This window comes from Alexandromys fortis, unplaced genomic scaffold, assembly GCF_014885135.2.
Source record: "Alexandromys fortis isolate MF-2015 unplaced genomic scaffold, M_Fortis_MF-2015_v1.1 scaffold_129, whole genome shotgun sequence".
NCBI lineage: Eukaryota > Metazoa > Chordata > Mammalia > Rodentia > Cricetidae > Alexandromys > Alexandromys fortis.
Window position 1 is genome coordinate 3,712,342 of NW_026068022.1, and position 143,881 is coordinate 3,856,222.

The following is a 143,881-nucleotide window of genomic DNA, read 5'->3' on the forward strand; positions in this document are numbered from 1 at the left end:
TTCAACTACTCTTCACTCCTCAGACAGCTCCCACCCCAGAGAATAAAATTGGGAAAGTTGTTCATATTGGACAGATGACTTTTACCAAATTGTATGAGCCATGGCTCTCTTTTAAGTCCTCTAGCAGAGCACTTGGGGCTTGGTGGGAAATGAGTTGAGAGTAATGTCAGTTTCCCCAAATGTCAAAATAATGGGGCATCTTCTGTGAGAAAAAGGCCAGCAATTTTGAGAGTTTGCAAAGGGGATTGGGGAGGGCTTCTTTTATAAATAGCAAGTCTGAATAATGGCAGATATGAGTGTTTTAGATGGGAATGGACCTCTTGCCAAGAATCATATTGCTGACCCAGAATATGGGTATAAACTGTCGGTGGCTGTGGGTTCCCTCTGTTCTCCTGGATAGATCACCTCAAGCCTCTGGGAAGGTCCAGGCCAGCAAAGGCGCCACCCGAGGTCCCTCCACTGCATCGGAGCTGCAGCTCCCTGTTAGAATGCAGCCATGGTCCAGAGTTTTCCACCAAGAAGCAGAGTAGCCTAAAGCAGGTGCTCCAGCACCCGGCAGGCTCTGGAGGGGCTGCTATGGCTTTACATTGCTTACTTCAAGAGAGTGTCCCTACCTCACAGAGATAGTAAGAAGACTAAGGGAGGTGACAGATCAAAAGTGCCTAATGCAATGCGCGGCATACAATAGACCCAAAGTTAACACTATCCTACGTACTGGTATTGTTATTTTATTATTAGCAGAATGACATCACAAGGAGACCAGGGATTAGAGAAAGGACCGTGTAAGCTGTGTATAAGGGTCTTCAAGATACTTGTTAGGGGCATCTCATTCCTTAAGGTGTTTATTAAGTAGAGACTGGATGACCCTGGCCTCTATCTCCAAGGGCCACCGCTCATTCTGAGCAACATATTTGACGTACTTTCTACAACTTTAAAAATTATAGATTAACAGATAAAATAATAGTTATGTTCCATGCACAAAACAATGTTTTTGAAGTGCTCACACATTGTGAAAGAGAGAAATATAGCTAATTAACAAAGGTATTGCCTTACCTGGTCCCCTCTATACCTTTTGCTCCTGGAAGGGGTATCCATGACAGTTTGTTGGTCTATTTGTGGTATAGGAAAGGTGGAGTTGGGGGGGGGGTCCAGCCAATGTCTATAGTAGAGGACCCAACTCATGTCTCCATGCAGAAAAGCAGCCCCCACCCTGAATTCCTTTTTCTGAACACAGACAGCAGGAGAGGGACCAAAATGGGGCCAGGAAGAGGTGGCTTAATAAAAAATCCCAATAAAGCTTTGCAGCCCCTGGTGGCCAGGGGCAGAGCCTGGGCACACGCCTTCTATAGAACCTCCCACCAGGGGGCCCTAACTAATATTCCTGGAGCCTCTGCTTGCCCCTGGCTTCATTACCCATTCAGAAGGGGACAAGAGGTCCAACAGGGCTCCCCAATGCTGCCTGACAATATTGCCAAGCTGCCCATCCCAGCCCCACCCCAGCATACCCCTCCCACTCCCACTCCAGACCCTCTGATGAGGGATGGGATCCATGCAATCAGCCATTTGCCTATGGGACCAACTGGGTCAACTTATTGTGGTCAAATGCCAGCTCCAGGGAGTCAGGCAACCCTGGTGTGAAATTTGGAGCAAAGACTTATTAAAGAGCAACAGAGAGGCATGGGGTTCTTGGCCCCTCCCCCAGAGCAGAGAGAACCAAGACTGGTTCCAGTAGTGAAGGTTTAGATAGATAGGGCTAGATTCCCAGACTGAGCCCTGCAAGAGTTGCTTGCTAACAGAGCGTCTCCTCTGGCAATTCAGAACTGGCCAGTCCCCTTGAGGGCTCTAGGTGGGGTCAGTTCCTGCCTTGTCCCCCCCACACACATACACACCCTCTCATAGAAAACACAATGCTTTTGAGGAGTTTAGGCTGAGCAACGCTAAGTCTGGCCAGTTTCAAGACAGCTAGACAAAGGGCTGCTACAAGATTGCCCAGAGTGCCTCAGCCCTCAGCTGCCTACAAAAGGCAGGAAAAAGGAGTAGCGACTCTGCAGTTGAGCTTAAAAAACAAACCTGTGAAACAGAGAGAGGTCCCCGGCTCCCCCTCCTCTGGCAGGAGCAGGAGGGGCTGAAAACATTTGTTCTGAGAGGAGGGAGGAGAAAAAACCCTAAGTGCTTCTGCTTTTTTTTTTTTTTTTTTTTTTTGCCAAATCATGCAGAAGATGCTGGCAGCTGCGAAGATTCAATTATGCACAATGCGAAAAATCATTTACAAAAATAATGGCACTCGAAAAAAAATGGCCTCTCCAGAAATGGCGTGGAACAATAAATCCGTTAATTAGCTAATTAATATTCAATTGGGGTCAGTGGGCTTAATAGAACCTTTCTTGGAGACCCAAGAAATTCTAAACTGCCGTGAGGCGTCTGCCCACTGCCATTATCTCGGGCTTGCAGGCCCTTATCGGACTGCCAGCTGTCCCCAAACAATGCGGGCCCTTATCAGCTGGGGCAGCAGCCCTGGCCGCTCACTCCAACTGCCTCCACCCAGAGGAGCATGCAGCCTCTTGGTAATTGATATATGGCTCAGCTTTGTCTGAGGCTGTTTGCTCTACTGGTATTTAAGGCAGCACGGGACCCTCTGATTGATTGCCATTGGCCAAGTTTCTGCTGTCAATGACAACCTGTCAACGGGGGACCAGCCAATGACAGTGGCTAACATTCTTCGTGTCCCAACCATCTGGGCCAGGCCAGGGGCCTGACATGCAGCTTCATGGCCTGCTGGGTTTGGCCTGACTTTTATTTTCTTTCTAAAGTGACTTGGGTAGGTAGATGTTTGGGTAGAAGGCCACCTTGCTTTGCTTTGTAATCGTTTCCGTCTTTCTCTCGGGAAATGGAGGGGTTGGACCAGGCCCTTACTACACCAAGTATGACCCATGAACTTTCAGCCACCATTGCCTGAAAGTTCCAGAGAAACATCAGCAACTGGAATTGAAGCCTGGGGAGTAAAAGCCTGAGAGTCTGTATTTATCTAGCTCGCTGGAAAATTCTCAGGCTGGAGTTTGGGAAGTGGTTGAAAAGATCACAGTTCAAATCTCTGACTATGTCTCAGGATCATTTGGGCGTGAGGGGATTAGATGCACTCCTTCCTGCTTTGTGAGGGTCTCTCCCTCAGTCCTGAGAGAATCAGGGTGACTAGCAAAGAGGCATCAATCACTGTCATGGTCATACTCGTGGGAATCCTGTTCACTGTGAGAGAAGGCTGCAAGTGACCAAGGGCGTTGACAAGCTATGGACATATAGGACTCCAGGAATCCACTGAGAGCTAGAATGCAATTCCATAGAATATGTTTCCTACGGGAAAGGGTTTCAAGGCTAGCCCCCAGATGCTTTGAGCAGGCTGGATCTCAGTACATCTCTTTCATGGGATGGACCACGCAGTCAGAAAGACAGGAGAAGGAAGTAGAGGAAGTCAGTGACAAAGAGGGATCTTATGTCTTACCAGGACTCAAAGCACAGCGTCAGGGTACCAGGTATTTTTCTTGTTGCTGTGAGCAAATACTAGACAAGAAGCAACTTAAGGAAGGGTGTTTCCGACTCACACTTGATGGTATAGTCCGCCATCAAAGGGAAGGCAAGACCGCAGCAGTGTGGCGCATTTGGTCGCATGGGGTCTACAACCAGAAAATAGAGGTGAAAGAAGGTTTTCAGCTGACTTTCTCCAGTTTATTCAACTGGGGACCCCAGTCCATGGGATAATGCACCTACATTTAGGGTGCATCTCCCCACCTCTGTTAACCCAACTAAAGCTCTTATAGACAAGTCCAGAGGTTGATCTCCTGGGTTGATTTCCCCTCTTGTCAAGTTGACGACCAAAGCTGACCATCATAGTTAGGCTTCAACTACTTTACTTTCTAAGTGGGCAAGGTTTCTGCAGTGCTCCACATTCCCACTGCACCCCATCTTTCCCTTCACCCCGCTTGCCTGTTCTCCATCAGTGTACCTTCAGGCCTGAGAGGGCTTGCGGTCCCACACCTCTCCCTTCTCCTTGTCCTCCTCTCCCTGAAATCCACATGTTTGGAGCTGCCTGTACTAGGGAACCAGCTTGTTCCTGTCTCCGCATATCAATAAGAAAGCCTAATAACCTGAAGGTAGCCTAAGATGAGGCAGGTAGGAGGGCCCACTCTGACAACACCCCACCTTCTTCCAGATGCTGTGTGGGAGCCACTCAAGCAACAAGGACAAGAAGATAATGAAGTAAAGAACAAACACCAGGCAAAACTAGCCCAGCTCACCCTCAATGATCCTAATCTCTGTTCAAAAAGGATCCTGCAGACCTCGATGAAAGTATAATCCTCCTAGAGCCATGGCCAAGTGCAAGGGAGTCTGGGCATCAACAGGTGGCAGGACCCAGTCTTTAGAGCTGTGGGAAGTTAGTGGAGTGAAACCAGCACAAGCAAAGCACACCTTTGTTTAAGAAAATGGTATGTTGATCATGAGACCTGACAGGGCCGTGAATCTCAAAACAATCAAAACTGTTGGCCCTGGAGTTCAGCAGCTATGACACTAGCTAAAACCAGAGTGTGAGGGTCCGGCTACTGAAGCTCTTTTCCATCTACAAGCACATGCAACATGTGCGTGGCAATCTGACTAGCCCCTTGCTCAATATGAAGCCACAGCACAGGCTCAATGGGCTCCCCTAGGAACAGATGTCACCACCTCCTGCTGTGTGGGAGTTCTAAAAGGAACTCCCAGAGCTTCCCAGAGCCTTGGGGCAGGCTCAGCCACTTGCTCAGATGGGTGTGGGGTCAGAATCACCAGCAAAGGGCTTAGGGAAGAATAACTGATGTTCTGGAGCCAGCAAATGATCCTAAGACTGTGCCATCCTGGGACTCTGGGGTGATCCACAAGCTGATAAAGAATAGGAAAAGCCATATCTATCAGTCATTGCTTTTCTAGACCCAATGACTGTCATTTCACTATGATGAATTCTAACGAGAAGCATAGCTTTCTGCTAAGTAAGTACGACATTTATGTAAGAAACCATGGGTTAGCCAAACCTGAATCCCAGCCAATGAGCACTTAGTACTCAAGCTGCTTAGGCTACCCAAGTATTTCCTCCTTCCTCTCCCACCTGCTCACACCTGAGACTAGCTCCTCCTTCCTCTCCCACCTGCTCACACCTGAGACTAGCTCTGCTTCCTCTCCCACCTGCTCACACCTGAGACTAGCTCTGCTTCCTCTCCCACCTGCTCACACCTGAGACTGGCTCCTCCTTCCTCTCCCACCTGCTCACACCTGAGAATAGCTCCTCCTTCCTCTCCCACCTGCTCACACCTTACACTAGCTCTGCTTCCTTGAGCAAGTCCACTCCTTTGAACAATTTGAGTTTAGCTCATCTCACTGGGCATGGACCTGGGCATCAACACTGTTCCCACATGGGTTTGCGTTGTGATCATATTCTCTTTCCAGGGGGAATGGATGATCCTAGGCTGTGGTACTGCCCTGGACAAGCAGGTGCAGGGTTAAGAAATCCCAAGGCTCTTTTGCCCAGGTCCAATCTGTCTTGGTTCTGTTTCAGGAGGCTCATGGGCAAAGTGTAGGCGGGAGAACTAGTGACAGAACCCCATAGCAAAGATACATTGAGACTCTCAAGAGTCAAATCTGAGAGAGGCAGAGGGCACCCTCAAGAGCTGACTGGCTTGAGTGAGAGAGGGTGAGAGATAGCCGTTGGGTTGGGGAGGGCACTCTTGACTAGCACAGTCTTCCTAAACTAATGGTAGCAGTTATCAGTGTGAAAATGGTGGTTGACAGTAGACTGTAAGTTTTCAAAATTCCTACCCTGACCCCGAGTGCCTGGTTTCCCATATGCCCCACGTGGCTTCTACCTTGAGCAGGGTGAGGGCTGAGATTGCTCTTTTGGGGTACCTCAGACCATTCCACTTTATTTTTATGGTGAAGAATACCAAAGCGTAGAGCACAACAGTGTGGGGGGGGGGCAAAAGACAGCTTTGGGTGACATCATCAGGTACAATACACCTTTTTGTGTGTTTTAGACAGGGTCTCTTGTTGTCTTGGAACTTACAAAATAGGCTAAACTGATTGGCTGGTCAGCGAGCCCCAGGAGCCCACCAATCTCCTTGGTCCCCAAACAGGGACCTTGTGTGCTATTCCTCCACACCTGTCTGCTTTGTTGTTTGTTTGTGTTTAATGGCAGGGTCTGGGTATAGGATTCAGCGCCTCACGTTTCCTGACTGAACAACCTCCCAAGCCTGCTTTCCTAGTATGTACTCTCCACATTGGGGCGGAGAGGACGAACCCAGGGACTGCCCTCTCTCTTCTACAGCCAGCTCTCTGTCTGACACTTACTTCTGCAGATACACCCCCTTCCTGGACTGACTCCATTGTGGGAGCATCCAAGTCGTATCACCAGGGGAGAGAAAGTTTCTGTTAACCTGAAAACACGGCTTAGGAGCAGGAGGCCCTGAGTGTGCCTGCGGAGTTTGGAGCTCCTTCAACTTCAGGACTAATTGCAGAGAGGCGGTGGGCGGGCTCTTGGCAAGCGATTAGCTGTCCCACTGCATGAATAATTTGCATAGAAAATGCTTTATTTTGGCAATCTATTAAAGGGCCCACAGTGCTGTGGCTTATCTCTGTCTCACAGCAAGGCAAAGGCTTGGCTATCTCGTTAAGTTCTGTTGATGCATAACAATTTGAAATGGGCACAAGCTAGTATGACATTTAAAGATGCCTTCACTTAATTATATTACACAAACATGGGGTTGTTTATCCTTGGGAATAAAGTCTTTTTGAAGTCAAAGTTGGCATGTGCATAAAGGAGGGCATTTTAACTGATTTTTCAAGAGGGGGCCTCCTCACTTCAAACTTTGGGGAGGGTGGCGCTGGATTTCCTCGGGGCCTTGTAACACAGAGGGTTCTATGGCTGAGATTCAGGCTTTGAGATTGGTTCCTTTAGTTTTTCTTCTTTCAGGGTGGCCTATAGTTTGGCACTGAGTACAGTATTGTGGAGAGAAAAGCTTATTAGAGCGAAGAAAAGAGACTGGCTATATGACCTTGGGTGAGCGCCTTCCCTTCCCTGAGCCTCCATTGCCTCCCGAGTAGCATGTGAGGTGGCCTTTCCTGTTTGAGGGTAGTGGCTGGCAAACTACAGCTCATTTTTGCTTTCTCTTTGCTGCTCTGCACACTGAGTACAAAAGCAGCCTTGGCCAACCACAGGGCCTAGCATGCACAGATGGGCTCAGTCCCCAGCACTGCATAAACACACATGGTGGTGCATGTCTGTAATTCTAGTACTTGGGCAGGAGGGTCAGGGGTTCAAGGTTGATCTCAGCCACACAGAGAGTTCAAAGCCAGCCTGGCACATATGAGCCACTGACTTAAAAACAAAACAACAACAAAATGCAGCTTTTCACTGAGAAGCATAGGCAATGCAGAGAGCCCATTGTGCTTCCTGAGGATTGGGCCTTGTGGGACGAGGGAATACAGGAAAGGCATGCCGCTGAAGCAGGCATTGGCATGCTTTTGCTCTGCCAAGTCAGAGGCCCAGGAGACTGCAGAAAACACAACCTCGCCTCACTCCCTTTAGCACTAGAATTAAGTCCTGATTGGAGGAGGCACAAGGATAGCTCTAGGGGCATTTAGAGAGTCGTGAAGCTCTGCGAAGCCTACCTTTGTCTACCGTGCTTGAGGCAAAGCCATTTGAGAGTGAGCTAGGTCTTTACTGCTGGGCACTGGAGCAGTTGCCAGTTCTGCTATGGAGTTCTGGACCCAGGGTTCATTGGGCTGGCTTCCAGAAGAGCAGAGCCTTTGGTGTTTCCAGTGACAGGGTTGTCTGTGGGTTCTTAAGAGAACACACAACAAGAAGGGCTTTACCTGGGTCCTGGCTTCCTGACTCCATGGTCTGAATTCCAGCTTTCTAGAAAATGGATTCTCATCCTACTTCCCATTCCCTTCGGGTTCCTCTAGAACCAAGGACTACACACTCTTCCACTTAGAGACACATGTTCATGCTTCTGCCTCTTTCTAACACTCATGTGTGGGTTCAAAGATGTATACATGAGCATGTGTGTGCATATGTGTGTGGATGTGTATGTTTATATGCAAATGTGTCATGTATATACGTGTTCATGTGTATAGGTTCACAAATTCACATATGTATGTAGGAATATAAATAGATGTGCTGATGTGTGTTTGAGTGTGCCTCTGTGTGCACATGTGGTCATGCATATGAAGGATTGTGGCTGGGTGTTCATATGTGTACAAATGTGAATGCTTGTGTTTGTACAAGTGTTTTTATTAATTAGTGTATCTACCCAAGTATGTTTGAATGTGTTCATGTATACATATACTCACACATGTAAATGCATGCATGCATACATGTGTGCTTATATGTGTATTTGTGTATGTGACTGTGTGTGTGTTCATGCCTCCTCAACTTACATGTATTTGAAGTTAGGTGTGCAAATGTGTTTATGTGATCCCATGTGCTGTTGTTCTAGTGATTGTGTCCACTGTGTGTGTTGTATACTTGTGAATAAATGTGTGAGTATGTGTTTTCATGTGGGTATGAATGTGCTTGCATATGTATGTGCATTAGTGTATGTATGCATATGTTTGTAGTGCATCTAGATTGTGCTTGTCCACATATATGTGCGTGTGTATGTGTTTAAGTAGTGTAAACATGTGTTTATATATGTGTGTCTATATATTTGCCAGTTTATAACTATTTTCATGAATGTGTGCATATGTGCTCTGCTTGTGTATATGTATGTATATGCATACATATTTGCTTAAATGTATTCATGTGTATACTTGCGTATACATCTATTTGTGTGCACACATGTGCTTGTGTGCATACATGTGCATGTTTGCATGTGCATCTATGTATATCTATCTGAACTTTGTGTTTCCACGTGTATGTGTGTACACGTGTGTGGATTCATATGTGTATGTTATTGCTTATGCTTGTGTGTGCAGTGATATATTTGTGTATGTTAGTGTTTGTGTGTTCAGGTATACGTTTGTGTATGTGTACACTTCTTTTTTTTTTTTAGAGGGGTGCAATGAACTTTATTGATGGTATTCAAGAGAGTAGGGCTCCCTAAGCCCCCTCCTGCTATTCTGGGGGTCTGGGATGGAAACTGTGAGGGAGATGCTCAGTGTCAAGGGTTAGTTAGGACAGGGACTGCTCAGCAGCCGAGGACCTCTCTCTTGCTGTGTCCTTGCTGGGATGGGTGGTCCAGGGCGGGCTTCTTACTCCTTGGAGGCCATGTAGGCCATGAGGTCCACCACTCTGTTGCTGTAGCCGAATTCATTGTCGTACCAGGAAATGAGCTTTACAAAGTTGTCATTGAGAGCAATGCCAGCCCCAGCATCGAAGGTGGAAGAGTGGGAGTCACTGTTAAAGTCACAGGAGACGACCTGGTCCTCAGTGTAGCCCAGGATGCCCTTTAGTGGGCCCTCGGATGCCTGCTTCACCATTTTCTTGATGTCGTCATACTTGGCAGCTTTCTCCAGGCAGCATGTCAGATCGATGACGGACACATTGGGGGTAGGAACGCGGAAGGCCATGCCCGTGAGCTTCCCGTTCAGCTCTGGGATGACTTTGCCCACAGCCTTGGCAGCGCCAGTGGACGCAGGGATGATGTTCTGGGCAGCGCCACGGCCGTCTCACCACAGCTTCCCAGAGGGGCCATCCACAGTCTTCTGGGTGGCCGTGATGGCATGGACTGTGGTCATGAGTCCTTCCACGATGCCAAAGTTGTCATGGATGACCTTGGCCAAGGGGGCTAAGCAGTTGGTGGTGCAGGAAGCGTTGCTGACAATCTTGAGGGAATTGTCATACTTGTCATGGTTCACACCCATCACAAACATGGGGGCATCGGCAGAAGGGGCAGAGATGATGACCCTCTTGACCCCACCCTTCAAGTGGGCCCCAGCCTTCTCCATGGTGGTGAAGACACCGGTAGACTCCACAACATACTCGGCGCCGGCATCCCCCCATTTGATGTTGGCAGGATCTCGCTCCTGGAAGATGGTGATGGCCTTCCCGTTGATGACAAGCTTCCCATTCTCAGCCTTAACCGTGCCTTTGAACTTGCCATGGGTGGAGTCATACTGGAACATGTAGACCATGTAGTTGAGGTCAATGAAAGGGTCATTGATGGCAACAACATCCACTTTGCCAGAAGTGAAGGCAGCCCTGGTAACCAGGCGTCCGATACGGCCAAATCCGTTCACTCCGACCTTCACCATCGTGTCTCTGGAAAGAGGCTGGCACTGCACGAAAAGAAGCGGCCGTCTCTAGAACAGGGAGGAGCAGAGACATGTGTACACTTCTTAATGTGTGTATGAACTTCAGAACTGTTCCTTGCACTCAAATCTGTCCCCCTCGGCCACCAAAAAAGCACAATGTCTTCTCTTTGCCTTGATGTTGTCCCAGCAGTGCTCAAAGTAGAGACATTATCTGTGGCCCACAGTGCAAGGGGGGAAGATACAAGGAATAATACTCCAGAAGGATATCTTTTATGGTCAGTCTTCATTGTCAATGTGACTGGATTTAGAATCACCTAGGAGACATAGCTCTAATTGTGAATATGAAGGTGTTTCCAGAGAGTTCAAAGTAAGGGGAAACTGCACTCACCCTGAGTGCAGGTGGCACTATTTCATGGGCGGGGTTAAGTAAAAAAAAAAAGGAGAAAGAGAATTGAAAGCTTTCCCTGTTGCCATGTAGTGTGTCCCTTCAAACCATGAGCCAAGCAAACTCTTCTTCCTTTTTTTAGTTTTTTATTTTTGTCATATCATGAGAACATTACTAATATAATAGTTTATGTTATAAACCAAGGAGGTGGACAGTAATTATCTATCTTTGGCTAAATGTAACTAAGAAATTTAAATCTAGAAAATGATGCACCGTAAGCATAGCCACCCTGCTGAATAAAGTCCAACAACAAGAAGGTGATGTAGTTAGCGTAAGGGTTGCTTTCAGTCTTAGGGGATCAGCAGAGGCTGGTGCTGGGCATTTGCCTCCCTTGGGTGGCTAAGCCCCTACCCATGGCAATTATTATAGTGGTCTACTTTGAGAGGAGTATAGATAAAGCAGTTAGTCAATTTGGAGACTTCTGATCACAGGGTGTCTCTGAAGCTTGAGATGTGGATGGGTGTGTACAAATGAAAGAACATCTGGTCCATAGAGAACAGCAGGAGATGAAGCACTGAGCTTTTCTTGGGTTTCTGTCAGGTTCCCTGGAGAGCAGAACTAATAGAATGACCATATACGATGAAGGGAGTTACTATATTGGCTTACACAAGAGGCCTGAGTAGTTCAGCAATGAATGCCTGCATGCTGGAGAAGCTGAGAACCCGGTAGCTGGGTGTTTTGGCTGTTCCAGTCTGGTGCTGAAGGCCTGGGGGATTCTTGGAGAGCGACACAGGCTGAGTTCTGATGTCAGGAAAGGATGATGGTAGCAGCAGCAGCAACAGGACAGACATACTTGCCAGCAAGAAGTGAAGGTGGGCTGGAGGGCTGGCCTAAGAGCACTTGCAGCTCTTCCTCCGGGGAGCCCAAGTTCAGTTCCTAGCACCCACATCAGGTAGCTCAGAATTGTCTGTAACTCCAGCTCCAGGCTATGCATACCCATGCGCAGATATACACCTACACATAATAAAAGTATTAAAAATATCTTTTTACAAAAGAGAAGTGAGCCAAGTAAGCATTTCTTCTTTTCATGAGGACCTCTTTATGTCGGGGCCACTGCCAGCAGATGCTGTCCACTGTGAAGGACACTCTTTCCTATTCAGTTAATCCTTCCTGGAAATGCTCACAGACTCGTTCAAAGGTGTGTCTCTTAAATGATTTCAGATCTAATCACATTAATAGCCAAGATTGCCTATCAAGGGGCTGAAGAGATGGCTAAGTGGTGCTCTTGCAGAGATCCCAATTTTAGTTCCCAGCACCCACATCGTGGATCACAGATCCTGTGGTTCAGGGGATCTGACACTCTTTTCTGGCCTGTTAGGCGTGCATGTGATATACAGATGTAAGTGCAAATGAAACACCCATATGCATAAAAACATCTTTTATTGATTACCTATCATACCCACTGTGACTGGAGAGATGGTCCAATGGGAAGGAAAAACACTTGCTGTGCAAACACAAGGATCTGAGTTTGAATCCCCATCACCCATTTAAAACATGGTTGTGACTACATGGTATAGCCCTGGTATTAGGTGAGAGACATAGATAGGATTGGGGAGTCTTGCTGTATGCCAACCTAGCTCCAGGTTTAGTGAGAGACCCTTTTACAAAAGAATAAAGCAGAAATTGTTAGAGAAGAAAGACTCCCAACATCTTCCTCTGACCTCTGTATACACACACACACACACACACACAGAGAGAGAGAGGGGGGGGGGAATGAGGGAGAGAGAGAGGGAGGGGGAAGGAAAGGAGAGAGAGAGAGGTTTACCCCTCCACCAAAAAGCACCCCATAGTCCTACCCCAAATCAATTAAAATGAAAGATTAACCATCACTTCTAGTAAAGTCCTATCCTCATGTAGGAACTGTATGACCTGCAAAGCTCTTTTGATTTATTAGCTCATTTAATCTTGCAATAACTTCATTAAAAAAGATAATTACAACTCTAGTTTGGATGTTGACTGTCCCCTAAAGGTCCACATGTTAAAGGCTTGGTTCTCGGAGTATTGTTATTAGGAGATGTTGTGACTCTTTAGGAGAAGGTCCTTAGGTCACTTGGGGTACTCCAGTGGTTTGGGGGAATTGTAGGACACTGATCCCTGCCTCTTCCTTTCTGCTTGCTTCCTGGCTTATGATGTGTGTGATTTTGTATACCACACTCTTTAGATCATTGTCTTCTGGCACCGTGATAAAAGGCCTGCAGCTATGGGACCACTCGATCAAGAAAGGAGTCTCCAAAAGTGAGAAGTAAATAAACCTTGCCTTTTATACATTAATAATCACAGGTCTTTTGTTAAAGTGACAGAAGTTTGGATTATACAACTGTCCCAAGAGGTAACTGGAGCCTCACGGGCATCCTTGCTTAATTCCTAGTTCAGAATTCTTCCTATCAAAGCCCGCCATCCAATGGCATGGGATGGGGTGGCAGGACAGGAGATCTATGGTTCTGAAATGATGGATGTGGTGTGGTGAGATCGCTCATCTGGCTTTAGCATCTGCTCAAAGAGCCAGGTTCCAAGATGGCCTTCCCTGTGTGGAAGAAAGCAGCAAGTGGATAAACTGTGTTCCAGACAATCCTAGAGTGTTGGCTGACATCCTACTGTGTGCTAAGACTTTCTCTGGGTGACAGCCCATCACAGTGCCAGGTTCAGTCCTCTTCTCCCCCATTTCTCACAACTCAGAACGGGACTGCAGAATCTTCGTGCCACAGACAGCTCAGTGCAGGGCATCAAGGACTACATTAAACCTGCAAGAAGACAGAAACTGAGGGCGTTTCTACCACCCCCCCACACATACTTTTTTCTGTATAACAACTTCATTTAGGAGAACCTGGACTCTCCCATAAAGGAGGTTTACGGTCTCCATCCCTCTCACATTGAAGGCAGTCTATAGCTATATTCTTTTTGGCACAAGTCATTCAAAGGTCAGGCGGGATTATCTGCATGTTCCAAGGCTACTTAAAGAAAGCATCTAGATTCATTCTTCCTTGTTCCTTCTTCCTCCTCGCTTCCTTGACACCATTTCCTGTGACCCAGCTCTCGTCTGACAGCCCCAACTCTGATCCCACCACCGACCGTTCTTTCAGACTCTAAGAACTTGTCCTGTGACTTTGATTTTTCCTAAAATGAGCTCTGATTTAACTTGCCCTTGTCTTGCCTTGATCGGAGCCCCGGATGTGGCACCCAGACCTCCATGTACCCCAGGTAGCAGCTACATTTTCCTCTAGGTTGAACTTCGACAGATAGTTGATGTGGGTATAACTTTGAAGTGACTCGCCTAGGAAAGAAAGAAAAAGCTGCAATTTGAGAACTATTTGGTGTCAGAATCACAGCCAGGGAGAGGCTGCGATGTGCTACCGATAGGGCATGAAACGATTTCCCGCAGAAAGGCTTCTATTTCTTAGGGTTTCTTTTTAATAATGAGTCGAGTAGCAGGGGATGCTGCGGGAGACAAGAAGAGAGGGGATGCATTCTGAAATAGTCTCTGTGAAAAGCAGGAGACAGAGACGCTGGGGATCAAGAGGGGGACCTGACAGAAAAGGTGCCACAGTTTGTAGGATTCTGGGTCTTGTGCCTGGGCACTTGTCCTTAGTAGCACTTAGCTCCCGGTTTGCAGAGAGAAAAAATGTGGTTGCGGGAAGTTTGCTAATAGTAGAATGGAAAATGGAGGTCAGTGGGATTGACTACTTTGGCCAAATAGTAGTAAATATAGCAGATTAGTGGAGGGAAGAGGAAAACCAATGCCAGGAGAAGGCTGAAAAACTTCAGAGAAAGAGGACATGAGAAACTGTCAGGTACAATTAGGGCAAAAAAACCACACACACACACACACACACACACAGTCAGGAGGAAATAAGTGTGGACATCCTCAGAACATGGGACTTTGGCCATCTCTGGGAATAATAGAAAGTAAGGATTCATAGGTGGCACGGCTTGGATAAAGGTCCTTGCCAAGGCTGTTTTTCTGGGTAAGGGCTGCCAGGTAGTATGAGGATTGTACTGGATAGCTTCTGTCAACTTGACACCATCTGGAAAGAGGGAATCTCGGCTGAGGGGTTGTCTCCATCAGACTGCATACAGCAAAGTGTAGATGGATTTTTCTGTCCCACCTGCCAGCTCCCAAATCATGACTTGGAGACTTATTGTTAATTATGAAAGCTCGGCCCATAGCCTAGGCTTATTTCTTATGTTTGGAAATGATAAAATGAATTTTGCAGTGGGACTTGATGGTTAAAAGATGCCTCTACAAAGGCCTTACAGAAAGGATCTGAGTTGGAGTCCTGAAGGGCCATGGTGGGGTATGGCAAGCTGGCACTGAGAAGCTATGATCAATAATAACTAGCAGAGGAAGAGCAGACACAGGAGCTATGGATCCCCTGGGTTAAGGATAGGACAACAAGGACTATGAGTAGCTGCTACTAAAGTCCCTCAGCCACCAGGATCAGAAACCAGTTTTCACCCAGGCTAATATCCTGTCCTGGGGTTTCTGAATACTCAGACCCCCTATTTATTCACTTTCCATGCTTGGGTTGATCCAAATAGTACTACTTCCTACATGATGAATGTAGGAACATGTGTGGTAACACAGAGCCATATCTCCTAGATCCAAAGGCAGATAAACCCCAACACTGCCCGTTCATGAAGCTTCTTATGTCCCTAGCTCCTCCCAAGTCTTGGTGGGACAGACCTAGCAGCAAAGACTTCCAGGGATTTCAGGAAGCAGCTACAATCTTCAGACCTCACAGTCTCTCCTGAGCCTGCCCACTATGCCTCTCTCCCCCGCCCACTGGGAAAGACTCTTTTGACACCTGTTGTCAGTTCACACCAGGAGAAGCTGTCACCCCTTACAAAGACCTCCATTCTGTGCCAGGAAGGCTGCTGTATGCTCTCAGCTTCTCCTAATGTCGCCTGTTAGGACCCAGTGGTTTCAGAGCCAGAGACGCCTGTAAAATTCACTCAGTCACATTTCTGAATGAGAAAATAGGGGGTCACAAAGGAGAGTACCCCAGGTCACCAGTGCTGGATAGAGGAAGGAAGACATGTCAAAACTGGAGCCCTTGTCTCTGTCTCCTTCCTATTTCAAAAGATTTTTGATCAGTGGACAGGCCTATGAGACAATTGCAGCTACTAAAGCAAAGTGTGCATTCATACACTGATGTTGACCATTTGTTACCTTTTAAGCCTTACCTCAATCACAATTCCTTTAAGTAGCATAATCTTCAACATTCCCAGTGGACCAACTCAACACAGAGTCTATCGCAAGGCCAATGGCAGAACCAGAACCCAGACAACCTAGAATACCAGTTCTCAGAGGTCCATAGAAGGTGACTAAGGGATGGCAGCTAAGATTGACCTTCTGTTTCCATGCTAGTGGTGCTGGTGGGATATGACCCCAGAGTCCTGACCTCTGCTTTTCTGAAATAAGAGGCCTGAGACAGGACAACCTAGGAATTTGCCCTTCCTCCTCCATTTATCAGTCATGTGAGTCAACATTCACAAGAGTAGAGCAGCTTCCCTCTGCAGAGACCCATCCAATGCATCGCAGCTTCTGTGGCATATGCCTCTAAGACCCCGTGCTATAGAAGAGGAAGCAGAGGCTCTCAGATGAAATTATTTATGCCACACTGAGGTCAGTGAATATGGTGGAGATGAGAAGCTGTCCGACCCCACAGCCCTAGCTACCGCTATGATGTGCTACAATGCTCTGAAAATCGAGAAGGAGCAGTGCTTGGCGGCAGTGGTGAGAGCAGGCACAAGTTAGAGTATCCATTTCCTTTTAGTCCAGGCTAGCTGGAGATCTGCGCTCCAACTGGCTGCTTCCTCCTGGGTTAAAGAGAGTTGTTGATTCAGTCTGAGCATGGCATTCTGAATCTTACTTGGATGGGGCTGTGTTAGTAACCTTTCTCTCACTGTTGTGCAAACACATGAAGAAACAACTAAGGAAGTTCTCCCTTCCCCTCTCTCCCTCCCTGGCTTATGATTTAGGAAGTACAGTCATCTGTGGAGGACAAAATATGGCATTGGGAGTGTGACTTGGCTGGTTGCATTGCATCCCAACTCAGGAAGCAGGATAGATGGATGCTGGTGCTCAGGTAGCTCTGTCCTCATTCCTATGGGATGGTGTGGTCTACGGTCAAGGTGGGTCTTCCGTCCCCAGTTAAACTTGTCTGGAAATGTTCTCACAGAGACAGCCAGAGGTGTGTCTCATGAGTGAGACTAAATCAGTCCAGTTGACAATGAAAGCTAGCCATCCTGGGACATTCTGCCTTTGTGGGAGCTCATATTTCAGACTCTAGGGGTGAGAGGATCTGGGACTCAGGATGTGGGTGGACAAGAGCAGCCTTTCTAGACACTGTTCTTCAGGGTACAGTTGTGGCCATGGGCAGTGTTCCAGTTTCATTTTGCTGTAATTAAAAACACCCTGACAAAAGCAACTTTAAGGGGAGAGGGGACTATTCAGCTTCCAGTTTCAGGTTGTACTCTGTCACTTGAGGAAGTCTTAGCAGGGTCTTGAAGCAGATAGTTATATCCAGTCAAGAACAGAGAGAAATGAATGAGCACATGCTTCCTAGTCAGCTCATCATAGTCAAGGGTCCAAACTCAGGGTCCACTTTTAGGCTGGGTCTTCCCATGGTCATAATGTAATCAAGACACTCCCCTACAGATCAACTTGATCCAGGAAAGTCATCACTGAGACTCTCTTGTCAGAAGACTCTAAGAGCATGACAAGTTGACAATTCAAGCTAACTAGTGCAGGTAGTTTTACTGTTGCCTCAGGGTAACGGCACAAATTACTGAGGACAGCTACCACAAAGCAACGGTGGAGCCACTGTTCCAGCAGCAGAGGTGGCTGGGTAGCAGCTGGGCTTCCCTAGTTTGCGGTGCCAGGAGGACTTAGGGTCAAGACTGTTCCCCATCCAGGCCCTCATGAGCCTGAGTACATGGCAGGGCGGAGTGACCTGAACCATCTGGAGAGAAGGAAGGGGCTAGCCATGCTGGCCACAGAGCTCCTGGATGAGTGTCTCTTCCGCAGAGCGCGCACACAGTGGGTGATTCTATAGGCGGTCAAGTGACCCCAGTATGACTACTGACTCTGGTAAGATGAGCAATGATTCCTTTCCTCCCCATAGCCTGCAAAATTCTCATCCCAGATCCCAAGCCGTCGCCATATACACACTGCCATCTGCTGGGGGCAAGGAGGAGTGATTCCCCAAACTACACTGTTTGGGCCCAAGGCAGAATTTATATCTCACTAGAGGCCTTGCCTGTCTGCCCTTTCTGGCCTCCCAAGACCTCTCTCATACCTCCTGGGGGGAACCAATCCCTTCATCTCTTGGGTTCTGCTCCTGACTCCCCCCTTTAGGTAGTGACTTCTAAGGACAGACCATCACAGAGGTAGAGGTACAGAGGCAGGGGCTCACCACTGGATTGCTGAGAGAGACCAGCAGGGAGACTTGGGAGTATAAGTGTCTTTACTCTGTCATGCATGAAGCATGGGAGAGAGGGGTTGGAGGTCAGGAGTGGCAATTCCATGCATGCACTGCCTTTAATTTACTCAAAGGTTGCAGTCCCAGAGGACTAGGCTGGCCTGAAGCAAAGAGAGCTAGGTTTGGGGGTCCTGTGTATCTGCTTGTAAACTTAGGGAACTAATTAGAGAAGTCAAAGCCACCTAGTGGAGAAGCTGGGGAGATGACTCAGTCAGTAGAGTGGTTCCTGCACAAGCACAAGGACCTGAGTTCAAATCCCCAACACCCATGTAAAAAAGACAGGTGAAGTGGCATGTAGTTCCATGACTGTAATTTCAACACTGGAGGAGGGCAGATCCAGGAGGACCCCTGAAGCTCACTGGCCAGCCAACCCAGCTGAATCAGAGAGCTCTAGGTTCAGAGAAAGAGACCTTGTCTCAAAAATATAATAGAATAATAATATTTTATATTATTATTATAATGTGGAGACTGGTTGAAGAAGCTACTGATATTGACTTCTGACTTCCACATGTACAGGCATGCATGCTTGTGCACTTTCATGTACACGTGCTCACACATGAACACGTAAAGACAGATATATACCTCACATCAACACACACACATGCCAACACAGAAACGCCTAGTGGGATAGTGGAGGAAGACAGCAGTCTGATACTTCCCATCAGCACTGCACATTTCATGCATGAGAAAACCAAGGACCAGAAATATGATGCACTTTGTGCTGGTCTCTTGATAAGAGAGACCCCGGAAGTTCTATGAAAAGACTTGAGGACATCTTGTCTAATCTCTTCACTTGTATGTGGGGAAACTGAGTTTCAAGGCTGGCAGTAGAGAGAGAAGCTGGCACACTGTCTGGCAATATCTGTCCTGCTTTTCTTAGGCCCTAGACTGCTCCAGCATGAAGGGATCAGCACCCTAACATAGGGTCTGCTGAAGACAGTGGGTTCTGGGGAAGGGGACTGGTGGGTGGGAGGCTGTCTGGGCTTCTGAGAGGAACAGTGAGGCAGCAGCCACGGTGTCCTGTCCTGTGGTATGCTTCTACACCTGCCTCACAGTTTAGACCAGGGCCAAGACGGGAGGCTTATTTATTCCCATGCTTTTCTTTACTCACCTTTCATTCATTCACATCCGGACACTGTATATTATTTACCTTATAAATCATGCATTCCCACACTCACTCTTTAGGAAAAAGCCCAAGAATCCAGATCATTCTGGAGCCGCAGGAACAGTGGTGATGGTGCTGGTGGATCCAGATCGTTCTGGAACTGTGGGAATAGTGGTGATGGTGCTGGTGGATCTAGATTGTTCTGGAGTTGTGAGAACAGTGGTGATGGTGCTGGTGGGTCCAGATCGTTCTGGAGCCGGGAGAACAGTGGTGCTGGTGCTGGTGGATCCACATCATTCTGGAGCCATGAGAACAGTGGTGATGGTGCATATAGAGACTCTTGTGCCAAGCTGAGGACTGAGACCATCTTGACACCTCAACCTCAAGCCTAATATGTGCATGTGACCTACATTTCTTCAGAGGAACACAGAAAAAAGAGCAGAAAATAGCTCAGTTGGTAAAGTGCTCTCCATACACACATGAAGTCCTGAGTTTAATTCCCATGATCCAGCTTGGTTTTTTTTTTTTTTTTCCTGGTGTGGTAACACTAGCTTGTCATCCCAGCACAGGAGAGGCAGTTAAGGTCTACTTGGCAAGCTCCAGGTCAATAAAAGGATCTGTCTCAATTAAAAAACAAAGTGGCCAGTGCCTTAAGAATAACACCTGAGATTGTACTCTGGTCCCTACATGTACACATGTACGTAAACACATGCACATAATGGACATACAAACACATGTACACATACTCAAAAAGAAGAAGTGAGAGAGGGTGGGGTCTGCAGGGAAACTTCAGGATTGTGTTCTCCCTATCCTTGTCCTGAGCTGACCATGGAGGCTTAGATTGTAGCAGCAGCTGCTTCGGACTCTCTGAGTGGAATCCAAGCTACTTTGGAGGGAAGCCTCAAGAAAGCCAGCAGAGAGATGGGCTACAAAGGCAGAGAGTGCAATTTACATGCAAAGGAGCAGTGGAAATAAGAGGTAACCTGATGGGGGAAGCTTTGTTAACCAATTGTCTTTAAGAAGTGGAACCTAGTTAAGGCCCAGGAGAAAAACTGGGATGGACCAGGTACTCACTCACTCTGGGTGATTCCCATGGGACACAGCAGAACTTGGACTTTCCACTCTTGTGGCATGAGTTTCCCCTTATAATGAGTAAAAAATGTAATTGTTTATCTTTAAGCTAGCCTGGCTATTTCCTGAATTGAGCTAACTTCTACAGTTGGCGCCCAGTGTGGGATCACTAGAGTCTCTGGTGGCTCTGGCCAGCCGTGCTCATTTGGGCATAGAGTTTCCGCACAGCAGCCCTGATTAGCCACTACCGGCTGACTTCTGGGTCCAGCTTTTTCTGCACTCACGGAAGCTCAAGCAGTGTGGGTGGAGAGATGCAGGAGGCCAGGGCAGAAAATGGTAGAGGAGCTTGCACCCAGCCCAGCTCCGCCACCATCACCACAGGCAACACACCCTCTGTCCTGAGCAGGAGGCAGCTGTTGAACAGTCAGGGACATTCAAAGAGCACAAAGTCTGTGATTCATACTAAGTAACTTTTTAATCTAAGCATATCTTTCAGCATTTAACTCTAAAATCAGATTTAAACCAAGCATGTGGCTCCAAGTGCACCACGACACCTACTGGCAGGTAATGGTTATTGCACCTACTCCAGTTAAATCACAGGTGAGATTTATTATTCTAAATATAATTCATAAGTTGCTGATTTAAAAGGACAATCAGATGTTTAATGCATATACATTTAAATATATATGAATATGTAGACCTGGCTTTGGGATTGGACAATGGCTTTGTACTTCTCTAAATCCAAGCGTGTTGTTAAAAGGAACATTCAGAGTTTTGGTCTCATATTGGGAGCCATCTGGTATGGGGAAGGAAAAAAAAGTAGAAAAAATTTTCCTTTCTCCACGTCTATTTTGTCTATATTGTATTCTTTATTGAATGTATACCTCTATTAATAATGTTTAAGCTTTCCACAATGATTAATAGACTTTCTTACCGATCCTTTTCCTGCAGTAATCTTTGAAGTTTCCAGGAAGAAGACGGGGCCCCACAACAACAATTCCACCTGCTTGAGATGACATTGTGATACTGCTAGCACTACTATAAGACCAGTTTTTGGATACCAGCTGCTGACATGGTGCACCTTCTCATGACATTCTGGCCAATACTCCAAATAAGAACTTTGGGAAAAACCCTCTCGACTGCTCGAAGATCATTTGCAACTATGCTAGACAGTAATCTTGAAACTTAACCATCACTTTACTTTTGCAGGATCCCACTAAGAGAATATTGCCCCCATGTCAGCAGGAAGCAATTTTAGAGGACAATGCCCCCTCCCAAAAAAGTTGGTCTATAGGGTTGGGAACACTGTTTAGGGATTGCTGATTATTACTTATATTAGATAGAGAGTTGGGGTGAAAACTATGTTTGTTCAAGAAAAAAGAGGGATAGTAATAGTGGGTAATAGAGTGAATACTTGTGAGCTATTATTCATGGATAATTTCCATTGGTATAGTTTTTTTTATAAAAGTTCAAATTATATTTGTTTTTGTTTACAAAATTTGTACACCTAATCAAAGTTACTCTGTCAGATTGTATATATGTATGTTCTTATCTCTGTTTAGAACATTTTGTATATTGATACAACTTTAGGATATATTTTCATATTGCATTATATATTGCTCCTACCTCTGATCAAGATACTTATAAATTGTTTACATTTGGAGATCATTGTCCTCATTTGTTGCACATTTGTTTACAGATTATTTAATATTCTGACATGAAGTTTTAGTCTTTAAGTTATGCAGGTATTAATTATTATAAGTCAATAGTTGTTCATGTTTGTTGTACATACAGTCAGATCAATTAGGTTCTTTAGATACATAGAGACTGTATTCTGTCTAGATGGGTAATCTTCAACCACTTCAAGGATCTGTGGAACATGGCGTTTAAATAACTTAGGGTTCTGTTGACATGAGACATGATTGCTCCTGACAGCACCAATCTATTCTCGAGAGAATGTTGAGCACCAAAGACACTCCACTTGGAGTGTGTTTTCTTCTTGGCAAAATTGGCCTTTGGGCAAGAAACTGCCCATACTTCAATCACTGACAAAGTACATGGTATCTGGAATGGAGAAGCAGGACACAAGAAGAAAGACTGTCAAACCCTGCCAAGACAGGGTAAGACGGTTTTTAAAAATTTCCTGCCTCTAAAAATGGTCTGTCAGCTATGTTAGGCCTTAGTCAAAGTTGGTTCCTTAACGTTGCAAATGAGACTTTGGGTGATTGCTCAGGAAGCCAATTGTCCCCATCATATACTGCTCATTTTGGAAGCTGCTTGATTGCACTTCTTGCCTCCTCAAGTAATATTATCTCCCTTCTCAGGCCTTCAATGAATATTAGATAGTCAGTTACCTTCCTCATGATTTAGCCAAGCTTCTTTCCGATGCAAGATTTAGACTTTTTGAAATAGAATGTTTATTAAAACATTTGTCATGTGTTCCTTGTTTATTATTGCTTATGTTGTTTGTAATCTTATACTTGGTATCTGTTCCTATTTTATATATAATTGTATTGGTTTTGATCAATCTTGTTTAGACAAAAGGGTGAGGTGATGGGGGAACTTTGTTAACCAATCATCTTTAAGAAGTGGAACCTATTGGCCATTTGAACTTCATCTGATGAGAATTCTCTTTTCAGTTCAGTGCCCCATTTTTTAATTGGGTTAATTAGAATTTTAATGTCCAGTTTCTTGAGTTCTTTATGTATTTTGGAGATCAGACCTTTGTCTGATGCGGGGTTGGTGAAGATCTCCCATTCAGTAGGATGCCTTTTTGTCTCAATGACAATGTCCTTTGCTTTACAGAAGCCTCTCAGTTTTAGGAGGTCCCATTTATTCACTGTTGCTCTTGTTGTCTTGCTACTGGGGTTATACGTAGGAAGTGGTCTCCTGTACCCATGTGTTGCAGTCTACTTCCCACTTTCTCTTCACTATTACACTGATGATTATCTCAAATATCACCATAGAATCTTCGTCCGGCGATGACGGGTGGAGATAGAGACAGAGACCCTCATCAGAGCAAGGGACTGAGCTCCCAAGGTCCAGTTGAAGAGCAGAAGGAGGGAGAAGATGAGCAAGGAAGTCTGGACCGCTAGGGGTTGGTCTACCCACTGAGACAGTGTGCCTGTTCTAATGTGAGCTCACCAAATCCAGCAGGAGCAGGACTGAATGAGCACGTGATCAAACCGGACTCTCTGAATGTGGCTGACTATGGGGGCTGACTGAGAAGCCATTGATAAAGGCACAGGAACTTGTTTCTACTGCACATACAGGCCTTTTGAGACCCTAGTCTATTTGGATGCAAAGCTTCCTAGGCCTGGATGTAGTGGGGGGAGGAGGGCCTTGGACTTCCCACAGGGCAGGGTTCCCTGCCCACTCCCAAGGAGGGAGCGGGAAGGAGGAAGAGGAATGAGGGAGCGGGAGGGGAATGGGAGGAGGGGAGGAAGTGTAAATTTTTGAATGGAAAAAAAATATAAATAAAAAAATAAATAAATAAATAAATGAAGTGGAACATTATGTTAAGTTAAGTTAAATTAAGTTAAGTTAAGTTAAGTTAAGGCATGGCTTCCTGGAGCCCAGGAGAAAAACTGGGATGGACCAGGTGCTCGCTCGCTCTGGGTGATTCCCGTGGGACACAGCAGAACTTGGACTTTCCATTCTTGTGGCATGAGTTTCCCCTTATAATAAGTAGAAATATAATTGTTTATCTTTAAGCTAGCCTGGCTATTTCCTGAATTGAGCTAACGTCTACAGTAACCCTGTGGGATGGGACATGGATCCAAAGCAAGTCAGGAATGAATGCCACAAGTCATAGTGGGGCCCAGCTTATGGGCACTGCTTGTAGTTACAGGTTTGCAACTAAGTGGACATCAAAGGCCTGGAGTTCTGATAAGATCCTGGTTTAAAAAACTCGGCTGAGCAGATGTGCCTAGCAGCTGTGAGAACAAGCAATGGGAAACTGATACCCACATGTTCAAGGAGAGCAAAGACACAGAATATCATTTTATTTGGTGTGTGTGTGTGTGTGTGTGTGTGTGTGTATGTATGTACAAATACTCAAGTATGCATGGCTGCACATCTGAATACAGTTGCACAGGCTTGGGTGTGAACGCACATGTGTGGAGAGCAGAGAACAACCTTGGCAACCTTAGGTTCCATGCCTCGGGTTTTGTTTGTTTGTTTAGAGACAGATTCAGTCTGTACTTGAATTCACCAAGTAGGCTAGGGGAGCTAGCCAGCAAGGCCTAAAGATCTGCCTCTCTCTGCGTTCAGAGTACTGGGATTAAAGAAAACAGTGCCATACCCAGCCAGCCTGGTCTATGCAGTGAGTTCTAGGCCAGGCAAAATACGAAGTGTGATCCTGTCTCAAAACAGATGGGAAAAAGAACAGGAAGAAGAGAGGAAGTAGAAAATGGTTGGCTTTTATTTGTTTTCATTTTTACCACAAAGCTTCAATCTCCTGATCTAACTGCTACATTCTTACCACAAATACATGCGACGAACAAGGAGTGCCACATCACAACAGCCCTTTATGAACATATTCTAAGAAACCCAAATATATTCACAGAAAGGCAAAATAATCTTTATTCCCAAGCTCTGCTTCTTTGAAAGTGAGTTAACCTGACAGTACCAGACACCAGGAGTTGCTAATATATTCAAATTTAATATATCCTATATCTAGATGTATGTTTTATTCTCAAAACATTTGAAAAAAATATATTTAAAGATAAAATTAAGGACAGATATTGAGGGAAGGCCTGTCCTTTCCATGTTGCTAAGAAACACCATTTAAACAGCCAGCCACGTATACCTTGATAAATACTGTCTCCAGCCAACATGGGAACATGGGTGATCCATCACTCACTGCAAACCTGTTCCCACTTCATTTACTCAACTGTGGTTCTCAGTCGCTGTGTAATGTACATCTAAACTTATTTCCAGCAGATGTGTTTTCAAAGCACTTCATCTATAGAGTCTAGATTCTGTCATCTCCACTCATGCATCTGACAAATATTTATTGGAGCTATATGCCAGGAAGTGTTGTAGCTGTCGGGGAAGCACAAGTAATCAAAAGAGACAAGATCTCTCGTTCTTGTGACGCTTACACTCTGGAAAGGGTCAGGTAAACCATGAACCCACTTTGTATTGGAGGGTGAGAAGGGCAATGGAGGAAGACAGCAGGGCAGGAAGGTGGGTATTGTGCTTGCGGGAGTCGGGAGGGGGCATGTACACACGTCTGGACACGTGTGTGGAGGTCAGAGATCAAACTCAAGTGTCACTCCTTAGGTGCCTCCCACTTTTTGTTTGAGACAGGGTCTTTTACTGGCCTGTAACTTTGCCAAGTCGGCTAAGTGGCTCTCAGCAAGCTTCCAGGTACCCGCTCGTCCCTGCCTCCCTCCTCTTCATTACTGGAATTAGGAGGCCAAGATTTGTACATGGATTCTGGGGATGCAAACTCAGATACTCATGCTTGCAAGGGAGCGCCTTGCCCTGGCTGTATTCTTGGTTAGTCGGTGAAGGCCTCACTAAGGAAAGCACTGTTAGACTAAAGCCTTGGAGAGGAGAGACTGAGCTGTGTAGATATTTTGGGACAGAGCATTCCAGGAAGAAGGCACAGTGTAGGCTCAGGATGAGTCCTTTCCAGACATGTTTTGAGTGAGGTAGAGAGTGGAGCTGGAAGCAGAGACTGAAAACTCAGAGAGGCGAAGGTGTCCACAGACAGTGCTTAGCTCTAGCAGTGGGATCCAATTCCTCTTTTTCCATTCAAGACCTTAGCGGGCCAAGGGACCAAGTCGGCATGTGACAGCCCACCGAAGGTGAAGGACAGATGCGCCACGTAAACAGCGCTTACGTGGGAATTTTGGGATAAATGGAGTGGGGGAGGGAAGAGAAAAAGAGAAATACAGAAAGAAAGAGGAAGAAGAGGCAAGGAACTCCCTGACTCTTCAGAAGAGCAGAGGGAAAGAGAGAGTGGGAGTGGGTGGAGCTTGTTTCTTAAAGGGACTCTACACCTGTGTACATACATAGGGACTGCTGACTAGTGGCTAGCAGCCATAGGACCCCGGGCTAACCAGGGTACCACCTGGGTGTGTCTTGCCAGGTGACAGCGGCCAGCACAATGACTGAATCCTAACAACCATGGCCTGCCAGTTTCCTGGGGGACAAACAACCTATGTCTCAAGGGCATTGTACATCTGTGTGGCCGCTGCTCCTCGCTTGCACTTCTGTGCCTCAGCCCTTGGTTTGCAGTCTTGAGTCACCCTGGCAGTCAAGATTAGGGTAAGGCAGTCAGCCATTCGATGCCATCGTTGCTGCCATTGCCTTCTGTGTGGTCGCTGTGACAAAATACCTGGACAAGAAACTTAACACAGAAATAGCTTATTTTAACTCATGGTTTAAAGGGGGTACAATTATGGCAGGGGAGGCATGGCGCCAGGAACGTGAGGTGTCTGGTCACATTGCTTCCACGGTCAGGAAGCAGGAAGAAGTGTATGCTGGTGCTCAGCTCACTTTCTCCTTTATATTGGGTCCAGGATCCCAGTCCATGGTAGGATGCCACCCACATTCAGGTGTCTTTTCCCTTCTCTTTGGAAATTCCCTCGCATATATTAATATCAGAGCCATGTTTCATAGGTGAGTCTAAACCCAGATGAGTTGGCAACGATTACCCATCACACCTTCTTATACAGGGGCAGGAGTTAGGGAACAAATCTGTCCCTTCTTCCTAGGACCATTGCCACTAGCATAGGCGTTTCTGTAGGCTCGAGGAAAACATGCAGAAAACAAGCCTGGATATTAGCTTGCTGCAACCTAGTCCAGCCCGACTTTCTCTGAGGCCCACCCTTCCACAAATCACGTGATTTCAAAGCTGTCCTCTTCTCATCACTCCCAAAGCTGTCAAATTCTTGTCTTTGGGCCATCAGAGTACTCCCAGGTTTTCCTTCAGTCAGTCCCTTGCTGAAGGAAAACACGAATTTATTTGAAAAAGCTCCTGTCTTCATTTGTCCCAACTCTTACTCCAAGTCAGCTTAGGATGAGCCTGAGCCTTGTGTGTGCAGAACCAGAAAATCCTTGGGAGTGCTTCCCCACTGCCTAGGCAAGCCTCCTGCAGTCTGAGAGGGTGGAAGCCTCTGCTGGAAGCTTTTCTAAAAGTGCCAGCTTTTACCTCCTATAATGCTTGACACAACTAAAAGCTATGGGACTGGGAAAATGGCTCAAGTGGCAGTGGGCTTTGCTGTGTATGCATGAGGACTGTGTTTGATCTCCCAGAATAGCTTGCGCCTTTCATCCAAGTGCTGGGAAGGTGAAGACGGGAGGCTTCCCAAGGCTTGCTGGCTAACCAGTCTAATCCAGCTCAGTGAGAGCACAGGGGAAGGCCCTGCCTCACTGAATGAGGTAGAGAGTGGTAGAGGAAGACACCTGACAGACCTCTGGCCTCCACACACACGCATGTGCAAAGACACAAACACCACACGATATAGGCGTATAACACACACACACACACACACCTATAGTGTGCTGTGGAAAACACTAACTGGGAGACATACTACTTCAGTGCACTCTGGACTCTTTGGAGTAGAAGCTGTAGCCAAGCGTTGGCTACACAGTCAACCAGGCAGGGCATCTCAAACTATTATGCATGCTAGACCCTAAACTGCATTCGTTTCTTTTTCAAATCAGAAGGAAATGAATTTTTAGGTCAAAGATTATGCTGTTACATAAATATTAATGTGTTTGTCTTTATATAAGGCATAAAGATATAAATGCAGGCATAAAAAGTAGTTTAAAAACAGGCCCAGTGGTGAACACATTTAATCCTAGTGCTTGGGAGGAAGAGACAGGCAGATCTCTGTGAGTTTCAGGCAGCCTGGTGTACAGAGTGAGTTCCAGTACAGTCAGGGCTATATAGTAAGACCCTGTTTCAAAAAAAGAAAAAAGAAAGACAAAGGAAAAGAAATAAACAAAAGAAATTTTAAAATGTTTTTTAATGGGGTGAGTATAAAGGTGTCTAAGAGGCCATCCTAGATAAATCCCTGGAGCCAGGCAGAGTCTTCCAGAAACTGAACCTGACTGGGTCACTCATGCTGGGTGGTTTGGCTCTCAGATCCTTGTGACCTAACTGCACTATATTCCCATAAGTAAACTAGAGTGGTATTTAATTGCAACAAGGAGTTAGTATAGCTATGGTTTATATATATATATATATATATATATATATATATATATATATATATATATAACTGGGAGGGTAGTTAGATTTCAACGCATGTTAGGAAAAAGATGAAAAAGAAGAGTAGAATTAAACTGACATTTTTTTAAATTGGGTTTTTGTAAAGCTTTATTTATTTAGTATGTACACAGTATTCTTCCTGCATGTATGCCTGCAGGCCAGAAGAGGGCACCAGATCTCATTACAGAAAGTTGTGAGCCACCATGTGATTGCTGGGAATTGAACTCAGGTCATCTGGAGGAGCAGCCAGTGCTCTTATCCCCTTGAGCCATCTCTCCAGCCCCTAAACTGACTTTTTTTATAATTTATTTTTATTTTATGTGCATTGGTGCTTTGCCTGCATGTATGTCTGTGTGAAGGTGTCAGATCTTGGAGTTATAGACAGCTGTTAGCTACCATGTGGGTGCTGAGACTTGAACCCGGGTCCTCTGGAAGAGCAGTTGGTGCTCTTAACTGCTGAGCCATCTCCCCAGCCCCTAAACTGACTTTTTCTGATTCTTTCCAGGCTTTCATTTAAGTCCTTGATTCATAGACCCTTCTGGAAACAAGTCAGACATTAAGCAAAGATGAGAACCATGTCAGAACACCAGCAGCATTTAACCGAGGCAGGCTCTATTCACGTTCAACACCACGTTGTGTGAAAACTCACTTATCTCTGCACAAAACTTTGAGCTGCTTGAGATGAAGATGAAACTGAACCAAGTTTAACAATGACCCCAAAAGGGGAGGACTGTGTTGACTGAGCAGAGGAATGAGGCGGCAGTCCTAAGAGAGGTGCTGGGAGCCTAGGTGGACGTCAGCACCTGGGTGCTCGGTTCCTGCCCCTGCCACTCTGTGCAAATGCCTCAGGCTCCCTCCTCCAGGCAGGGCTACTCCACCTGGTGGGGACAAAAGTTGTCCGGAAAGCTCATTATATGTCTCCTTGGGTGGGTTCCACAAAACCTTCTCCAAGGCAAGAATTCAAGTGAGCTGCTCTTTTTGGAGGGTGCCTTCCAATGAGGTAGTAGGACAGTGAGTCAAGGTGGGTGTGGATGGAGGGGCGTCAGGAAGGGGTAGCGGGAGGGTGTGTTAGGGAGGTAGCTAAAGCAGGAGCAGTTAGATCTCAAGTCTTACCGGGATCCAGAAAGACTGTGTGGAACAGCCCTCAGACTTCTCCTACGGAGTATGCTCTCTTCATCATTGAGAGTTAGTCTACAGGTAATGACCTAGCTTGCTCTCCAGGCCAGAGAAAAGGGCTTATGTTGAAAGGCCCAAGAATCTCCTACCCAATAAACCGAAACTGTGTGTACAAGACTTCAAGGATAGACCACACCCACAACGACTACAACTTCTTCCAACTCTAGTTCCCTAAGGGGCGTGGCGCTGTTTCTCTAGCTCCTGCCACAGAGAGCGAGCCACTTGCAAGGAGCGAGCTAAGGTCATATGACCACCAAGGACCAATCACAGGTCTAGAGGAGCAGGTGGCTGCTCCATAGGAAGGGGGGCAGCTCATCTGTTGGAATAGAAAAGCCACTTCCCCTCATTCTTTTTCCTCAGGCTTTTCTGTACCTACAGCCACATTCGCCCCTCAGGTGTTGAGTTATGAGAAGCGCTGGCTTTGCTCTGCCCAGCAGCCAGGGCTCTGGCAGATGCCAACTTGCCTGCTTCTCCAGCCTTCAGCAACTTGATCCCCTTGCAGAAAGAAAACAGTCACTATCAAAAAGCCAATTGTCGTTACGCCTCCTTAGAAAAATTTCCATTAAAGATAAAGCAAATTTTAATTAGATTAAGTATCCAATTACTGTAATTACATTTTTTAAAAATTCACATCAGGAAGACGACCCTTTTTAAAAGGGTTACAGGAATAATTAGCGTATTCATATTAACCAAAATGTATTGGGTAATATTTATACCCAGAAGACAAAGTACATTCTACACATTTCACCTTTGGGGAAGGCTTGCAAATGTTTTGGCAGTGGCATGAATATTTATAGGCAAGAGTGTGCTTCAGCGAGATTATGTGAAGAAGCATTTAAATGCTCACCCATTTTTACCCAGGGGTAAAGTATACAGAAAATGTACTTCGGAGATTATGGATATGCAAAGTGTGACTTAAGCAGGGAATTCCTATTAGTTTGCTTAATTAATTGGCGCCAAAGACTATTTCTCCTTATTCGGGGTAGAAAGAAAGTATCTGGCTGTGACTTCTCCTTGGAAGCAGAGTGGTCATTGTCCCCTTGCCCACTGGCCACCAGAAAGCATCTGTCTTCATATTCCTTACCTTTGCCTACCCTGCCCCATTTGGGAGGAATCTGAGTCTTCTAGCGGCTTTGTTCTCAAAGCTTTTTTCCTTCCTACTTTCTTCCTTTAGGCCAGCCTTTCAGCGGCTGCTACACTTGCTGGTTCTGCTACGCATGCGCGGGTTCCTCAACCCTAGTGGGAGGAAACCCACAGTTTCCATTGTACAGATGAGAAACTCGCCGGTTCTCTAGAGCTTGGATGGCCTCCTGGTGCTTCGCTACAGAACTGGTCTCCTATGAACCGCTGAACCCTGAACCGCTGGTCAGGAAGCGCTCCCTGAAGCCCGGTGAGGCAGACTAGACTGGAGTCTGTGAACAGAGAGCCTCTTTCAGGATGTCTGTTTTTTTCTTTCTCGACTCTTACCAGGTTTTCTTCTTGCTGAGTTCTCTCATACTTTATTCTCACATCGCAACTGAAACCCCTCCTTCTCCTCCAGACTTCCCACAAGAGTTCTCTGGTCTCTTCCGTCCTATCTGTACCTGCTTTCCAGGAAGGCCTCACATTTAGGAAACAAAGAAATAGCTGTCACTTTAATCCAGTCACTTCACAGTTACTTATGAGTAAATACCCTAGAATTAGATTTCCCACTGCCTTTCTGCCTGTAAAAACTCCGCAAGCATCCTTACGTTTAACATAACCTTTTAACTTCAGGATTGATGTCAAGGACCTAGAGCAGCCGCTGATCACCAAGGTCACCCCTTTTTGAGGTCCTCACGACCACGGTCACCAACAAGAAATGCCCATCTTCCACTGAGGACTTCAGTTATTCCTTTGGTCTAATAACTGAAGATCTCTTAGCTTCCCCTCCTCTCTCCTGCCCACCTCTACTCTTCTAGAATGGGTCTCTTGGAGGCTTCCACGCTCGAGGGATGCTGTGGGGAAGCCAAAGCCAGCCTAGAATGTGCTGGTAAAAAGATGCTGTTTGTTTCCAGGGCGAGAACAAGCAATCCATAATTATCTGTGATCCCGGGTTGTCGGTATGCCTTCTTTGCCAAGCTGGAACGATTCCCTCCACTCTTTCCGGAAGCTTTTCCTCTGTTAAGGGCCTGAATATATCCTTTTTGCCGGGAGTTCTGCTGCACTGGGCACACACTCCCTCGATCTGCTGTCCCTACACCATGCCTCTAATGTGTGCCAGAATTCACTCCTGCTTCTTTCTTCTACATTGGCTCCACCGCCAAGTATTTGGTGTGTGGTCCTCGTGTCTGCTCCAGGCCTGGCCTTTGCTCTAATAGTGATCCCTCTTGCTTCTAGATTTTCCACCATCCTTTTCCTGACATTTCCCGATAAACACACAAATGTTTGTTTCTTCCCTTAAAAAAAGAACGTGCCTAGCCAGACTTGGTAGCACATACCTGTAATCCAGCTCTTAGGGGATAGAAACAGGAGGATTTAAAGTTCAAGGACAGCCTCAAATACTGAATGTGGACCCAGTTAGGTGCTGTGGACTCTAACGTGGTGTCTTCACTTTTCACTAGGCGACTTCCCTGGTCTAATGTGATCATGGTCTCTGTCCATTCACAGTGACAATGACTGCTGTTCATTTGTCTTCACATGGTCCTCCATCCCCTAACTACTATAGCATTTCATCTCTCATCCTCCCCTGGAACGAGTCTTCCTTTGTCCCACCAGCTCCCAAATAATAACATGGAAACTTATTAATTATGAAAGCTCAGCCTATAGCTTAGACTTATTCCTAACTAGCTCTTGTAAGGTAAATTGATCCATTTGTTTTAATCTACATTCTGCTGCGTGGCTCATTACCTCATCTCTTTGTACTGCTAACACTGCTTCCTCTGAGTCTGTCAGCTCCACCTTCTTCCCAGAGTTCTCTCTTTACTCTGAAGCCCCATCTATACCTCCTGCCTAGCTATTAGCCATTCAGCTTTTTATTACACCAATTACTGTCATACATTTTCACATAGTGTACAAATATTCCATAACCCCCACCTTTGTGCCCCCTCTCCTTCTTTCTGTACTTTGCTTAACTTTCTTGTTCTAGGGGATCCTTTGCACTTTTTTCCTACACAATATATATTTGTCTTCCCATGGCTCAAAGCCTAGGAACGTAGTAGGTATACAACTCAGCCCTTCTCGATGCTTTCATATACCTGCTTCTTTATAAACAAACAAATAAACCATTGCCACTGCCACTAACAATAACAAAAATATAGTGCCAGGGGCTGGAGAGCCTACTAAGAGAGCAAAGGGCTTTGTCTTACAAATGTGAAAAAACTATGCTCATTTCTAGAACTAGATAAAAATGAAAACAAACAAACAAACAGGTGCAGTGGCATATGCTTTCCGGCCCAGTGCTGGTGGGGGAAGTAGGTGCATCTCTAGGGCTTGCTGGCTAGTTCGCCTACCTGGACTGATTTACTTAGTGACCTCCAAGGCCAGTGGGAGACTCTACCTTAAAATAAAATGGATCTTGATCTCCACATGAATTTGATTATATACACATACATACATGCACACCTGTACACACACACATACACACACTCACACACATTCTTAAAAGAACTTATCAAGTTCTTTGTTTTTCATAGTTGTTTGCTTTATCTCTATACATATTACCTTCCAATCTTCTAACTCTCACTCAAGAGTTTAACATCTGGGGCATTATCTTCACCTGCCTATTTCAGTCCACACATGGGAACTTCAGCATGGCATTGTTAATTAGATTTCCGTTGTTACCCCTTTACTTTCCATGAACACTCTTTCTAATGTCTTCTCCCAGACTTACCTTACTACTGATTATATTACCAATTGACTTCAACCTACACATCTCTTCAAAGGTGAGCATGTGTTCTAGATATTGCTATGTGGGTATTTCATGGAACATCAACATCATAACATGAATTCATGATCTTCTTACCAACTTTATTGCATTCCTGTTATGAATTTTTTGTCATATAGAATCAAAGCCGACCCAGTCATACAAACCAAAGTTTGGGAGATTATTCCAGATTATCTCTTGGTGGTCACATTCCCTCAGTAATAGCTTCCTAGCCTACACTGGTTGTCCATGAGTTCAGAGCTTCTCTGGTCCTGCCTCTGTAGAGAGTAAAGCCAGTAGTACTAGGGAAAGTATTCCCGGGTTTAAATCACAGATTCCAATCCATAACAGGTAGTTGTCTGTAAGTTTCTTAAGTTTGTTGTGCCTTGTCTTTCTCTTCTCTCAGATGTCATATAATATTGCTTACTTCTATAGCCACTAGGACAATCAACTGAGTTATGTTTGCTGTTAGATTTTGTCAACTTGATACCAAGTAGAGTCACCTGGGAGGAAGGCACCTCAGTTAAGGAATTGCCTCCATCAAATTCTCTCGTGGGTGTATGTCTGTGAGAGCATTTTCTTGATTGCTGCCTGATGTAAGAGGGCCCAGCCTACTGTGGGTGGTGCCATCCCTGGGCAATTATTTCAGAACAGTAGCTGAGTGAGTCATAGGAACAAGCCAGCACTCCTAGGTCTCTGCTTCAGTTCCTGCTTTGACTTCCCTTGATGATGGACTAAACTGTAACCCATATAAGCTGAATCCTAGCCCAGATTGATTTTAGTCATGGAGTTTACCACAGCAACAGAAAAGTAACTAGGCAATATGTGTGACCCTGAGAACACTGTAAATACTTCACAGCTTTTAGCGGTGTGGATAACATAAATACGGGTGTCAGCAGGGACAAACATCAGGGAAAAAAATCTGAAGAATAGTTACTTTTTGTTTATTTTGTTTTGAGACAGGGTCTCTCTATTATATAGCACTGGCTCTCCTAGAATCACTGTATAGACCAGGTTGGCCGTGGCTCACAGAGCTCCACTGGGCTCTACCTCCCAAGTGCTGGGATTAAAGGTGTGTGCTACCATGCCTGGCTTGGACATCTGCTTCTTAACTAGACCCTCAACCAGTCCTTTTTTATTCAGCTACATACCACACCCTGACCTTTGAAGATAACCAGTGCTTGTAATTACTAGAATTTATAGGTTCTTGGGCGCAAATTAGTTTGCTTCATATAGGCTTTCCTTTTGTAGCAATTAACTTTTTGTGCTGTACACCTTCACTATCCAGTTGGTAGGTGGCTAGTGGGTCCCTAAAATGTGACTGGCTAGTGCTACTCAATCTGAAACAATATTTTGGATATATCAGTTTAAATAAGACTTACTTAAATTAATTTCACATATTTATTTTAAGTCATTTAATATGGCTAATAGGAATTCTGAACTGTGTTTCAACTGGGTGGTGTTGTGTACCTTACACAGTTTTGACCCTTCTCATCCTGTTTTCTAGCATTCTCTTTAGTCTTGAAGGCTTATACCCCTTTTCATTTTGGGACGTGTCTAGGGGAAAACAAAGATAAATGCATGTGTTACACCCTCCATGTTTAACTGGAAGCTCTCCCTGTTCTTTCCAGTACCTATTTCTGAGATCTAGAGCCTCACCACTTTATGACTGCACACCCAGCTAAAATAAGCTGCTGGTGTTCTCTGAACACAGCCAGAAGCTTGAGGCAGGAGCTTCCTGCCTTAATTTTCTTTGCTTGCTTTTCCTGGAATGCACCCCTAATTCCTCTCAACTGTCTGCCCATTAAATAAAGAGTTCAAATTTGACCCCAGCAGAGCCTTTCCTGTTTCTCAGTGGAACCCATTTGCTTCTGAAGTGATGCTAACTTCAGAGTTTAATGTGTACTTTAAAACTAAAAGAACATTGGCTAAAGGAATAGAGACAGGTGGCATAGAGCCAAGGTTTTGTGACATGAAGAGGTTGGCTAAGTTTCATAAGGACAGTTGTTCTAAGCTGTTTCTTTTGATGAATTTTTGACAGATGATGATGAGATCAGGTATCTCCCAGGAATAGGAAACAGGATGAACAAAAGTCCCCTCGAAACAAGAAAATTGGTAGCAAATATGTCATCTAGTTTCCAAAAAGTGTTGGTAAGACTAGATCGTGCAGGCCCTTAAGGTCAGATAAAGAAGTATAATGTCGTTCTGGAGGTCATGGTAGGTTCTGTAAAGCTTTGAGCTGTGGCGAGAGCTCAATAGTCCCTTTTGTTTTATTGCCTTTGGTTGTAGATGAGTTGTGGAAGCAATGTGCATGAATGGAAGCTGGGAAAAAGTTCCTCCTGCAAATGAGGCAAGGGTTTAGAGGTGAACAGGGATAGAAAGGAACGTAAAATCGCTGGAGGTCTAGACTCTAGGATGGCCGTGCCTGGGTGACAGCTGGACGCGGAGCAAACTGAAGGACATTAGGGTAGCTTATGGTTGCCACGCACCACACCGCCCTAGGGTACACGGCGTAGGCGTAGCGGAGGGTCTTGTCCCTCGCGCGCCGCCGTCTGCGCAGCCCGCGGGTCGGTCGTGAACCGGCTTGCGCGCTGCGGTTCCGGTTCCGGTTTTAATTCCTGGGCCCAGCGGTACGCAGCCATGGCGTACTCCACGGTGCAGAGAGTGGCGCTGGCCTCGGGTCTTGTCCTAGCCGTATCGCTGCTGCTGCCCAAAGCCTTCTTGTCCCGCGGGAAGCGCCCGGAGCCGCCGGCGGACCCCGAAGGTGAGCGCAGGGGATGCTCGCGGGCGGTCTCGGCCTCCCAGGCCCGCACCATTCCCCTCAGTGGCTGGCTGTCGTCTCGTCACCCGTGCCTGAACAGAGTCAGTAGGAATCTTAGTCGGTAGTGGAGTTTCACCTTTGTTTTGGGTGCTCACTGGTTCAGCCGTTTGTTGCCTCTCTTAGCACGACCTGATCTGGTGTTGGTGGTCCGCGCCTGTGATGCTGCCGTTCCAGAGGGCCACTGTAAGTTCAAGGCCAGCCTAGCCTGCTTAATGAATTCCAGGCCAGCAGGTCTACATAGTAAGACCCCGTCTCAAAACAACAAAAACATCAAAAATTTTGTTCAATAATTTAAACCATGTTTTGTTCCTGAGGTAGAGATAAGCAAGTTACTCTACTCCTCATACCTGTTAATTCTCGTGGGTTTTTGGTTTTGGGTTTTTTTTTTTTTTTTTTTTTGGCATGAGTGTGCTGCTTCAAAATCAGCCCCCTTGACTACTACATTCTGGAAGTTTTACAGAATCTGTAAATGCATGGTCCTGAATGCTGGGAGATGGGACTGGAACAATTCGCTATTGTTGGCCAAGTTCTGCTGGTAACTTTGTCTTGTGAATAATCCTGTACCGCCATCCTTGAGCCATGGAACTGTCTGTGAACGGTCCCTCTGATTTCAGCTTGTTGAATGCTGGACAGCTCCCTTTGAACCATAATCCTCTTTGAATTTGTGCATATTGGCTGTCCTTCCATCCTCCGGAGCATTAGAGATTAAAAATACTAGGAATGCAAAGCACCATGCTCCAGGGGCTGAAGGCAGGTTGAGCACATTATTCTGCCTGCAGAATGTGTTTGATGAGCTGTGCTTGTAAAGCTGCCGTTCCCCCTCCTTTTCTGTCATTACAAAATTCAAAACGTTTTGCTCATTTTTTTCCCCTATCGGTGTTTTTTGTCTTGAAGAGTGAAGATCTTCAAGATCATCTTTAAACTCTGTGATAATCCTGAACCGTGGAGAGTTGTAAAACCCCCTTTCCCCAGCTGAACTAGCTTAAAGAAGTACTATGGAATGTGAGTGGAAGACACTTCTGCTTCTCAGTGTTGTGGGGTATAGCGTTCATTGTAGATGTGACTGCCTTCCTTAAAAACCCAGGTACTGAGATCAGTGTTCCCATCTTGACATTTTTGCCCTTTCTATTTTCTTCATTCCTGAAATGCTCTTCTCTTGCTTCCTTCTCATCATTTAAGTGTCTGCTGAGATGTATCCTCTCTAGACTTTCCTGATGACCCCAGTTAGAGTAAAGCTTCCCTGAGGACCGCTTAAAAGGCAGTCTCGACTGACAGTTTTGGTACATTCTATCATATGTCATGCATACAATGTGTGGATGCTCACTGCATTCCAAGGAACACGAGTTAAATCCCTGCTCAGGGAACTCCTGGTTTAGTAGGTCTAGTAGACGAAGACAGATGAGTGTCAGTTGCTGGTATTCGTCTGGTCTGCACTGGGGACAGTGGAGATGTTCATAGACAACAGTCTCTTATTAGAACTTAACAAAGGTTTTATGGAGGTGTTTCTTTCTCCCCGCCCCAAGATCCAATACATGTACCATGCAATTTGTCTTTTTAAGCACATGAGTCAATTTTTTTGCATATTCACAGCTGTGTAGCCATCACCCCAATAAGTTTTAGAACATTTCTTTGCCCCCATGAAGGTAATCTGTTGTAGCTGTAATTCTCTCCTCATTTCCCCATCTGTAGTCAAGTGCAACCAGTCCTCTTTTTCTGCCTCTCTAGAATTACCTGTGCTCTTCCTAACTGGCTTTCTGGTTTGATTTGGTTTGGTTTGGTTTGTTTTTTTGGGACAGGGTTTCACTGTGTAGCCTTGGCTGTCCTGCAACATGCTCTGGAGCCCAGGCTGGCCTCACTCACAGAGATCCGCCTGCCTTTGCCTCTGAGTTGGGATTAAAGGTGTGCGCCTCTGTCATTTGGCTAACTGGCTTTTTAAAACTAGCATAATGTTTCAAGGTTCATTTATCTTCTAATATGTGCTTCGTTTCTTTTACAGGCTGAATGCTAGTCTATTGTGTCGATGGGTCACATTTTACTGATCTCTTTGTTAGGGGTATTTGAGGTTTTTGGCTTTTTGTTTGTTTGTTTGTTGCCGTTCAGCTCTTAGGAATAATGCTACCATTTGTTTAAAGATTTCTGTGTGGACTGATGGTGATTGGAATTAAGAGTGTGACTTCCTAGTCTTACAGTTTTATTCTACTTTTCGAGATTCTGCCAGACAGTTAACAAAGCAGCTCTACCACTTTACAGGCCTACTAGCAGCATGCGATGGTTCTGATTCCACCACATCTTGCAAATCGTAGGGACAAAGTTGAAATGACCGTAGCCATCTTGGGTTGTGACCACCATGACTGCTCTTGAGTAATCCTGTGAACTTCCTTTAGAGTGGTGTGTCGGACTGTATGAGCAGAGCCTAACGCGTTGTGATGTGCCTGCCATTTTTGGCATTAGCTTAAGACAAACATGGTGTGTTCTTGGGTTTGGAGAAACCATATGTCCTGCTGGTGACAAAAGCATCCTTCTTCTGATCCAGATAATGGAAAGTCACCAGTCTTTTTGCTGTCTTGACTCTTATACTTCCGTCAGTAAGTCCCAGAATAAATGACACTGCAGTACCGGGTCTATCTACCTTTTTGGTCTCATGGCACTTTGCAGCTGGTGTCGCGTTCATTCCATGCCCTTCTGATTACAGCTGCCCTAATGAGTCGGAAGTGGCATCTCCTTGTGGTTGTATTTGTATCTCTCTGTCTCTCTGGTGGTTGATGACATTGAAGAACTTTGTGTGTGTATGTGTGTGTGTTTGCTTTTTGCATATCTTCTGTAAATAGATAGCTACCAAGTCTTTTATCTTTTAAGAGCCAGGAGCCCGTCATTCTGTTGTTGAGTTTAAGTGTTTCTCTATACTCCATTTACTAGTCCATTATTATCTTCTCCCATCCAGTGCGTTGTGCTCACTTTATTCAAAAAAAGGAAAGCTTTAAATTTTGATGAATTTCAGGGTTTTTTGTTGCTTTTAGTGTCAGATATGTTTAAGACAAATAAATCATTTTCTTATCTGACAATATATTCCTATGTTTGCAAGTTCTATTATTTATGCCCCTGCATTTACATCTTTGCACCTTTGAAATTCTTTTTTGGTGTATGATAGGAGGCAAGAATTTGATTCCATATGGGGTGTATAGTTGTTCCAGCACCGTTTATTGAAAAGACTGCGCTTTCTCATTGAATTGTTTTTGGCACCCTGTTAAACCCAGTCAGCTATAAACACAAGTTCATACCTACATTTTAATTCAATAGGCTATACATTGCCCTTTTGAAACTATGAAGTTACAGTCCCCTAGGTTTTTCTTTTGCAATATTAAGGTATAAGATTTTCTGGGTCTTGTGCCCAGCATTTCAGTGTTAATTTTATGACCATTTCATTAATCCCTGAAAGAAAACAACAACAAAGAACCAAAAAGTAGCCGGGACTTTGCTAGATTATATTGAGTCAGCTTTCAGAAGATTGCTCTCTCTCCAATGCTAAGCTTTCCATCTGTGAACACAGGATTTCTGTCTATCCAGATCCTTTTCTTTCAAAGAACTTTTTTTTCAGTATTAAACCTTTATTTTGTTTAATGTACCCCTATTTTCTTTTAAATGCTATATTGTGAATATTTTGAGATTGTTCCTTGTTAGACGGTAGATACATGTATCAAGCCTGTGTTTTGCCACTTGCTGAACTTGTTTCTTAGCTTTTTGAACATAATCATGTTGTTTTCAAATGAGAGGGTTTTACTTTTCATTCTGATCTTATATCCCCTTTATTTCTTTTTCTTGCTTAACTAGACTAGCTGGAGTCTCTAGTACTGTGTAGAATAGATGTGATAAAAGCCAATATTCTGTCTTGTTTCTGATCTCAAGAAGAAATTTCTGTGCCATTAAATATAGTGTGGTAGGGGTGATGTAGTTTCAGACTGAGGTATTTCCTTCTGTTCATAGCTTGTTAAATGTTTTTGATCATGGGTTGGATATTAGATTTTACCAAGTGCTTTTTTTCTGTCAAGATGATTATGTGGTTTGCTTTTAATTCCATTGATATGGTATTTACATTAATTGGCTTTTAGATATTAAACCAACCTGGCATTCTTTGGCTAAAATGAAGAGGCAACTCTAAAGTGTGTGTGTGTGTGTGTGTGTGTGTGGTGTTTCCTTTAAGAAAAACTGTTGAGGACTAGGACCTGACTTGAGGTCCCCCGAGCCCTGATGTATGGAGAGAACTATAGCTCCTTCTCTAAACCAGGAATATGCTTGGTAGAACCCGTAATAACATGGGGCAGGGCCTTGGGTGATCTGTGGTTTGGGATCCTGAGAACCCGCTTGTCTCCCCAAGGGGCTATGGTTTTCTGTCCCAAGGCCCTTAGCTCCCTCACCCACTCTCCATATAATGTAGTTGGAAATGACTGAACACAGGCTACATTAGAAGAGGCTTCTAGAATTGCAAATAGCAGCAGGTATAAAGCAGTCTGCTCCTGAGGCAATCATATCCTTTTATTTTTTAAAATTATGAATTGAGTTTGCTGTTGGTTTTTGGCAGTCTCTCTGCTGACTTTGCTGCAGTGTATGAAACTCCCGGCTGTTTTACTTCCTTTAACAGTTATCTAGATTTGTCCATTTTGTACTGTTCACATGGCATTTTGGAACCAAATATGGGCCGTTTTGTTTTCTCTGTTGCATTTTTCCTGTCTAAATTTGTCCTGGCACTTCAGCTTCGTGGAATTCTTTACAGGGAATTAATTGTGGAATTCTTGTCTTTATCATTAATCTCATTATATTGATTAAAAAAACTTTGTTAAAAATGTTTCAAGCACAACAAGCAAAGGCAGAATATGCAGTGTCTGTTCCCTCCCACCAGCACCCCTGCTTCAGCCTTGGCTGTGGTCAGTGTGCCTTTGTGCTGGAGCCTTTATTTTTAAAATGTATCACTTTTTAGCAATTACTTTTAAGATAACAGAAACATTTTTGTGTAAAGGATTTCGTGTATTTGTTAGTCTTTGGATTGCTTTCAGTCTGTTCTCTATGCAGAAACTATAATGATCTTGTTCAAGCCAGTCTTAGTGTTTCTAATGCTGAGAAGAGACACCATGACCACGGCAATTCTTATAAAGGAAAATATTTAATTGGGGTGGCTGGCTTACAGTTTCAGAAGTTCAATCTATTATCATGGCAGGGAGCATGGCCGTGAGCAGGCAGACATGGAGAAGTAGCTGAGAGTCCTACATCTTACAGGCAACAGGAAGTCAACTGAGACTCTGGGCAGTATCCTGAACATAGGAAAACCTCAAAACCCCACAGTGACATACAAGGTTATACCCACTCCAACAAAGCCACACCTCCACTCCCTATGAGCTTTGGACCGATTACATTCAAACTATCATATTCCATTCCCTGGTCCCCATAGGCTTTATAGGCTTTTAACAATATCATAATGCAAAAATGCATTGAGTCCGGCTTCAAAAGTCCTTGTTGTCTATCACAATCTCAACAATGTTTCAAAGTCACTTTTGAGATTCATGCAGTCTCTTAACTGTAACCCCTATAAAATCAAAATAAAAAAGCAGATCACATACTTCCAACATATAATGGCACAAGATATACATTGCCATTCCAAAACATGGGGAAGGGAGCATAGTGAGGAAATAACAGAACAAAGCAAGACTGAATCCATCTGGGCAGCTCCAACCTCTGCGTCTCCATGTCTGATGTCAAAGTGCTCTTCTGATGTGGGAGTGGTTTCTTATTAATAAAGAAACTGCCTTGGCCCATTTTATTGGTTAGAACATAGGTGGGTGGAGTAAACAGAAGAGAATGCTGGGAGAAAGAAGCTGAGTCAGGGAGTCGCCATGATTCTCCCACACCAGACAGACGCAGGTTAAGATCCTCCCTGGTAAGCCAGCTCGTGGGCTACACAGAATATTAGAAATGGGTTAGAACAATATGTAAGAGCTAGCCAATAAGAGGCTACAGATAACGGGCCAGGCAGTGTTTAAAAAAATACAGTTTCCGTGTAATTATTTCGGGCATAAGCTAGCCATGCGGGCGGCCGGGTGCCGGGGACGCAGTGCCGCCGCTCTTATTACAACACTCCAGATCTCCAGCTCTGTTCAGCTTTGTTTACTGTAACACACTTCTTTCTCTTGGGCTGGTTCCAATCTCTGTTAGCAGCTATCCCACAATTTTGGCATCTCTAGCATCTTGGGGGTCTCCAAGGCAATCTAGGTTCCAACTTCAATAGTTTCACACATTGGCCTGTCTGGGCCTTCATTCATTGAAACCCCTAACACATGCCTGGCCTCAGCATCTTTCCTTAGGCGAGAGGGCAAATTCCATATCTACTTTCTTCTGTCCTTAACTCTAAAGCCAGAACCACAAGGCTGAAGCTGCCAAGTTTTGCTACTTGCTGGGACTGGAACATGGCTCCCTCGTTCAATTACATCTCTACCAGTTTTCTGTCTCTCACTGCTTAAGCTTGCCTGACCTTGAACTTGCTCTATACACCAGGTTGGCCTCAAACTCTAAGATCCATCAGCTTCTGCCTTCTGAGTGCTTGAATTAAAGGTATGCTCCACCATACCCGGCTCTAAGTTTTACTTACTTTTCTGGGGTTGGAAACTTAGCTGGGTCAAATCTTGCCCTGAGGTCACCATTCCCTTTATTCCATTTCTTAATCTATTTATCTCCTTGAACATATGACTTAGCTCTATTCCACTTAACCCTATTCCTTTTCTCCCTTTCATTATAAATCTTCATTAGAGTTATCACTAATAACCACTAATACTACATGACAGAGTCTATACTAGGTTGTCTTGTGATTTCCTTTGCCAATAGACTTAATCTTAAACATTTCACGTTAGCCTCAGGCAGACTTTTTGGACAAGAGCAGCCATTTCCTGCAATAAAATATCACAAGAATGATCTCTAGGCAACATACTAAAATTCTCCTCTGAAACCTCTTTGAGCAAGCCCCTGACAGTTCATCAAATCTGACTCAGCACCACTGTCTTCCATGCTCCTACTAGTGTGGCCCATTAAGCAGCACTTAGCCTAAGTCGACACACAGCTCTCTTCTCCTCAGAACCCTCCAGTAGCTTCCACACTCAGTGGGATAAAGGGGCAAAATCTTTTTATGGCCTAAAGCCTTTTATGCACCTTGTCCCTAGTCCCTTCTGCTTCTCCCCTCTCTCCCATATTGTTTTGGTCACATTGGCCATCTCCTGGCTGTTTCTTGAACATTCAGGACATGGTTTCACCTCAAGGCTCTTTTATGTGTGTTTCCCCTCTGCCTGAAGGGCTCTTCTTTGGTCCACCCATATTTTTCCCCCTCCTCTTCGTGATTTCACTGAAATGACATTTGATATTTTCTCTGGAGGTATTCTGAGTAAAGTGTGGCTGTAGACCTCTGGTTATTTCAGTTCAAGTCTCAGCTTCCCAAATCACTGTTTATACTCTTCCTGCTTTATTTTTCCTCTTAGTATTTACCATTATCCTTATTGTCTCTCTTCCCACTTAGAAAGGAGGCCCCATCAGGACAGGGACTTATGTTTGTGTCCTCATGGCTGCATGTCCAGCTGTAGATCAAGGGTACATAATATAGGTAGTATTCACTGTACACATGGAAGAATGAGTGTGAGTGAATTAGTACATGCTGCTTCCTAGGTATCAAGATTTTCCACGGTTGGAGTTTGTGAGCTATAATCATTGCCATTAATTGTGTCATTCTTTATGATTACATAATTGATCTTGCTTCCATGTGTTAAACTACTATGGATTTTGTAAATTATATTCAGAAAGAGCTTTAAGTGAGATGAGAATGTTGTATGATACAAACAATAAAAGTATATGTTCATTAGAGATATGTCCACATTTTAACAGTTATGATATCTGGACTGTAGGATTATGGGTAACTTTTATTCTTTACATGTTTATAAGGGCTCTTTCTCACATATTCCTAGCCCCCCAATTTGGAAGAATTTTTTTCAGAATTTATTGGAGAGCTACAGCATGCCTGCTTCTCTATAGTGGTAGAGTTCACTAGCTACTCTGTATTCTGCAAAATGCAGCACTAATTATCCTGACTTTTTTTAACTTTATCTTTACTTGTATGTTGTCTGAGGTTTCTTTCCTGCCTGGTTCCCACAGTCATTAAGTCTCAAAGAAATTACACAGAGGTCTATATTAATCATAAACTGATTGGCCCATTAGCTCAGGCTTCTTATTAACTCTTATAACTTCCATTAGCCCATTATTCTTATCTGTGCTAGCCACATGGCTCAGTACTCTTTTCAGCGATGTAGTCACATCTTGCTTCTTCTGTGTCTGGACAGGACTGCAGAAGGAGTTTCCCTCTTCCCAGAATTCTCCTGTTCTTATTGACCCACCTCTACTTCCTGTCTGGTGGTCCTGCCTATACTTTCTGCCTGACTACTGGCCAATCAGCATTTATTTAAAACATAATTGACAGAATATAGACAATTGTCCTGCACCACTTGTATAATTCATAAATTTTTTTTTAATTCAATGACTTTATTTCTCAGCTCTATTGGTAGAAATTATTTGATGAATAGACTTGATCGTACCTTCCTTGAAGCTTTTCCCCCTTAGTATTGCTAATTATCTAGTTAATCTGAAGATTGCCTCTGTTGATAGATGCATAGAAACTAAAAGCCAAGAGGTTCTGCTTTCTCTGCATCACTTTTATCACCAGGCACGTTCCCTTTTTGCTCTAACCTCACTAAGAACACCATTTATTTTGCTGGCATTTTTATAGATCTTGTTTTAGACCATAGCCTCCTTGCCTGGCTTTTGGAAGTCTGAGTCATTCATGCTGATTGCTTCTGTGTTTGTTCATCTTTCTGACCTTTTACAAGGACTTATCTCTTGATTTCATTTTATATTTATATTTACTTTTCCATCTTTTTCCCTACTTGCTGAGATTTTTTTGAAATGCCCAGGCACAAATGTACATGAAGAGCTTTCCTCTTAAGATCTCATGCCATGGAATTGAGTCTCTCTGTTTTAAAAACTTCTTAACCCTGTCATCCCAAGCTTGAACCGCATAGCTGCTTCTTCTGTTGCTGCAGCCACTAAGAGGGCATTCATTCTTCTTATCTGAACATGCCTGCCATACTGTCCTATTAGCTCTTCACTCTCACGCTAAAAAGGGTGGTTCCTTACTGGCCACTTCCCAGGATTACCTCTACAAGGTCAGTGTTCAGGGAGAAGCTTCTGCATCTTAAGGACCTGGACATTAAGACTGTTCTTGAATTGTGGTTAGCAGAGATACAAACACATCCAGTTCTTTATTGATTTATTTGCCCCATTAAGACCTTTCAAGAACTGCTTTAATGAGAAATATAAACACATCCAGTTCTTTATTGATTTATTTGCTCAAGAATGAAATGCTACAGATGGTTAATTCTACTTTCAGAAAGCTCTTTTGTTAATCGTGTGAGAGTGTTGGTGTTTGTCTCATGAGCAATAGGGTGTTTTTAACAAGCAACAGTAAACTCAGCTCTGGAACGCTTTTAGCCAAATCTAAATGATATGCTAAAGGAGACCTTAATGATCAAATAAACCTAAACATGAGAAAGCTTTCAATATACTGTTTAGACTGAGTCAAGTTACATTTTATTGAATACTTAAATACTCTTAGAGATTGTCGCACAGCTTCTTTCAATGTTAGAAAAACTGTAAATTTTAACAGCTTTAGTATTTTTATTCCAATCTTTCCATCTGCTTTTTAAAAATGTTCTATTACATCTATTTATTCCTTTCTTATTTAGTGGGGTGGGTAAGAAGGTGTGAGCTATAAGACAGGAGTCAGTTCTCTCCTTTCATTATGTGGATCCTGTGGCTCAAACTCAAGTCATCAGGCCTGGCAGCAAGGCCCTTTGCCCACTGAGCCACTGCTGGCCCTCGTCCATCATGTGTGCCATGTGTGGAGGTCAGAGGACCTCAGATGTCAGAGCTTTTTTTCTACCTTGCTTGAGACATGAGCTCTTTGTTTGCAGCTGGGTACACCAGGCTAGCTTCTGGAGAGTTTTGTCTCCACTTCCCATCTCATCAAGGGGGTGCTGGTATTACAATCTCAGACTATTGAGTGTGGGTGGGTGCTAGGGATCCAAACTTAGGTCCTTACTCTTGTATGGTAAGTGCTTATACTGCTGAGCCATCCCCAGGCTCCATTAAAACAAATCTTTAAAAATTTTACACTCGGGAGGCAGAGGCAGGCGGATCTCTGTGAGTTCGAGACCAGCCTGGTCTACAGAGCTAGTTCCAAGACAGGCTCTAAACCCACAGAGAAACCCTGTCTCGAAAAAACAAAAACAAAACAAACAAACAAACAAAACAAAACAAAACAAAATTTACAAATTCTATTCATGACATAAAACTTTTTTAATACTAAAAGATTGGAAATAATCTAGATGTTCTTTTTGTGGAAAATGGGTAAACTGGAGGTTTATTTAAAATGCTGGTCAGTAGTACTGGTGAACTGAGTTATACATAGCATGGCTACATTTCTGGACCGAAATATTGTATTAATCATTCCCAAATAGGCAAAAAAGGAGTTGGGGAGTTGGGTAGTATGAATATCATATATCATGATGTCAGGTTTTTTTTTTTTTAAATTGTGATACAAAATGTCTGAGACAGTCAACTAATAAAGAGAAAGATTTATTTTTACCTCCTAGTTTTGGAGATTCTGCATGGGTTTGGCCTGTTATTTGGGGCTATGGTGAGGCAGTGCATCATGGCACAAACATACAAAGGGCAAAACCTCTTACATTAGGATCAATAAAGCCAAAGAGTAAGGAGGGTTTCTGGATTCCCACAATCACCCTCAAGGGCACATCTCCAGTGACCTGAAGACCTGCTACCAGGCCCACACCTCTTAAAGGTCCCATAATTTCCCAATAGTACAACCATGGACACCAAAGTTTTAACACACTGGCCTTTGGGAGACATTTAGGACCCAGAATACAGTAGTGATCTTCAGTGACCAAGCCTCCAGGCTTTGATTTCTAGCCCTCAGTAAGTGTACCAACTCTGCTGCTTTCCAAAAGCCTTGGTAGCTTAATACAGAGGGAGGCCAGAGGTCTCAAGGCCAGACAGTTTCCTCTCCAGCAGTAAGCACTTGATCAAGTACTAAATGTTAAGATATTTCAGGCAAACTGAAGACTGAAACCAAAGTAAGAAGTACTCAGAAGAGGGGAAGAAGCCATCTCAGGGACAGCCAGTTAGTGCCAGACTGAAACAGAGCATTTGCTGCTATAGTCTGACAGTAATGTTCCTACTTTGAAACGTGTAAAGTATTTAAGGCAGGAAGACGTGAAATTCATGGCAACCAGTTAAGGTTATACATATATTTATGGCAAAATAATAAAATATTAAAATGAAAGACGTAAATCTTTTGGCTGAAAAATAATGTGATAAACTATATGTGTACAACAAAACTTAAAATTTAAATTTAGGTAGCAGTTCAGTGTCCTTAACTACATGTTGTACAACTGTCACCTCCCTTCACTCATAAAGTTTCAAAACATTCCAATAATTTTATGTATATATTATGACTTATTTTGTGTATACGAGTGTAGGCAGTGCTTGTGGTCCCCTAGGATTGAGTTATATATTTGTAAGCTGCCATGTGCGTGCTGGGAACCAATCTCGGGTCCTCTGCAAGAGCAGCCGAGGCTTTTAACTGCTGAGCCCTCTCTCTAGCCCCAGTATTACATGTTTTATGATTACTTAGTCATTACAGATCACTGTTACTTCAGTGAAATGTGAAAGCACACATGCTAATGCAGTTCTGTATGTCGGTATTGTACGCTGAGTACCTGAGACAGGCCCTGTGCCAGGCAGCTTGGACACATGATAATTTGTTAGGTGAATTGGTTATGCAGATGTTAATAAAAGATGGAGGAAAAGACATGGCTGATTAGCAGAAAACATTAAAATAATGGACAGCAAATGAGTTAGATGGAAGAGAATGTGAGAAATTAGGTCAGTGGACACTGCATAAAGCCCATATAGACAGTCTGTTTCCAGTATGTCGAGACAGTGACTCTCGCCCTTCCTAATGCTGTGACTCTTTAATAATACTGTTTCTCATGTGGTGAACCCTAACCATAGAATTGTTTTCGTTGCTACTTCATAACTGTAATTTTTTCTACTGTCATGATCATAATGTAAATATTTGTGCTTTCAGATGGTTGTTTGGGGATAGTGGCCCACAGTTTGAGAACTGCTTTGTGATGAGGCGTTGTCATCTTAGATTTTGTGAGTATACGTTGGTGTCCACTCTGCAGAGCTGCTGAGACTGCAGTGTCAGAGTGTGTGCCCATCGTTGAGTGAAATGACTGTAATGCACGCCGAACTTGGAGAGTGAAGGCAGGAGCCCTGGGACTAGGTGTGAAAGTGTGCAGTGTGGTTTCCACGTGTCTTATTGTTGTCGACTTTGAAAACATTTGAGGTTACTCTGTTGTAAGAAACTTGGCTCACCAAGCTCTGAGAGGCGAGGCTTCCCCTATGGAGGCTGTTTTTCTTTATAAAGAGAAGAATCCCTTCATCTTTGATGTTCTGACTGCAGTCTAGTGGTTCAAGTACATCCTTGGTTATAGAGGTTTTAGGTCAAAGCCAAAGTTTGAGAGAATGAATCTGCAAAAGCAGGGTTTAGAGGTGAAAATGAGTTTCATTTTCAGGTTTGAGGTGATAAACATACAAAAAAGACGTGAGCTAACTGGTGTTGGAGATAGAAGGAACTCAGGGGAAATGTCAGAATTATGACTATACATTTTGGAAATTATAATGAATTCCTTAAGAATGAACACATTTGCCAAAGGGAAGGAGAAAGAATCTTGGAGGAATTAAAGAACCTCTCAAGAGACTGAGAAGGGCTAAGTTGAATAACTAGGCCACTTGAGAGTGGTATCCCATACAGATCAAGGTAGGAAACTTTGACAGGTTACTGTTTACTGTGACTAATGTGTGACCGTTGATAACCACTGACTTGGTTGAGGCTGCGGGAACAGGTGCTGTCCCGGGCTGGGGCTTAGGCTCATGCCATTTTAGTGACTGACTGACACAGACCAGACATGTTGGAAAGTGGCCAGTGGTGGATATTTGGACTGTTCGAGTGAGGAATTCCTCTAGGTTATAAAAGTTATTTTTACTGTCTAGCCTGTATGTTCCATTTCTCTCCAAATTATTTTCCTACTTGGCAACAGCTCTGTGATACCATGAGTAACCTTTTTCATTATAAAGTAGGTTTTGTCGCTAACCTCTTGGCTCAGTTCAAATGGATGTGTATTCACTTCCTGCTTCATCAGGATTTATTCAGTGTTGGTTTTGAAACTCTTATTCTTTTCTTATTCCCATGAGTCACTCACTCCTTAACTCCTTGTACAGAAGTTCTGGGGGACTAGGGCGGTGTCTCAGTGGTTAAGACACTTGTACATTTTTATAGAGACATCTCCATTCAGACCTTTTGCCCATTTTGAGTTGGGTTGTCTTTTACTATTGAATTTTTTAATTTTATTTTTTAAAACAATCTTTTTTATTTTGCATACCAATCCCAGTTTGTTCCCTCCCCTCCTCATGCTCTCCTCTCCTTCCCCTCACCCCACCCTCCATTCACTCCTCAGAGAGGGTAGGGCCTCTCATGTAGAATCAATAAAATCTGTCATGTCACTTGAGGCAGGACCAAGTTCCTCCCTCCTGTATCTAGGCTGAGCAAGATATCCTTCCATAGGTTCCAAAAAGCCAGTTCATGCACTAGGGATAAATACTGGTTCCACTGCCAGTAGCCCCACAAGCTGCCCAAGCCTCACAACTGTCACCCACATTCAGAGGGCCTAGTTCAGTCCTGTGTAGGTTCCCCAGCTGTCAGTCTATCCCGGTGTCCTTGATGAACCTAGAGGAGGAGAGGAATGGAGGGTACAAGAGACAGGACAAAAGGACGGCTAGACGGGATTTCTGATCAAGCCGCACTTTTTAATTCTCAGAAGCTGTCAAGCGGGAGGGGAGGGTTCAGGTCTGCTGGAATTCAGGTCCAGAGACTTCCCTAGCTGATAAGTAAATACTGAGGGTCTGTGATTGTTGACTAACAAAGGAAATGCTAATTGTTTCTGAAGCCTGGTGCCTGCAGTTTTCACTAGGAGATAAGATACCAGGTTGATTTCCTAGGCCCTGCAGAGGGGATAGAGGTTAATAATTTATTTAACTTGTGAACTTAAGATGACTGTAAACAAAATGCAGATCTCAAAATACCGGTCTTTGCTTCCGGCATTAGTCCAGAGTCAGTGAGCTCCCACTAGCTCAGGCCAGCTGTCTCTGTGGATTTCTCCATCAGGGTCTTGACCCCTTTGCTCATATAATCTCTCCTCCTACTCTACAACTGGACTCTAGGAGCTCGGCCCAGAGCTTAGCTATGGCTCTGCATCTGCTTCCATCAGTTGCTGCATGAAGGTTCTATGATGACAATTGAGGTAGTCGTCAATCTGATTACAGGGGAAGGGCAGTTAAGGCCTATTGCTTAGATTCTTAGCTGGGGTCATCCTTGTGGATTCCTGGGAATTTCCCTAGTGCCAGGTTTCTTGCTAACTCTATAATGGCTCTCTCTATCAAGTTATCTCTTTCCTTGCTCTTCCTCTCTGACCTTCCCCCAACTCTACCTTCCTGACCCCTCAGTTTTCCCTGCTTCCATTTTCCCCTCCCCAACCCCCTCTCACCCTCCACCCTACCCCTATGCTTCCAATGTACTCAGGAGATCTTGTCTATTTCCCCTTCTCAGGGGGATCCATGTATACCATGGATTACCTCACTCAGGATTTTTTTCTAGTTCCATCTATTTGCCTGCAAATTTCAAGATGTCATTATTTTTTTTAACCACATCAAAAAGTCTAATAATCCAATTAAAAAATGGGGTACATATCTAAACAAAGAATTCTCAACAGAGGAATCTCAAATGACTGAAGGGCACTTAAATAATTCCTCAACATCCTTAGTCATCAGGGAAATGCAAATCAAAACAACTCTGAGATACCATTTTATACCTGTCAGAATGGCTAAGATCAAAAATACTAATGACAGTTAATGCTGGAGAAGATGTGGAGTAAGGGAAACACTCCTCCATTGCTGATAGGAGTGCAAGCTTGTACGGTAACTGTGGAAGTCAGTATAGTGGTTTCTCAGAAAATTGGGAATCAGCCTACCTCAGGACCCAGCAGTATCACTCTTGGGCATATACCCAAAGGATGCTCAATCATACTACAAGGACATTTGCTCAACTATATTCATGGCAGCATTATTTGTAATAGCCAGAACCTAGAAACAACCTAGATGTCCCTCAACCAAAGAATGGATAAAGAAAATGTGATACAGTTATACAATGGAGTATTACTATTGAATGTTAAAAATTCAATAATAATTTGGATCCAGCCCTCATCAGAAAAGTGATTTTTAAGTCTTTCTCCCAATTAGTCGGTTGTATTCATTTCCTTGATGCTGTCTTTTACAGGACAGAAGTTTTAAATTTTAATTATGTCAAATTTGTTTTTCTTTTTCTTTTTTTTCTGAGACAGAGTTTCTCTGTGTTGCTTTAGAGCCAATCCTGGAACTAGCTCTTGTAGACCAGGCTGGCCTTGAACTCACAGAGTCCACCTGCCTCTGCCTCCCAGGTGCTGGGATTAAAGGCAAAGGCCTGTGCCACCACCGCCTGGCTTTCTTCTTGTTTGTTACTTTGGTATTATATTTGAGAAACCACTAACAAACCTAGGATCAAGAAGACTTACATCTATTGTTTTCTCTTTAAAATTTTTACCTGTTATACTTCAGTCTTCTGTCTATTTCATGTTAATTTTTAGTATAGTGTGAATATAAATCCATTTTCTTATTTTTACACGATTGTGGAATATGGTGTGGCTGTCCTTATACATTTGTTGAAAGGCTAGATCCTACTCTCTCGCCCATATGTTTATGCATATATGTGTGTATATTTTCCCTGCACATATATAGCTGTGAGGAAATTTAATTTATAGATTCTGTATAGTAATACATACCACTAATAATAAAATAGAACAGTTGAAACAATATGCTACAATGGTAGCATTGTTACTCGTCAGTTTTGTGGCCATTACTAAGTAAAATAAGGGTCACTTGAGCAGTGCTGCCATAGTCAACCCTGATAACTGAAGGAGTACTAAGTGATTAGCTAGCAGATAGCCTATGGCTCATGAATGCTAAGGATTTAGGGATAATTTACGTTCTAGGCAGGATGGAGTGAGGTGGTATGACTTTATCATACTACTCAGAATGGTCTGTATTTTATAACTTTATTTCTGGAATTTTCTACTTAACATTTTTAGATCATGGCTTCCTATGAGTAACTGGACTTACAGAAAGTACGACCATGTATAAAGGAAGTAGACTACTATACTTTGGTTTCTGTCACTATCTAAAACCGCCAGCAGTCAGACCATCATGTGATGTTCCATCTGTCACTAAGAATATCTTGTATCACCAGGCAGTGGTGGTGCACACCTTTAATCCCATCACTTAGGAGGCAGAGGCAGGTGAATTGGTGGATCTCTTGAGTTTGAGGCCAGCTTGGTCTACAGAGTGAGTTCCAAGACAGTCAGGGTTACATAGAGAAACCCTGTCTCAAAAACTTTAAAAAAAAAAAAAGTTGTTTCTGAAAACAAACCTGCTATTAGTCTTTAATCAGGTGATTTTTTGAGACAGTCTCACTGCACAGCCCAAGGTAGCAGGACAACCAGAGACGCTTGCTCCTCCTGCCTCTGTGTCATGGGTGCTGAGATTATAGGTATATCCACACCCAGCTTTCATTCAGTTCACCTTTCTAGTCTTTTCAGTGGGTTTTTCTTTCCTCTGACTTTTAAGATATTAGTTTGTGAGCTGGAGAGATGGCTCAGAGGTTAAGAGCACTGCCTGCTCGTCCAAAGGTCCTGCGTTCAGTTCCCAGCAACCACATGGTGGCTCACAACCATCTGTAATGAGGTCTGGTGCCCTCTTCTGGCCTTCAGGCATACACACAAACAGAATATTGTATACATAATAAATAAATATTTAAAAAATTAGTTTGCTTTTGTCTTTGATCATTCATTCCCCTCCCCCTCTTGTGCATGAGTCTCCAGGCTTTTTGGTGTGGGAAGAGTTGATCCAGCTTTGCCGCTCACGCTGGCTGCAGTCAGATAACATTCCTTGCAGTGCTCCAGCGATGCCTTGGATTTGTGTGTTCAGCTTTACCCGAGCCACAGGCCTCTCAGTCCCTTCATTATCTCCTAGTAAACTAAACTGTCTCCTAGCTCTCTGCTAGTTTGACATTAAATGCTTCTGTTAACTTCATGGTGATAGCCTTGAACCTATCCTTTCTTCCTTTTTTTTAATTATTATTTTTTCTTTTTTTTAACAGCTCTAGCCATCACCTCGGGCACTTGAACCTCTCAGTTAACTTACTGTAATAGCTTTCTGCTATTTTTCCCAGACTCTACTCTCTTTCTTATTAGGCCCTGTACTCAACTGCTAGATTAATCCCCCTCAAGCACCTTTCTCATCAAGTTGGTTTCTTGATCCAAGATCCAGATATCGGATTCATGCACTGCACAGTAGTGTGCGAACTCCTGTTCCTTCCTTAATGGTGCCAGCCTCACCTGGCAGGGTTTCCTTGTTCTCAGTCTCGCATTTCCTTCAGCAGTTGACCCCATTTGATTGCCCTCTTTTCTTTTTAAAATATTTGCATTCTTTTAGTGTGTAAAAGTGGAATCTGTAGAAATGAAAACCTTGGTGATAACCTTGCTTGTTGTCTCTTTGTTGTGGACATGCTCCCCTTTATCAACATTGTTCCACGAAAGAACTTCATTTCTATTTTATTTATAATTCTTTTCCTTTTTACCTTGGCAGAATCTTGAACAAAGTACATGTCTAATAAATTTTCACAGCCAGGAAGTTTTCTGTATGGACCACCCACCATTCGGTCTGTCCTGCCAGCTGCTCCCCAAAGAACAACCCTGAGACTTATTATTAATTATAAATGCTCAGCTGGCAGCTTAGGCTTGTTTTAGCTAGTTCTTATAACTTAAACTAACCCATTTCTATTAGTCTGTGAGCTGCCCCAGGCTCGTTTACCTCATATGTCCTTCCCATCCTGCTCTGTCTGTGTCTCATGGCGTCACCTCTAACTCCACCCTTCTTCTCCCCAGCATTCTCTGTCCTCAGAATCCTGCTTAGCCATTGACCAATCAGCTTTTTATTAACAATGGGAGCAACACATCTTCAAAATGTGCAGATGTATTAGCCCATAGCATCAGTATACAGTTTAAAATGATGTAAAACAACTTTTGTTTCATTATCTGATTTTAATTTTTATGTCACTTTTAAAGGCCTATTAGAACAGTAAAAGAATTTGGAACATGGTTGCTACATACATTACATTAGATTATTGAACTGTAGCCAGCTGATAGATCAGATTGTGTTGAGAGAAAGACTTCTCTTTTATATACAGGCTAGGCTTTTTCTATTGTATAATTTTGAGAAGAGAGATTTTATAACTAAATAAAAACCATTATAGACAATGTAGGGAATTAAAATCATCATAGTAATTTTCTTAACTAGATAGTGGCAGATGAAGGCGTAAGTTAACTAGATAGACCATATATATCTATATACTATAATATAATAATAAACAGTATATATAACAATATTACCATTTATAGTCAATAGAAAAAATGTTTTAAGGTGCTTTCCCATGGCATAGTTTACTTCTATAAATCTGAGAGAAAATCTCAATCCATTTTGAAAAGTAAATGTTTACAAATCCTATTTTGTATTGAATTAGCACAAGAAAAATTTGAAACAACAATAAAAAGGTTAACAAACCCTAAGGCAAATGTGGTAGTTTGTTTGAATGTAATTGGCCACATAAGATCATAGGGCGTGACACTATTAGGAGGTGTGGTTTTGTTGTTGTGGGTGTGGCCTTGTGTGGGAGGTGCACTTTGAGGTTTCCTATGCTCAAGTTCCTGCCCAGTGTCACAGACCATTTTCTGTTACTTTCTGATCAAGACGTAGCCAGCGCCTTGTCCACCTGCACACTACCATGCTCCCTGCCATGCTGAAAATGGACTGGACCTCTGAACTGTAAGCCACCACCTCAGTTAAATGTTTTCCTTTATAAGAGTAGCTGTGGTCATGGTGTCTTTTTACAGCAATAGAAACCCTAACTAAAACAGCAACAGAAAAAAAAAAGTTCTTTAGAAATGAAAGCTGGTCTGCTTAAATATTACAGAGATCAAACTATAAGTTAAAATATTGATTATTTATCAAGGTCAACCAGGATGTAGGAAAATATATATGGATACATACTGCTGTGTGTGAACCATATAGTTTTTCATGGGGTGCAATTTGAAAATACTTCTTAAACATATGTGTACCCCTTAGCCCAGAAAAACCACTCCCTGGAATCTCTCGTAGATCCATATAAACAACGATGTGAACATAAAAAAAAGGACGTTTTCAGCCTTCAGAAAAATGTAATGTGTATTGATGTATGTAAAAATATTTGAAAGAATAGGCTGTTACTAATGTCAACATTGTAGAATTGGCTAGAAATATGGTTGATAAGAGATTACATATGCCTATATTGCTTGAAATTTTATAATAAATAAAAAGCAATAAAATAATATATTCAAATTTAGAGTATCTAAGAAACAAAATTTCATTTTGGTAAATAGCGAAAGATCTAGTAACACAACAGTTCAAATCCTTGACTGTTATGCTGTACTAGAATGAATGAAAATAAGCAAATAAAATACTCATTGGTAGAAATTATATACACACTAGTTCTAAGAAAGGCAAAAATACTGGAAATTAAAAATAAGAGTTAATGATTTAGCAGATTTATACAAGAACCCTGGGAAAGCTAGAAACAATGTAAATATCCAAAATTAGTAATGAAATAATTTGATTGCTAGGCAGTGGTGGCACACACCTTTAATTCCAGTATTCGAGAGGACAAGACATGTGGATCTCAGTGAGTTTGAGGTTAGCCTGGTCTACAGAGCAAGTGCCAGGAAAGGCTCCAAAGCTACACAGAGAAACCCTGTCTCGAAAAACCAAAAGAAAAAAAAAAGAATTTGAAAATATAGAGAAAAATTGCATATACCTTTGCACTACTTTATATGTTTTGATGAGACGTATATAATGTTCTAAGGAAGAATACATTTATAAAACTGATGTATTTTTATAGTATTAAATTATAAAAAAATATAATTAGCCAAAATCCATAATTTAATTAAAAGTATTAGGACCTAAAGAAACAAAATATTTTTCAAACCTTTAAGAACCAGACATAGTTCATAAAATTATTGAAATAACAAACAAATGGAAACATTTAAGATCATTTTTGTATTTGGTATCATTTTAAATTTAGATGTGGTGTGTGTGTGTGTGTGTGAGAGAGAGAGAAAGAGAGAGAGAGAGAGAGAGAGAGAGAGAGAGAGAGAGAGAGAGAGAACACAAGTGAGTGAGTTGTGGGGGTGGTTCCCATGCCATAGCGTGTGTGAAAGGCCAGACGAAAAGTGTATGGGGTCAGTAATCTCCATTACATCTATATGTGGATTCTAGGGATTAATCTCAGTGGTTAGACTTTTTAAAAAATTGCATAATTGGGTGGTGGTGGTGGTGCACACCTTTAATCCCAGCACTCAGGAGGCAGAGGCAGACAGATCTCTGAGTTCAAGGCCACCCTGGTCTCCAGGATTACACCCTGTCTTGGAAAAAAAAAAAAGTTGCATAATAATCTTAAAGCCAACATTCATCACTGAATATGATTCTTGACCATTTAAAAGAGACATAGTCACTGGCACCCAGAACAAGAGCTGGTGGTGACTTAGTGGTTTCTTTGCCCCAACTTGTGCTTCTCTTGTTTACAGTCTTAGTCACTTGACACTGTGACCATGGCAATGCAATGCTTATAAAAGAAGGCATTTAACTGGGGCTCCTTACAATTTCAGATGTTTAGTCCATTGTTATCTCGACAGAGAGAGAGCATGGTGGCATGCTAGCAGACATGGTGCTGGAGAGTAGCTGAGGTTCTTCAGCCAGACCTGCAGATAGCAGAAAGTGAGACTGAGTCTGGCAGGGGCTTTTCAAGCCCATCCTTGGTGACCCACTTCCTTCAGCCTGGTCACACCTCCTAATTCCTCTAATCCTATCAGAGAGTTCCATTCCCTCTTGACTAAGATTCATTTATATGAGCTCATGGGAGTGGCGGGGCATTCTTACTCAAACTACTACATTGACCCACTCTTATTTTTATCATTGTGGTTTTTTTTTTTTTCCTCATTGTTTTGAGACAGTCTCACTTTAAAGCTCAGGTTGGCCTGGAGCTCACTCTGGTATCCAGGCTATCTTCAAACGTATGGCAATTTTTCTGCCTTGGCCTCCCCATTGTTAGGATTATAGGTGTGAGGCACCATTCTTGGGTTGGCCCACTCTGAAACAAAGGGTTTCCTCCATAGCTTCCATGGCATCCAAAGCCAGTACTGAGAGGGAAAGGAAAATTACTGGAGGGGAGCATGGATAAGGAAGGATATAAAGCAGAAGGCAGCTTCCATGCCCTGTAGCTAATGAGTTAACCTCCTTGCCTCCCTTCTACCTACCTAAGGGCAGAGTTCACTTAAAGGTAGATAGCTCTCTTCACAGAACTTCGAAATCTGTTTTACAAGTACAGAAGTTCTTTTCTCTTTAGGCCCATTTATGTGTTTGAGTGTGAATGCACATGTATGTAGATATATTTGGAGGCCATTGGAAAACTCAGGTATTTTTTCTTGGGCTGTCTGTCCGTCTGTCTGTCTGTCTGTCTGTCTATCTCTGTCTATCTGAGTACTTTACTGGCCTAGAACATGCCAAGTTGGCTTAGCTGGCTGGCCATGAAGTCCCAGGGATTCTCCTGTCTCCACTTCCCCATCACTAGGATTACAAATGCACAGCACCATGCTTGGCTTTTAAATATAGGTTCTGGGACTCAAACTCCAGTCCTCATGTTTGCAAAGCAGGCACTTTACCTGCCGGGTCCCAAGCCAGGTCATATGTGTCTTCTCTAATGTCTTTATTTTAAACCTTTATACCTTCGTGTTTGTGTTTGCTTAAAAAGGAATGCAAAGAAATTATGTGTTCAACTTACATGGTATCATTCACAGCAAGAAATGCAATGCAGCATTACTGTGTTGTTGTTTAGCCTGACGTGTTCCTCAGAGATGCTGTCACATTGGGTGCAGCCAGGAGTTCTACTTATGTCATAAGAAAGAATTCAGGAGCTGAGGAGTTGTTATAAAGCAAAATTGAGTTTACTAAAAAAAAGATACTATAAAACCAGTGTGTAGGTGTGGGCTTAAGAGAGTCATATTTCAGTACCTTAGCGCTCTCTCTCTCTCTCTGTCTCTCTCTCTGTCTCTCTCTCTGTTTCTGGTGTGATTTTGTGACTTTTGAAGTCACAATGATATCATTGCTATCTAAGTTTAAAAGGTTAAGTGCAAATATTTTGGTATACTTTTGAGGGAAAGTGCTGGGGATTTACCTTGGAGCCTTGCACATGCTAGGCGGCTGCTTTGCCAAATGAGCCACATCCCTAGCCCTGACTTTTTGTTTAAAGGATTTTTATCCAAAGATGTCTTCTGAGGTAAGTGGTACATATTTAAAGATAAGAAAGGACTTCAGATAAAAACAGAAGTCAAAAAAGTAAATGTAGCTCTTACCGTACAGTAAGAGGTATGTCCAGGCATGGGTTTTGATTATAAATGTGGTTCACAAACCACACTTGTAAGATTTTCTCAGAAAAATACAGTTCAAAGATGAGAAATGACTGGTGATAAAAATTAAACTTAATTTGGGGCCTAAGCATGGTCATTAGTTTATCTATCATCCATCTCTCTTTGTGTCCCTCCCCTGACCACAATATGTTTTTGAGACAGTGTCTCTTGTAGCCACCTCAATATTTACCCAAGGATGGTTTTGATTTCCTGATCCCTTGCCTCCACTTCCCCTGGAATTACAGGGATGTGTGACCATGTCTAACTCATTAGCTGATTTAACACTCTTATTTAAGAAATCTTAGGAGAGGCCATCTTCATAGTGGTTTTGCTAGTGCAGTAAAATTCTTGACTCTCAGTCAGCAAGAAAGGCAAAGCAGACTGGGAGGTGGTGAGGCATCCTTTGCCTTTTTGTCTTTTTTCTTTGCTCTTTCTATCCTGCCTTTGTTTGCTTGTTTCAGTGCTGGGGATTCAATTTAGAGCTTTGGGTATGGCAGACCAGCTGTTTACCTACGAGCTATTATACATCCTCAGTTCCCTTTCCTACTTTTGAGGCAGGATTTTGCTATGTTGCCCAGGCCAGTTTTACCCACAGTCCTCCTGCCTCATATTCCAAGTTCTGGGTTTATGGGTACGTGTCACTATGTCTGTCTATAGACACTTATAATATAGTTTCAAAAAACATGTAATTCTGCTATTTGTGTCAATTCCATTTCAGTTTTTTATTTCCAGTTATGAAGGTTAGTTACTTGAAGCTCCTTGATACATTGTCATAGTGAGCTTTCCATCACAGATCTGTAGTGAGTAATTCAGCCTGCCTATCCATAACTGTATTTGAGCACTTCTCCCAGATTTACCTACCAGTGGGGGGACCACTAGATCATCCAGCCTATGTATAGTATCACAAGTTAGCAGGGTGACTGTGTGTGTGTGTACTCCTACCTCAGTGCACAATTCTTGCCTTCCCATATCTTGGCCACCTTTTGCTAATTTCCACCATCCTGCTTGGTAGAAAGTCCTTTCTCAGTAACTATGTGTGTTGGTCACATACCCTGTTAGTATTGGTAACTCAGCACTGACCAGCCACTGTCATACTTTAAGTTTCATTCGTCTGTTAGCAGCCACTTAGGTGTTCCTTTTTGTAAGTTCCTTATTCATATCTTTGGTCCCTTTTGCTGTGAATTTCTTGTGATGTCATTAGGTGGCAGGCTCTTCTGTATGATAGATATCTAGTCTTTTCCATTTGAAATGTTAGACTTTTTCATGATGTCATTCCTCCTAATTCTTTTCATGGTCTTCTGTATGTACAGAAATCCTTAATTTTGTTGAAGTCAAATATAGTAAATTTGTGTGTTTAAGAGTTTCTTGGAGGTTCTTCTGTTCTCTAGTGTCCTGTACTTTAGAATGTTATCCCAACACTGGTTTTCAAACACTTGTACTTGTGGCTTTTTGAAGACTTACTATTTCCTTTCTTTGTCTCCAATTGGGCTTGTGGTGTTATCTTTTGGCTGCTCTTAATGGAGTTTTAAAAAAAATGAAAGAAAATGGATTATAAACCTTCCCTTCTCTAAGCTCTTCCAGGATCAGGCCTTTGGCCCTGTTTTTCCTGTTTGAATCCTGTCTGCTCAGCTATAGCTGATCCAAAGCTGTGCTTGCCCCCTAAGCTGAGCACTCACTTAGCCTTCCTCCGAAGGAATTTGAAATTAGGGCCTGTTTTAGCTAGTTTCTTGAAGGAGTTGCAAATTAAGAGGTTTGGAATGACTGTCTTCTACTGTGGGCACAAAGAACTAGAGGAGTTATCTGAAGAAAGAGATTGAAGTTATGAGCAAAGAAACAAAGGGAAAGGCTGTGGTCCCATAGAGAGGAGAGAGTTGGAACTGGAATGTGAAAGTAGCCTGCCTGGATCCTCCTGATGGCTTTCCAGTTTCTGGTTCTGTTCTCTCCTGAGAATACATTACATTTCCTTTTGCATTAGATAGAGGTGGCTAGCCACTGTAACAGACAGACTCCAAAGTATATAATGGCCCTCACACAGTAAATGCTCGCTTCTCACTTATACAAACAGGACCAGGTGACTCTAAGTTAGCAGGGTGACAATTATTTAGGAACCAAGGTTAATGGAGGCTCTGCCATTTGCTACATATGACTGTCAAGTCTCCCTGGCCTTTAGCATCCATCCTACAGAAAGAAATGGTCATGTAATTGAACCTATGGGAAGCTTTATTGACCAAGTTCCTTCAACTAGAACTCTGTCACATTTAACTCTACAGGAGGAGGAAGTGTAGTTTAGCTATGGACCAAGAAGGAAGAGGAAATGTGTTTAGTGAATAAGTTAAGATTACTACAATGTGTTTGTATCTGTATGATACTTCTATCTTTCTAATCAAATTTCTATTTTTTCCTTAAACATGTTTGAGATGCTTCTGTTATTTTAACTTCAATGCATAAGATGTTTTTGCCACATCCATATTTAAAATAGAAGAGATAAAGCTGAGTAATTACTTTCCTCAGGAAAACTGGGCCGATTTCCACCTATGATGCATCACCACTCAGCGTCCTCAGATGGGCAGATGCCTGGAGCTCGTTTCCAGAGGTCCCACCTTGCAGAGGCCTTTGCAAAGGCCAAGGGAGCAGGCGGAGGTGCTGGAGGAGGGGGCGGTGGAAGAGGACTGATGGGCCAGATCATTCCAATCTACGGCTTTGGAATTTTTTTGTACATACTATACATTCTGTTTAAGGTAAGTGGAATTATCTTAGACATATGCCAGTGAAAATTTAATGTCGTTATAATAAAAATCATCTCCAGTAAAACCCTATAAAGGTCACACAGCCCTTTCAAATCCATCATCTCTTTAAAAAAAAAAAAACTCATCTCTTTGAACAGTTAGGATAGCTATCATCTCAGTTTTACAGCTGAGAAATCTTAGCATAGATTTACAACTAAAATGTAAGGCCAGGGTTTAAACCTGGATCTTCTAGTTCATAATCCAATCAGCACTATAATTCAAAGGAAAAGAACAAAAAACTAGGCATTTTTGCAAGCTGGTAGACCATAAAGATGCTCTAGGAAAAGGCTTGTTCATAGGATGAAAGCCAGGCTTCCAATAGCCACTGTAAGGTCCATTTAATGGTGCCAGGGTATAATATACCTTCTAGTGTCATCTCTGTAATTCTTCCAAAAAACTGTCGTATCTACATATGCAGCCCAATAGTTCCTGGTTCTGGGTGTCCTACTGGGTCTTTTAAGGCAGACCTCCAATTTAGTTCTACCTTCAAGTAGGTTTTTATAGGCTACAGACTTGTTCTCTGTGAAGAGGTGTAGAATCTTTGTCTTATTGCTCATGCTTAGAGTAAAGTGAGGAGATTTTAGTCTCTTCTCACCCAGGAATTCTGCAGGCAGCCTGAGCTGAGCATGAGAATGTCCCCAGGGTGGTACGTACATCACCTGTCCTTCGATAAGCATGGGTACGCAGACAACGATAAGATTTTGTTTGCTTTGTGCTTTGATTTTTGCTTTGTCCATTTTTGCCTTCTTGTCTCTTTCAGTGGCTTTTAAAAAGACATTTCTCTAATGCTGATATTTGGTTTGATTTCTGACTTAATTTTTGTCTCCCAGCTTTTTTTTTTTTCTTTCCATTTAACATGCGGTGTTCCGTGCCTTTGAGGCTCTGAGCTGCTGCTGATGTGCTGTACCTCCTTCATCCTCAGCTTTCGAAGGGTAAAACTGCGGAAGATCGCAACTGCTCCACTGCCCCACCTGGGAACGCCCATAGGAAGATCAGTAAGTGCTCCTTCCCACGTATTCAGTTTCACTGAGTTGGAGTGGAATACAGCCAGGGGGACAGACATTTCTCAAAAGTGTATGGATATTGGGTCTTAAAGGGCTAATGCTGCAAAAGGCACAAGGCTGCTAGATCTTTGGTATACATTAGCAAATTAACAGTCAACATTTGACTTAGTTACTTTTCACCTACAGTCTTCAGGATATTTGTAGCAAATGTATTTGTTTCTCAGAAGAAGGCCGAGGGAGAAATTGCATCACTGTTACAGTCCATAATTAGCTCTTGACACTTTGGAATCTTGAAATGTGCTATCAGATAGTTCCCAACTGAGGATTCTGTGCTGTCGGGGAAATAAAATGTATATAGCACAGTCCTTCTCTCTAAGAATTTATAGGTTAGAATGATTCCAGGAAAAGGATCTGTGGGCTAACGCACTCGCTGCACAGGCAGGAACTGAGATGGAATCTCCAGCACCTGTGTACAAAGCCAGGCGCGGCTGTGCATGCCTGTGACTCCAACACAGGAGCCTTAGGTTTCCCTGTCCAGCCAGCCTAGCCAGCACAATGAGCTCCCGCTTTATTGTGAGCCCCTATTGCAAAGGAATAAGGGAGAGAGTGACAGAGGAGGACACTGTGTGCCATCTTCTTGTACACCTGCACACTAACTTGCATGGGTCTCACTCACACAGATGCTTCACACACTCAATGCATACACAAAGCACAAAAATAGTAAAAAACTAAAACAAAATACACTCTAATAATGAATAAAATAAAAAACAGACTGTTGAGACCGTCTTTTGTCAGAGACAGAAAGAAGTACATCTAATGGTAAAATGGACTCCCAAGACTGCTTTTTATAACAATGGCAATCGCGGTGAGTCAGCTTTATCTTTTAATTCAGAATAAAATTATTAACAATAACTTCAGCATCACATAGTGCAGTTTGCACCCACTTCACAGGAATTAACTGCCTTAAAAGACTTTTTAAGGTGGGGAAGAGACAGAAATCTTTAATAAATAAATAAATAAATAAATAAATAAAGACTTTTTAAGAGTCGGGCATGCACTTAGGAGGCAGAGGCAGGTGGATCACTGTAAGTTTGAGGCCAGCCTGGTCTACAAGAGCTAGTTCCAGGACAGCCAGGGCTACACAGAGACCCTGTCTCAAAAAAAAAAAAAAAAAAAAAAGGAAAGAAAGAAAAGGCCTTTTAGATTCAGGCAGTGGTGGTGCACACCTTTAATCCTAGCACTCAAGAGACAGAGGCAGCTGGATCTGAGTTTGAAGCCAGGCTGCTCTATAGAGTAAATTTGAAGGCAGCAGGTATACACAGGAAAGGTGTGAAATAGAAGTCTAGGTGTTCATATGCTGAGGGACATTTAGTTTTCTTACTGCCTGAAAGTGCACCTCATGGTTTTGAATATTTTTTTTTTTGCTGTTGTGCTGTTGCGTTCTCTGTGTGTGTGTGTGTGTGTGTGTGTGTGTGTCTGTATTGTCTACATTCTACTGACCCTGTCTGAGAAAACTGCAATTCTGGATACCCTAGCATGGTCTATTTTTTATTCTAGACAATTAGGGTCAGAAAACTTTGAGCAAGGAGGTCTCAACCATAATTCAGGATTTCCTACTGAAGAAATATAGCAATGAAACTATTAATTCCAAACCATAAATACGGCAAACAGGGCTCACCTCAGAGTCCTGATCCTTTTTTCTAGTACTCTCTAGGCTTGGCACCTTACCCAGGGGCACTGTGTGGATCACAAGCTGTCATCCACCTTCTGCATTTACGCCGGGGCGACTTTGCAGGGTGTTTTCAGTGTTGGATGTTTTCTTTAGTTGGCTCTGTTGAATTCTGTGTGGAAGAAGGAGTGATTTATTTATCATTCCCTAAGTGAGTATCCTGTTGATCCTCGTGGCCAGACCTCCAAGCCTTTTCTGTGCTGGTTGTATTAGTTAGAGAAGCTCACGTCTATTCTCCTGAGTCTCTGAAGAAGCCTGGATTATCACAGATCATCTCAGCTAGCCGTTTCTTGAAAGGGTTTAGGGAATGGCATATGATGGTTCTTAGATTGATGCTTGTTTTTCAGCCAATTATGAGCTTGTTCAACTGCAAGAAAAACTAAAAGAGACAGAAGAAGCCATGGAAAAATTAATCAATAGAGTGGGACCTAATGGTGAGAGGTAAGTTCTTTTTTGTTTGTTTGCTTGCTCACTTTTGAGACAGGATTTCTTTGTGTTGCCTTGGCTGTCCTAGGACTAGACTAGGCTGGCCTCAAATTCACTGTCTTTACCTCCTGGGTGAAAGAAATGGGGCAGTGTGATGGCTCATCAGGTAAAGGTTCTCTTTTTCTTTGTTTTTGGTTTTTGAGACTGTGTTTCTCTGTGTAGCCCTGGCTATCCTGGACACTCAGCAGACCACGCTGGCCTCGAACTCAAAGATCCTCCTGCTTCTGCCTCCCAGGTTCTGTAATTAAAGACATGTGATTCCACATCCAAAACTTTTTTTTTTTCTTTATGAGACAGGGTTTCACTATGTACTTTTGACTGTCCTGGAACTCACTCTGTGGACCAGGCTGACCTCAAACTCACAGAAATCTGTCTGCTTCTGCCTTCCGAGTGCAGGGATTAAAGGCATGCGCCACCATACCTGGCTCAAGAGGTAAATTTTCATCAAATAGGACTCAGATAATTTCATGAGTATCTTTTTGCTTTTGATGTATAGACATGTAAGTCTTACATGGTTTTGTCTTATGTAATTGTCAGGTTAGGTGTAATATATGTATTCTTTCTCAGTTGACATCCAGTTTCATATTATTGAGAAACCTATTTTCAAGTATTAAATGTGGTACGAATTATTGTGAGAGTTTGAAATTTGTAAATCATGTAGGATCAAATAACCTAGTTTTAAGAAGTATCTTTCCCTAGTTGTCTAATGTAAAATATTAAGTAAAATCTGGTTATTGTATGTTATATTTTCTGAGACCAAATTGAAAAACGAAAAACCAATGAACAAGAGATGATGCAGTGGTTAAGAGCACAGCTGCTCTTCCAGAGACCTGGGTTCAGTTCACAGCACCCACATGGCAGCTACACTGTCTGTAGCTCCAGTTCCAGGGGAGGGGATCCATTGCTCTCCTCTTGCCTCCCTGGACACTGCACATATGTAGTGCACAGACATATATTCAGGCAAACACTTAGGAAGGAACATATCTGCTCTGCCACACTGGCCAAGGATCTGAAAAAGAAGGGGCAAGAGGTTTATGAAAATGGGAACAACTTAAAAGACAAAACCAGGAAGGAAAAGCCAGAATGTGATACTGTGGATACTGTGTACCAAGACAGAGAATCTAAGCTGAACTTTCTAACAGGAAAGGAGGGAGAACTTCACGGTGGGCCATAACAATCTCATGCGGGATAGTGAACAGTCTCTCCCACAGTTGTCCACAGTTATAGAGTCTTTGATGCAAGGAACAGGCATTGACCTCTTATATTTGCCATCTTTCAAGTACTTCTTCTCTGTGTCTCCTCCTCTGCTCCCTGACATCTAGTTTGCCTATCCCTGGTTGCATATTAGAAGAGTAGACAACGGTGGCACGCCTTTAGTCCTAGCACTTGGGAGGCGGAGGCAGGTGGGTCTCCGAGTTCAAGGCCAGCCAGGTCTACAAGTTCCAGGGCTAACAGTGAAATTCTGTCTCAAAAAAGAGAGAAAAGAAAGATGAGTAGGCATCCTCACACTGCAGCTTCATGGCCTGACATTTCCTTATATTATCTCCTGTGCTATTGAAATGCTATTCATGAGGATAAACACTGGAACATTGCCTGTCTATATCAGGAACTTTGACCTCCTTGCAGTTCAGAAAGGCTTAAAACCTAAAATGTTTTCTGAAGTCACATATATACATGACTGTACTTGTGTGTGTATATAAAGGTTCACTAAACTTGCTAAAGACTGTTCTGAGCTAATTGCTTTTGTAGACATTATCTAATGTACAAATGTATGTGACTTTCCTGTCTGGGTGGAGAACTACCCTGACTTTTATAGGCTCTTATGCCTCAAATTAATATCTGTACCTTATTAGTCTGTGCTGTTGACTGCCCCAAGCAAGTCTAAGAGTCATAAACTCCATAGATGAATATTCTATAGTTAGAGTCCCTTACTTGGGAGATCTAACCCCAGGGTTAAAGAACCATGTGAAGATATTCATCATTACCCACCATTACTCAGACTCAAGTTAGATGACCCGTCAGCTGTCCAACATGTACCATCTCTCCATTGGCCTCACAGGAATTCAGTACTGTAGCTCCTAACTACCTTCTGTCTTCTTTGTGCTGTATGTGCAGAGCCAGAGGAAGGTGTCCCTGTGCTGCTGCAGCTAGAGTTGCGCCATCTCCTTGTTCCCGGGGAGCCTCTATAATGTCTTCTTCTTTACAAGAGGCTGAGGTGTAGACTGCTTGAGGACATCTCAATTCCAGCCTGCAAAGCAGCAGACGTGTAAAGTGTTACCTGTAGTACTTCCATGAAAGCACATTCCCTGGTGGCTAAGGATGCTAAGCACTTTTAAAAGCACTTATTGGCATCTGTGTTTCTTCTTTTGAGAACTGTACATTCAGTTCAGTAGGCTTTTTATTGTTTGTATGATTAGATTTTTTAATTTTCTGTTCTTTATCTATTCTATGATCTTAGTCCCCTGTCTGATGTGTAGCCAGTAGGATCCTGTACCGTTTCTGCAGGCATCCTTCACTCTGGTGATCGTTTCCTTTGCAGTGCAGTAGCTTTTTAATTTCACATAGTCCTATTTCAGTTCTTAAGGAGTTTCCTATGCTATTTGGATCCCTGAAATAAAAATCCTGTGCCTAGATCTTGAAGTGTTTCACCTGCTTTCCTCTAGCAAGCTAAGAGTTGCAGAACTTAGCATGACCTACCTAGTCCTGGGTGGGCTGGGCCTTACAGACTTGTGTGGACTCTGTTTTCATCCTGTCCTTTGATCCGTTTGAATAGGTTCCTATGCAGGGTGAGATGTGCACCAGGTTTCCTTCTGTGCCTGCCTCTGTAGTTCTAGCATTTGTGATTATCAGAAGAACTGTGGGTGCTCCAGTGTTTTCTGTTAGATGATTTTGATGACATCTTGACTTCTGGGGCAAGGAAAGGATTTAAGACAAGAAGCACAAGCTTGCTTACAGCTCTAATTTTTTGTATGGTATACTGCATACTTTCCATAGTGTTCCTGACTGCAAGATGTTGGCCTGAAACTGAGAAATAGTCAATCCTGAAACTGTACCTTCATATATCTATGTATGACTAGAAGCATGAAAAGGGTTCCTGATGTGGTTCATAAATTTTTGAGGCACCTTTTACCTCAGGGGTATAGATCTGTACATGTGCAGTGACCTCTATGTTATGTCTGATTTTAAACATAGTATCAAACTCAGAGACACAGTTAAGGAAGCAAGGTGAGATGTTCTTATTTCGCCTTTAGAATTAGCAAGGTTTCCTTCCAAGAGTAGAGTGTCTGGTCAGAAATGACATATTCTAGAAACATGGTGTAGCCTGAGAAAGCTCTGGTTAGAAAGAGCCTACTCCTGAGTGCCCTGGCCTCGCCAACCTCCGTCACATGCTCTCTTGTACATGCCCCACCCTCCTCACAACCCACGTAACTACTCCTTCCCCCACCCCCCAAAACATCTTTGCATCTAGGACCTTGCAAATCTATTTTCCTTTGCTGAGGCATTGTCCTCCACTCAGTTGGTTCAATCTAGGTCAAGCAACATTAAATGAACCAATCACGACAGACAGGAAGATGGAATAGGAAGACTGCCACTTGACCACTGTCAAAGGAAGGTAAAGGGATGAATGGCTGTACCCTAACCTATAGTGTGAGCAAAAGAGAGACTGTGCCCCCATAGGAAACCAACTAAGTAATAACGTGGAAGGAATGGAAAGATACAAAGATCCCTGAAGATCTATAGTACTTCTTGGGAGATTCTGGCATTAACTAAGATTAAACACGCAAGAAGAGAAAGAAGATGAGGATTTTGAGATAACATGGACTGAACTTTGAATATGATTGAGATGCTGTCATAATAGCCACATATAATATATAATAGCTACAGGACTATGTGCTGTTGGGGATACGATCAAGGTCATGGTGAAAGATGAGATCACCAAATCTTTGAGACCATTATATTCTGGTGTTAGCCTTGGTCTTTCCTTTCTGCTTTGTTCTATCCGTATTTAACTCTTAGATTTGGACTTGATGATTCCTTTGATTAAAAGTCAAGTAACATTATTTAATCACCTGTGACCTTATTTTTTTTTAATATTTTGGAATCTGCCATAGATAACCTGTTATTCTGTTCTGCTTGTTCATGTAGCTTCTTGTGGGCCTCGGTTTTGAGGGACTGAATTTAGGGCTAATTTGAAACTTAGTGTGATGACAAGTCCCCAAGTAGAGATGCTGAGGAAATAACTGGACAACAGGGACATCTGGGTAAAAAGTAAAGACTAAAGATAGGGTTCGGATATCTTCTCTTTAGGTAATGACTTAATCTGTGATGCTGGATCGTGACTGTAAAGTTGAGAAGTGGGAGGATGCAGGTGTGCTCCTGTAGAGCAGTAGAGAAGTGGGAGGATGCAGGTGTGCTCTGTAAAGCAGTAGAGAAGTGGGAGGATGCAGGTGTGCTCTGTAAAGCAGTAGAGAAGTAGGAGGGATGCAGGTGTGCTCTGTAAAGCAGTAGAGAAGTGGGAGGATGCAGTTGTGCTCCTGTAAAGCAGTAGAGAAGTGGGAGGATGCAGGTGTGCTCTGTAAAGCAGGAAGTTTCGGAAGGATGCTCTACGGTAAGAATCGGAAAGAACAAACTGGAAGATAAAGACCCCTGGACTCAGGAGTAAAAGAGTCACTGATATTTCTGTAAGATTTGGTAAACGACAGAGTGAAGACCACATTCAGAGGCAGAGGCAAACAAATGGTGAGTAAGTGAGACCAGCCAGACGGATATGTAGGCTGTGTGTGCTGCCACGAGCGGTCTGACTGCCCTGCGGGGGCTTCAAGGCTGAGATAGCAGGAATTCCATAAAAACGTGCACTGTAGTAAATCCTGAAGAGGTGACATGTGTATCCTGGACTCTGTTTAATGGGCGGACAGACATATGTTTTCAAAGTTAAAAGGATGTTTTAGTTTGTCATTTTATCTGTTCTACTTTAAAGGTTTCCATTTTCCATAAGTTAGGAACAGAGGCTCAGTTTTGTTTCATTTAGTGTCAGACTATTCCATGTACAGTTAGAGAAACAGTCTGTAAACCTGCTAGCCAGAGCTTTGTGAACACAGGCAGGTTGTCCTACTCTACCCCTGAACTCTCCCACAGAATGGGTCATTTTCATTAGAGGAAGTTGGAGAACAGAGCTGATTTTGTTTTCTTCCCAGTGAGGGGGTGGAAGTGACACACCCTTTTCCTCAGTTACGCACTCAGTGTTTGAAGGAGAAGCCTGTTTTTCCTGTCAGGTGAGCTCGGAGAGGAGCCCAGTGCAGATCTCACTGAGCAGAGAGAGGAATGGGCACCTGCATAACTGGTGCGTGGTTTTCTCCTGCGGCTCTGACTGGGTGCTTGGGGCTTTAAGGAGAGAATGCGCAGTTCTCTTAATTCCTCCAGTAGATGAACTGGCCTCAAAACAGGTTTCTGTTTGCTGTCCAGGACCCTGCCTTTCTGTGTGATGCAGCGTTTTCCTCTCTGGGGCCTTGTTTCCCTCAGGTCTGGTGCCGTTCTTGCAGGTATTTGCCCAGAACCACAGCTAAGTTGGCAGTCAGGTGCAGTTTTCTAAACTAGAAATTGAGTACTGTGGTGGGGGTATTGGCTCATTGGTAGAGTATTTGCTTATCGGAGTTCTAAAAGAAAGGGAGGAGAGGGAGTGGGAAAGAAGAGATGGAAAAAGAAAAGGCACGAACTGTAATCACCATGTGTAAATTTCAGTTTGTGGATCTCAGGTTGTCAGTTTCTCTCTCTACATGATTGAGTGTTCTGAGAATAAGCCTTTCGGATTCCAGTCCAGTGTTTTTCTGTGGTTGAGACTAATGGTCTAGAATATTTTTCTTTGACATCCTTGCTTCAGAGAAGTGTCTCATAGTAAGGGAATAAGGTAAGAGTTTGAGGGAAATTGAGAGTCTGGGGGCTGAGACCACTGGGGTCCTTGTTTCCATCGCAGTGGTCATGGGCTCACGCAGTCACTGAAGTGCTCTGGAGAGTAGACTCCCGTCTGTAAGATCACAATGTGGAACTAACATCTCTGGCACCAACCATGACATTCCAGAGTCAATCCTAGAAAATCACCTGCTGTTAGACCTCCTCTGTGAGGATCCAAACAGATCATGGTGAAGTTTCCCCCATTGCTTAGGAGTGCTGACCACCAAATGGCTGGATTGTCTGTTGTTTCTCAGCAGAGCACAGACTGTGACATCTGACCAAGAGAAACGATTACTGCATCAGCTCCGAGAAATCACGAGGGTCATGAAAGAAGGCAAGTTCATTGACACATCTACTCCAGAGAAGGAAGCTGAGGAAGCCCCTTACATGGAGGACTGGGAAGGTAAAATGCCCCCTTACTTCTTTATTAGCTGTCACCCAGAAAAGACTTCTTACCAGTTTCCTTAAAAATCAGCTGGTACTGAGGCATGACAAATCTCTGTTCTCACTTTATAATGTTTACCTTTTATAAATGTGTAGTTGGAAAGTTTGGCAAACATCTACAGTTGTAATCACACTCAGAACAGTTTCATGGTGCTAGAAAGTCCTGCCCTCCTGCCTCTGGCAGCCCCTGAGCTGCTTTCCACCCCAATAATTGGGCTTTTCCTGTATCAATGGATTGTAGTGCAGATGCGCTGCAGTGGGTGTCTTCTGTTTAGAGTAATGCTTTTGAGAGTCGTGTGTGTTGTTGAGTGTGTCACACATTCTTTCTGAAGTTGCTGGAGTATTGTAGAAATATACCACAGCTTGTTCATCTACTCACTAGCTGATTAACACCGGGCTCTTTTGGCTTTGGACTGTGGGGTCCGAGCTGCTGTGAGGTTTGCACACAAGGCTGCTCATGGCTTCTTTTGGACACACTGTGCTTCTCTTTCAATATAAGACTGGGATTTCAGGGTTTATAGTCCATATATGTTTAAATTTATAGACACTGTAAGCTAGCTTTAAAGTGGCTGTACATTTTCACCAGTAGCTTGTGAGTCAGTTATCCCATATCCTTGCTAATACAATGTCTCTGTAAATGTTAGCCATTCTGTGAGATTACAGTGGTATTTTCCCACTGACTTATGATGTTGAACATTTTTTCATGTGCTTATTTCCAAACTGCATATCTTTGTTGAAGAGCTTGTTCTAATTATTATTTTTGATTATTGGTTTGAATGTGTTTTTATTAAGTTGCAACATAATTTATTTATTGTACGGAGGTCTTTTTTGAGACAAAGTTTTGTGATACAGTAGCCCTGGCTGGGCTATAGTCACTGTATAGCACCCAGGCTAGTTAGTCATGAATGCATTATCCTTGTGCCTCAGCATCCCTAGTACTGGGATTATATATGTGCATCACCATTCCCAGTTCTAAGAGCTTTTATGTATCTTGGATGCAAGTACTTTACCAGTTAGGTATTTTACATGTATTTTCTCATAAACTGTAACTCACCTTTTTATTTCCTTAATAGCATCTTTCAAATAGAAGCCTTAAATTTTTATGAAGTTACATTTTTCTTTTTTCTTTTAACTCATATTTTTATATGTTCTGTTTAAGACATCTTTACCTTATTCAAAATGTTTTCCTCTAGAAATTATATGACTTTAATGCTTGCATTTAGGCTTATTTGAGAATCATTTTTATTTAACATTTTTGAAATTAAAGTATAATTACATCATTTTCTCCCTTTCCTTTCCTCCCTCCAACCCCTCCCTTGAGTTTATCTTTATAGATGGTAGGCATCAGAACTTAAATTTGCTTTTTCATATCTCAGTATTATATCACTCTCCTTTAATTTGATTTAGCACACTGGTTGAAAATCAGTTGACTCTGTGTGTGTGTGTGTGTGTGTGTGTGTGTGTTTTCCTAAGTGTGAAACCTAGAGCTTTACACATGTGGGCACATGCTCTGCCACTGCGCTTCATTGCTAATCCAATACCAAATGTCAGCCCTGAAAACATACATACATACATACATACATCATACATACATACAGGTAACATACAGATTGAGAAGGTTGTATTTATATGTTTAGGAATGCACATCATATACATACATACACATGTCACAACAATTAAAGAAAAGAGCCCTGCGTTGGTTTTTTAGTTCTAGAATAATGATGGGGGCTGGAGAGATGGCTCAGCGGTTAAGAGCACTGACTGCTCTTCCAGAGGACCCGGGTTCAATTCCCAGCACCCACATGGCAGCTCATAACTGTCTGAAAAAAATAAAAGATAAATCATAGAATAATGATGATGTGTGTTAAAACCTATTTTTGTCATGATAATATATGGCTAGACTCAGTTTTCAAAGGCTTTCCCCCCTTTTATTAAAAATAGATTCTTTTCTCATACAATATATCCCGATTACAGTTTCCCCTCCCTCTACTCCTTCCATTTCCTTCCCCCACCTCCTTGCCCCTCCTGATCCACTGCCTTTTCGTCTCCCATTAAAAACAACAGGCTTCTAAGAGATAACAATAAAACATAACAAAATAAAATATAATAAGATAAAACAAAAACCATCCCATCAGAGTTGCACAAGGCAAAGCAACAGAAGGAAAAAAGCCCTAAGGAAGGCATAAGATCCACTAGTTCACAAACTCCTTGGGGTTCCCTGAGCTCTGAGGGGACGAATTGAATGGAGACATCCCATTTAGAGCTGTGTGTTCCAAGGACTCCCTCTCCATATAATGTCTGGCTGTGTGTCTCTGTATTTGTTTGCAAAGATTATTTTTTAATGCTGGTGTTTATAAAGGCTACTACTTCCTAGTGATTTTCTTTTATCCTATACTGTCTTTGGACTTGATTTCAGAGTAATGCCATGCACTGGGGTTGCAGTCTTTTCTGGAAGTTTGTGTTGAAGTGCTGCTAATCCATAATCATTAGTGGAGTTTATCTGGGCCTGCCTGGGGGATTTTTGTGTTTTTGAATGTGTGTGCAGGTGCATGTGTAGACTTGCAAGAGTAAATTGAATTTCTTTAATACTTTAAGTAAGCTTTGAAAGTAGTTTTATAAGTTTTGCATACTTCATACAAATGTCTTGTTAAAAAATATTGTTCATAATCTTTCCTACCTATTTACTGTCTGTGACACCAGGGGAATGTATACTTTTTTTTTTTTTTTTTTTTGAGACAGGGTTTCTCTGTAGCTCTGGAGCCTGTCCTGGAACTAGCTCTTGTAGACTGGCCTTAAACTCACAGAGATCTGCCTGTCTCTGCCTCCCAAGTGCTGGGATTAAAGGCATGCACCACCACCACCCAGCGGGAATGTGTACTTCTCTGTACTGATACTAATAATCTTTTCTTCCTCTCATCTCTTTTCCTGATCAACTGCACAGACTTATAACTTTTGATCTTTTCAAAAGCCTGTGTTTTGTTCTCATTGTGAGGTTGGCTCTGGAATATACTTGAGGGCTGGTTTAGCCTTAGTGAGCCTTGTTTGAACCCAGTTTCTGACAAGTCTTCTCCTCTGGATAGTAGAACAAGCTCTTCTTACCTACGTGTAAGTTTAGGATGTCCTTACTGCTGACACCTGGTGGCATCTTGTTTCTTCCCATGTCAGTACTCAGCTACAAACGTGAGGTTCCCTCTGCATGTCTCTGAAGTATTTAATTAAGAAGCTCTGTAGTTCCCAGCAAATTCTGACTTCCCTTCCTTCTCTGAACTCTTGTGTCTGTTTTTCTGAACTCAGGGAATTCCATGAGCCCCCTTTTCCCTTCTCGGGATTATTGTGGCCCACTTGTTTTGTAATATTTGAAGATGTGCAAAAGGTATAAACAGACGTTTCAGCAGCGAGGATACAGATCGCAAATACACACAATAAAGCATATTCAACATAATTTTTCTCTTACAAAATGCAAATTAAAATTAGAATAAGATAGTAGTATACAAGTAGTGCACAACTTTATCCCCAGCAGAAGTAGAAGCAGAGGCAGGTGGATCTCTGTGAGTTTGGGGCCAGCCTGGTCTATATAGTAAATTCGGGCAAAAGGGCTATATAGTGAGACACTGTCTCTAAAAGGATGCTTCTCCATACCTTTCAGAATGACTGAAATAAGAAACTGCACCAGACTGGACTACAAAGAAAGTATTATGTTTGCATTGGTAGTGAGATATGGAAGGGAATGCATGTGTTATTATTAGTTACTTTTCTGTCTCAGTGACCAAATGACTTCCCTTGCCAGTGGCAGGAAGACTTAATGGAACATCCCATTTCACAACAGGTAAGGTTCAGAAAACAGAGAAGTGGCCAGGGATCTATCCTCAGCAATCTCTATCTTCCAGCGAGGCTTGGCCTCCTCCACAGCCTCCAAAACTAGAACCCCCAGCTGGAAGCCAAGCATTAAGAATATGAGTCGTAAGGGACATTTTGTTTTGGATAGGATGTTTTGGAAAACAAAGTAGTAGTTTGTTTAAAAAAAAATCTAAGCATGTAAATACTATGTAATATAGCAGTTGCAGCCTTGATATTTATACTCAAGAAATGAGGACAGGGACATGCAGGACTTGTACATGAATATTCATAGCAGTTTTATCTAATAGGTAAAAACTAGAATCAATTTGAATATCCTTTAGCAGGTGAATAGTTAAATGGTAGTACATGTATTACATAGTATACCACAAAGCAATAAGAAGGAATGAATTATTGATACATGTAGAGAATTATGCAGGGTGAAGGGTAGAAGCTTATTCAAAAAGCTATGATTCTATATGTATAATACTCTTCAAATGGCAAAGTTTGGGAATAGATAACATACTAGTAATTGTTAGGAGTTGAGGAGCAACATGCTGGTAGAAAGGAGAGGTTGTGGCCATGAAGGGCAACAACATAAGGCAGCCTTGTGGATGAATATATTCTCTTCTATATGTTTTTCTTTTTGTGTATGTTGAATGCATGCATGTGTATGCATGCGTATATATGCATGTATGCATATTCACGCGTGTTTTCAGACAAAAGGTTGAGGTTAGGTGTCTTTTTTATTTTTATTTTCAGATGTCTTTCTTAATTTCTTTCCACCTTATATATTTAGGCAGGAACTCTTATTTAAATCCAGAGCTTTCCAATTTTAAGCTTGTCTTGAGGGTCCTGTCTCAGCCTCTAAGCACTAAGATTACAAGCAGGTTGTTCATGCACACCTGCTGTGTATGTGGTGTTGGGGATTAACTGCCAGGCCTCGTGCTTGCAGGACAAGGGCCTTTCCATTGAACTATCTCCCTACTCCTGTTCTGCTAATGTAGATAATAGCTTCCAAAGGGGTGGCACTATTAGGAGGTGTGGCTTTGTTGGAGTGCATATGGTCTTCTTGGAGGAAGCGTGTTACTGTAGGGGCGGGCTTTGAGGTGTCTTGTGCTCATGGTAGCCCAGTCTGTCAGTCAACTTCTGGTTGTCTGCAAGATGTAGAACTCTGAGCTCTTCCTCCAGTATCATTTCTCCCTGCGTGCCACCATGCTCCCCACCACAATGATCATGGACTGAACCTCTGAAGCAGTAAGCCAACCACTCTAGTTGAATGTTTTCCTTATAATAGTTGCTGTGGTCATAGTATCTCTTCACAGAAATAAAAACCCTAACTAAGATATCTTGGTTATGATATTATGCTATATTTTTCTTCATGCCATCAATGGAATAAACTGGAATAACAAGGGATTTCTGTGCTTATGTCAATTTATACTTATCTCAAGATTAAAAAAAGAAGTTAATTACTGAAAGTAAGACAAGAAGTTGTAACACAGAGGTTAATGGTAAAGCTTTCTATACATAAAACTTTGTCCTATGTAGTTAAAATGGTATAAGAGTTTAAAAGCTCATGCTGGCCTGGAAAAATATCTACGGCAAATATGCATAAAGCAGACTGAGGGGCTTATATAAAAGTTCTATGGCTAATACAGAAGTCATTGGAATCCAGATAGATAGTTCACAGAAAAAAACCATGCCACCAACTGTAAAACCTGTGAAAATGTCAACCTCACCAGTCAGCAATAAAAGAAATTATTTTTTCAGCTTGTAAATCTGTATTATACAATTTTATTCTCTAGTATTACTCCTCTCCCTATCATTTTCTTGTAGGGGAACACAACCTTGTAGGTTGTGTTGAGATCACATAGAATTTTAGCTGTGGTACTAACTTTTAAAGACACATGCCTTTTCGGCTTTAAATATCATTTAACCATGTTATTATATTCCCTGCTACATTACCAATGATTGATTATTTTACATTGATAGTTACCTTTTCCATTTTTCTATTCCTCCCTTACCCCTCCTTCCCTACCCCTCTCCCTCCATCCTTTCTTTTTCTTTGATCAATGCATCTATTTCCTCTATAGTATCTTCAGCGCCTGAGATTCTTTCTTCTATCTCTTGTATTCTGTTGGTTTTACTTGTTTCTGTAGTTCCTGTTTGTTTACCCAGATTTTCCATATCCAGCCATCCCTTGGTTTGTGTTTTCTTTATTACCTCCATTTCGGTCTTCAAGTCTTGAACTTTACCTGTTTGATTGCTTTATCTTGGTTTTCTTGGGTATCTTTGAAGGATTTATTTATTTCTTCTAACTTTTTGTCTTCTCTTCCATTTCTTTAAGGGACTTTTTCACTTCCTGTTTAAGGGTCTCCATCATTTTCATAATGTTTTAAAGTCGATTTCTTCTACTTCTTCTGGAGTAGGGTGTTCAAGTCTTCCTGTTGTGTGTTCGCTGGATTCTGGTGATGTCATGTTGCATTTCATGTTGTTGGAGGAAGTCTTGCATTGGCGCCTGCCCATCTCTTCCTTCAAATGCAGCCAGGAGAGTCTTGGCGTGTTGGTCTAATCTTTGCTGTGGCTGCCTGTGTACTTGGGGGTTTTTCTTGGTCTGCCCTCTCTTAGGTCCCCTTAGCACTGGAGCTGGCTCTCAGATCCCCTCCGCCCTGAAGCCGGCTGTGGTGTGGGATCCAAGGACCCTGCAGATGAAAAGGAGTGCTTGGGGGCAAGATGGGATGGGGTAAATAAAAAAAGCCAGTAGCCGGGGAGACACCCCGCTGGATGGCCAGAAATGTTTAGGGAATTGAAGGAGGCCTGGACTCCGTTTCCTGGGACCATCTGGCCGGGTGGCCACTCACTCACCACTCCGGATGGATCTCCTCAGTACAGGAGCAGGGCCTCTTGCTGGGCTCCAAGGACCATGTTGTTGTTTCTCAGCTCGCCAAAGTTCTCAATTCATCATCTCCAGCAACAGCAACTTCAGTGCAGCACAGGAAACGGATGGCGCCAGATCTTCTGCAAAGCCAAGTCTGAACGCAAGTCCGTCCGTCCTTTTTCTGAGATAGGCTGTCACCACATAGCCCAGACTGGCCTTGAACTCCTAGCCCTCTTGCCTCTGCCTCTTGAGTGCTGGGATTTTAGGCGTACACAGCGGTATATGACTCAGCTACTTTCCCCCTCTCTACTAGGAATTGAACTTACAGCCTTTGAACATAACTTGCGGGTTAGGCAAGAGCTTCACCACTGAGCTCCATCTGCAAACCATTTAAAAGATGTAATGGGTCTTGTTGCTGAGTTGCCTAATCTGGCCTTGAAGTTGCCTTGTGTCTTGTGTCATAGGTAGCTATGACCTCAGGCTTGAGCAGCAAGCCTGCCTTATATCTACTTTCTTATATCCAGCTTCACAACTACTGAATTTAACTTTTGATGAATTTTTATATTTCCCAAGACAATGTCCTGCCTTATTTTTGATGTTTACATGTTAAAGGATTGGTCCCTAAACTGATATTATTGGGATGTGGACCTTTTGGAAGTGTGGGCCTCGGGGAAAGTCCTTAGTTCATTGTATGGATGCCTTCAAGGGGGACTGTGGTACCCCAGTCACTTCTTCATTTCTGGCTCAAAGCGGTTTGCCTCTTGCTTCTGTTATAATGTGCTGCCCCTGCCAGAGGCCTAAAGCAATGGGCTTCCCAATCTTGGGTTGGAATCTCCAGAACCTTTGGCCACAATAAACCTTTCTCTTTATGAACTCATTATCTGAGGTATTTCATTGCAGTGACGTAGACCTGACATATGAACCACACCTTCTCTCTGTAAAGCGCCATGGGTTAGAACACTTAGATAGCTCTATGGAGTTTTATCTTGCTTCTAGAAGATTCTAGAAGCTTCTAGAAGATTCATGGCCTGCCATTGCCCTTAGAAGTTGGAATCCTTGTTCATTCTGTGCTTTCACTTGACTCAAATCAAGAAGTCGTGTTCTGGTCTGATCCCTTCTCAGTAGGTAGTCTGTTTTTAGTTAGCAGTTTGTTTTCTGTCTGGGAATTCATTTTCATTTTATATTTGAAAATCTGAATTTGGTCACAGTCATTGGTTCTGTCTGTGTATACATGAATGTGTTTTTATACTACTTTTGCCCAGCAGTTAGTGAGGCTTCCATCAGTGAACAGATGTTTTCTCTCATCGTTTTTTATTAATGCTTTGATCTATTTTACTTTGCTTTCACAGTCTAGTAATTCAAAATGGCGTACAATGATGAACCTCTACAATTTCTCTGAATTGCCATTTGTATTTGTTATAGGAGAATTCTTTAGTGTGAACTTTTAATACATGGATTTGTTTTTCAGCCATGTCCATCTTAATCTTGTGACCTTTATTCCTGGGTATAAGTTTTTCATCTTGTGATCATGCCTTTCTGTTTACCGGAATTCTATTTCTGTTTGCTCTGTATCCTCTTGAATGTCACAGGGATAAGTTGACGTGTTAAATCCATTCCCTATGTTGACTATTTTATTGGTGGATGCTGTATATAATTTGCTTAGTTTGGATTTCATGTTTTGAACTGCTGTGTTTTTCATAGAAGCAGTGAATCTTTGTTGTTTGCTTATATATTTTTAATGAAGTTCTAAAGTATTAAGTCATTTGACATGAACTACATCAGCATTTGGGTGGGTCATTAATGATAGTTTTCCATTATATGGGATATCTTCTTTCTGTCCTTTCTCCTTCACTCTGGTGTTCATTTGTGTGTATTCGTGTGCACGTGGATGTGCATCAGTTTGCGTGTGGTCAGAGGACAGCTGGTTGGAGTTGGTTCTGTCTTTCCACTATGTTGGTCTTGGGGATGGAACCCAGGTTGTTGGACTTGGTGGTAAAGTAAGTGCCTTTACCCACTGAGCCATCTTACTAGCCCCTGACTATTATTTTGATAGTTGTTTTCTGGTTCTTTTGTAGATTCTTTGTACTTTTCCTCCCTGTCAGTATTCCTTTGTGATTAGATTTTGTTGTCTTGTTTGTATCTTGAGGTGGCTTGCTTAAAACCTGGAATGGATGACCTGGAGTCTGGAGAGGCTAAAGAAGTGTTGGGATGGGCATGGAACCTTGAGGCCTTGTAGACTCAAGGCGCTGAGGCAGCCTAAGGGTTTATTTTGCATGAGAAAACCTTGTGAGCCTAACTTTGGGTCCTGGGACTATGGGATCGAGAGGTGATCTGGAAGCTTGATGCTGTGTCTTGGTCTAGTACTCACATCTACTGGAATGCGCATGGGTCCTGAATGCACTAGACTGTGGAGATTAGCTTCAGGGCTGCACCATCAGTAGTAAGTCTAGAGCCAGCATCTGCATGTAACATCTTGATTTCTGACTTCAGAGGTTACTTGGTTCTGGATATTCCTAGAAGTAGTGGCAGGGCTGGCCTGGAACCCAAAGCTTGGTTGTTACTGGGTGGACCTGGACCCTGTTTCTGTGAGATTCAGTATAGATCGCTAGGTGTAAGCCTGATAACTGGGTTCACGGGACTGCCCTGGACTTTGTGCCAGAATAGGACTGGTCTCTGTGGCCATGGAGGCCAGGATGACCTGAATCCTGAGGCTGCTGGATTGGGCCTAGAGTTTTAGTCTAATTGTCTTCCCTCCTACACCAAAGTAGGTAGTTATCAAAATGCCAAGGTAAGCTTTGCTCTTGGTGAAGAGTGAAGGTACACAAATGGACTGCTGTGAGAAGTCAGTGGTCGAGGCGGAAGTAACAAACTCCTGCCCTGGGGTTGTGAAAGGCCTGGGGTAGCTCATTTTCTCTTGCTATGACTGAATATCAGATGAGGTAACTTAAAAAGGTTCGGAGGCTTATTTAGTCGTGTCAGCATCCGCTTGGCATCTGGTTAGAGCCTTCTTGGTACGCCATTGTGTGTCTGAGGGCATCACATGGTCAGACAGAGCAAGCTTGATGTCTTCAGTTTTTCTTCTTACAGGTCCATGAATGCCATCGTGTGGAACTTACCTTCAGACCTGATTTAATTCCCCCCTAAAGATCTCCCTCAAAATACCATTGTATGGACAAGATTCTGGTACTGATGTCAGTGCTAGTGGGGGGTTGGTAAGAGTTAGTGTTTACATCTCTGGGATAATTGAAACATTATAAGGCTCTTCTGGAAAGTAATTTGGCAGAAATAGTCTTCTATATGACTGTTCTCTATGGCCTCCTTTCCATATTTCTAGATGCCTACCTTGAGGAATTGGGGTAGGAGGTCTGCGTTTATATTCAGAGCTTCTCACTGTCACATGGCTTACAATGGATACAAGTTGGAAGGAATTTGCTTGAATGTCCTTTTTTTTTTTTTTTTTTTTGGTTTTTCGAGACAAGGTTTCTCTGTAGCTTTAGAGCCTGTCCTGGAACTAGCTCTTGTAGACCAAGACTGGCCTCAAACTCACAGAGATCCGCCTGCCTCTGCCTCCCGAGTGCTGGGATTAAAGGCGTGCACCAACACTGCCCGGTTGAATGTCTTTTAAGAATAGTAAACCATGTCAGTATGACATGGAAAAACTCCCATGACACACTTTAAATGAAAAAAATACAGAACAGTACATATCAAACATGATCTTTATTAAAAAGGCAGAAAAATACTATCTATATATGACTTTAAAAGCCAGAGATAAATGGTAAGATTCTAGGTGAATTATGTTTTCTTTTTAAACTTGTCTGTAACTAAAATTAGTAGGGAAAATATAGCTAAATAAAGGCTATGCTACTTTGCTCGAAAATGCTGCAAGTCTGAATAACTTTTGTAATCAGAAATGTTGTCAAAATGTCTCTAGATACCACACGTTATACCAAAAGATTGTCATTTTTCATAATTGATGGGCAAAAAGTGGTCTGTCAGAGCTGAATGTAGGGGTTATCATCACCATGCAAGTGAATTTTGAATTCTCCAGCTTTCCACATTGTGTAGTGAACACTGCCATTGCCAGAACTAGCATATGAACTCCAGCCTGGCCCATCTGCTGCTCGGGCTGGGTTTGGCTGACACAGATTTATTTCATTTCGTTCCTTATTTGGCAGCATAGCCTCTTTCTCATTATCAGAGCTGAGGTTCAGTGCCAGGGCTACTCACTTCATTACCTGTTTGTTGTTTTTTCCTTTTGTTCCATTTTGTGAAATGAAGATGCCAACAATGGGAATTCTGTCTCTGAAAATGCAGCTCTTGTCCTGTGGGGTCTTGGTCATGTCTTGCTAACTTGCTGCTGCTTCTGATACAGAGTATTTTGGTTGTTTTGATAAGTAGAAAGCACCATGGTTTTTTTTAAAAAAGGATTTAGCATTCCTTTTCCCAGCCCCACCCCCACCAGAAGATTTGGAAACAGTTCCGAATAGAAAGTGTAAACACTAGCCTTAAGCTAAGCCCTCTCCATCTGGTATTGGTGCATTTTTTTTTATGCTGAAGGCTCATGCTGTTTGCTTAATCTTCATCAGTGTTGCAGAAACATGAGGGGTGAGACTTACCTCTACCCCAAGCACCTTACTTAAGAAGGATTTTCCTCTGCCTTGGTTTGTATTTCAAAGAGCATAGGGATAGTCAGCCAGACTGCTAGGAATTTGTTCAAGTGAAACTTTAGGACTATTAGAACCATCTTAGAGATTTATTGGATGGATTTGTTAGGATAGGATAGCTGCTGCCAGAGAATCCTCTCTGATCCTGACACTATTTATTTTCAAAGATGCTCTTTGTAAGACTTTGTTCTACTTTCCTCTCTAGGTTACCCTGAAGAGACTTATCCAGTGTATGACCTTTCCGATAGTATCAAGCGTAGGCAAGAAACAATCCTGGTGGATTACCCTGATCCAAAAGAGCCCTCTGCTGAAGAAATAGCTGAACGAATAGGGGTGATGGAAGAGGAAGGGTCAGAGCATTTGAGCTGGGATCATTTGCCCACTGACCCTGGAGCCCAGGAAGATAATTCTGTTACCCTGTGTGATCCTAAAGCAGAATCATGCTCCTGCTGTTTTCATGAAGAAGAGGATCCTGCTGTCTTGGCAGAGAATGCTGGTTTCAGTGCAGATGGCTACAGTGAGCAAGAGGAAGCCACCAAGGAAGACTGGTCCCAAGACTTCACAACTGAGGGGTTGGCAATCAGCACTGATAACACACACGTGGGTGGCATGTTGAGGAAGCGCAACCTCCAGAGTTTAGAGTGAAAGCAGCCTGTTTGATGATGTATCCATTACTCTACTCCCAAGGTATCTTTCCTTAATTTCATCCATGGCCCTGTGCCATCTGTATTCAATAGCATAGTTTTGGGCCACTACCATGGATATTATTTATCCTTCCTGGTGCTTGCTCACCTGTCTCCTTGTAAAGTAGACATTAGTGTGAACACAGGACAGCATCATCTCTTCCTGCCTTTCTGCATCAGAGACACTAACTCATTAGGTAATTATACTTGTTTGATTGTGCCTGGAGGTGGTATCACCTGTGCAAAGATCTGACCCCTCCACATAGGGGTAACAGAAGGTTTACCTATGAATGAACATTGATTAGCAGATGTTGGGGACTTAAGGTTTTGAAAATGAAGATTATAGACTCCCAAATGCCTTATTCTTTTGAACTTGTTAGTAGTCCCCAAGAAGAACATGCTCAATTGTGAGGATGAGGGGCCCAGAGCACACAGCAGGACAGCTGACTGAGCTGTAGCCTCCCCTCAGAACCTTCTAGGTTAAGATATCCCGGCTCCTCTGGAGTACACACGACTTTTTGGAGACCATTTTGCTTGTATATCACCTTGATCTCTAGCTATCCATGTCCTTACTCTGTTGAACAGAATTGCCAATCCAGAAGCACCTTTATATGTCCGGTCTGCGGCTAGGGGAAATTTGAGGCTTAAGTCTGAGTCCTACAAAGCTGAAGTTTGAGGCTGTTGAAGCTCCAGGATGGCCTAAGTATAGTGGTCCTTCCATGAGGAGGTCAGGGGGCCAAGGCTCCACGTCTTTGTGAGGCAGGATGAAACCTGTGAATCCTAACAAGGGCGAGTCAATTCAGTTCCATGTAAGACCTGCAAGTTGAAAGAAGGTGTGTCTCTAAGGACATGCCCAGCCATGAAATGGGAAGCCCAAAAGTTAAGTAATTCTGTGAAAGTTGGATATAGTCTTTAGAGCTCTATTGTGCCTGGTCTGAATATGATGCCAGAAAACAGTGTGGACCACTCAGGAACACACTGGCTGCCATCAGAAGGTATGGGGCCACAGCAAGATAATCACTACTACAAAGATTTACGTGTTTGGTGAACTAGAAAAGGCCCTGGATATTGAGTCTGGAAATCCACTGCACTGCATTGATTCCTGTATAGAACACTGATTGAAATGGCGAAGAATGCAGTTAGCGTGGACTAAAGATAGTCTTGGTGTAACTAAGTGTAAAAAGCAATGTAGGTGCTCTTGTTTTGCAAAATGTTTTCTGTGTGGGTCCCTCATCCACTGTGTGAAGTTGATTTAGGATAGCCCCGTGTTCTCACTTTTGTCCACAGGATACGATCTCCTTATCACAACTTGTTTCTCTCATTCACTCATCCAACATTGCCTCATGCCGAGTACAAAAAGGTTGAGTTTGTATCTTAAAGAGTTCCATTTTACTATGGGAGTTTGACAGATGCACTGAAGACTATAGGAAGGCTCGAGATTGTGGATTCTTTGGGCACAGAAAACTGGGTCCTGATGCTTCCCTGCACCTCTGTCTGTAGAGTTGTGGATTGGTTCCTTAGGCAATCTGAGCCTGGTGTGGGCATCTGTAAAGTGAGGGTTGTAAAACGCAGGTCTCTCAGGGTCTTAAGCTGTAAATGAGCTAGTTGGTGTGCACAGGGCAGCCTGTGGTGTGCACAGGGCAGCTTAACAGGCTCAGGCATGATAGAATATCACATGGCTGCTATTTTATTACAGTGTGGACCCAAAACTACAGGACCATGCAAGAACAGGAATGCTTTTCCCAAAGTAGCAATAAATTTCCAAAGAGACTTTATGTCACACTAAGAACATGGGCAAGGAAGAGAAAGGACATTCTGGCAGAAAGAATGGGTTAGCAAGAACAGTGGGGTGTGTAAATGGATATTCGGCTGAAAAGTGTTAGAGTCAACTCTGTTATTATTGGGGTGAGCTATGGAAACAGTTCCTGCCAAAAGGACCAATTAAAGTTCTTGCCACTGTGGATATTAGTTTGCATATAGGAATATATTTGTCTGTATACACCAGAAATTTCAGTGTACCTTTCAGTAATTTAGAATGTAGGTTTTTTTTTTTTTTTTGGATATGATGATTTTACATGTATATCCAACCCAGGGGACCAGCATCAAGGGATTGACTTTTATTGTGTTATTCATGTCTCAGTATTCAAGGCTGCAGACTTCATCAAGGCCTTGCTATGAGTTTTTCAGTGACCCCTGGGGCACTGTAGCAGCAGCTGGCCTAAAAAGCCACTGCATCACCTAGGACCATGCTTGGTAAATAAAGTGGGTGATCAGCCAGAAGATCCCTTCACAATGTCATGGTAGGAAACGGGACAGTGCCTCATGTAGTGCTCAGGGACTAGGTCCAGAGGTGTGCTGAGTGGAGATGGATGTAACTTCTAAAGTTTTTTGTACCTTAGACTTAGGTGATAAAATCATTCATGGTCTACACTCAGGCACTTTGAAAAAAGGAACTTATATACACATGGCATAATATTTTCTTATCTCTGTGACCAAATACTCAGCGAAGGCAACTTAATGCAGGAAGGGTGTATCGTGTGTGGACAGTCCTTCCTGGCAGAGGGGCCGTGAGGACTGGTTCAGTCAGGGAGCAGAGAGAGATGGACACCAGCACTCGGTTTGTTTCCCCTTTTATTCAGTCTGGGACCCCAGCCAATGGGATGCTGCTGCCCACAATGAAGATGGGTCTTCCTCCTGACTGAACCGTCTTATAAACTGTCATAGACAGGTGTGTTTCCATGGTATTCCGAATCCCATCAAATTAGCAATTGAGAGTAACCATCGTGGCAACAGGTTTAAGGTAAGATCTTCCTGGACATGTGTTCTACAACTTTAGGATTTTTTATCAACCTGATGCGTGAACAAGACCCTTTCCCCTTTTAGAACATCCTTTATTTGGTCTTCCTCACAAAGGCAGAAGCTAAAGGGCTAAAGGAGCCAGACCATGGTTCAGGCAGGAACTGCTTTTAATTCACATCAAAAACCCCCGAGTAAATAAGTGAACCCTACTTATCGATCTGCTCTCCACTTGCCCTTTATCTAGACAGTTTGTATCCACAAAGAATATTTTGTGTGCTACCTGTTGAGCAGTGATCGGGAAGACCATGAACCAACTATCCTGCAGCCTTAACCATCAGCATGTCTAAAACATACCTTCTAGTAGCAAGGTAACAGGCCATTCCTTCACTTCATAGGGCACCAGTTCCCTTGTGGATGAACTGGGCAGCATGTCTGCCTCCTAGGACTGTTTGTGGAGTGTCTATCCCACAGTGAGATGTGCAGTGGGTGCTTAGCACCATCACTTGAATCTCTTGCTGCTGGGCTGCCCCACTTGACACCCTCTCTGAGGCCACTCTGGATGCCTCAGGTGCAGGTCACTCTATGGGGGGGGGGGGTGACGTTAGGATGACTTCCTTCAAGAGTAGATATTAGCTTTGATGCCTGATGCTTGTTTTCCTTTTTAAATGGTTCCAGCTCTGACCATGGCCTAGAGTGACGTGGCTGGGCCTTTCCCACCCTTGAGTCCTATAGCCCAGTTCTGTCCACAAGGACCATGTCCACCAGGTACACTTAGGAACTGTTGGCCAGTTCCTTTAGGGTGACCCAGAGGACATTGAAGTATCATTTTTGCACACTATGGATGTGATACCAGGGAGAAGACAGTGTTGATCTGGATGTCACTGGTTTTAAACACACATTGCATCTTTTTGTTGCTATCACCCACCTGACCCTTTGAAGCTCCTGGGAATGAAAGGAATGGAGAACATTTTTAAAAGAGACACATTTTCTCCCTCTGTGAAAAACAAGGACACAGCAATCAAACAGTTCAAGTTTAATGTGTTGATACATGTCTGTATTATAGACAAACACTACATTCTACAACATACATAATGCCATTATGGGAAAATACCAAGTTTGTCATTGCACATACAATAAAAAAATACATTTGCTTCAGAATACCAAAAAGTTTATTCAAAAAGTCACTTAATAAAAGCACAGTTTTGCAAGTTTGTCTAAAACTCCAGATAATTTTAAACAAAAATAAAATGTCTGACCACCCCAAAATAGGAAAAGACAATCATGTGCAAATCGACAAATCGACATACATGTTCTAGGCGTTGTGGAAACTGGCTAAGTGTGCTCCCAGCAAGAGAAATGCTGCCTGTCCTCACCAAGCTGGAGCTGGGCTTCCCCTTGTATGCAACTCTGTGGTGCTCTATAGAAGACCCTAAATTTTAGCCTCATCTCCAGCTCTACCTGGACCTTAGTGGGGGAGGAGGGGCAGGAGAACAGAGGAGAGGGGTGCAGTGTCTTTCTTCGGGAAGAAAGAAGGCACAGTGATGAGCTAGGAAAGGTAGTGATGAGATCAAGGGGTAACCTTCACTAACCAAGCTTTGACAGGCCTGCATCTTTATCTTGCAGGTAAAGAGACAGACACAGGAATATGTAGTTTGCTCAAATGTGCTAGCTGCTATAAATGCAGTTGTATACTCCTGGACCAAGTTACCTCTGTGCTGAAAACCCAAACGCATCCCAGTACTTAAGATCTTGAAATGACAGAAAATTGCAAGCTGGAAGTGAATAAGGGCAGGTGGCCATAAACTAAAGTAAGAATCCATCCCATAGCCTGTTCTGGAGACTAGAGCGGGTCTACTAGCCAGAGCCTAGGGCAGTGTAAGGTCCCAACTCTGCAGGGCAGTTGGGCCCCAGTCACAGTGCTAGGCACCACAGAAAGCATGCTTTGATGGCACCTGGCATCCTGCAGTCCCATGAGGGTATCACAGCTGGGGCAAGGAGTACAGAGAAGGGAAGGCCAGGGCTGTTACTGAGGGGAAGGCAGGCTGTCCACCAAGGAGATGGGTGTTGTGCTTGCAGAGCAGAGCTGTGGACGTAGCTCTTCCCTGCAGACCCCATCAGAGCAGTCATCCCTATGCTCACACTAAGAACTGCTTCTACTTCTAAATAAAGTTTGGAGGCAAATACCTTGCCATTTCCAAAAAGATGGGAAAAAAAATAAACTACTTCTACAGTGTTGTTGCTCATCAATGAAGAAGGGAGGTTTACCAGAAGTTCTCTTCCAGCCTGTCATCACACATCCTGGCTCCCAACACCTGTCTTCCCATAGGCATGAACCTGCCCTGCTTCCTCTTAGTGTCAAGATTGTTAAGGCACCATCACTACACCCTCTCAGCTCCTCCAATGAGACCGACACTACATTTCCTTGATAGTCTCCTGCTTAGGACCATGGAAGAAAGCATGGAAAGAAAGGACAGAATCCACAGTGGTCACAACTGCCTCCTTATTTTCCTACTCAAACATAATCTTAAACTTCTGTTGGTTGATTGCAGATTGCCCTTTCCTCTAGACACATGTGCACATGCGCACACACGTACACACACACACACAGAGCACCTTGGAGCCAGAAGGACAGAAAAAGCGAGACTCGGACTTGGGGAAGCTAACCTCACCACTCTGCAGAGGAAGTGTTTTGGAGCAGAGGGTGGAGGGTGGAGAGTTTTAGGGTAGAGAGCCAGTAGCACAGAGGAGCTGCCTAAGGTTCCAGCTGCCCCACACTCTTACGGACTGTTCACTCATCCTACCATCAGTGTGCTGCCTAGCCAAGGACCAGCTAGGAGGAGAGGGTGTGAAAGGTAAGAAAACGTTACTATGGGAGAGGCTGAACCCAGGGGACCCTGAGGCCCTGGTACTTGAGGTCCATGGGCCTGTGCTCAAGAAAAGGCAATGTCACCAGGAGCCGAGCCCCAAGGCTGGTCTGAAGCAGGTGACTCAACTGCTCTTGTCACTCAGTGCCCAACAACGGGTCTTGTGCTGAGGCTACCTTTCTCCACAGTGGGCCTATTTCCTGGTGCAACCAATTTATATTCAGGTAGCCAACACCCTCTTTTGTGTGCTAAAGCAGAGAGCGGAGGCAAAGAGTTTTCCATTGTGCTTCCAGTTCCACCGCTACCACCAGGGTCTCTTCTACCCACTAGACTCCAGAATCAGCCTGTTCAACCTTAAAACTGTCATCCCAGAGAAAGAGCTTGACTAGAATGAAGATCTGGTTCCTACCACTCTTAACATCAGATTTCTCCTTATCACGAAAGGGAGGGAGGGGAAACACAGGACTATGGGAAGGAGACAGATGGCACTGTAATCTTTCAGGAGCTAGGCCAGCCCCAGCACAGAAGTCCTGGTGCGCTCGAGACACTAGACTGTAAACAAAAGGCTAACTTACTGGAAGGTCCTCTCATGGAGATGTATGGCTCAGGTGTGTCAGGTCCTGCTATAGCAGTTGGACCTTGCTTAGAAGGAAATAGGAAAATCCAGGGTTTTTTTTTTTTTTCATAAGTAATGTTTCCATTGACTTCAATCCAGCTTCCTTGCCTGTAGAGCCTCATTTACATATTCAAAGTATGACTTTACTTTTTTAGTTTCTACTTAGCTGTTCTGAGCATATCTGTTTTAAAGCAATGTCTAAAAGTTCTTTGCTTTCCACTGGTTTCTTACCCATCTAGGCAAGAAGCTTGCAAATGACAGTCAAGGCTTGGGCGCTCCCAAGCCCACCAGATGAGTGGTGCCATCCAAGGAAGAATGGCAGTGGAGGGGATGAACCCAGGCTGCCAGCCACATCTACACAGAAAGTGTGCAGTGGCCCTGCTGAGGTCTGTGCACAGCTTGAAGTCCTCAGAGAGGGCCAGGCACAGGTCAGATCCAAACAGACAACTTTCAATAGGGAACTGTCTGATGCCCTACTGAAAGGTTTTCAATCTTAGATATTGACTCCGAGGTCCTAAGTCTCTGGAAATGGGAAGGGAAAGGGTATGCAGAATGGACCCCAGAAGGCCAGGGTCTAGTTTCTGGGTAACAGTAGGAACAAAGGAACTTGAGGTTCTGAACTCTGCCGTTAACCAGTTAGGTAACCATGAGACAAGTCCCATGTTCTCGGGGATGAGCATTGCTTTTGATGAGCCATACCACCTCTGAGCGCTGGTGGCCCTAAAATGCCACATTCCATTCCCCCTAAGATTGCCCTCAGTGCTCTGGGCGTGCTGGCCACAATGGGAGCTGGGTCTTCCGGAGAGGACATTCTTCCTGAAGCACAGTAACCTCTACCCTACACGTGTGTCCTAGGAGTTGTGCTGGGGCTGTTCAACATCGGAGAGCCCTACTGTAGGGGAAGGCTACTGGACGACTCCTGTAACCCCCATCCACTCAGATATTTGGCCTTGAGAGCTGGGTTCTTGCTTCTGGAAGCAACCAATGAGCTACCACTCTAAGCCACCAGCTAATTCGCACAGCCAGGCCCCTGAAAGCCTAGCAGGGTCCTGCCACTCACCTAGCCCCATTCCCAACTTCCCTTAGGCCTGATGATCCCTTCTGAGGTGGGAGTACTTTCTGCTGACCACCAGGCCCTTCGCTACATAAAGCCACGTGCCCTATACATACGCATGCACTCACTGCACCCCCACCTCCTGGGATACCCGTTGTCCTCTGACTTGTAGGCTGAGTGGATGGCTGGGCCACAGCAGCCCTGCCTGTGCTTCCCCTTCCACTGTACCTCCAGCTGAAGAGGCTGCCCTGTGTGGTAAACACAACTGTGGCAGGGACTGAACCCAAGATTGGTTATGTGTGTTGACCTTGGGGCACAGAAATACTCTTTTCCCTTCACACCCATTTGCTATCCCCCTGCTTCAGCAGCAGAGGCAGAGCGCCAGTTTCTGGTTGGTAAGGCCAGAAAGCCCGCTGAGGGCCTATTAACAGAGGGGAGGCAGAGCTGTCTCGGCGGGCAGGCAAGCTCCACTCCAGACCGGGCCACCCTAAAGGCAGAGGAGGCCTCTACTCGCAGGCCAGCTTGCTGTCAAAGCTGGACAATGCAATGGCAAAGGCCTGCAGTGCACACAGTGGGTAGTTGTAATCCATGGTGAATACATCTTCTGCTACCCGGCCAAACTGCATGACGATGTAGTCCGCTGTGGCCATGCACAAGCACGGATGGTGAAGACAGGAAGAGCAGACAAGACACAAGAGGGTAAAGGGGGGAGATGCACACAGACAGCAAGGGGTAGGGGAAAAGGACATCCATTTGAAAGGTGTTTCCAAGCCCCAGAATCTGGGGCTGGGGCTCTGATCACTACAGCTAGAATATACCCACATCCCGTTACTCTGGCTGGTATGGACCGAGGAGTGAGGGCTAGGCATCACAAGTACAGTGCCAATACGGGGGAGGGGGGCAGCAGGGGGGGCAGCGATACTCACGGTCATTGCCGTGGATGATCTGGAAGTTCTTCACAGAAGCCTGTGTGACGCGCCCGTGGAAGTTGAGTACATACGACTGTGTGTCGTCATTCCAGACTGGCGTCTTGTTTTGAAGCTCAATGATGGTCTCCGTGTTCTTGTTCTGCCAGCGTGCTAGCAGTGTCTCGTGCTCCTGGCAGCAGGGGAGTGGGGACAGCCTTACTTGAGCCACACCCCAGCCTTGGCATCACATCCACCCAAAGGGAGATCTTACCCAGTTCCCTAAACATCCAGGGTTTCTTAAATTGTATCCCCTACACAAAAACCTTGGGGGAATTCTGCCCTCAGAAGCTCATTCAGAGGCTGGGGCCCGGGGAAGTGTTAGAGACTCACATTGCGGGGACGGATACAGACTCTCTCATGAACCATGTTCATGCCTGGGACAATCACACTCATCTTCCGAGGTCCCTTGAAGCCTAGGACATTTGTCTCCTGGGAAAACAAGAGAATTTAGTACTGGTTACCTCAAATTGCTTATCCCTGGGGAAACTGAGTCAAGGAGGTAAAGAGGAATAAAATGGCTGAAACTTGATAGTCTAGTGGTCACCTCTAAAGGTAGCACAGCCTGAACTCTCATTTAAAGCCCAGCTTGCTTCAGTCCGTGGCAGCTCAGCACTTAGATCCGCTCACACGAACTGGAGTCTTAATACTTCACTCTGACACCCATTCCTAACCTATCCACAGTTTCCAGATAACACCAGAATCTAAGGTCGCCAGACAGCCACTAACGCGACTCCTTGTTCCTGCCCTGGGCCCCCAACGCTCTCCTCCCCACCATCTGGTCTCAGCACAGCACCCTGGTTGACAGTCCTACTAAAGGGTATGTTTTCTTCCCCGCTGAAACTCTTACTCTGTCTCCAGGGCTTACTGATTCGGCCCTTGTCTGTCCTTAGTTTCCTTGCTAGCTTAAGTCTCTTCTGAAATCACCCTGCCCTCAGACATACACACAGCTGGTTTTCACGTCTGATTTTTACTCAAGAGTTACCTTGCCCTCCCTGCTGTCCCTCCTAATGGTCCACACACACCTTGGCATTTCATATATCCATATTTCTAACTTGATTTTTAGCTCTAAGCATTGATCAAGAACGTACTTATTTCACTTACATCCGTCTTAAGGCTTGTCTCTCAATAAGGATTTAAATGCCATAAGGGTTTGTTTCTATTTCCAACGTCCTAAGTCTTTTCAGCAGTACCTGGAATGTAGATGGGCTCAGGCTGCTTCTCTAAATTTGGCCAGCAGGTGGCACTATGGGATCATCTGAAATGGCTATGGAGTCCTAATAGTCTCCCTGCCCAGATTCCCAGGACACCCATCCTTCACTTTGGTAAATGAAGAAACTAAGTTTGTAACAGAGCATGACTTATATTTATGTTCCAGTCCCGTCCTGGTTGGTATAATGTTAGCAGATGCCCCACCTCCAAGCTTCAGTTTCCAGACCCCAGAGGGAACAGCATCTCTGTTCCGAACTGATTCTGAAAGGGCCCTGGTCCGTGCAGTGCCTGGCACTGCAACTGTAGCACGGAGCTGTGAGTGAAGTCCAGAAAGGAACCCAGGCATCTACTTCCTCCTGGCGAAGAGCATCCTGGGTCAGGCTGCAGAGCCAGGGATGGTTCTCTGAGATCCCTAGGCAGTTAGCCCGCTGTGGTCAGCGCTCTAAAGACAGGTAGGGTCTAGGTCCCTGTCCCATACAGGGTCACTCTATAGAGGACAGCCCTTTTAGACATAGCCTTGACTATCCGTCAAGATAAATGGGTGGTCCCCACCCCAGTCAGGCACCGTGGCCTGAGTTTCATGTCTGCCTAGAAACCAAGGACTCACATAGCACACAGCTGCCAGCTCCTGGCGCAAAGTTCCACTTTCCAGCGTAGAAGACGATGCCTTCTGAGGGTTGACGCCATTGTCATAAACAGTGAACTTGGTGCCCATCAGGTTGGACCTGAAGAAAGGCACAATCAACAAGCTCGTATACCTGTCCCCATGCCGTGGCACAGCCACAGCCTGTTCTCTTACAAGAAGCCTACAGAGCATTATGGGATAGACCAGGGGCAGACCTGGGACCCTGTGGAGTTACCCCACAAGCAGTCAACTCTAAGTCAACTAAACTCAAGGGGCATCTCGTTTCAGTGAAGGAAACCCAAGGAGTCAGTGTTCATAGGTTTCTATGAACCATAGGAGGGGAGAAGGACACTGATATTTCTGGAAAGGAAGCAGAGTGGCATCTAGGAGGCCAGAGAAGGTTCTGCACCTCACGGAGAAAGGCTGTCTCTGTCCTTTCCAGGGCTATGTCCAGCTTTGGTCACTCATGTTTCCACTTACTCGTCCTCAATGAGACCTCACTTAAGGCCTCCCCACCTCACTTCTTCAGGACTTCTGAAGACTTTCTGGCCCCTCCCTCCCTCGCCTTCCTGGAAGAGCACAGGTACCGCAATTTCCCAATATAGCTGTCGCCTCCCCGAGACAAGTCTGTCGGGTCCACAGAGATGAGGTAATTGGAAGTTTTGCTCTTCTTTCTCTTCCTTCCCGCCAGGAGGAATACCTTAAAGATGAAAGCAATTCACATTCCAGATCTAGCCTCTAGCCCATAATTATGGTGATCACCCACACATCTGGGCTCACACACAAATGGTCACCTTGCTTCATCTCCCCCAACACAGCTATATAAGCACACAAGTACAAGGACTGACAAACCCGAGTCTACACGAAATACTATTTTCCCTGGAGAACTGAGAGCTCAGAGTCAGAACTGAGTTTCCCTCATATTCCAGCCTCCCGGCCTTCAACTGACAACACATGCCCAGAGGAACTCACCTTCTTGCCGTCCTCACGGTCTAAATGCAGAAAGTAGGTGGGGTACATGCCCCGGTCCATCCCCTTCTTGTCCCGAGTGATACGGCATTTGACAGTGATCCCCTGTGGGGCTGGCCTCAGAGCAAACTCCTCTAGATCCTGGACCTCAATCTCCACTGGTGGCTCTGGGGCTGCTGGGCTGGGGGCTGAGGCTGCCTCCTACGGAGAGGGAGAGTAAAAAATGAACTCAAAAGGCTCTCCACTCCAGGCTGGCAGGCTAGGAGAAGAGTGTGCCTCCTGATTCAGTGCGGGGAAGGAGAGGGAGGCCAGGATCTCGGAATGTGGATGTGGGGCTGCCATGACCCAGAGTAAGGAGCTGTCCTCTAGCCTCTTCCTTTGCTCAGCAGTTGCTGGAGGTGGAGGCAGGGATAAGGGCAGGCTCTCAGGAGGGCATCCTGTTCAAGTCCAGCTCTCCCTGCATGCTGGCCCTTTGACCTTGCTGGAGAGACAGGGAGTGCAGTGGAGAAGCAGAAGAGCCCAGCTTTAGAGCCTGCATATGGACACCTCACCCAAGGGAAGCCAGCACCTCATAATGTTGACACACACACAAACTACCACTTCATGTTCTAGTCTTATCAACTTGACGTAGCATAGTCAAGGGGTGGAGAGGCTTGTGCTTGCCCAGACCAAACTCATCTGTGGCCATGTCTATGATAGTCTTGAGTCTTGATGTGAGAGGGCCTAGCCCCCTGTGGGTGCCACCATCCTTGGGCAGGTAGGCTTGGGCTGTATAAAGTTAACTGAGCGTGAACCTGAAGTGAGTGTGCCAGCAAGCAGCGCTCCTCCAAAGGCTCTGCTTGAGTACCCTCGATGACAGATGTGAACCCTTTCCTCACCAAGATGCTTCCGGTCAGTGTTTCTATTCCAACAGGGAACAAATTAGAACACCACCCACCGGCAGACCTGACCACTGATGCCAGCCTCCTACAGGGGATAAGGGCTCCTCCTCTTCACTCACCTTGACGGACTTTCTGCTGGTGGCAGAGCTAGGGCGGGTGTTGCTGTTTAGCTGGGAAGAGCTAGAGCTGTTTTCATCCTCCTCCTCTTCCTCATCAAAGCTCATGCTGCTGGAGATGCCTATGGTGAGCAGAGACCATGGAGAGATGAGCAAGCAGACAGATTTTCTAGTGAGAATTTAGGCAGTCACATGTCAATGTGCGTTCAGACGCATGACTCACCTACGCCCAGGCTCTCATACAGCCATCTGCACACACCCTCACATTGCTGTATGTCCTCCCACTCATCCAGACACATACAGGGACACACACATGAACTGGGGCTTGTCACGATTCTCTTTGGGGTACATTCCCACCACCCGATTTTAGCTCAGTCCCTACATTGCACCCCTGTTCACTCTCAGGTACATCATCCCTATGGCTCGTTTAGCAAAGCCTGAGCCGAGCCGACCCTGCACAGGGAGCCTCCTCTTCTAAGGGCCACGGGTGGCAGACCCTGCACAGGGAACCTCCTCTTCTAAGGGCCATGGATGGCAGACCCTGCACAGGGAACCTCCTCTTCTAGGGGGCACATGGGTGGCATAGGCCACAGACCCCGACATGGACTCTGGCTTAGGTCCTCGCTCAGTCTGTGGGTGGCACTGACTCTGCTTTCCTAGCTTGCCCTGAGCCGGTCTCAGTTCTCCTCCTTGACCCAGAATGCTACTCTGGGGGGCCTTAAAAGTTCTTTCCTCGTGAAGTAGTCTTTCAGTAGGTTCCTCATAGTGTGTCTGTATCTGCCGGCTGCACCCAGAACTCCCTGGAGTTAGGGCTCATGCTAGAGACACTGGGTAGTGAGTTTCCAAGGAGGACCTGCCCGGGCTCCCAGCAGCTCAGCAGACAAATGGACAACTTGTTGTCCAAACAAAAGGGGGAAAATTCTGCACACAAACTGGGGCTTCATGGGAGCTACAGACAGGGTTAGGCTGCTGGCTGGCTACCCCAGTTCGTACTTCTTTTTCTTAACTCAGCCTTATCAGGAGCCCTGGCCCGAAACTTCTCATCTGACTCCAATAATGCCCCTCCCTCTATGACATCCAGGGACGGACTGGACCAAACATAAGAAGGCTATTTTCTTGGAGGAGACTGTAGCTAAGAACCTGGGACTGAGCTTTGGTCCCAGCTGGGCCCCCATGGGGCTCACCCTTCCTCTGCATCGTGGCACGGAGGTCCTGCCCGCTGGGCCGTGTGCCCCCACCGGCTGCTGTCTCCCCTGCATCCTTGGCGTGGTCTGACTGTCCCACAGTCAGGATCTGCACTGGGCCTTGGGCCTCAGACTTGTCTTCTGCCAGAGTTGTTGGCCCGCTGGTGCCTGCAGGCCAGATACTCCTGAGTTACATCAAGAGGAGCGGAAAGCCTGGATTCTCAGGCATCCAGAAGGGAGTGGGGCGGATGACAGGACCCTATGCAAAACCTTGTTTGCAAAATTGGCTTAACAAAACCAAACTAACAACTATTGTAAAGGGGCATGGGCTTCATTTCTTCTCTTCTTTCCCCCAAGATACCTGCCAAGGGTTGGTTCAAAATACTCCACATCCTTAAGACAGACAATAACCATCTATAAAACCAACTGCACAGTGGAAAGAACAAGACAGGAAACAAAGATCAATCCAAAGCACAGTTGCGGGCAGTAGTGCTTCCCGGACACAGACATCTACAAACTACACATGCTGGTGTCCTCTCTTCGCACACTCCACACGTACAATACACTCGCGTACGTCATCAAAAATAGGGCCCTCCTCAAACACCACGGCTGGCCTAGTCGCCTTCCCAAGCACAGGGCCTCCCGTCCCATGTGCCCTGTCATCTGCTTGCAGAGCCCGCCTTCTTTACATTCCCTGCCCGAGGGGCTGCAGCTTGAGTTACAGAAAAAGACCTGGCCCACGGGGAGCAGCTTCTCTGCCTGGCTGAGCTTGTCAGCTCTAAAAACTCAAGGATCCTGACACTCCACTGTTCAACTATGACGTAATGGCTGGATATCAATGGCCTTGAACAAGGCTGGAAGAAACAGTAGCCAGGAAACAGGACTTGGGGTAGTGGCCACCATCATGTCATTGATCTCTAGGAATCTGTTAGACTGAGGGGCAGAAGGAACACACTGGTACGTGGGTCAGAGAGTTCTAAGGATAGGGCAGGAAGTTGGGAGAAATCCACATGAGAAGGCAGAGCTGGCAACTGCTGTGGGAGTGGAGAGCTTCCACCAAACGAGCATCCTGGCTTGGGATTGGATGAGGGAGCTCAGGCTGAGGTTAACTGGGAGGAAAGGGGTGGTCCTGGGCCACAGCTAAGCAGTACTTCACTTCCTGGCAGTCTGACAAAGCCTTGCACACCACAAACTAGCCAAGGTACTCAGGAGCTAGCCAAAGCCTACTGATGGGCAGGCACCCTGGGCACACCTGAGCTCCCGCTCATCTGCACCACCTGGCGTCTGGAGGATAAGCTCTGCCCCCACAGAAGCCAGGCCTCTAGCAGGTCTGAGGAGAAGTCAGGCTAACCTTTATGCTTTCCCTTCTTCTCCTTCCTAGGGGCCCCACCCTGGCCCCCCGATGCAGCTGCTGCCTTAGTTTTCTTGGCTGAGGCTGGTGCTGGTGGACGGGTGGCTCCCAGTTGCACACTGGCAAGCGAGTCGGCCTCTTGAACTGCTCAGAAGAGAACCCAAGACAAAAATGGGCATCAGGTGAGATTAGCGCTGCCACTTGCCCACAGGTCCCACCCAGCCCCGGTGCAGCTTTTCACCTACAACATCAACCCACTCATCTCAACCAGCCATGGGTCAAGGGCAGGACCTCAGCCTTCTACAGTGTCGTCGACAGCTAGGAACCAAAGTTCTGAGCCTGGGCAGGTGCAGGGGGGGTGTCATGAGAATGTGCCATGGAGGACGGGAAGGACATAAAGGCTATGTCTTCTAAAAGAGAACACAGACAGGATAGATACTCCTCCAGAAAGCCTGCAGAGCCCGTGGGATCCAGTGTAAGGGAGGAGGGGCTGTATGAAATGAAGAGCTAGACACACTAACAGGGAACTATTGGGAAAGGCACAACCAGTGTCCTCTAGGATCTCCATATAGGAGGGCCCTAATCTGCTCAAAATCTATGACAGTTCTGAATGCTCAGAAGATGACCAACAACAGCCTCCAGCCTGACAGGCTCCCCCGCTCCTTCCTCAGCCTCACCTCTGCTACCCAGCGTGCATCCAGCTCCACCAGGCAGCTTTTAGTGCCGTGCACGAACCACGCTCCTTTTATGTTAGTGTGTCATTGCCTGATTGTCCTTTCCATCTGAGGAATTCCTACTTCTGACTTCCTGGGAGCTCCAGAGAAGCTGTCCCCCGCTACCCAGTGAGAGCCAGTGCCTTGCCACCTCCTCGCACAGCCTGGCCTCTTCCCACAAAACACACTGCAACCACCTGCTGAACTCTCCCACCTAGACCGGAAGCTCCATGGCCAGAGACCACACTTGTCTGCTCTCTACATACCCACAGCCACTAGTATGCATCCTTTCACTGGATACTTAGGAGATTCATGTGTGTGTACCATAAATGAGCTTGGCCACAGGTCAAACACTGGGAGTGTCAGTTCCAGTCACTCTCTTAGCCACCTCTGGCAGTGAGTGCCTGCATTAACACCACCAGCCAGCAGGTGGCAGGGCGTGAGGTAGTTAGAGCTAGGGATGTAGTGAGCAGAAGCAAGGGTGTTGCTCAAACAGCAGGCGTGCAGCAGCCTCTCTCAGCTTTGTCCATCACTCAAAGCTGGACAAAGATAGCGGGCCCCAGAGAAACAGCATGTCCAGTGTATCCTATGGGGAAGACCCCTAAAGGCCTCACCTATTCTGACCTCAGTGGGGAACAGCAAGGACCTGAATTTGGGACCAGTAATCACTGTGGTTTCTTCCATTTTCAGAGTGCTAAGGCTGACTCCCTCTTTTCATAAGTGAAGCAAAAAGTATGAGAGAGGATAAGCAACTTGCCACATCCACGAGCAAGTCTTGCCATGGTAAGAGGCAGTGGCAAAGCAAGCCAGGTTGCACAGGACCAAAGCCAGTGGCTATCTTCCCTGAAGGAATTATAACATAGCAAACCAAGTACCTAATGCAATCCTCAGCCCTGACAAATGCCCAGACACAGCTTTCATTATCAGGAATAAAGTGTGCTTCCTCAGAAGATGTGTGTGCGCATGTGCCAGCCGCGACCTACGCAATAGGTGAATGATACCTAAGTCCTTCCCTTTAACGCATCACGATGCTGTGGGGTGAACTAACAGCTGAGCTAGCAGAATGGGAAGAACCTGAGACACTGTAGGGTAGGGGGACAAGGTCTCTGGTCAGAGGAAGAAAGTCCTCCCTGAACTGCAAACAATACCTGCAGCTGAACGGTACTGGAGGCTCCAGACAGAAAGGAACCCCAGAAGAAAGCACTTCCTAAGCTACCCACAAAAGCCAGGAAGGTGCCCATGGCCTAACTCCCAATTAGATCTGTGCAGGAATCAGCCACCTGCATGGCTGGCACCTCCCAACAGAGGGCAGTAAAGACCGAGTCCGTCTAGCTCCTGTCCCCTGCCTTCTCCCTCACAAACCCTGTGGCACTGAACCCTGGAGAAAGCTGGGGAAAATCCTGGACACCCAGATGGGCAGAACGGGCTCTGAGATATTTCCAGACTGGGCTCTGCTGAATTCCAGATGTAAGGAAGGCAGCCCTGAGGGATTCAGGCCTCAGCCAGGAGCCGCGACCTCCAGGTCAGAAGCCAGGCACACTGAGGAGGCAAGAGCTCAGAGAGGAAGAGGCAAATGACAGGGAGTGTCTAGCCTGAGTTAAGACAGGAAGCCGGGAGAGGGATTCCTCACAGGAGAGAATGCTTGTGGGGCGTAGGAGCTCGAGGACAGATCAGAAACCTGGACCTTGGAACTCCCAGATCCATCAAGCTAGAGCCTTTTGGCCTCAGAACCTGACACAACTGGACATAAACAGGAGCCCACGGCTAAGGATATCTCTCTGCCTTTTTCACCCAGCTGTCCAGCTGAACCAGGCACAGATTCAGCCTAGGCAAACCCTACAGGGTGAGTCCTGCGGTTCCCCCAAGTCCTCTGTACCACTGATCTCCAGGGTGCAGTACTGCGGCACAGGGGATCCTCTAGACTAGCTATCCCAGGGCAGAGGCACGGTGTACCTTGGTAGCTGGTGCTGCCACTGCTGCTGAGGTAGGACTCCACCAGGGGCGCTTGCTCCTCTGATTGCCGGGCCCGCCTGCTCCGGGGTCGCCCGTCTGCATTGGCCTGCACCATCAGGGGCTCCTGGCGCTTCTTCTTCTGCTTCTGCTCCAACAGGGCCCGCTATAGAGGCACAGGGCAGGCACAGAGGTGGACTGGCCCTCCACCTCCTCCAGGAGGAAGGGGTTCCCACAGTGGAGCCGAAAGGAGCACCCTGATCTCTGGGCTAGGTTCCAGAAGTTAGACTGGGGTCTCTAGCCTTCTCGGGGTAAGGACTCATGCTGCCGGCATCCATTGACTGGCAGCTCGGCAGAAGAGGTGAGGACTAGAATGGGGTTAATATAATAATACAGAGCTGATACAAGAGAGAGTTTGCTTCTCTAACCATCTGACAAGGTCATCCAAAGAAGAGGGACTCATTGCTCCTGGACCGCTGCTGAGCTTCTGCCTGCCCACCAGCCCCAGCCTTACTCACCTGCCGGTCAAGCTTCTGCTGCCTCAGGTTGCTGCCCTCATCATCTAGGACACTGCAGAGGGAGAGAAAGGTATTCAGGGCCGCCCAGTGAGGTTCCACGAGGTGGTCCAGACCCCACCCCCATCCTTTAACTTCCTTTCATGGTTCCCAGTGAGTCCACGTGGTGGAGGGAGAAAGAAAGGAGGCTGCTGTCTAGGAGCTAATTCAAGACCAGAAGGGGAAGGGGGTAGTAGAGCACTTGCCTAAGGCCCTGCATCTGATCCCCCGTACAAACAAAGAATGCCTTCAAGACTGGGTGTGGTGGATCATGCCTGTAATCCCAGCTCTAGGGAGATTGAGATAGGACAACAGGAGCGGGAGACTCAGGGTCAGCCTGGAGACCCAATCTTAAAAATTAGAAAACAAAGCCCCCAAGCCACATTTCTGCCATGTAGCGTCTCCTCCTTCATTGCCTTGAGGACTTCCGAGCTAGCCTGGCCCTGGTAAGAACAGGATGAAGACCCTTCCGATACCTAAGCAGAGGCAAACCTGACAGAAAACCAGAGGTACTCAAGCAAGGGCATCAGTCATTAGCCAAGCCCAAGAATGCTGGCCTCCTGCCAGGACTTGCCCCTGCAGTTCCTTACTATCTGCTTATCTGCTCTCTCCATGACACCTGCTGGCAGGAGCAGAAAGGTCTGACATCCAGACTGGATCTGGTTTGGGCCCAGTGGCCTCTGATCCTGGCATTTCTGTGCTAGTGGCTTGGTCTCAGAAGTCCCTGTGTGATCTCCAGAGGTCAGTATTGGCTTCCTCTGTACCAGTGGGTGAGGCCATTTACCTCTGCAGAGGACAGTGCTGGGGACAGAGGCAGCTCCCTGGGTCATCCCAGGGACTGGTCTTGGCTAAGCAGAACAAGGACTATGCTGTCCTCAGTGCCAGTGAAATTTCTAGAGACATCTAGAAAAGGTAAGGTGAGCATCAGCAGAGTCATCTATCTGCAGAGAGGCTCCAAGGCAGTGTGGCAACAAAGATGTTTCAGGAAGTGGTGACCTCACCACCCTGTGCCACAGGCAGGAGCTTTCCTACCACAGGAGCTGTCACTCTCCCTGGACCTTCCGTGCAGTTGTATCTGGGGTTGAATGCTATTTTCCATGAACGCAGTACTTCCTCTCCTACCATCCCCACATTTCCTGTTTGGGAAGACGAACAAAGAGCCACAGGTTGCAGCGCTGTTTATCAGCAGATAAGATACAGGTAGTGATAAACTAGCCGGCCTCCATCTTGGGCTTGTAGGCCGTCTTATAATAAAGACAGACTAGGTTCATTCCTATTTATAGTTAAATCTGTTTCTCAAGGATTGGGCTCTGCCCCACCTGTAACCTTACCTACACATGGTTCTGAGCTGCCTGTTCCAGGGAATGGCAGCCCTGCCTTTGTTTCGGGAGTTGTTAAGACCAACTTGTCATGCTGGTGTTCTGCTTGGGTGGCCCTCCCCCCACTTAGTTGCCTGCCAAATACGCCTATTTGCAAACCCCCTACTCCTAAGCTACAAAAACCGGATCTTCTCCACATCCAATGCTGATCTCTTGAGCCCCACCGTAGGGAGAGACAGCAGAGGAATATGAATAAAGCCTGCTTTAATTAATTTGGCCATAATTTGAGTCGGTGGTCTTTCTCCTCAAATCTGTGGGATTCACAGTAGAATGAGCCTAACTGTGGCTTTCAGAGAAGTATGAACCAAGGGCACAGTCTCAGAGATTCTTGAAGTCAAAGCCTCTCTCTCAGCAGAGTCCAGAGAGCCACCCACCCACCCACTCAGCATCAGGTATGTTCAAAGGGAAGGGTGCATGCAGCATAAGGGGCACTGTTAGAAGTGGCCCCTCTAGGCCTAGCAAGCGGACCGCGGGAGGCCCTGTAATACCCGCCCACCCGCGTAACACAGAGAAAACCGGGTTTCTAGGAGAGCTGCAAGGATACTGAGAGATGACAATGGGGCAGGGACAAGCTTGTCCTGGGAGGTAAGGACAAGGCATCTGGGCAAAGACAAGCTCCCCGGTGAATAACAAAAGAATCCCCAGCACAGCAGCTTGAGGAACAGTGACAATAATGACGGCTGTCTCTGCTGTCTCGAGGGGGAGCAGAACCAAAGCTCCCTTCCTGCCCCCACCCGGCTAGCCCTGCCTCTTGAGCTCCCCTTGCAGCATCATTCCTGGGGTGTCTGTCCTTCTTACAACACCTCCCAGGCCTGCCTCTCCGATGGGCACCATTCTAGGCTATACTGAATGATAACCATGCAAGGAGACATTAATGGCTTTTTAATGACTTTGGTTCCAAATACGGAATCACTGCCAAGCCCAGGCTGCCAGCTGCAGCTTCGCCAGGAGGCTCAGACAGAGACAGGGCACTGATGGATGGGTCTTCCAGCTGACCCTGGCGGCTCCTTCATTATGGTCACCTCCTACTGGAAGCCAGACCTAGAAGGCCAGGGAATGTTCTAGTCACTGGCTCCAGTCTGCAGTATCACCCAATTTGGCTGCTCTATCCAGGGTTAAAAGGGTGGCAACTTCAACTCCCATGGAGACAGGCTATCTACAGCCACTCACTCCCCTGGAGGGACCAGACAGGTTTCTAGGGACTTGTGCTGTGGGCTGGAAAAGTACAATATGGCCAGTATTATTAGGAAACCTGTTTCCATCCTTCTCTTCCTCCATTCCACTTTGTAAACTCTAAGTCACCATCAGTACCAGAGGCCCAGGCCAGGACAACACAGAGACAGACTCGGCCATCTGGATGCTCCATCCAAGCCCATTTTGCAGCCTGCCCCTTTCTCCTACTTCATTCCTTCCCTCGACCATAGCAGAAGCTGTTCTGAACCTAAAAATCAGAGCAATAGGCTATAAGGACAGGCCAGCCAGAATGACTGGCTGTACCCCCTGGGCCAAACACCAAAATGAGGGAAGTCTATAGCCATGGCTCCCACTGCCTAGCAGCTGCTTGGCACACAGTTGGAAATGGGGGCAGTTCCATAGGTAAAAGGAGCTCTCTGAGGATGTGCCATCGCCTTCTGGCTAGGGGTTCCCAAAAACACTAGGTGAGTTAAAACTGGCGGCATTGGCTTTGGCTTGGTAACTCAGAACTAGTGGGGAACACGCTCCAGAATCACTTTTGTTGTTTTAAGCAAGTACCACGGGGTTCTCTAATAATCGGCCATGCAAATGATTCTTGTGACCACAGCCAGTGATTTTCAAAGAATAAGACACTGGAGTCTGCAGAAGGAATTGCCTGAGGTTGTCAAAACAAGGCACCTGAGGCTAACCTGGCAGTAGAACTATAAGGTGTGTGTGAGGGGGGAGGGGGAGGGTGTCTAACAAGCGCGAAAAAGGATAGGAAAACCAGAGTTTCGCTTAGACTCAACCCAAAGAAGAGTTTTCCAGTCACAACTGGCTGGTGGAAGATGTCTGACAGAAACGCAACATAATGGGGCAAGGAAACAGTGAGAGGTGTCTATGTGGGCCCTTGTAACCTGATATCCTCTGGGGCCTGGAGCTGCACCTTGCAGGGGTTCTGGAAGGGTCTATGTGGACCCATGCAGCCTGATATCCTCTGGGACATTGAGCTGCACCTTGCAGGGGTTCTGGAAGCTTTGCTGTGATGTGAGAGCACTTGGGTGTGCTGAGATGCCAGGAATGGGACCAGAAAGTTACGGAAGCCCTAAATGTTGTCTGAAGTGTGACATCCCTTCGGCTTAGAGAGGCAGCATTTTCTCTATGCTGGGCAGTGCTGAAGGCTCAGCCAGACATCGCACGAGATCCCCTGCTCTCAAATAGTTCATGCTTTGGTGAAGGAAGCCCTGAGCACTACAGGCAAGAACACTGAAGATGCGTCTGAACGGATAGCGCTGCTCTTGCAGAAGACCTGAGTTCAGTTCCCAGCACCCACGTGGCAGTTTACAACTCCCTATAACTCAGCTCCTTGGGATGTAATGCCTCTACCAGCTTCCACCAGCTCCTGGATGCCCATGGAGCTACAGGCACACACAAACACTCACATAAAAATAAACAAATACAAAAGCACTGAAGACAATATGCCTGAAGCCGCAGTCCTTCCTCGGGGTTCTAGCCACCTATAACTTACAAAAGGCTGCAGGGCCATACACTACAGGCATCGAATACTCGTCAGAAATACTGCTTAAGAAAAATGGGCAGAACTGGAAACGACTCGTAATGGGAAACAAAAGGCAAAACATGATTCTAGCTGTTGATCATTACAAATGAAATGATCTTAGAAATGACTCCTTTCTAAGTCAGAATGTGAGCTTAATCCACGATCATTATTAGACACTGAACCAAAATTACCCCTAAGAAGATTAGCACCAACTATCACTACTTTGAAGAAAATGAGCCGAGCCCAGGGAATGCAGGATGCAATCAGCAGAGGAAGAGTGAATCCTATCAGAGGAGCTAACTAGTCAGTCTCTCTCCCCGATAAGCCACAGTCCAGTCAGCCGTGCTGCGGCATTAGGGAAACCTCACGCTAGTCGGAGCACGTGTGCACACGCTGCCCCCTGCCCAGCTGCCAAGAAATGCCATGTCTTCTGTCCCAGTTTTCTGCCACCAGACAGACCTGTGGCTTTGCCTGCCATCAGCAGCCTAGTAATGCAAAGGGCCATTTGGATCTCCTCTCAATATGGGTCTCCCCATTGGGAAGTCCACTCAAGTCCAGTGCTTCTCCAGACTCTGTACCTGCCCAGGAAGACTGGACAGGGCAGGGGACAAGCCTTCTGATGACAGCCCACCCCCAGCTGAATACCTACCCTCCCAATGCTACAGAACGAGAAGGCAGGTGACAGGAAGGGGGAAAAGCAGCAGGGTGGACCGCCAGGGTGCCACGCTGCTTTCAGGGCTAGGATTCCAGGGTGGCAAGCTGTGCTTTCAGCTGAGTGTGGGAGGGAGAATGGGGGGTGGTTAGGCTTGGGCTGGGTTGAATGCCAATCACCCGTTTCAGGATACCAATGCCCTGGGCACTTGCGACAGATTTCTTAGAGACAACCTACACCTCTCAGAGGTCTCTTTTCTCGGGAGCAGGCTGAATCCTAACTTGAGGTAGATTTTTTTTTTTCTCTACAAGCTTTGCAAGTTGCTTTAGTCCTTGGTTTCCTGGCAGAATCAACCCTGGACCACGGCCAGCCTAGTCTTTCAATTGTCAATACCTAAGCATGGCATTACCCCACAGTGTAGCCTGTGGCTGGCCACCCCCCTACGGCTGGACCCCCATGAAGGGGCTTCCACAGCACTGTGTCTGTTCTGCCCACAGGCACCACCGCTGCTGGAAGACAAATGGGCACTGGTACTCTATAGGGCTGCACCAACTTCAAGGAGGTCCTTAGTGCACGTGAGCCAAGGAAAGAGCAGAATGGTCCCAGCATTATCTGCATCCCCAGCCTGCATATATGTCAAAGGCAGACAGTCTTTTGAGTTAGTAGAACCCAGTCCCCAGTTCCCAGTAAGTGTTCTCCCTTATCCATGTGACACTGAGGTATGGGCTCACATGCCTGCAGGAAATCTTGAGTATGACTCTCTGTGCACATGTATCTGTGTGTGTGTTCCTGTGAAGACAGAAAATAACTCAAGAAGCTTTCACAGAAGCTGAGCTCAGAGGCAGTCACCATTTTCAAAAAAAAAAAAAAATCCCTGAATTTCCAGGCCTATGACAGGTGCTTGTTGGCAGAAAGTCCTGCTTTTAACAAGCTTCAGCCAGTTCTAGCTGGTTTCTATTTGGGATTCTTATCTGGACAGACTCCTGGAAGGGCTCTGTCAGAAGCACTTTCTGTCAGTGACTGGGCTCAGCATCCTTGCCTAGGGCACGTGGGTCCTGAGTGTCTGATTCTGCAACTCACTGAATAAGCACCTGGGTCAGAAAAAAAAAAAAGTGGGTCTTGGCAGTCCAGGAGCCTCTTTACACACATGCATCTCCAGGAGGCTTAGAGAGGCCGGTAGCCCATGGCAACTAGAGAGCCAATGAGTGGCCACGGATGTGGCGCTGCTATGGCAATGAGCTTTTTTCCCTGGTAATAGAATTGAGTAGAGTGGATGGAGAAAGGCCTGCACCTGTGTGAGCTGGAGACCACCCCTCCCCCACCTCCCCCGCAAAACCTTGGGCCTGACATAGGTCTGACCAACCAAGTATTCAGGAACAGAAGGTGGGCCAGGGCTCGTGAGTGCACGTGAGCGTGTGAGGGCAATTTTCTGTATTATGAGCTAGTCCCTTTAACAAGCAGGTTACTACTACTGAATCTCTGAAAGGTACTGAATAGTACTTGTGAATAGGTAGTATGCTATAGTCCTGTACGGATGTGAATGTGCACAGATTTGTAAGTGTGCACCCGTGTGACCCAAGGATTAAGGTCTACGGAGAAATATGGGTACGTGTATAGGTAAGCTGCCTTGTGGTCTGGATTCTAACTGTCTCACAAAGCTGCATGAGCATCTTTGGCCCAGCGCGCAGATGCCTTGTGTGTGCAAGCGTGAAGATGCAGGAGTGTGTGCGCACAAGCTATCCAGGCGCATGTCCTGGGTGCTGGGCCTAGGAGGCGGCTCACAGCAGTTCCTTTCTCCATATGCCACCAGACTCAACAAGGCCAGAGATCCTTTCAGAACCCCGAGGAAGGTGGAGCAGGGCAGGAGGCTTCAAGAACCTCAAAGTTGGGATGAAAAACCTCGGCATCTCCAACCTGTGCCCTCGGTGTTGGAAAGGATGCGGAGGGCATTAGTGCCCTGCTTCCAGGCCAGATGGCCCGACCGACGCTGCATCCCGATTCGGGGGGGGGGGGGGGGGGGGGGGGAAGGTGTGTGCCCTGGCAGCGAGCTACCGCCCTCTCCCAACCCTCAGCGTTGTAGTGGGGGTTCCGCACGCGCCCCGGGGCCAGGAAAGCCGGGCCCTCGTACCTGTAGGGAATCCAGTCGGAATGCGGCTTGGAAGTCATGTCTCCCGGGGGCGGGGCGGCGGCTGCGGCTTCCAAGGCCGGGACCGCTCGGGGCTGGCGCGGGGACCCTGCTCAGCTCTCGGGCCGCCCCGGACCGCATCCTCCCGGGCCCCGCCGCTGGGCCCCGCCGAGGCCCTCTCTGCACGCCAGGGCCCCGGCCGCGAGCTCCCAGAGCGGGTGCCTGTGCTGCGCGGCGCAGAGCAAGAAGCAGCGGGAGTGCGCGGGACCGCGGGAGCGCGCAGGCTGGAGCGTGCCCGAGGCGGGAGAGGTAGTCTGCACCGCAGGCACCGGGTCTCGCGCCCAGGGCTGAGATCTGAGTGGCAGCCGCCGCCCCGCCCCTGGTCCCGCCCCAGCGGAGACCCCACCCCGGCCCGTGGATGCAGATCGCGCAGCGCCCACCCACCCTCCTCCGGGAAGGACGCTGTCATCCAGCCCAGTTTCTCCCTTTAGGACCTCAGCTGTCTCGGATTTACGGGGGACAGGACAGAGTAGGGGGACTCCAGTTAGAGATGTCTGAGAGCCTCTGGTATGAGAAGTGAGGCCTGCTTCCTTCTCAACTTTCCATTTCACATTTTAAGTGCCTGCCTCCAGAACCCACTGATCTTTAGTTTTAGTAAAAGTGTCTTCTTAGCCAGGGTCCTTCTTTTGGAACTGACACTTCCCATCATCGCTTCCACAACCAAGAGGAAGGTTATGTTAACTGCTACACTCGAGCTCCTTAGAGAGTTAGAGCATTAGTGGGCACGATAGCTTTGAGAAGCAAATATGTTATCCCATTTCCCAAAGAATGAAGTCTGAGAAATGCTAACGGACCTAAGGGCAAAGAGCAAGGAAGTGTTGGCGCTGAAAGTGAACCAGGATCTCCTTCAAAGTTCTTTTAGAGGACAGCAAGACCTCAAGAAAGATCCTCTTAACCTTGAATGCTGATGAGGTCCCAGCTGTGACCAGGACCCATGGTTAATAACAGGCCAGGGGGAGGCAGGGTGGAAGATTCATAGCAGGGCTAGCTGGAAGCAGGGAGAGGCCAGGCGCTCAGCGACGCAGCAGGCTAAAAGGCCAGCCCGAACCCTGTAGTAAGGATCAGGGGAGGGATTACTGATGAGCACAGTTCCTGGGTGTCCTCAAGTGGACACTGGGCTCAGCAGCACCAGAGAGCCAGAAAAGCATCCTTGGGGAGAAGCTCTGGCAGGGCTGGAAAGAGTGTGGGAATGATGCTCATGTTTAGGGTGGGGTCCCATCTTACTGCCCTGGGGCGGAGCCATGATCCCCACCCGGGGCTTCTTCCAGCTTCTCACCTTTGTCTCCCGCATAAACTACAAACACAATAATGATGATCAGTGGGCTGTTTGCTGGGACTTTGTTGGGAGAGATCTGTACAACCTCATTAATCCTTACCACCACTCTAGGAAGTGTATAAATATTATACATACTTTTCAGCAGAGGAAACCAAGGCACAGAGAAGACAAGCGTCATTCTCAAGGTCACATAGGTGGTTGTTCACGACTGTCAGCCCACATTCCTCACCCTCTGCTTCTTAATAGGACGTGCAGTGCACGCGTGTACACACCCAAGTCCCTCTCTGTCTAGGAAGGAATCTTAGCTCTCTGAACACTGTTATCTTTGAATATTTGCAACCTCTTAAGGGCTACTACTGTCACCATGAACCTCTAGAAAAACAACCCGAGAGTAGGGTGCAGTGCAAAGCTGCTGCCTTGCCTTCAGGTTTCCTACCTGCTCTCCGCATAGCCTCCCAGGAAGGGCAGTAGAGAGGGGCTGGCTGGTGCCCCCTTTCCCTAGCAGGTCATAGCACAGCAGCAAAGCTATCCCCCACCCCCGAGACATCTGCCCTTCGTGTGCAAGAAGCTTTGACCCCTGAACTCCCTGTTGCCCATGCACCTCTGCCAGAGTTATAGTTATTTGCTGTCTACCTCTTCAGGATGACAAGCATCTGGGAGACTCTCCCGTCATGACTTTGAGGCTGCGTTTTCCCCTTTCTTCCCAAATTATCTGACACCTTAATGCAATCAGAATTAAGTTAGAAGGTCTCAGGAGCCTGGAGTAATTGAATCTATTAAACAGACTTCAGGCTCTGTCCTAAGGGAGCAAAATCTGGAGGTAGAGTGAGGTGCAGATATAAGACATTTTCTGTGCCTTCTCTTTTGGCAGGAACCGTGTGCACACATGGGACTTAGAAGAACCAGGAAGACTGTGCTAGTGCATGTATGAATGTGTGTGTACCTAAGGATATGTATGTATATGAGATGTGGAATGATCAAGAGCTTGTGTGCATGTATGAGGATGTGTGTGCACATGTGTGTAAACAGTGTGTGAACATGTGTCTAAGTATGTGGTATACCATATATGGGGAAACCAAAGATCTGTGTGCCAGTGTGTGTGTGTGTGTGTGTGCACGTGAGTGTGTGTATTTGTGTGTGTGTATGATGTTCAAGAGAAAGGGAACCATGTGCTGCTACATAAGTAAGTTTGTGAGAAGTCATTGGAGACTGTGTCAGTGTGGAGAGAGAGAGAAAGAGAGAGAGAGGAGATAGATAGATAGATAGATAGATAGATAGATAAAGGGAGAGAGAAAAAGAGAGAGAAAGAAAGGGAGAGAGAGAGAGTCCTGAGTCCTGTGAGCCCCTCTACAGACAGAGCAGGTCTGTTTTTATAAGTGGTAGAAGAGGAGGATATGGGGGTTCTGCAGGGTTTGTAGTGTTCACACTCAACTCCCAACTCATGGCGGATTTTCCCAACTGAGTGGCATCCCTGGCTCACTTCCACCGAAAAGCCGCTCTAGAAAGCCACATGCAGAATTTTATACCAGGCCACGACTAAACAGTTGCCTTATGTACCTTTTTACAGTTGCGCTACATAAGTGACTTTGGAGAAGGGCATCTCTACTGAAACACTCTACACGGCAAATCCAGCACCCTTCCTCACCACTGGCCTAAACACTGTAAGCGTGGAATATCTGCTAGGTTTAAACTCTCCTCATCACACCTTAGGCATTTTTAAAGTAGAGACCGTGTGTGAGGGGCATGCCATCTAAGCTGGAGCACCCCCGCGCCAGCTCTTCTCCACAGAGAAGTTCACCTAGAGAAGAAGGTTTGCATTCTGGCCCTTTGTTACTGCCATGGAGAGTCTTACGTCTTCCATGCTGAGCACACGTTTATTGAATGAGGCCACCGCTCTCCATTTTGGAAGCAAAGGGACATGAATAATAAATGAATATGTACGCAGAATGGGCTCTGCCTGGTGGCTTGGCATTTAGACCCTGCAGTCTGACAAAAGCAATCCAAATCAATCAGACGTCTACTAGACCTTACCGGGTCTAAGGCTGATGCAGGGTTTGGTGGCTTTGGCAGGGATAAGGAACAAGGAAGGCTGCTTTCAGGGAATTGTCACTCTTGCAGAGGAAATAGGGAGAGATGATGACTGTATCAGTAACCAAGTGCGGAGGGAGGGGAGACCAGAAAAGGAACAGCCACCGGAAGGAGGAAGAACACAGAAAGACTTGTGATGAACAGAAAAGGGAATGATTGATTTGGGCCTTGAAGAATGAGGAAAAAATTTATAGACAGTAAGGAAGGAAAGGGGGGAGTGAATAGTTTATGATAACTAATTTCTAGTTACCAAGAGTCTATGGATACCAGATACTATGCTCTCTGCAGACTAGGTGTCATGAGCAACGTCACCAACACAGAGGACTATGTTCTCCAGTGTGCTGGTCAGTGCTGAATGCTTCCTGGTGGCAGCAGATGGGCCTAGACAGTTGAATGAAGCTAGATCATTTGCTAGGGTGTTTGGGTTTTATCCTGTAACCAATGGAGAGTCACTAAAGGGCTTTGAGCTGAGGATAAATGGCTCAGGAGTAACCTTTAAACAATTATAACTGGGGACAAGATAACCAAAAGGAGATAGGGCTCATAAATGGTATAGAAAACTGCAGGGAATAAAGACTGAAATGAGTAGGGTGAGACAAAATGTGAATCAATAAGAACACAATTTTGCTTACAAGATTAAGTATCTTTGATGAGCTTACAATGTGAAGAATTGGCTAATGAGACGGGGTGTCCTTTTGAGCACCCCAGCATGCTCAAACATTCCAGTGCTTTTCAAAGCTGTTGCATAGATGGTAGCGTGGCAGTGGCCAGACAGTTTCCTGTGTAAGTCCTATTTAAAGAGCTCCATCGCGGCTGACAATAGAGAAGGAAACAGGTGCGCGGCTGTCTTGATCACACGCGGGTAACAGCTACTAGAGAAACAACCTATCTATTTTCCAAAGTGCTGCTGAACACAATAGCAGATAATCCCATAGACGCAAGCATAGTGTTCAGGGCTCTCAGCTCTGAAGGCATAAAGCAAAGACCATATGTAACAGTTATGAAGTCAATGCATGATAAATAGAAAACGGCTGGGCTTGAACATGCAGGGCTGTCATTTGCCGAGTGTGTGTCTATGCCAGGCAGTCCTCTGTGGAGTTCATAAAAACAAATCTGGGTGAATGGTGATGAAATAGAATTCTGCCCTAGGTTCCGGTCAAAGGTATGAATTAATAGATTGCTCATTCAAGAGAGAAGGGCAACACACTAAGTGGGACTAGGAAGAGAACTCAGTATAGGCTTGTGCCCCAAGTTTGCAGGACAAAGGGCACAGGAGTGGTTCTTGTAGGTTGACCCTGACCTCAGCAGGATAGCCTTGGCCAAATGGTCCCCCAGAGTGGGAGGTGATGATACCAGGGAAGGAGCAAGCATAAGTTTTCTAGGACCTGAGAATGGAACTTGAGAAGGAGCTTTAGGGAGGGACTCAAGGACATCAAGGACTCCGATAGAAGGACCCCCAGTGATAGCATGGTCTCCAGGATTCCACAATGACACTCCAAAGAGAGATGGCCAGAAAAATAGCAGCAGCTCCTCAGTACAGTCATGGAAGAACCCCGACTCCCTCTCCTCCCATCTCTAAGAAGCCAGGAAAGGGCTCAGAGAGTTCTTTGCAAGTTCACCTGCTCCCTGGAGGAAGCTGTTCTATGTTACACTGTACTGGGAAACAGTTGTTAAAGCAACCGAAGTTCCAAGGATCTTTTGGGGACTGGGGACGCAGTTCAGTGGTAGAAACTTCTACTACCAGGCCCAAGGTCCTGAGTTTGATCACCAGCATTGCAACACACACACACACACACACACACACACACACACACACACGAGTTATTTTTAGTGTAATGGACAGATGACAGATAAGACAACTTTGGGTTACCTGAAAATGGCCATAAAAGTCCAAAGATTTTGTTTTGGGAATAAATTTCATCTAATTCTAGGGAGAAAGAGGCTGCATAGATAGATGTAAGGAGATCATAGGAGACAAAAATAAAATTGCTTTATGATGTCTCATGAGTCATGTCCATTCAACTTAGTTATGCATGGCTGCTCTGATCACCACTTGCGATAGCTACTACCGTGACCCCCATTTCACAGACAAAGAAATAAAAGGGTACAAAGTTTGATCAAGGTCATGTACACAACAAACAATAGAGTCCAACTTCAAATTTAGGTAGCAGAGAGTTCCAGAGCCCGTAGGTCTAACTGTCATGTGCTAGACAAACTAATAAGAGGCTGATTCATTCTTGTACCAGAATTCTAGCTAAAGGAAACAGGCCTATTGATGCACAGATGTAGTCATTAACATTTTATTTAGATTAGAGGAAATCAGCAGGGGTGGGGAGGAATGTCTATCGATTGGGACTCAGTTAAATAAATAATTTTGGGTTCACTGGCTAGATCATAAAGCATCTTTTATGGGAAAATTTTAAAGACATAGGAACAGATTAATGTGCTAGAATACTGGCAATATATGAATGGCCTCATTAAAAATAAGACTGTCCAGGGTGGGAAAGGCACAGTCTAGGGCCACACGAGGGGCCACATCCTCCATTACCTTTAGTTCCTCCTTCCAGATGCTTCTGGTGCCTCTTAAGCGGAGACAACATCCCATCTCCCAGAGTTAGGGAGACCGACAAACACCATCTGTGCATAATGCATTCAATAAACAAAACAACCTAGAGCCACGTCTGGTGTGCCCTGAGTCACCTTGGGGGATGTGACAGAGCACCTGGACCGCATCGCAGGTGACTAGTTACTAATGTAAGCAGAGCAAGAAGGGTCCACAGCCCTTAGTCTGATTTTTATTTATTGTGTGTGCATGGGTGTGTGCACATGGTCACATGTGGAGGCCAGAGGTCAACCTCCAGTTGTTTCTCAGACGCCATGTATTTTATTTTTTGAGTCAGACTATTGATGAGATTTGGGGTTCTCTGTTTTTAGGCTAGACTGGCTGGAGCAAGCCCCAGGATCCTACTAGCTCTATCTCTCAAGCATAGGGATTACAAGTACAGGCTACTATATTTCACTTTTGACATGGGTACTGAGGATGGAGTTCAGGGCTTCTTACCTGTGCAGCCTGTGACTATTTTACTGAAGCCAGGAGGTGCAGGAAGGATGCTAAATCATTGCACCTGCCCTTCATCTAGCACACACTTGCTCCATCTTGAGGCACTGCCTGAGCATCTCCTAGGCAAGCAGACCCAGAAGCACCATGTCCCTGACCTGAGGCAGCTTGTGTACCTAGTCAAGTTTTTCTGCTTACTTTCCCCGCAAGCAGACGGCCCCAGCTCTCCCAGGAACTGAGACTAGGGTTCAAAATAGAAGATAAGAGGCCAGGCCCCCACGCCCAGACTCCAGGAGCGCTTGTTTTACTGGCATTATTGGATTTACAGATAAGCAACAGGGAATTAAGCTGGTCAGAAAGGGAGGGAGGGAGCCCTTATTGGTTCATAAGGCAGGATTTATCTGGAGGAGCTCTCTCCTTTGTCAACAGAGAGCCCTTTCCATTGTATCCTGCAGCAAAGGACGTTTTATTCCATAACCTTTCTGCTGCAAGCCCATGAGTGTGTGTTTTTGACCTGTTTTTTTCCCGTTATCTAAGAAAACCAAGGTTATTTAAAGGTTGAAATGCATTTTTAAACAGTCCTCTCCTGAATTCACAAGCTAACGAGAGAAATCAGTCTCTGAAATATAATGTCAACTATTTGCAAAATTTATTATCCCAAATGCCCTGATATGCTTTGGTTTTTTGAGGTGGAGGGAGTCCATAGCCCTTCTTCATGGCTACTGCTGATTCATAAATATCAGATTCGAAGCCCCAGGTCACTGAGTCTCACAGGGTAGCACCGTGGGAGTGGAGTTAAGCTGTGTCCCCTTCCGGGCTCTGTCTTCCCATCTATGGAATGGGATTAAAGATTCTATAAAGGGCGCAGGGGAGAGAGCACAGCCCTAGGCTCTGTCATGACTATGCTATGGCCTTGAGGTGCCTCCTCTGCCTCACGAAAAGGAAGATGATTCTAAAGGTTCTATCTAGAACCAGCTTTCTCAGATGTTTTGACATTTTACAGTCGAACCATTGGGAGATGAAAGATGGCTGTAGTTTACTCAACTCTGCAGTGAGGACAGAATCCTCCTGTTCTGCAGAAGAGACACTGGTAGTAAATACAGAGGAGATTTAGTGAGGGAGTTTTAATTCTAGTCCTCTCGGTACGGCTCTCTCACAGGCGCCAAGGACCACTCTCTTGGGGTCACCTCGGTTCCCTCATCTGTTAAATGGAGATAGTGTGGCCTTGTTTCCTGTACAGTAAGTGAGGATGAACTGAGAGGGGATGAAGGGGGGAACCTGTGACTACTAAAAGCCAAGCTCCAGAGTGAGGTGACATCATTTGCTGAGCCCTCCGGGAAGGGAGCAAAGTACCAGCCTAGTAGACCTCATTGACGGCTCACAGCAACCGAGGAGCTTAACAGGAAGAAGCCGATGCGCTGTGGGTGGGCAGAATGCAGGGATTTACTCAGCCTCAGCCAAGGTCTGGGCCCTGGGGCCACTGCCCACAAAAGAGGTAGCGATGACCAGAGGTGATTGTAATGCCCTGCCTGGCACTAGGAGGGAGTGGGGCAGCCTCCTTTCCCTTCAGTTTGTCTGAGCTCTGGCACTATGATGAGGCAATGTGCAGCTGGTTTCCAGACTTCCCTCGGGTGAGATCACGCCCAGGGTGGTGGGGCCAGATGGGGAAGCACCTTCTGAGACTTGTCTGCCTGTCTTGATCTCTTCTGAGTCCTGGTCCTCATCATGGTCTCTCTCCTCTCCACGTCTGTGTTTAGTCTACAATCCCTTCCAGCACAGAGCTTTCCCCTTCCCGGTCTCGCTGCCCGGAGTCCTGCAGGGTGTGGGGATATAGGCACAAGGGCTATACACTCAGCAGGACCAAGCCCCTGATTCTGAGCTGGATGCGGCAGGCTAGCTGGCTGTAGCCCATTCCTCCTGTGGAGACAGATGAGCTGGAACACACTCAGGAAGAACTACAGAGGTTTCGAACTCCTCCCTGTGGACAGAGCCCTGAGAGGCATGAAGTTCCTCCTGCTCAGGTCACACTTGCTCTGCCACCCTGACGACTCCCTAGGCTCTGCACTGTGTCCTAACTCCCATGCCTGTGTTTCAGCCCAGCAGCTTCTATGAACTATTGCCCCTCGTTTACCTGGCAAACCAATGTTTCACCCCATCCATTTCACTCTAGCGGGCTTGAGGATCCTCCTTCGGTCCTTGTAGGTGACTAGACATTTGCTAATGGCATTGTCTGATATATTCGCATGCTCTAAAAACGAGACCAGTGTCTCGCTTATCAGGAAACCTAAGTTCTAGGCCTGATTTCCTGGCTTCCTCTGTGCCCATAGGGGAGAGCCTTTCCCTGATTCCTTGGCCTTAGTGTATAGATCTCTGAGAGGAGGGGGATCAGATCTCTAAGCCTCCAGAGTTGTATGAGTTCCCATCTGGAAGTTTAGGACAAATGTTTCTCCCTTCAGCCTTCAACGGCTCTGGGAGGGCAGAGCAGGAAGCTCAGACCCAGCAAGATGCTCCCACGCCATACCCAGAAAACAGGTAGGCAGAAAGGACAGAAACCATCCTGACAAGCAGCCTCCGTTTTCTGCCTCCCCATGGGAAGAACAGAGGGGATAAACATCATGGACAACATAGTTACGAAAAGTTCAGTGGTCAGTGGATATCTGGAAAACCCCCTAGAGCCTCCTCTCTGCCATCTTCGGTTAATAACAGATCTGTCATCAGGTCCTGTTGTATTTGCTCTGGCTCACCATGCCCAACGCCACTTCCTTTGCCCACGATAATCTGTGCTGGTTTTAAAGCAGACTCTGCCATGAGCTCCCATGTGTCCTCGGAGCGGAGTGGTTAATATACAGAGTTGTTACGTAAGGAGCTGCACCCCCTTTCCCTCTGGCCCCCCTGCAGTCTGTTCTCACATGGCAGAGAGTGATCTTTGCAGAATGCAAATCTATCCTTGCACCTGCTGCTTAAAATCTTTTGCCGACTTCCTTGCTCCAAGGCCAATTTTTTTTTTTTTTAATGCCTGCAAAGCTGGTGGTTTCTGCTCCCCAGCCACACTGGTCTTCACACGTGCTAGGTTCTAGGTCTGTCTACATTTGTTACTGTTTTCTGATGAGTCTGGAGTCCAACTGCCAACCCCACCCTTCCAGAACCAGGCTTTTGCTCCAAGTTGAGGTTGAGTGGAAATGGCCCACTACCCATATAGGCCACAAGGCCAGACTACCTGCATTTCTCTAAAGTTCCTGAGAAGGCACTAATGAGCCCTCACGAGCCTACTGCCTTAGAAAGACAGATTATGTACAAGACACAAATGTAAATTGGGGGCCAGGAAGACCTGAAGAAATCAAGAGGAACACCACAAAAATTGAAGTTCATCAAAGATATCAGATTTAAAAAAGCAGTTGATATTATTTTGATATAAAGAAATATTACAAAATGAAAAAGAAAAAAGATTTCATTTATAATGGCAGGACCATGAAGGAAACATTTATAAATGAGGCTCTTTGTGACCCATAAGAAGAAAACAGTAAGCTGTAATTGAGATTTATGTGAACAACTCAGAGAGATTCCTAAGAAGACTGTTTTAAAGACAATAATTCTTCCTAATGAGACTGTTTACTCAAAGAACAGTTCCAAGGGGGATTCTGAAGCTCTGTAATGTTCACAGATTTCTTGAGCCCCGCTTTGGTAATGATTGTGTATGTGTGTGTGTTATATACACAAATACATGTTCAACTGTGTATACATGTTTGTGCTGGTTCATATGGATGCCAGAGGTCAGTGCTGAGTGCCTTTCCAGAAAGATTTAACTGAAGAGGGAAGAGTCACCCTGAATGGGGGCAGCAGCATTCCATGGGCTTGGCCCCTAACTAACTAACACACTGTCATCTCTCTCTGCTTCCTGACTAGAGACCGGCCACCTCATGCTCTGGCCACCATGCAGTCCCTGTCACTGTGCACTGCATGCATTTTTAAATTGTGACCCAAGTTAAATTCTTCCTTAAGTTGTTTTTGTTGGATAATAAGAAAATTAACTAATCCCCTGTCCATCCGTGTTTTAACCCCCACCCTCACCCCCAGCCCCATTTCACCCAATCACTGGGGCTTTTTGTCATGTTGAGAGTCAGGTTTAACTGACCTAGGTTACAGCAGTCTGGGATAGATTCTTCCCCCTGGACAACCCAAAATAAGATTATCTAAAAAGAGAAAAAAAAAAAGGTGAGCCCAAACAAAAGGACATAGGTGAAGAAGGAAAATTCTGATAATGATTAATGAGAGGAACATCAGTCCTAACAGTTATCAAAGCACAGGGCTTTGATCATGAACATAAGTGTCACATGGATCGTCAAACCGATAAAAACAAGAAAACTGGGGCCTGGAGCAATGGCACACTGGTTAAGAGCCCTGGCTGCTCTTCTGGAAGACCCAGGTTAATTCCTTATATCCGCATGGCAACTCGAATAATCTGTATCTGTAGTCCCAGAGGATCTTCTGGCTTCCATGTACCAAGTATACATGTACATGGTACACAGGTACACATGCAGGCAGAACACCCATACACATAAAAACAAAGCAAAGGATAAATAAATAACAAAACCCCTAGAAAGCTATGTGATGTGGGATTCCCCTCTGTATGCTGTGAATACCATTGGTGAATAAAGAAACTGCCTTGGCCTGTTGAAAGGGCAGAACTTAGATAGGCAGGGAAAACTAAACCAAATGCTAAGAGAAAGGAGGCAGTCAGAGAGAAGCCACAGAGCCGCTGCCAGAGACAGACATGTACATGCTGCTAGGCCACGACCTTGTGGTGATGCACAGGTTAATGGAGATGGGTTAAATTAAGATGTAAGAGTTAGCCAATGAGAAGCCAGAGCTAATGGGCCAAGCAGTGATTTAAATAATCTAGTTTCTGTGTGGTTATTTCGGGGGTCTGGGTGGCCAGGAAACGAACAAGTGGCTCTCCTACAACAGTTATGCTCTTAATATTCATTCTCTATAAGAATTAAATCAGCACACCCCTCCCCCCCCACAACACTAAGAATGCTAAAGAAAGCAGTGCAATGTCAAAAGCTTAATTAATTTACGGTTGTTATCCGCAGGGGGACAAAAAGAGATTTAGAGTTATGAGGCCAGGGGCTAATTTTTCAGCTCAAATAACCGTTGCTGTTGTGGTAAGAGGTTTATGCAGAGAAAGAAGACAAGATAGAATAGTTAGAGCAGGAAGAACCCTGGGCTATGAGCCAGGGGTCTGAATCCCAGCCACAACTTCTCCCCGCTGAGCAATCTTGGGCTAGGCCTTCCCCCTTTCTGGGCCTCGGTCCAACATCTCAAAGATACAGAAATAAAGCAGGTGACCTCTGGTGGCCCTTCTAGCTCAGCCGTCTGGGATGCAGTTTCCACAGCAGATTTAGAAAGTAGCACAGGAAGATGTTTGGATGTTTCCTCCCCTGAATCATCAAGGGGCCGCACAGGCCAGATCTGTTTGGCGGCGAGGCTCACTGTGTACTCAGCCCTGTTGTCGTGGGGATTTAGAGATGAATGGGGCATGGCACAGGCCTGGCCTGTGAAGACAAAGGTCAGAGAAGGACACGGATGGCAGACATAACAAATGGCAGGCTCAGCCTAGCACGACCTGAAGGTATGGTGGGAGGAAGAGGGGCACCAGGTAGGGATCTACGGGCTAGGCATTCAAGGTTATAGTGTTCGGTGAATGTAGACATGGCCAAGGGAGCCCCAGGAAGGGGAGGACACTGGGATGGGTGGTGGGGCTGGCCTTTGTGAGTAGTGGATGCATAGAAGGACGAGGACTTAGAGAAGTATTTAGGGCCAGGGAAATCTGACTAGTGTGTGTGTGTATGTGTGTGTGTGGACACATGTATGCATGCATGATGTGTGTATATGTGAGTGTGGGTGCAAATGTATGAACATGGATGACTCACGTCCTGACACCTGTGTGGAAGTCAGAGAACAACTTTGCCCTCTGCCTTGTTTGTTCAACGCAGCGTCTCTCTTTGCTTGTTTGTATGGTGTGCACCAAGGAAACTGCCCCATGAGCTTCTGGGATTTGTATCTCTGCCTCCCATCTTGCTATGAATATGCCTGGATTATAAGATGTGCCAAATGGATCTGGCTTTACATGGGTCCTGGGGATTTGAAGAAAGTGAAGTCTTTACACTTTCATGGCAAGTGCTTTACCCATTGAGCCACCTCTCCAACCTTTGAAGCTCTTAATAATGGGAAATGGTGGGAGTTTGCTAGTGATTGGGAAATGGTATGGTCTGAGGCTAGACATGGTGGTGCATGTCTGAAATCCCAGCACTCAAGAGCCTGAGGAAGTAGGATTGTTGTGAGTCTGAGGTCATCCTGGCCTGAATAACAGGACATGTCTCAAATAAGCAGAAGAAGAAAGGAAATGAACAGAACTCTGTTGCTAAAGACACACTTTGGTTACAGAACACAGAAAAACGGTGTCATAGCTGAGTTGAGAGCTTCCTCCCCGTGGGCTAGCCTGTGGGCTAGCCTTTGGTGCCAGCAGTTGCTACAGAGGTGGTTGAAGACAAAAGTCAGTAATGGCCTTCCACAACACTTCCTTGTCATATGTGGGGTGCTTTATGGACATAAGACTTTATGAGTGAAGGACTGAAGGACAGGTAACCAGCTTGCTGATTAAACCTGAGGCGTGCTCATGCAAAGGCCCGCTGCTGAGGAAAACACTACTACTTTTGTGTTGTTAACTGAAAACGTCAACCCGACTCCTAAATATTCATGTTTATACCTAGACTAGTGTTATCCTCAGCCTCGAGCAAAGAGACTTCTGTTTGTAGCAAATGGCGGTTACGGCAGAGCGTCATGCTGGTCTAAGTGTTGAAAACAAATAACTGTTGAACGCTCAGCATTAAACAGGACCCCACCCACGCCACCCTCTTCCAAGGCTCGAGGAAGATTGTGGAAAGAGGGAGCAGGAAGAACTGAATGACAGAAAGAGAGGTCTGATGGGCACAACAGAACCGAGACACTAGTGAGCGCACATCAGAGAGCCCACCAGAAACAGAAGTGGTAAATACTCAGTCACAGGTGGAGGAGGGGCTCAGGTGGCCCTGTTCTCCACCGCAGGGGAGCTAATGCAATTGAGGGATGCTCATGGTGGAGAAGTCACTGTCTGCAGATGCATCCCTGGTAGTGGCTAGCACACCCATGCTCTTGTAGTGGCCCTGGTTAGACCAGTGGGTCACAGCAAAACAACAAAAGCAAAAAGACATGAAAGTGGGGTGGAGAGTCGGTGGAGATGGAGGCTGATGGATGAGAGAGGAGGTATTAGCGTGGCCAGAATTTATTATATTCATGCATGGAGCTGTCAAAGAATAAATTAAACTGCCATAACACAAAATGAATGGTTATTAATGTGACATGATAAAAAAAAACAAAAAAAAAAAAACAAAAAGAGGAGAGAAACGCTGTGATTTGAAGGGAGATCACAGGAAACCGTTTGAGCTGTGGGCTGTGAGGGAGGAGAAAGACTGGAGCTGCCCAGGACTCCAGGCAGGAAAAGCACATCTTTTGGAGGTGGCGGCTGCAGCCAGGCTTCCTGGTCTCCTAACCGTGACTCTAGTACCGACTCGCTCTGTCACCTTAGATCATTTCTCATCTGTAGACAACTGGAATTATTTCTAAGGGCATATCAAGGGGTCATGGGATTTAATTAATGAAAGTCACTAGATCAGACTTCCTCGTCTGTCAGACTCCAGCTCAGACACTCTGAAGTCTATGATTTCTAGGGCAGTGAAGGCATCCACAGCCACAGAAACTGCCTACTGGGTGCCTGCATAGTGTTAGGTGTTTTCTGTCACTATTGCCGGGTCACACACAGCTCTGGGGGTGACGTGTTAATGCACCTACTTTTCAGAGAAAGAAACCAAGACTCAGTGTTTTGTCAGGCATTTGCTCTTGCCTATGCTGTGTATCTGCCCAGCTAAATTCACCAATATCCCAGGCTAGACCAACCCAGAAGTTTTCTGTTCTGGGCTTAATTCTGGTCCGACCACAGACCGGGCTGCCCCTTTGTGCACGTTGTCTCCACTTCCCCACTTTGTGCTCACAGGGTTGTGTTTGTTTTTATTTTCTTTTGCCCAAGATGGAGACTGACCTGGGCTTTCATACCTGCTTTAGGTATTGGAAGAGGTAAAAGGAAGAAAACTGGTATTACCTGATCAAGAAAACCAGACATGGTGGTGCATGCCTATACTCCCAGCATTCAAAAAGGCTGAGGCAGGAGGACAGCAAATTTGAAGCCATGCTGAGCCTCAAGACCCTGCTTCAAAAAAAAAAAAAAAAATCAAAAGATCCACAAAGAGTATTTTCATGCATTCATCTCATTCATTCTTCTCGGCTCCCCCTTAAGACAGCCATGAGTGTCCCTGCTTTCCAAACAAGGAGGCCAGGCTCAGAAATTCTAACCAGAAGCCAAACAACAAAGTGAGGTGTCAGGATCAGAACTTATGAGCTACACTCGTGCATCTAACTACTTCTCAGCTGTCTGGATGCCATTCTCGGCTCCCTGCCACAACTCTTCTGCCCACAGCTGTTTAGCCCAGTGCCACTCAAGCCCAGGTTCTATCAAAAACAGGCCAGGAGACAGACAGACAGACAGACAGAGAGAGAGAGAGAGAGAGAGAGAGAGAGAGAGAGAGAGAGAGAGAATATGAAGATTTCCCGTTGCTCAAGGCCTGACATATGGGAAACCTGAGACACCTGTCACCAAAGCAGTGTGCACAATTAGTTTCCTTAGCCTGACAAGCCATGATCCTGGCCTGCCCTCTGCAGGCAACTCTGCCCCTGTCTAGGCGTTGGGTGGGAACATTGCCTGTGGCCAACTTCTGCCACTGCTCTGAGGGCTGAGCCCCATTGTACACACATGCTGACTCTTGCCCAGGATCCTGCTTCAGCTTAGGCCCCTGGCACTGGGCCTATACGATCCCTTGGTTACGTACGTCATCCTGCTGCTCCTCTCTGCCTCAAATACCCCTGAGGATCCTCATCTGTCTGTTCTCAAGCCTGCTAAGTCCTATGGAGCCCGGATTTAAGCTCCGCGTCTCTCATGCTCTGCTACGTCCTCCTGCTGCCCTGGCTTTGTCTGTCCTGACTGCCTTCCTCCATCACCCATCAGTCTGTCTGTCCTGAGATTCCAGGAGGCCCCACTGTCTGCAACATCCATCCCCACTAACTCTGCCTGTGTTTTGAGCCAAAGTGTTCTGACAGCCTTCCCTGTCACTGCCTGAGGGTAGGCTTGGTTTCTTAATTAAATCAGCATGTCCTAGTCCTCTTGTCCACAATTGTCAATCTTAGACTTCAGCCACAACACCAGCGATCAGCCCCCAACCAACACTATAACCCGACACAGGCTGGTTTCCTCTGCCTACCATCAGAGCCCTGGCTTGACAAGCACTGGGTAAAGTCTTGGTACTGACACACGATGGTCACTTGATGGATAGACAAGCATACTCCAAATCTCCACAGACACAGCTGTAAACACAGCTTCCACCCAGAAGGCCACAGCTGTGTGAGTGATTCTACAGGTCTCAGTAGAACTCAGGCACAGCCCACCAAGCTGAGGACAGGCAGAAGAACAGGACTCTCCATCCTCTCTTTCATATTAGTCCTCTACCAGGAGCAAGTGATGCTGTTTGGAAACTACAGCCATCACTCGTTCTCCACGCATTTGAAGCGGTAATCTTGGAGCGCATCTCGGCCTGTCACGAGAAGACTGAAGCCGGAGTATGTCTAGCCAAGGACAGCAGGCTTTGCTTTATTGAACTGGGGTCTCTGCATGTATTGTACAAGTGAGTCTGATTCCCCAGCCTTGGCATCTTAAGGAGCTGAGACTACAGAGATCCACCACCCATGCCCAGTTGGTCCTGATTCAGCTCATTGACTCAGAACAGATTTCTGTCAAGTCACTGTCATCATTGCTACGAGACGAATAATCCCCACCAGCTCTCAAGAGTCCCAGTAATGTCCAACTGTACGTATCCTTACGTCATCATCACACATAAGAACTTTACAGCACCACTCATAACAAGTATGGCAAAACAAGGGAAACCCATAAACAGAACAGTGCCAATACATAAAAATAGGAAGCTCCATCTATTGGAGTGCCGTAGGGATGCTCGTGTGTAACTGGTACTATGGCAAATGGCTTCAATATATCTGAGTAACTATCTAGTAATGTGTGGCAAGAACTATAAAACTGTTCGTGCCCTTTGACCTAGCAAAGCCACTTTAGGGGAATGCTTCCCAGTAAAACACCAAGAAAGTAATTTGTACAGAGATATTCATAGCTGTGATATTTATAATAGCGAGAGGTTGGAAGGAACCCAAAGGCTCAGCCCTTGGGGACTAAACAAAGTGGGTCAGGCAAACATTTCAGATGCTCTTCAGCCAGGAGGTGTGGGCATGTGCGGTCTCAGGAGGAACCAGTACTTGACCCTGGGCTGAGATGGGACGTAAGCCAACCCAGCCTGCCTCCTCCTCTGGCTTCCACCATGGGAAATGTTCAGCAAATCCGTGCTGCCTTCAGGCTGATTCACTCAGGCAATAGCCTGCATATCAATTGTGAGGGTTTTAAAGGTCATTTATTTTCTTTTGTAAAGGTCATTTTAAATTAACTATGTACTTTTTTTAAAAAAAAATAAAAGTTACTTAAAATGCTGGAAAGGAATCCACCAAGATTTCCCAGTAACCCCCAGTAGACTCTACTCCAGGAGTTTGCACTCCAATCTCCTTCTTCATGTTTCTGCAAGAGGCTCCAGGCTCACCCATGACAAGGGCAGCATGGGAATTCATGTGGACCTCAGGGTTTTGGGAAAGCCATGAGTGCCATGTCTGTGGACCCAGCCCCCGGGCCTACTGCAGCAACCCCTTGTCTGTGGTGTCCAGACTTCCCCCAGCCTTCCTCCTTCAACCACCATGCCTTTCTTTTCCTCATGAGCCGCAGGAAGAGGTTATTCGGATCTCTGGATCTCTCTCTTATGCAAAAGTCCAAATGACCAGAATGTCTTCCAGAAGCAGGATAGGAATACCCCAAACATGCCTCAGGGCAGGTGGCCTCCTCGAGGGGTCATGGGCTCCACCCTGGACTCTCCGGGAGTGAGGCTGGACATGTGCAGTGTTTAAACTCTCCCAGTGGGTTTTCCATGGTGCAAACCATCACTGGAGAGCCTGGTTTCTGAACAAGGGTATGAGCCTTTTTTAAGGCTCTTAGTTTTGGAGAAAGCCAATTTGCAGCTGGCAATTTTAACAGTGAGACCCCACCCACACAGGTAACACAAACACCACTCAAGGGATGTCTCAGCTAGTAACCTGAAAGATGCCCCCAGAGAGCCCCTCCACAGGCCCAAAGAACAGAAAGGGTCCAGCTTGTGCCTCTGCCAGAGCCTGAGCCTTGGAGTCCCCCACTGCCTAATGCAGGGTCTCTTAGTCCATGCCCTTGTCCCAGGTTGAGAGTGGGGGCCTGTGACCCCACTCACCCCGGCCATACTTACGGAGTCATTTTATAAAGTTGCGTCCGCCTCTCAAACAGCGACCCTCCCCAGGCCCAGGGCCACAACCCGCCCACTGGTGTGGCCTGGGCAGACTCGGTCTCACCGACCCCTGTCTCCAGGACTCTCTTCAGCTTCACATTGGTGCTTGCGTCCCCCGGCCTGTTGTCAGGAAACACCATGAGTCGTCACCCTGTCCCCATCCAACCTCCCTGCCAAGTGAGAGCCAGTGGCAGCCTCCTTGTGGTCCTGGGATATAAAGAACAGAAGAGAACTGAGGGGACAGGGTCTTCCCAGGGTTCCTAGAGAGACTTTCTGAGCCCTATTTGAGGTGCTGTTGAGGGAACAGGAAGAAGGCCACTTGGTTCTGTGATCTCCCTCTAGGCTGTTTCTAGGGAACAAGAAAGCTACAAGGACCTGGAGCTCCAACTAAGTACTGTCTTGGAGCCTGGGATTTCGGAGCTTGGAGTGGTCAGGCCCAGACATTTAGACCCCCTAAATAGCAGGACTAAGATGGTATTGCCTTCCAGGAAATAGGACATGGCCTGGACTGGAAGGATACAAGGCAAGCAACACGATTTCTTGTCCCGCAAGCTGACCTCTGTCCTTCTCCTCCCTCACAGGACCCCAGGGCAAGGGTCGGGTCTTCAGTCCATTCTGAATTCTGAGGCCACACCCGAGGACTGAGAGTCAGGTATTGGCTTCTCTGATTCACCAGTGTGTCAGGCCCCAGCTGGTACCTAGCGATCAGCTTCCAAAGGGGAACAGGACACCCTCTGTGGAGTCCTCCTACATATGGGCCAGGCCTAAGAGCTAAGTTCTGGCTTACTGTTCCAGGAGTCTCAGCTCTGTGTCTGTAGCGACGGGATGGAAGTGTCAAAGCAAGGGAGTCAGATGGGCTGCCCCTGGCATCATGCTGCAGTTGGTCATGAGCGCGGGGGTGGGGCCTCACTGGGGCGGGGGTCACTTCACTGATATACACACACTGTGACCTACCAGCCAAGCAGGGAGACAAATTCTCATATACTACACAGAGGGATATTGCTGTGACTGTCATGATGGCAATGGGCCTGGAGACTCGCATGGTATCTGAAGCCCAGCAAGGCTAGTTGGCTTTCTTTTTGTGCTTTTTGGGTTTCCTTTTCCATCTCCATCAAGAACTCACAGATCCCCACTATGTGCCACAATGTCTGGAGTTCTCTGGCCCTGTGGTTTTCAGCTGGTGTACTCTCTTTCATAGGCAGGACAACAGGAAACTTGACCAAACAGCTCTGCATGCAGCTGGGGGTGGGGCAGCAGTGGGTGTTCCTTATCTTCCCTTCCCCCACACAGCACTTCCTTAGAGATGCTTCTGGAGGACACTGGGGGGCTCCAAATGTCATTTGAAAATCACTGGTTCAATCCAACCTTATTTTCATATGAAGAAGTTGAGGCTCAGAGTAGGGAGTGATTGGCCGAAGGTCACACAGCAAGTTGGTAGCAGAGCTAGGACTGGCCTAACCATGTGGTCTCCAGGTCCTGCTCTAAGGCAGTCAGAAGCCTCCCTGATGGCTCTGAACTCCCCATAGCCTTCTCTTCTTACCCATTCTCTAGTTCTACTGCATGGAGAGGCCTACCATCTATGGCACCTACTCCCAGAAGTGAAGTCCATGGGGCACCTGAACTCAATATTAGGTCTTGAAGCTTCTTCTGCAGCTCTTCCCATTCTGTGATCTCCCTGGTGATCTTGGAACTCCAAGGCTCTCCCACCTACCCACAGAGGCCCTGGTCTACTCCATGGGTATCCCACTTACCCACAGAGCTTCTAGTCTACTCCACCTACCTACAGAGGGTCTGGTCTACTTTCCAGCTGCCCTCTTAACTCCAAGATACCTCCCTCTCAATTCCTTCAGAAACACTCTGAATCTCAAGGCCCCAAACTAAACTTAGGTTACCCCAGACCCGCTCTTTCTCTTGCTCTGTCATCCAGTCCCTTATCACTCCAGTAATATTGATAACCCCCTCTTCTGCTAGCTCTGTGCTTGCCTGAGATTCTTCCTGCGTGTCCCCACTCCTCTATCTGAGAGTTGCTGACTGGGCATAGCGCTCACATGCCTAGCCTCTTTCCAGCTTCCCTGCCTCAGGAATATCAGCTTTGAAAAATCAGTCTAAACACATCACTAGTTGGCTAGGCTCCTCCCTCGGTCATGGATCTGAAGCCCTGCCCCTCTCCCCACCCCTCTGCAAGGCCTTGGATCCATCCCATCTCCACCTCTGCTGCTCTTTCTCCTCCACACTGTCCCACCCCAGCTGTGGTCCAGCTTTCCAAACGCCCCATGCAGATCTCTGCTCTCTCGTTCCCTGCCTCGCACACACCCTCTCATCTCTCTCCAGCACTGTTTCTCCAAGAGTGCCCCCCTCTTTCTCCATCCCTTAGTCTATATTCATGTTCCCGGGTACTGCGCTGCCTGGACCCTGGAAAGAGGATGGATGCATTTTCAGTTCAAATCCCAGGGGTACTTCGTTCTTAATGTAAAATGCACACACTGGCTTCATCAGGCCGGAGACTCTCGTCCCGCCACCCCCACTGCATCAGCTGGGCCTTCTGCCTGCACACTCTGAAGGGAGAAACAGGCTGTGACTTGGTATCTCCCTCTGGGCTGTGAGCTCCCTGCATACAGTGAGCCTGGCTTCTCCTACATGCAACTCCCACCTGGTGCCTGGCACAGAGAAGGGACTTAGTGATGAGTGTACAATGACTGGGATCTCCATGTGAGCCCCTCCACTCGTGACTGGGGTGGGGGGTGGCCACAGCTGACAGACCACAGCTTGTGAAAATCTGAATCCGTTCAGACTGCTGGATGCTTGTCGCTGGCACCTGTCCCCTAATCCCCATCACTCTATCCCCTCTATCATAAAGGAGGCATATTGAAGGTGAGGGCAATGCCAGGTCTACAAAGTGCCACAGGACAGCTTCAATAGTAATGCTTAATATCCAGCTCTCCAGAAAGTGTCCACGTGAATAATATATAAGTTATTATAAGTTTTATTGAAATAAATGGAGAGTAAACAGCTGTTCTCTACGTAACACACACACACACACACACAAAATAAAGGAGCAAGTAAATAAATAAATGGATACAAGGGGGAAAATCCCAATACTCTTTACTGATTTGCCATATGGCCAGACAATGAATTATTCCATAAATCAATGCATTTGTTGATTGTGCCTCATTTTTTTACGTGTACTGCAACGATAAATGGGTTTAGTTCCAATTCAAATGCTGCTTGATATTTCACTTAATTTAGCACATAAGAGGAAAGCGAACCCACAAAGAACACCCATCCCCCAGAGACCTGAGTGACTTATCTGCTGAGCTGGCTGACAGTTCCCAGTCCTGGAGAGGTATTTCTCCGTGATCTATGTTGTTCGCAACACGGCTATTACAAACACGACAGCATTTTAGAATTTAATCTGCACTGCGATGCACATCCTCATCACTTGCTTAAGTCTAGATCTGCAATAAAAGAACACGTGCATTCTGGGTGCAGCGCCTGCTGAGTCCCTGCTCTGAAGGCCCTCTCTCCTGGGCTGATTTGGCAGCATGCTGAGACACAGCACCAGGAAGCCACACTGAGCACAGCATCCCAGTGGCACTGCCATCACACAAACACAGAGGACATGGCTTTGAGAGTGCAGATGGAGTAAAAGCTAAAACGATGAGGAAGCTGAGTGCGTGCGTGCGTGCGCGTGTTATTTGTTTTAATTTTTTTTAAATATTTATTTATTTAGTATGTATACAATGTTCTCTCTGTGTGTATGGCTGCAGGCCAGAAGAGGGCACCAAACCTCATTACAGATGGTTGTGAGCCACCATGTGGTTGCTGGGAATTGAACTCAGGACCTTTGGAAGAGCAGGCAATGCTCTTAACCACTGAGCCATCTCTCCAGCACCCTTGTTTTAATTTTTAATTGTAATTTCATTTTAAACTTTATACAGTTTCAAAATCATAGCAACATCCAGGCTTAAAGGACTACTTTACATTTTCCTCATTGTGTACAAAAACCTTTTAAAAATAAAATAAAAAAAAAAACCAACAAGGCTAGGTGAGGTGACACACACCTTTAATAAATCCCAGCACCTGAGAGGCAGAGGCAGGTGCTCGTCTGCATAGTGAGCTTCAGGCCAGCTAGGCCTGCATAGCAAGACCCTGTCACAAAACAAAAACGACAAGAACATTCCCTCTGCTGTGCAAATGGATGACACTAGTCAACACGCATCGACTGTAGCACGGTAAGCCCACAGAAGTGAATGTGATTTATTACCCACCCAGAAGGGCAGCCCTCCCTGCTCACCCTGCGGCACCAGGCTATGAGCTGCTACTGTGTGCACTGTATTCCCGCAAGGGACTATCGCATGGAACTCTGCTAATATGTACTGTTAATTTGTGTTATTTAAAAAAAGTCAAACAGACCCTTCTATGTCATCCAAGCAAGGCTCAGGGTCCTCACCCTTGAGAGAAAAATCTATGCACCTCCCTCATACATCCTCTCTCTCTCTGTCTATGTCTCTGTCTCTCTCTGTCTCTGTGTCTCTCTGTCTCTGTCTCTGTCTCTCTCTCTCTCTCTTTACTGCCTGTGGCTCAGCCCTCTTCCCCCAAACCTACATTACTTGAGATATGCCATGCACGTATTTTGGGTACATGTACATCCCTGATGCTCTCGAACTACATCACACACAGTACCATGCCATGCTTCCTTTACCCAACAGAGAACTGACAGCGGTCTCCAGCATGTCACTGCCATCATTCCAACTCTCCCTAATCACCATACATAACATTATATACCGCAAGTATGCATGCCAACTACCTGGAATTCACATGCTTAACATACACACACCCCCATCAAACAATTATTTCACCTTCCCAAGTATTCTGTATACATGCCCACAATCTTCCAGTTCCCAGCATACACACACACCACAATACATGCTCACCACCTACCTGTGTTTCTCCACCTACACATCCCAGGCATCCATGTAGGTCACCCTTACTCTGAGTTCATTCTTCAGGTTGTCCTATATGATCCCCATGTTCCAGGATGGGATTTCCCTCTGTCAGCCCTGTGAGACTACATGCTGTATAAAAGAACAGTGCAAAGTGGGGAGATGGGGGGATCCTTATAACAGATGGTAGGCAAGGTGGGAACCACTTCCCCAGAGGTCAGGCCTTGGCCTAAGACACGAGGTGACTCAGGGGACTTGGAAAAGGACAGAATAAAAACTACTGGCTAATCAAACACCTTCATTTGCTTCAGATGCAAACCCAGACACCACAGGTGGCCCCAGCAGCCCTCTTCTTCCCTTCTCCAGCACCCTCTCCTTGAGGAAAGAAGCTATCTGTACCCTGAAGCTTTTCCCACAAGAAAGCCTTGGTGGGGTGTGAGGGCCTTTCCCAGGCTGCAGTGAATACTGAGCTTAGCCTTACTACTTACGGAAGCTGGAGATTTTGTAGGGAGGAGAGGAGGTCACTGGTGTTCTCACAAACTCATGGATGTCCTTATCCTTCAGCTCACCAAACTAAGGCACATCTGTCCTTCTGGGTCCCAATCCTCTGCTCTGCTTAAGGTCAGGCCTTATTAGGGACCTAGGACCATCATCCTGTATTCTTGTTCTGTCTTTACCTGCCCCAGTGCCCTAAGCCATCCAGGGAAGTGAGTTCTGTAGTGGGAAGTGCCTCTCTGTTCCCATAGCCAAGTATCTGGTCTGGGTAGAGGTGTCTCTGCTGGGCCACCCATCAGCTAGCACAGAAGGAAACAGTTCACAGGAGACACTGGCTGGGCTCTGGAGCCATGATGAGGAGACGCCAGCATAGCTATTGAGCCGGTCCCAAGCTACTCTAACAGTAGCCTCCAACTAGGTCATGGTGAACACAGGGACACCCTCCCCACAGCACACCATCCCTTCCTTCAGTGCCGACAGCAATAATCCAGACTCATGGCTGAGGCTTAGATGGAAACACTGAGACATAGACTTCCCTTTGCAAAGTCTGTTTTCTTTCTTTTATTCTATTCTTTTACCATACCACATGCATGCACGTGTGCACGTGCACACACACACACACACACACACACACACACAATGTAGTATGCACACACAAGAGAGAGACAGAGACACAGAGAGAGGGGCAGGAAGAGAGAGACAGACAGTAGCCCTGCCTGGTATCTATGTACTCTACATCCTGCTGCTTCCAAAAGATACTTATTTCAGATTGCCATAGCAACAACAGTCAGCTTCCCTGAATCTAGCCTAGGGTCTTTTCAGTAGATGTAAGCTTAGCATCTGGGCCTGCATTCCAGGCTCAGAGTGGTCATGACACATCTTAGGGCACAGAGAACAGCTCCAACTCCTTGGCCTCAGTGAACGCCCAGTGAGGATGAAGCTACTCCTTGAGCCTGAAGCTCAGATACGAGGATTCTAGGTCAGGGTCACCCCTCTTCAGAGGGTTTCTAAAATGGAACCACAATTAGCAAGAGGATTTTCCTCCCCTCTCCACACTCCACCTTGCCTGTGGGGCTTCCACTTCATACTCTGAGCCTTTGACAGCTTGACTGTAATGACAAAAAGCAAGTCACATGAGCACCAAGGCTCTGCTGAAAACTGCCATTCCCTTAGTCAGGTAAATGTGCTTTCCTGTGATGTTTACACACACACACACACACACACACACACACACACACACACACACACGTGCCCAAGCATGGGCACAATCGCCAAAGATTGTGTGTGCAATGTACACACAATGTACACACAAAGCAGAAATAGCTCTAGATATTATCTGTGTACACATGTTGGCACAGCTACCGAGGGATGTACATGCATGCATACACATAGAATGCTAGATGAACATGCTGGGACACACGCATACGACAGGAAAGCACATGGCTACAGAACAATATACGCATCCCAGTGTGTGGATGACAGATGGGCTCATCTTCATAGCTACTCCTTGCTTCACATGCAGAAACACACACACACACACACACCCTGGCCCTGTCTCTGTTCAGACCCAAGAGGGGGCATGTGGAATGCCATTAAAGAACTTGAAGCCCCTGGAAAGGATTTTGCAAGCTCAGAAGAGACACAGACGAGACTGAACATATCTGAACATCGACTAGGCATTGAGACTGGCATCTCAATGAAATGAACTTTCCATAAAAATCTAAGTCTTTATGATGGCTATGGTCATCACAGTGATCACTATAGGATACACTATAAGATCACTATAAGATCTGTTTTTTTTTTTCCACAAAGAAAAATAGGCAAATCTCTAAACTTAGCATGCTGCATAGTGAGGTAGGCCAGCTTAGGCTATACTGTGAGGCCTGAGGGGGAGGGAAGAAGAAGGAGGGGACGGAAGAATAGGAAGAAGATGAAAAGACAGGAGAAGGGAGGGACAGAGAGAGACAGAAAACAGAGAGACAGATAGATACAGAAAGAGAGCGAGAGAGAGAGCGAGACAGCGAGAGCGAGCAAGAGAGAGAGAGAATGAGAGAGAGAAAGAGAAGAAGAGGAAGAGAAGAGGGAAGGGGAGAAGAAAAGGAAGGGACAGAGAAGGAACAGAGAGAGGGAGAGAGAAACACACAGACAGAAACACAGAGACAGAAGTCCTTGTAAACAAGGAACAGCATTATATTCACCTGACAACACAAAGTGTATTGGATACAACTAAACATCGTCATGTTAGTTCTGGCCAATGCAACAATTTTGGGGTATTTTCATACAATCACTAGAACCAATATAAGCTGATTATTATTTATATACCTAGTAAGTTTCTGAAAACTATTGGAACTGACAAATAGTTCAGCAAAACTGATAACCATAGAAGAATTGTTCATAAATTATTGTTTTTGCCACATAGCTGAAGCATCTAGTTAAAATAAAACAAAAAGCACTGTATTCAAATAATCTTTAAGTGAAGGCTATCTATGAAACCTCACAAGAAATGTCATTGTATGTGAAAACAATAAAAAGTCTAATGACCTCCCCGTGTCACCTGCAGCCTAGCTGACGCGATCGCCCACTTTGTTCCTGCCTGGCATTAGAGCCACCTGTTCTAATCACAGCTGCAGTGGGGCTTCTCTCACAACCAGATGAATTTACTTCAAACTTCCTCAGGAAGAGTAAGAAGTTTTCCGAGACAACCACAGGAGTTCTGTGAAGGTACAGCATGAAGCACTTGCCAGGCCAGCCACCAAAGCGCTCTATGCATTTTTCAGCATCTTCTTGCACAATACAAACCTGTACCCCAAATGGGAACACAAACATGAGAATGACCAACTGCAGCAGAGGTGTGACACAGATGGTCTTTCAAACACACCCAAGGGATGTCGGGTATTTAGCGAATGGTTTAGAGATCAACTTGCCCCGTTCAGAAGAACAAAAGTCTACCCCTAGTTCCTATTACACACAGATACAAGTAACAGGTGGGTTAAAGTTTCATTTACAAAAGGAAACAAGCAGGAAGGCAAAAGCATCAGCAGACATCTTTTCGTCATCTGCAGGGAACTGGACATCTCATCTCACTGAGCCCTGTCCCTAAATCCAGAGGCCATGTTTTATCATGGAAAAAACAACACAGATTTTTATTAAGTTAAAAATTTTAAAATCCCATCTTTTAGGCCACAGCCACTCCAACTGAGGGCATACAAATTTGATAGCTATGCCACGAAGGAGCCATTTCCTGTTCTTCAGGGAGAGCCTACATATCGCTCTCCGGAAGCCAATACGAGAACATGAACATCATCAGAGACTTTCAAAGACATTCATTCTTTGTGAACCATTCTCTGAAGCCATTCTAAGAAAATAACTGTAAGAGCATGGACATTTATGCACTATGCTCATCACGGATTTAGGAATTATGAAAATAACCAAAATAAGGAGACGCTTAGATTTCAGTAAATCCACAAGACCATCACACAATCATTAAAAAAATACTTGCTATATTCAGCTCCTTAAAAGTACATTACATGATAACTTTACATGACAAAACCTTTTAGGTGACTTCACCAGAATGCGTGCACACACAAGCAGAAAATTTCTAGTTACAAGCAACGCAGACTGCACATTCTTATCATATCCAAGATATTTTTTCAAACATATAATAGGAATTTAGACCCATTAAAAAATTGTTTTCATCAGTGACGAAGAACAACACGGAACAAATGACATTGCTGTAGGATCCGATCTGCAGCGCCCACCCCTCACTCGCTTACCCGAGACAGTTCCCAGCAGGACCACACCAGTATGAGCCCTCAGAGGTAAGAATCTGCCAGGGAAGGCTTCCGTCCTCTCTAAATTCAAGCTTGCATTTGTCACAATGGCCTCTTTGGAAGTAGATCTGCAGGGTCTCACAAAACTACACTCCAACAAGACATAAGCAGTGTTGTTGAAACAGGCGGGAAGCATGAAGCCCAACAGCAAAATACCTTCTCCTTAAGTTCTCCAATTCCGCACAACCTATTTTAAGAGGTCAGACTTCGCCAAAGGGAAAAAAAATAGAATGATTGTTTTTAAACGAAAATGTTATGGCTTCATGGTAACAGCCTTTGGACTTACTTCCCTGTCTTTGCAGTGAATCAAGGTTACCAGAACTGGCCACATAAGTAACATATTTGTTAGGAATGCATCATTGGAATAATATTCGATTTCATCACCATCAGAGGAAGGCAAAGCGAGACCACAACTCTATGCTTTGCACACTTTACTAAAATAGCCAAAGTGGACACCAAGACAAAGCATTGGCAGGGCTTGCAGCCACCCAGACTCACACCTGGGAGCACTGGCAGGAACCTTCTGGAGAACTGTGGCAGCAGCCACTAGAGGTGAACCTAAAGCTCTGCAATTCTGCCCCTAGAACACATCCCGTGGACATATGTGAGCACGTGTGAGAACCAAGAGACACATCCAAGGATGTCCATGGTGGCACTGCTAATAATCGTCAAGCAGGACAAATGCCCATCAGCAGAACGGAGGAACATGCTGTGCCAGTGGCCTGCCTGAATACCGTGTACAACGACCTGCCTAACGGATGAGTCTCTCTACTGAGCACAATGAAGTCAGTTTTAAAGTGACGACAGCAAATCATCCCATTTGCATGAATGTCAAACAGAGGGTGAAATTAATGTCATGGTAGAGTCAGGATAATTACTGGATGCCGTTTCCAGAACGGATCTCCTCGGGGGCTCCTGGGTGTCAGCGCTCTTCCTATCGGCACAGGCGGTGTCTACCTGACTGTGCACATGTGCAGACACTCAGTAGAAGCCGTGAAGCTTGGAATTTGAGTATGCTGATGTACAGCGTGAACATGCCAGTGAACAGTTGAAAACAGAAATTAATCACCCATAACAGGCTTCACCTCTGAGGGCTGGGAGTACAGGTAGTTTTTAGTTTTTTATTTTGTTTTTAATTACATGTATTGTGTGTGTGTGTGCACATGCGTGCAGGAGAACACAGAGCTTAGGGGTGTCAACCCCCTCTGGTGCTGGAGTTACAGGCAGCTGTGAGCAACCCTAAGTGGACGCTGAGAACTGAACTTGGGTCTTCTGTAAAAGCAGAATATACTCTTAACCACTGAAATCTATAGGTAGTTTTGTTTTTCTTTATATTGTTTACGGTAATCTATATTTACTAACATGAACATGTGGCTTTTAAAATACTCTTTTATATATGTACATATGCATCTATACAATGTACACAAACACACATTCATATATACTAGCTGAGGCCACCATGGTTCTAAAAGGAATTGTGAGAGTGGTGTAAGCAGCAATAGGTCACCCTTTCTTTTCCTAACAGGTATTTATTGTCTCTTCCCAGGCTTGCGGCAGTGGTCCCGGAGTCTATCTAGTTGTATAAAGTGCAGGTTCTTGCCCTGCCCCGAGTGACTGATTTAGTTGGTCTAGGATGGGTTCCAATATGACACCCTTGAGGTTGAGAACACCAGTACGCTCCAGTTTTCCCTTCTGGACAAGGGATGGGAAACCTGCCTGGTGGAGCTGTGGAATGGGAAACATTCCAGGGTTTGCATAGGAGAGCAAGCACTGGAGAGACCCAGGACAGGCCACGTTCAGCTGGAGCACTGGAGATGGCGGGCTGCAAGGAACTTAAGAGAAGTCAGCAGACAGGCTCAATCTGGCTCTGTGCTCAGCTCTGTGACTTCAAGGTCGAAATCTCGAGCCTCAGCTGCACCACAGAATCCACAGGGAGCCTAACAACTATTTCACCGTGTTGTGAATATTAAGTAGGGTAAGCTACCTAAAACACCTGAGCTTGATCTGACAGCCAAGGGACACCCAGGCCACTGAGAGCAACTGGCCTTGGTTCTCCTTTTCCAAAAGACACGCCCCTTTGCTGAGTGCCTCCTCAGTGCGTGGCCCTCCACTAAAGGTACAGAGTGAAACAAGATATTATCCTGGTCTCAGAGAGCTCACGGCTTAGTAGAACCCAGGTATAATCCACGGTTAGAGTAAACACACCGAGAACCACAGTGGAGTTCACCATTGTGATTGAGAGTATCCAAGGAGTTTTCCTGGGGGAGGAGACAGCAAATTCTGATGGACAAAGAACTGTCCGTAGGTAAAGACAGAGGCAGGATTTACATAGAAGGAGCCATTGGAGTGGAAATGAGGACAGGACCTGGGGAGACCAGTGGTGGCAAGACAGGAGAGAGCGAGACACGCTGGGGCAAGTTCTAAAGAGCCTCTCTCTGGTCTCCACAGTGCTGACCTCTGTGCCACTGAGGTGGTAGAGGTGCAACCAAAATCGTTAAATGGGAAATGGGACATCTGTCCTACAGAAAAGAAATCTGGACTTCAGTGTGGCTAATGGTCGGGAGCAGGACAGGACTGGAGGCAACAGGCTGAAATCTACTTAGACCGAGGATGGGGACACTCTGCACTGATCCGGTGGCTGGGATGGGAGGGGGAGAGAAGGCAAGGAAAAACCAGGCAGAGTAAATTTAACAGCAGTTTCCAGACCTTAGAAAAAACACCAGGGGAGGACAGTGGTTATGGAAAAAGACAACACACGAGGTGGGCACATGTGGCCCAAACTGACGGCTGAAGTTTCCAGGCCACAGTTTTGGGGCAGAAAAGTTGAACAGACTCTGGTGGTCTTCCTGAGTGGAAAAGATGGAGGCCAGCGTTCAAGGAGACCAAGACAACTAGAATTTGGTAATGAGAATATCTGAAAGAGGGGAGCTATATAGGCGAGAGAAGACAAAAGACAGACACACCAAGCGCTTCAGATAGACAGCTCTGTCAGGCCTGGCTGAGCGCGAATCTGTGCGCACGCGAGAAAACTACTGAGAAAAGGGAATGACTCGCCAGAGAGTAGACAAAGACATTTCAGAAGCTCAGAGAGCTGGGAGCAGTTTGTTCCTCTAGGTGTAGAAAGGCCTCCTCCCACCGGGATACAGACCCGGTCCTCAGAGGAGCACTGCTTTCTAAGTGGAGCCAAGTCAGTCCCGGTAGGCTGCCTTGGTTCTGCCTGCACAATGCAGAGAGGGAAGCCTCGGGTTTGCCTAAGCCCAGAGCATTACATTGTGTGTCACAACATTAAATATAACACAACATCACTAAAAGGAATATCATGAAGTCCATCACCTCAACATTAAGTTCACAGAAAGTTCTAGACATGAAAAAAAAAAAAAAGGAAGAAAACAGGATCCAGAACCAGAAGAAGTCAATCACTGTGTAGTGTGGGAAGAAATGTATATTTGGACTCCCCCACCCCCAGTTCCTGTCGCAGAACTTTAAAAATCCTTGGAATTTCCCCAGTGATAGGAGTATCCTTTTCAGAAGCTTGTTCTAACCAGCCTGGGCTATGCCAGCGCGGTGGGCTTCCAGATCACTTCAGGCTATATCATAGGCTGGTGGCTAAAGGGACCAACCATGTGACTGGAGGGTTACAGCTTCCGGTCACACTCAGATGGGAGAGAGGCCTAGGGAGCTAGAGTTCAGCTACCAGTCTCTAAAGGCCTAAGTGATGTGCTGTGTAACAGAACCTCACAGAGCCCTAAACAACAGGGGTTGGAGAGCTGCCGTGCTGGTGAGCATCTGGAGTGTGGTGCTGTAGAGAAGTCACAGAGGCTCCCTCCACACCTGTCCTATGCGTCTCTTCTATTTCTGCTCCTGAGCTTTCACCTTTATAATAAACTGGTAATAGTCAACAAAGCAGCTTTCCTGGGTTCCACCCTCCATTCTGGCAAATTACCAGAGGAGCACGGAGCTGCCCAAATTCTAGCTGGCTGGCTAGAAGTGCAGGAGGCAACTGGAGACTTGTTAGCTTCTGACGCAGGGGTGGTGGTGTAGGACTGAGTTCTTAACATGGGAAACCCACTGACTCCAGGTGGCAACAGAACTGAACTGTAAGACACCTGGCTGACATCCAGAAAGTTGTCAAAGGGGTTGTTGGTATAGGAAAACAAACAATAAAAAGTCTAACCAATAAACAAGCAAAAAAAAAAAAAAACCCAAAAACCCTAGACATTTGAGTGTTGAGGGTAAACGCAGTGCAGGTGAAGCACACAGGTGAGACAGATGCCAAGTCTAGAAGAGATGCTAAAACATCTCTGCAAATTCACTCCATGTAAAGAAAGTAAAAGAAGCTATAACTATGACAGGAGGAACAACAGTTACAGTCAATGCCTACAATGTGCCACTAGTATTAGCTACTAGGTAGAAAAGATCACTGAATTCCAAGCCATAGACAGACATATTCCAAAGCAAAGTTAGTCTTGCACCTTCAATCCCAGTTCTAGGGAGATGGGGACAGGAAGACCTCAAGTTTGAGACCAGCCTGAGATACATGGACATCTTGCCTCAAAAATATATGTATGTGAAAATAAAACAGAAAAAATATGGAAAAAAATCAGTGAACTGAGAAACAGTGTCAAACAACCTACACAGGTGCAATGTACACAGGTGCAGTGCACACAGCTGCAATGCACACAGGTGCAATGCACACAGTTGCAACGAACACAGGTGCAATGTACACACCTGCAAATGTACACAGGTACAGCACACACAGGTGCAGTGCACACAGGTATAATGTACACAGCTGCAATGTACACAGGTGTAATGTACACAGCTGCAATGTACATAGCTGCAATCTACACAGGTGCAATCTACACAGGTACAATATACACAGGTTGTATAAAGGTCCCATTAAAGTTGGGAGAGGTGCAGAAAAAATCTGAAGAAACAAAGCTTCAATCTCTCCAACCTACAGATCTGACAATCTCTAAAGACTTCAACCAAAGAAACATGCAAAAAGAACACCAAGACCCTCATAACCAAACTGTTGAAAACAAGAATAAAGACAAAACCTTAAAAGCATCCAGAAAAACAGGGGCAGGCTTACATTGCAAAGAGAATGAATGAGAGAAACTTCCCATTCAAAACACTACAATTAGAACAAGCACTGAGAAAAAAATGCACACGCCTGTCAATTTCAACTCTACTGACGGCCCAAGTATCTTTCAAAGGTGAAGGCAAAATAATGTTCTTTTCATAGAAACAAAGAGATTAAATCAGTACTAGAGGAAGTCTTAACCTAAGACCTCTAGGGACAGAACAAATGATAGTAGAGTGGTAAGTTGAATATGTAAAATATATAATTTGAATATATGTCTAAGTATAAGAAGAATACTGGGAATGGGAAATAGAAAGGCACATGCAAATTTTTTCCTCATTTAAAAAATTAACTAACAAATTGAAACTAGCAACATCAAGATTATACATCCCAGAAATGCAAAATTGACTTATCAGGCAAAAACCAATGAACAGAAAACACAATATAAATATAATGAAGAGTAAAGCCTATATTATCACTTCAGTAGATGCAAAATAAAAGCACTCCACCAAACTTAATACCGTCTCATGATGAAAGGCCACTCAGCAGAGCAGGAATAGAAGGGGACTCCTAATTTATAAGGCAAATCTATGAAAATTCCACATCTAACAAGACACCAAAGGTGAAAACCAAATGAATCTGCTCAGAGATTAAGACAAATCTACTTACCCATTTGAGGGTCTACCCAAGATGGTATGGAAAAAAGTGAAAGAGAAAGTACCCATTCTAGAAAGGAAGAAGGACACTGTCTTCTATGTGTAGATGACATGATTCTGTTTTAAGAAAGTTGACTGTGTTCACTAAAATACTCTAGAATTAATACACAAATGCAATCGCTGTTCAGAACACAAGACCAACACAGAAAATCAGTTACGTTCTTATACACATTCAACAAGCAGCCAAAAATTAAACAATTCAATTTATCAGCATCAAAAAATAAAATGCTGTGGAATAATTTTTAAAAGAATTTCAAAACTATACATTGGAAGCTTCAAGCTTGGGCTAGGGAGGCAGCTTAGTCAGCAACAGAGTTTGCTGTGCAAGCATGACGACCTGAGTTCAAATCCCAGAACCACATAAACGGCTGGATGTGGCCATGTACATGCCTGTAGCTTGGGGGCTGTGAAAGGTGAAGTTGGAGGGAGTGCAGGTTCAGTGAGAGACTCTATCTCAAAGAGATGAAGTAGAAAAAAAAATGGACATCCAAAATTCTCCTCTGGGTGTGTGCAGCTGTTCACACATGAGCATTCATAACACACACACACACATCGGAAAAAAAGAAAGCCCTGAACTTCTGGAGAGAAATTAAGTCCTAGATACATAGAAGGTCATCCTGTACCTTTAATCAGGTGACTAAATGATATTAGAAGGTTCCCTAAATTGATCTACAGACTCAGTACAGTAACCCTCAGCAGACACCACCTGCTTCCTTTGTTCTGTGTCACAAATGCAACCCCCAAACGTATACAATAATAATAACTGAAGTAACTTGGTGGAAGAAATTAAAAATTGGAAGCCAGCTAGGTGTGGTAGCAGACACCTTTAGAGACAGGTGACTCTGTGAGTTCCAAGCCAGTGTGGTCTTCATAGCAAGTTCTATGGCAGCCAAGGCTATATAGAGACTCTGTCTCAAAACAATAAAACAAAACCAAAGAAAAACTAATGCCAGAGAGAGCAAAGGAACTGAAAACAGGCTAGATCTTGCAAGACGGATCAACAGGTAAAGGCATTTATTGTACAAACTTGGAAACCTGGGTTTGAATCCTAGAGCCCACATAAGGTGGAAGGAATGACCAATTCCACAAAAAGAAAAAAAAAACACTTCAGGTATAAAATTGGTGAGGTTAAAAGTATAAAGCGTGGAGAAAGATGCCTAGGCTAATACCAATGAAGTCAAAGCTGGAGTGAAGATTATATTAATAACAGGCTAAGTAGGCTTCAAAGCAATCCACTCTGGAATCAAGAAGGGTGTCCATATTGATACAAGGTGAACTCCTTGATGCTCACAACAACTCCAAACATTTATATACCTAAGAAGGGAACTTCAATACACAGGAAGCAAGAAGTGATCCACCCGGCAATGCCAGTGAAGGGAAAGGTTCTCAGGCATGGTGCAGTGCGCAGCCCAAAACCAGGGCTGAAGTTATTTTCCCTACAGGATCACCAGAAACAAGTGGGAGGGAGAAGGGAAACCAAGTCAGAAGTTCTCACATCAGAGCTGAAGAGGTGATCACTAGAGAGATGGGCAGCAAACAAGGGTAGTACAGGGTCACAGACAGCAGAGGAAGGGGTCCCAAGAGGTGGGGTGTGCTGTGTTATGTCTAGGACTGCCAGCAGACAAAGCAGGAAGCAGCGATTGCCCACAAAAGAATCATGGATGGAGGAGTGGGAGCAGAAGCCAGGCTGGAGCTGATGGAGGGCTCAGCAGACAGGAAGTGAGCCGACAGGCCCTGACTTTGACGTCAATAGAGAGGAGAGATGGGACTTCATAAAACTGAGGTACTGGGGACTGTTTTTAACTGTGTTGCTGTGGAAGGTGCCAGGAAAATGGAGCATGAGCACACTCTGAAAGTGTGGATAGGAAATGGAACAGGCTGGGGTATCAGAGGACGTGGAGAGGGTTATCAGGTCGCTGGTGGCCAGGCTAAAAGGGAGAGTGACAGCTATCTCTCAGTGTGTCAGCAGCTTAGGCATAGGTTGCCGTGGGTGTGGGGAAGTTGGGGCTCAGGGAAGAGTGGAGAGAAGTTTCATCCTGATGAGCATCCTTCCCTCTGCAAAGTCCGAGTCTGCTGGAGCTGAGGACGAGTGGGGAGTGTAGACAATGAAAGCGGTGTTCTGTGAGAACTTCGGAAGAGCTGTGGAGGACTGGAGAGCTGCGGGGCACGGCTGGCGACTCCTGGGAACTCGGACTACACAGGCAGGCAGCTACCCTCTAAGG

At 45.4% G+C, this 143,881-nt stretch overlaps 2 protein-coding genes and 1 pseudogene across 6 annotated transcripts; 1 reads left to right on the plus strand and 2 right to left on the minus strand.

The window, feature by feature from the left end:
• Positions 1-9,063: 9,063 nt before the first annotated feature.
• LOC126514422 (glyceraldehyde-3-phosphate dehydrogenase-like) lies at positions 9,064-10,284 on the minus strand (annotated as a pseudogene).
• Positions 10,285-36,283: 25,999 nt separating this feature from the next.
• Positions 36,284-85,763, plus strand: Ric3 (RIC3 acetylcholine receptor chaperone). 4 transcript variants are annotated; one of them, XM_050163335.1, is made up of 7 exons: positions 36,295-36,424; positions 37,376-37,565; positions 61,855-62,081; positions 63,052-63,124; positions 65,210-65,303; positions 71,552-71,700; positions 83,323-85,763. In XM_050163335.1, the coding sequence occupies exons 3-7, from the start codon at positions 61,878-61,880 to the stop codon at positions 83,760-83,762; spliced, it is 960 nt and encodes a 319-aa protein (XP_050019292.1). In that variant the 5' UTR covers positions 36,295-36,424; positions 37,376-37,565; positions 61,855-61,877; the 3' UTR covers positions 83,763-85,763. The 4 variants fall into 4 exon arrangements, with proteins under 4 accessions (XP_050019290.1, XP_050019291.1, XP_050019293.1 ...); XM_050163333.1 differs by lacking the exon at positions 37,376-37,565 and having other exon boundaries at positions 36,284-36,424; XM_050163334.1 differs by lacking the exon at positions 37,376-37,565 and having other exon boundaries at positions 36,284-36,424; positions 71,555-71,700.
• Positions 85,764-87,619: 1,856 nt separating this feature from the next.
• On the minus strand, positions 87,620-108,873 carry Tub (TUB bipartite transcription factor). 2 transcript variants are annotated; one of them, XM_050163325.1, is made up of 12 exons: positions 108,544-108,873; positions 101,618-101,669; positions 101,103-101,265; positions 98,437-98,580; positions 97,086-97,253; positions 95,905-96,023; positions 94,908-95,105; positions 94,523-94,635; positions 93,918-94,035; positions 92,432-92,530; positions 92,060-92,231; positions 87,620-91,773 (listed from the first exon to the last, which is right to left on the minus strand). In XM_050163325.1, exons 1-12 carry the CDS (start codon positions 108,579-108,581, stop codon positions 91,640-91,642), a joined length of 1,518 nt encoding a protein of 505 aa, XP_050019282.1. In that variant the 5' UTR covers positions 108,582-108,873; the 3' UTR covers positions 87,620-91,639. The 2 variants fall into 2 exon arrangements, with proteins under 2 accessions (XP_050019282.1, XP_050019284.1); XM_050163327.1 differs by lacking the exon at positions 98,437-98,580.
• Positions 108,874-143,881: the final 35,008 nt, after the last annotated feature.

Coding starts and splice junctions, on each gene's coding strand:
- Ric3 (XM_050163333.1), top strand. CDS start 36,301: ATGGCGTACTCCACGGTGCAGAGAGTGGCGCTGGCCTCGGGTCTTGTC. Junction 63,125..65,209: donor GAACGCCCATAGGAAGATCA/GTAAGTGCTCCT, acceptor CTTGTTTTTCAG/CCAATTATGAGCTTGTTCAA. Junction 71,701..83,322: donor TTACATGGAGGACTGGGAAG/GTAAAATGCCCC, acceptor TTTCCTCTCTAG/GTTACCCTGAAGAGACTTAT.
- Tub (XM_050163325.1), bottom strand. CDS start 108,581: ATGACTTCCAAGCCGCATTCCGACTGGATTCCCTACAG. Junction 97,254..98,436: donor GAAGAAGGGAAAGCATAAAG/GTTAGCCTGACT, acceptor TCTGGCCTGCAG/GCACCAGCGGGCCAACAACT. Junction 94,636..94,907: donor ACCGTGAGGACGGCAAGAAG/GTGAGTTCCTCT, acceptor TTCATCTTTAAG/GTATTCCTCCTGGCGGGAAG.